Source organism: Erithacus rubecula (genome assembly GCF_903797595.1).
Source record: "Erithacus rubecula genome assembly, chromosome: 6".
NCBI classification, from domain to species: domain Eukaryota; kingdom Metazoa; phylum Chordata; class Aves; order Passeriformes; family Muscicapidae; genus Erithacus; species Erithacus rubecula.
Window position 1 is genome coordinate 25305966 of NC_136688.1, and position 129836 is coordinate 25435801.

A 129836-nucleotide genomic window follows, 5' to 3' on the forward strand; every position below is an offset into this window, starting at 1 on the left:
TTGGCATGTTATTTCTAGAAAAATTTCTTGCTGATGTTATAGCAAAATACAATTTTCACGTTCTTTGAAATCCACATTTATCATGCATTTTTCTGTTGTACTAGATTTGGGATAAATTAAATATCTGTAGTTCATCTGTCTTCACAATTTCTAATATTATAACAAATTTTGAAAGAATTTATACTGCTGTCCCAGATTCATGCATTTAAAAAAAAATTCAATAAACTAAATGTCTTCTGACCTTCAATTTACTGCTTATACCCATGAAAAAAAAGTTAACTGGCAGTGAAATCCAACATAAATAAAGCAGGAGTCTAGTCATTATTTTGTTTGATTGGTTGGTCTAGGATCATCATGTGGTAGAGAGGAACCACAGCCTGAAACAAGTCTTTACTTTCCAAAGTCTACTATGCTCATTTGAAGACTGCTTTTGATCCTTCTCCAGAGAAGAATTTAAAAAAAAATAAAATCATGCAGATATTTTTCTGAAACTCAGGTGCATGTTTATTTTTTGTGCTGTCGTTTCTGCTCTATGGCTGAATTCAAAGCCTGAAGGATCAGATGTTGGTTGTTCTGGATGTTGTAGCTGGTCAGTTCTATCAGCTTGTCAAACTCCTCCCCTGTGTAGGTGAAGCTGTTTAAGCAGTAGGGGGAAAAAATGGTGGAGACATCCACATTGCCCTGTGCCATCTCAGCAGGGCTGCGCTCCACACCTGACAAATAAAGAAAAATCATCAGTGGGGCACAGATATGGTTCCACCTCCCACTTTCCAGGTGGGGCACAACATTACTCCTCATGCCTTGGCATTTTCATTTCTCTCCCATGGGAGGCACAGAAGGGTGGGAGGAGACTACCCTACACCATGTCTCCCATCCCACAGCCAAAGGGCTTCCAGGTGGTGAGAGAACCATCCCATGGCTTACCAGGCTCTTTGTATTTTCTGAAGGAATCATTCACCAGAGGGAAAAACACCACAGTTGGTGCCTCTGGGGTCTCTGTGTCTTCAAAGATGTAGCATTCCTTTAGATTTTTCTTCTCTTCTTCACTCATGTGAATTTTAGGAAATGGGATTCCTTGCTTTTGAAAGTATTTGGAGGCTTCTTCCAAAGGCTGAATTCAGATAGAAAAGAAGAAAAGGTCAGAAATTCTGCCAATTCTACCACTTTTCCTAATGCTTCCATCAAAAGACCTTCACAAATATTTGGGAGCAAGGTTCGCTGTCAATATTTTTTCTGTCCTTGTCTCTTAATGAGACTCAGCCTCCAATTTGCAGTCCTGATTGGTGTTCCACCTCCTCCTTCTCCTCATTAGCCTTTATTTCTACAAGATAGTTAAAAATGTCGATGACTACAGGAAGGGTGGCCTAGCAGCTTAGGATACAGAAAGATGCCTCTTCTGGAGAAAATCCTGAAACAAGTGGAATGGACAAGAATCTGAAATAGTACAGTTTTTAAATGCAAAATTACATATTTTTTTTACTCTGCATAAAGTATTTAAAAGTCTCTGTCTTAGATGCCTTAGGATGGTTCTGAAAAGTGATGTAACCAAACAGTGATCTGGGAGCAAATATCATCTTAACTGAAACATTAATCTTGCAGGTGTGTTAGCAAATTTTGAAAGTAGGAGTTTGCTTCCTGAGTCTGGTTGGCATGTATGAAAATTTAAGTCCTGAATAATTTCTTTCTTATCCACATCTAGTAGCAGGAATTATAGACCAGGCTATTAGATGGTATTTGGAAGAGCAAATATTGTCAAAGGACAATTCTTTTCCACAATTTTGAACAACAAAAAAAAATCCAGTTATTTTTCTAAAGACAACTGGAAAAAATATTTCTAATTACACTACATGTGGATAACTTTATATGAGCATCACAAAACAACTATAACGAGTTCATCAGTGATGGCAACCAGTACCAGATAAACACTCCATGTGAGTGTAATCTAGATAGCCAAATGGAGATCACAGGAGCACCCAGGTCTAGGAGACAGCATTTAGCTATTAGAGGATTAATTAATGTAATATATTTAGAAATCTGTTATTACTTCTGTTCTTGGGGGTTTTACCAGCATCACTTCCAAGATCTAAGCATCTGCATAGGGAACTGTAGACCAAGGATACTTTTCTCCCAGAATCAGTCTATTCTCCAGAAATTATTCTGAATCTTTAGGAGTTAAGGAGGGCTAAAAGGCAGCAGTTGTTTATCAAAGAAGAGGGAGCATTTTTCACACCAAGGTCTGTGATCCAGAAGAATAGTTTAGGTGCAGGACAACATCCACTTTCCTCTCTGGCCTCATGAGTGGTGGATAGCTGATGTCGATGTATCCCGCTGTGTCTGCCAGGCACAAGAACTCTGCTGTTTCTGTCAGCTGGTTGGGGAAATGCTCTAGAACAGTATCTAAAAGGAAGTATTTGTAATGGTAAGTGATTCAATGAAGAAACAGTACATCTGTTGTTTGAATAATAAGGAAAATTTAGGAAAAATGTCTCTTGGCTCTCCATTATGTTTACTTTTTCCTAAAGACCCTGACACACTACAGATATTCAGCCTTCACATAAAAAAGAAAAAGACCTGTTCAAGGTAAAAAGAGAGTTCTTTCACTTCTCATGTTGCTATTTTTCCACCTCAGATGAGCAGTAATTTTCTTGCCCTGGAGTCAAGGAAATTCCTGAAGCTGATTTGACTGTATGAAATTTAGTTATCTTGAAACATTAATTTCCAAATGTTCATCGTCCACCTTCTCTTCACTGATGAAAACACCAACCATCTAAGAAGGCAAAAAATTATATTCAAGGATGTTTACCTTTCCATATACAGAAGTTCTTGCTCTGAAGGTATTCATTGTGCAGCTGGAACCCCTTCAGGAAGTTGTGGAACTTTGAAACCATCACCCTCTCTGTCAGGATCTGCCGAATGATGCCCATGATGCCACATTCAGGGGTGACCAAGTAAGTCTCCAATTCATGTCTCCTATCTGATGAAGAAGGCTCTTCTCCTGAAAGATAGAGGGGGTGAACAAATTGTTGCTTTGATACAGTTCTTTTCAATACTTAGTATAAGAGGAGGCATCTCATATTAGGTAGGGAAAAGAAGATCCTAATAAGACATTGCAACATACAAATAAATGAATGTCAAAATGGGAATAAGAAGAAAATCAATTTTCAGTAAAGTCTATTCCATGAGAAAAAGAGTGGCAGCAAACTTGCTAAACCTGGAAAAAGTGGTCCATTCTTTTTTAGAACTCACAGATCAGAATCTGGACCTGTTCCTTTCAAAATTAATAAAAATCAGCTTTGGAAAAAAAAAAAAAATTAAACACTGTCAGGAGACTGGGACATCCACAAAAGAACAGAGAAAAAGGATTGTCCTAGACAGTACCTCATGAGATTGGGAAGAGAGCCAATGACTTTCTATCATGCATTTATTCACTTACTGAGCTTAGGGCTTTGCAACACTTCCATGGAGAAAGTGATAGAAACCCATAAACCAAACTCACTAAATGTCTTCTAACACAGATAGAACAACCAAAGCCTCTTGAAAACACATAGATTTACAACAAGATCAATGAAAATTGAAATGGAGTGGCATGTAATTGAAGTCTGAAAAGCACCAGCTGCTGAGGCAGATGGAGAACACAGCACCAAGGTGTTTATTACAACATGGAGGTTCACCAGAGGGCTCTGGGCAAAGACAACCTGTTTAAAACCTTCAGTAGTTTTGTATTGGCATAAATTCAGTCTAAGAGAGATTAATGGAAATAATATTGTTATGAATAAATTCAGAGAGGAAACCTAGTTAGATACAGCTGACAGCATGAAGCCTCTGGATTTATGAGGTAACAGGTAAACCAGAAATAGAAACATAACTAACCAATATCAACAGTGCTGTGTTGGGTGCACCTCAGTGAGCGCCTTTGTGTAGGATCCGATGAATGCCAGGCATCCAACAGGTTGTAGGAAAAGACATTGCTCCAGAGGCCTGTGCAATGGTAGAGAACAGGGAAACGGCTTCAGAAACATTCTAATGGAAAATATCCCTTAAAAATAATCTTTCAGCTTTGCAGGGGGTATTGGAAAGCCTCGAGATTCTCATATTATCACCAAAAACTATATGAAGATCTTCTCAGCAGCTAGCATTCTGTCCACAAGGAGGAGCCTAAATAGTTTAAAACATTGTGTGAGGCCTTCAGCCTCTGTAATTCATTGCCACTTATAAACCAGCATTTCCCATCCTATATGCAACTGTCATAAGTGAGCAAACCATGTCATTTCTTATAAAATAAGGGTCTGGTCTACAAAGTATGTCATATACAAGTGGATACTCAGTTAAAGGTTTGGAAGCTGCTCTTGGACAGTCAAGAATCAAATGGTTAGAGCACAGTCTGGGATAGTCTGCAGAAAAGTCCTCTAAATACAAGACATCTTTGCTGTCCCTCTAAAATTTCTCTTTGCACAAGGTCTTTTGAGCAAGACCCTTATCCTCCATTTGTTATTCTCATTCCCATAGTGCTTCTCCCACTTTTGCTGTCCCACATAAAAGAACATATAAAAATGTCTCCAGAATGCTGAAATCTCTGAAAGTCTCTTGGATTTTGAAAAGTATCTCTTCCTCCACAGCTCTGTCACAAGCCCCAAGAGGAACTCTACCAGAGAAGGCAGCACTGTGCTCTGCCTTGAAAATCTCTACCAGTGAAAGCTTTGCAAAAGCCACACATTGTACAGGATGCAATAACTTGAGTTGCACAATAAAATAGTTATTCATCCCATAAATTATTAACAGAAATACAATTCCCTTTAAAACATGGCTTGTTTCTAGAGTGGGACAGAAATCCAAGAGCCTTCTGTTTTACAGGAAGTACTTGTAAGAATAGACTCACTTAAGAAATATTAGAAATGCATAATCAGCAAATCAGATTGTGGCTCTCTGGATCTATCATTAGCTGTCCAGAAGACTCATTTGCACATAATTACTGGCCAGTTTCTGTCAAGACAACCTCATTCCCCAGCAGCTTGAGAAGCTTCTGTCCAACCCTGCTATGAGAAGACAACTCGTCTGGTTTCTCCTGTCTTGATTTCTTCTCACTCTATAACTCTTCTGGTTCATTTCCCTCAGCCCTAGGAGTTACACACTGTTCCTGCATTTTAATGACTTTCAAACACTGTTGTCTCCTCAGAACTTGCTTATAATTACATAGCAACATTGTCCTAACCTCTTGCACTGAATTTTCTTTGTACCTGTATTGGCTGAAGCAAGAAATGTAAAGAGGGTGATATCTTTTCCTAGGCTGACAGAATTGAAGAGAGTAAACAAGCACTTATTCACCCCAGCCTTTCTCCTGGAAACATGCAGGCCTTGTATCCCCATAAGCTCATCCAGTCTTTCCAGCTCTAGCCACTGCTCTTACAAAAGGCCTTTCCTCTCCCTGCAAATGACACCTTGCTTTTATCTTCAAACTTCAAGCTGTAACTAATAGCACATTTTAATAGTAACCCAAGAGGGCATCACATGTGGCATCACTAGATGGCAACATTGCTTGACTCTCCACCTTATCCTTTATAAAGATGCACTTTATAGATGGCTGTGGGATCAGCAGGCTCTGGTGCCAAGGCTGAGAACAGAGCTCAGCTCAGCTTGGATGTGTTGGGTGTATTTTCTACCTGGCCACCTCGGTATGAACACCCTACCCCACTGCTATTAAGGAGCTGCAGTGGAGGACAACACACTCAGAAGAAGGCTCTATAGTCCCACCTAGCTCTGTGACCTACCTCCCACCTCTAACAGTCAGCACAGAACACTTAATGGAAGAGTAAAAGAGAAAGGAAAAGAGAAAGGGATCTCTTCTCCAGCATACTCTCCAGTAGCTAAAGCTCCTGGATTTGGGATTTCTAGTACTGGTGGCTGCATCTAAACCACTGGGTTTCAGAGCCACCAGTGGGATTTACTTTGCATGAATTTCTCCTGCCCTTTTCAGGTCCATTTCATACTTTTGGCTCCTATGTTTTCTTCTGAGTCTTTTCTGTCAGACAACTCTTTTCTAAAATCATGATATCACTAAAAGCTCTTAGCACAGCTAAGTGAAATTCAGAGTGCTTATGTGACAGTCTTTTCTTTCTTATGCCCAACTATAGTCTCCTGTTTTGAACAATATTATTCTGGACTCCTCCTGAATAATACAGGCATTTACAGCTTCTCTGAATACCAAATAAGGAATACAGCATGGTGTTGCTGGTTGTATAGATTTTTCACTTTATAAGTTAACCATTTTTTACCTGTATTCTTGGTGTCCTGCTGTGTCTTATGCTTATTTACAGGTCAAATATCTGTTTAAGAGCAGACAGACTTGTCTGCAGACAACTTTACCCCAGAACCAATGTACAAAGGGGTGTAGAAAATACTTCCAGTATTAAGCAAAATTAAACAAGAATCGCATAAAACCTGAAAAATATGTTTTTCATTTATTGCTGGGTGCTACCCAATTTACTGAATTTAGAATGATAAATTTAAATTATTTATCATGGTAGCAAAATTACAAAGGATTTAGAATATTATTAAACTTGCAAAAGTATCAGCAGTTCATAAAAGTACTCTAAATTGCTGTATTTTATAATAAACTCAGTAACAACATTGCTTGGGTGTCTAAGATCATGCCGTTCACAGACAAATTTGATTTTAAGATTTTGGTTTCAAAATACAAATGCTTTTCATGTGAAACTCTGCTTCTGGTTGGTTCAAAATGAACCTAACCTCTTCAAGTAGCCCTGAAGCATCAGGCATGAGCATCACTATTCAAGACAAAAGCAACAGTGATAGTGCAGTTTGAAATTTCCTCTCAGTACTTTTAGCCCATCTCCATTGCCTAAGGAATTCAGTCAAAGGCAAGAACAACATGATCTACAACTGGTTTCAGTCCTGCATGATGCAGGGCACTGGTTGTAACATGTAGGGTTTGCATTACATTAAAAACAAAATACATATTTATGCAATTCAGAGTTTTGCAATAGAGCACATCACCTTTCATGAAGCAGATTCGGGACTCAGGAAGCTTCTTCATCAGGCGACCCATGAAGAACTCACTGCCAAAATCCTCTGCACGAATGAAGGCACCATATTTTAAGAACCCAACCTCATAAGGGGTAAACTCCACCCATTCTGCAGAGACATAGAACAAACTTTTAAATCATAATCTTATTCATACTTCCCTGCTGGAAGGGTGATGAAAAGGCAAAAAGGCAGCTGGAGGATAAACTCTATCTGTGGGGTGACCACAGATTGTCCTTCTTCAGGGTAAAGAGTTGTCATTCAACTGGTGTCAGCCACCCACTCAGTAATGTTGTGCAGTGTTGTTCATTCAGAAATTTCCAGTGACCCTCTCCAGAGAGAACATCAGTGAAGTTTACACCAAGAGAGGTCAGCCTGAGTTACCCCACCAGGGGAACTAAGGCTTGTGAGTACCTTGGCTGTCCTTAAACATTTTCCCAAGATTTCTCCTGCCCCACAGAAGAGAAGTTCCTTCCATAGTCTAGGCATAAAGTCTGGAAATGGAAAAGAAGGAGGAAAAGAGGAAAAGAAACTGTTTATAAATGCTATGGGTCAGCTGTAGAAGAGGTTGAAGTACTGATAATGCAGATAGTTTGAACACCAAATGAGCCCATTTTTGCCATCACCTTTGAACTCTGAAAGACTGTAATCTTCTTTGATGTTGAGGATCATGTAGATAGGTAGGGGATTTTGACCCTGATTCAATGCCTCTTGCTCATCTGAGAGTTTGTGGTTATTTTTCTGTGAATTGATGAAAGACAAAGAGTAAAATCAAGGGACCTTCTTGGCATAGTATATGGGCTTCCAAGAGTAAAGCAAAACACATAGCTGTTTCCCTCTTAATTTTGTTATTCTCTCAACTCATTTTGTGTCCAAATATTTTTTTAACCAAGGAGTGATCTAAACATTTAAACATCCACATAGGCTTATTTAAATACAAGTACAGTTGTAGGACAATAAAAAAAAAATAGTCCCCTATTCTTCCTTGTAAAAACATACACTTTAAATGGAAATTTGTTCTCACAGGAAAGAACAGAGGGAAATAAACTAAGATCATGACTCTAGTTAGGCACTCAAATACTCATACTTGTAGAAGGAAACATAGATTTTCTGTTCTACAGAAGATGCTAATTATATATTAAGAGATATGTGGGGATAAAATTCTCAACAGGTTTGCAAACAACACTAAGTTGGGTGGGAGCTGTTGATCTGCTGGAGGGCAGGAAGGCTCTTCAGAGGGATTTGGACAGGCTGGATCAAGGGCCAAGGCCAATTGCTTGAGGTTCAACAAGGCCCAGTGCCAGGTCCTACACTTGGGTCACAACAACCCCATCCAGCACTACAGGCTGGGGGAAGAGCATCCCAGCAGAAAAGGACCTGGGGATGCTGGTCAACAGTAGCTGAACATGTTCCAGTGTGTGTCCAGGTGACCAAGAAGGCCAATGGCATCCTGGCCTGTATCAGCAATAGTAGTAGGAACAGGGCAGTGATTGTTCCCCTGTACTCAGCACTGGTGAGGCCACACCTCACAGGCTCTGTCCAGTTTGGGCCCCTCACTATAAGAAAGGCATTGAGCATGTCCAGCAAAGGACATGGAGCAAAGGCAATGGAGCTGGGAAAGGGTCTATAGAAAAAGTCTTGCAAAGAGCAGCTGAAGGAGCTGGCGATGTGAAGCCTGGAGAAAAGGAGGCTCAGAGGAGACCTTATCACTTTCTATGACTTCCTGAAAGGATGTAGTAGACAACTGGGGATTGGTCTCTTCTTCCAAGTAACAAGTGATAAGACAAGAAGAAATTGACATATGTTGTACTCTAAGCGGATTAAATTGAATTTTAGGAAAAATTTCTTTGCTGAAAAACTCGCCAACATTGGAACAGGTTCCTCAGGGAAGTGGTGGAATCGCCATCTGTGAAAGTTTGAAGCTTGTGTATATGGGACATGGGTCAGTGGTGAACATGATAGTGATAGGATATAGTTGGACACATAAGCCTTTCCAACCTTAACAATTCTAAAACCCCTTTGTTGATCAGCAATCATTGCTGGATAATGCTGGGAGGCTCTCAGGCATCTATCCCTGGAGCTTCATTTTCCATACAACAGTACTCAGCAGCTGTTAGAGGAAGCATAGGAAAAGCACTACCCCATCGTCTAATGCTTTTTCCAGCAGAAGTCCCCAAAAATCAACACTGGAGATCTTGTATCCCTCTTGCTTCCACAGTTTTAGCTCCTTTGCATAGTATTTCAAGCTCTCTAGGGAAAAGCAGCTTAGCTTGCACTTGGTCATATGTCTGCGGATTTCACCAATCAATCTTGATAGATCCTTGTGTGACCAGTCAGCACTCTGATACAAATGTGACAAAGTCCTGGGGAAAAGAAAATAGGTGCATTTTCATATGCAGAGAAACTTTCACTTTTTAGACTTAGATTTAAGGTCCACATCAAATGAACTAGCTGAGTTTCTTTAAAAGCGTATTTTGGGATTAGTTTATTGTTGAAAAGATTTTTTGATTTAGAGGAGTTTCCCAAATCAGTAGTGAAACTTGAGGGGAAAAATCATCCTTGCTACTAAGGTTTTTGCACAAGGCTGTGATTTGCACTCTCCTCTAGGAAAGATCCTCGAGCTGAAACAAAGAATCAAGGAAAATTGTAAGCAGCACCTTGGCCATTCACTGGCCTGGGCAATGTTTTCCTAATGCAGCAACAAAAAAAAGCTCGAGATTGAAGCAGTATGCCTTGCTTTATAAAAATGAAGATAATAAATACATGGCGCAGCAGACTACAGAGATGATAAGTGATGTCTTTGTTCAAGATCTCCTTACCATGTTGAACCAGATGACCCAGTAATATATGAAATAGCATCCAGGAGACCCAGCTTTTGGAGACCCAGCAAGTTGCCTAACAGAGACGTCAGTGCCCGGGTGCCACCTCCTGTTGTCATCACTGCTACAACTGGTACCTGTTTAGTCATCAACACAAAGCAACACGCTTTTTACCAGCACAAGTGATCAGAGCTAAGTGAAATGTAGCATGTCAGTCTCACAAAAAATTCCAACATTTCACCATTTCCCCAAGCAGGGAAGAAAAAAATGAAGACTCTGTATTTTCCACAGGGAAGAAAAACTAACAAACCTAACTGATTTTGAGGATTTTAATCAAAGTCAATCACTTTTGATTGCAAATTTTCACACGCTGGCTTATCAAAACTTATTGTTTCAAGGCATTTCAATATTAGATTGCATTTTCCTCAGCAAAACATCTTCTCTTGAGAGGTCTATTTTGATAATGAGCAGAACTAATCCTCTCTGTAAGTCAAGAATAATAGCTAGATTACATTTCCTACAAAGTACCTAGGGTGTATAATTGCAGTGATGAAGCCTAATTGTATGGAAATCTGAATTATGTTACAGGAAGACAAATTTCTCTAAGAAACCCACTGAGAGAAGATGAGCCCATTGACATTTTCCACACACGTTTCCAGACAATTGCATCAAAGAAATATTCAATAGTTTCCTGATTAAAATTGAACATTTTAGGTTAAAACAAAGTATTCTGATTTGGATTTACCTGACTATAAGGAAATATTCTCTTTCTGGAAAATCTGAAAATAGTAGTTAGAACTACTTCCCCTAGAAATTCTTATACTTAAGAAACTGCTGGGGTTTTTTTATTGAAACTATTGTGCCAATGAGAAACAATGTATAATATGATGTGAGCAGGAACATAATTTATAATGTCTAAAACCATGCTGTCATATACTACCTAAAATGCCTTCAGTCCACTTGTCTTGGACAAAGGAGAAAACACAGATGAAGAAAACTTAACCAGCTCTCAAGTTGGTTCTTCCTTTTTCAAGTTCCTGAGCACAGACCATGTCCCTCCCTAAAGCACCAACCATCCCCACACTAGCATGGACATTAACAAATATGAACCCTAGCTCAGACAAGCAGATTAGAGAAAAAATGTTGAATGTGTTTGTTCTCTTTGAGGAACTACAGCTGAGATGATGAGCACCAGAGGAGAGAGTCTATAATAAGACCCCTTCTCATCAGCCAGTATTATGCACCACTTTAACTGTTAGATTTTCTCCCTCCAAAAATTTGATAAAATACCTTTATGAAGTCTTGCTGACTGAACGATCAGCTAAAAAAGTCGGACTATCCAGGTCTATAATGCACAGATGAAAAAGAAACAGAGGAAAAAATTCTAATTTATGGCATTGTATTTTTTGGAGAAATGTGTATCAAGAGGGTTTAATACCATCCTGGCTCTCACATTGCTTCATCTAAAGCAGAAAATGAAGAAAAGCATTCCTCAGTGCTTTACACAGTGCAGTAAATGTTTCAGGGCTAGTTAAGGAACCATATGCAAAAAAGGCTACAAACATAACATATTCCTGTTACACAGCACGTTACAGTCCCTTTGGTCCTCCCCATACCTCATGATCTTGGAGCTCATGTTCTAAATGTAGTGCTTTTTTCAGAGCAGAAGCCACAAACTTCTTCCTTTTCTGTAGGAAATTTTTCTCCTCCATACATAAATCAAATTCCAAGCGAACATCTAAGTTTCTGGACCTCAAACAAAGTCCAGGGTTAAACAGGGTATGCAGAATCACTTAAAATTAATATCTGGATGCTTGCTTACAAGTTGCAACTCTATTGTGAAAATAATAGGCTTAGAAAAACTGCTACTGTGACCCCACAAAAGCACATCAAAAATTGCATAGAGAAAAGGCTGATGAAATGCAAATAGTAGCAAAATCTTACAGAAATAAATATTCTTTATTACCACACTGATTTTCAAGAAGTGTCTAACATAAATACTGCAATCCATATATGGATACTATAAACAGTGTAATATTTAAGCCTTCTTGCCCCAGAACCTCTAGATTTTGTAAATACAAATGCTCAGTACTGTTTACAAGCAAGGAAAGGAAGGTAAACACATATTTTTTTAAATATATAGCTCTATAGATGTTGCAATCAGAAAACATTATTCTCCCCATCTAAACTGAACTTCTATATAGCAGTGGAACAGGGAAATCCACCTAGCACAGTTAACCACCTTGTAGACATGGGTAATGACATAGGTGAATAGGTAAATATAATCATTGACTAAATATATTCTCCTTTAGTTACAGAAATAGGTAAGAAGGCAAAAAAGCATATTTTTTTCACAACCACAAAAGCCAAAGACAGAATTTCTTACCAGTCATTTGACTTCACATGTAAATTGATTATCTCATCCTAGGAAAGAAATCAAAACACAATATAAACATTTGAGATCATTTAATGTTTTTTCTTCACCATCAGCTCTGAAGCCCTTCACTTTTTCTAAAAGCCACATTGAGCCTCAAAGCCATAATAATCAGAAAATCCATTTAAATCTTAAAACTTCTCCAAGTCCACTTTATTTCCCTTATATTGTTTTATACTAAAGATAAAGAGAGCAGTATACAGTAAAAAACCAGCACCAGTTCTGCCAGTGTGCTCCATCCTGCCTCATCATTTGCATTTGCTCTGATCTGCATTGGACCCTGAGGTGGCCACAGAAATCCCTTTGTGATGTGTTTGGCTGTGATTTTTTTGTTCTGTTTAGTTCATATGAAAATGTACAGGTCCATACTGTTAGGAATTGTTAGAAAGTTAAGGGTACTAACAGTTAATATCTAAACCCCTACTTCACACTGATCTAATTAGTCAGGCCCATTGATCTTCGGTCTATAGCTTAACATTTATTCTAAAATGTTGGTATCAATCACCTTTGCCACTGCCACTTTCTCACTGAATGGAAGCGAATCCAGAGGAATAGTGAGGGATGCATAGTAGTCATTTTTGTCTTCACTTGAAGTACACTGAAAAATAACGTATAAAAATATTTAATGTCTACACCATACAAAGGCACTGTCTCCAATTTACTTTTTCAAAATGTGGTCCCTGTCCAGCAGTTTTCAAATTGGCATCTAATATTTGCATGTCTTTGGGGTTACAATGCTGTTTCAGAGTTCATCAAAGATAGCTCTTTATTGAAAATACAAACTCTTTCCATTTGCCTCAGGCAATGTAGAAAACCATGAGTTTACTGTGCTTATTCAAGTTAATGATCACTTACTGAGCAGAAATGAGGCTTCTCTGCTAGAGCCATACACAGCTCTGACAGGTTGTACTTGATGTAATGGAAGTTCAGGGGCTTCAGAGGTTGCCAGAAAGAGCCCAGTGACAGGGTCTGGCTCTTCTCATATGACCCCTTCACTGAAAACAAGAAGTCTTTTTCTAAAAAAAGAAATCCAAACATGAAAAATATACAGAGAAGTTAATGACTATGATCCCAGAAATGGAACATTAAATAGTCTTTCAGAAGTTTATATAGAAATATATATATAAATAATGCTTCAACAATGCTTAAATGCTTCTAAACTCTATTTATCCAGCAAGAGAACATTACAAGAAATAGGAGGAGAAGAAAAGCAAATTAAAAACAATTCACAAAACACCAAAAAGCTTATAAAGCAGTAATAGATATTTTAAAAACTCAGACATGCAGGCAAATTGGACGAAATCTAAGTTGAGATAGAAATATATATTTTCTTCTACTTTACAGTACTTGTAAGATTCATTCCTTTAATTTCAAAGTCCAGTTTTTATTGTCAGTTAGTACAGATGCACTGTAACTGTTGGATCTGTGAACCTGCATATTACACTCCTAACCATCCAGTCCTGTGTTCTAAGTGTAAGAACAAAGTAGGGAAATCCCCAGATAAGAAAATGACACAACAAAACAAACAACACAGAGACAAAAATCCAAACAAACAAAACCAAAAAAATTAAAACAAACAAACAAACAAACAAACCCCAAAGCAACCAACCAACCAAGGAAGTCAGTTAACCATAAAATAAGGGGACTTTGTTTCTAGTCTAACCTGAAGGTTCTTTTTTTGTCCATCTGTTGTCCACTAGGACTTCCAAGCAGGAAATTTCACGAGACTGTAGCAGGGATGAACAATGAGAGATTAAGGTATATAAAACACTCCATATCTGAGTCATTTCTCTGCTATCTGTCTTTGGTCACCTGAGCCCCTGGGGTTTGGGAAACAGTCCACCCTGTGTTTGTTAGTTTGATAAGAGAAAGACTTTGGCACTCTGAAAATGTGACAGGTTTCAGCTGAAAGAAGGAGAAAGGAGAAAGGAGAAAGGAGAAAGGAGAAAGGAGAAAGGAGAAAGGAGAAAGGAGAAAGGAGAAAGGAGAAAGGAGAAAGGAGAAAGGGAGAAAGGAGAAAGGAGAAAGGAGAAAGGAGAAAGGAGAAAGGAGAAAGGAGAAAGGAGAAAGGAGAAAGGAGAAAGGAGAAAGGAGAAAGGAGAAAGGAGAAAGGAGAAAGGAGAAAGAGTCAGAGGGGCAAATGGGAGTGTGCTGAGACCCCTTGAGGGGAAACTGATGGGTTGGCCAAATCACAGGGATGTCCTTGATGCTTGCTTTGGTGAAGCTGGACAGGCAAGTGCTACCTCCTCTAAGTAATGAGTTAAGGGCAGCTGAAAAAGCAACTTCCACATCATCCTGTGGAAGTGGGGAAAATAGGATGGTTGAAATCACAAAAGAAGTTCCCCAAAGTAATGACACAGCAGCAGTAAGCCAGTGAAAGACAACTTCAGGCTTTGTCAACAGACTTGATATCAGCCTGTGGTGGTGCACAGGTCTCTGGGTATCCCAAATGACTGTGCACATTCTTTCCTAACACATCCTCCCACAGGGAGCAGCACAACAGGATGGCTACCTATGTTTGACCCCCATCTCCTTCCCCTTCAGCCTTGCCTGCAGTGAGGTGTTGGGGCACCTGCCAGATTCACCATTCCTATTGCTATCATGAAAACAAAGATAGAAGAGCAATAGTTTAAAATTACCACTAATACACCATTAGTCACAAGCTTTTCAGGAGGGACTGCACTGAAAGAGATAAAAAAGTGCAATCAGATGTAGTATCAACTAAATACATACTTAAATTAACATCAAGTTGTTACACCTTCCTTGAAGTTTGTGTTTTTCAGCGTGGTCTCAAACATGTCACTGATTTTTAGTTTTGGGAGACATTTGAAATGTGATTTCTTTTTTTTTTTTTTTTTTTTTTAATCATAATGGTAAACAATAGTTCTAATAAGTATGATGGCTGCAATTCTTATTATCCTCCCTCTTCCAGTAAGTAATAGGATAAATTAATAACTAGAAGGATTCCAGGTAGATAAGGAATAAAGAGTTTTAGCCAATATGCAACTAACTTCATCAACACCAGCCGTTGCTGTCCTGTTGGGTATTTTAAACTATATTATACTAAGTGCTAGCATGTGTTTGACTGTTTGCAAAGGGGCACTTCTATGGTTCCCTGTGGATGTTACTCACATGCTCTCCAATGCAAACTCCACCTCTAGGATCTCCTGCGTCTGTAAAAAATAAATTTATTATAAGCATCTGAATTAATTTTCTTTCTCATTAGCTATGAGAAATTATAAATTATTATTCTGGCTCCTGAAAGAGTTGTTCAATCAAATCAAGTTTCCTTCCTGCTTGTGCTCGTGCCAGGAAAAGAAATTCTAACAAAGAAACTTTGTGCAATGGTGATGAAGTTTTGTATTTCCAACAAAACCTATTTGAGCAACAGAGTGAAGAAAGTGGGGGAAAAAGGCAATTCTGATGTCAGGAAAAAAACCAAAAACCACCTGCTAAGAGGTTTGATGAGCTAGCAAAAGCCTTCAGGATCATGTCCTTGTCTACTTTGCTGATTAAGATTTGGAAGGTTCTTCACAGGATATATGAAGTGCATACCAAGAGAAAACAAACTCTCCTACCTACAATTGCTTTTAAAGAACTTATTTAGGAGGTAATATTAAAAAAAAAATATTTATTTCCTGTGATCAAGGTGGTTTTATCACTCACCTTTGGATTTAGCTGAAATATCAACTGAACAGTTTCTCCAAGTTGGATTTTAGAAACATCAAAGAGAACAGTGAAGAGTAGGTCATCTTTAGTGACTGCATTTTCATCATAGACTTTCATCTCAAGAATATTCTGTGAACAGAGGTACAGAATTAGGATCCTATTTTGAGACCTTACAGAGACACAAGATGACGTTCTCAGCATGTTAAGGAAAACAGAGAAAGAATGGGGAGAAGTGAGAGAGCATGCACAACATTTGCATCCACACAGAGATGAAGAAAGATATTCTGAACCTAACACAGAGTAGGTTTGTTGCTGTGTTGTACTGCAGAGTAATTTAAATTACAAAAGCTAGTAGAATCACTGAATATTGAAAAACATGTTTGACCTCCAGTTTGGTTTGAGGTCACCACTTTTTCCTGAATTATAGGAAACCAGCTAGTGGTCAGGACTTTGTTGCTATTGGTAGAATAAAAATCTTTGGATATAAGCAGCAATTAAAATACATTAAGAATGTACCATATAATTACTTCATGGTTGCATAATTTTATCCTGTAAATTATTAAACAGATCACATGCAGATAATTACCATGGAATCTACAGAAAGCCATATGGTTTTGTTAAATTGCACAAATCTCACTGTATAAATCCCCTCCTCTCCCTCCCCTGTCACCTGTCTGGATGGACAGGAGAGAGTAACAAACCCCCCTGTGCCTGATTGGCAGCTGGACATGGGCTGGCTCAGAGATGCCTTCCAGAGTGCTGAGCAAGTGAACCTTAACTGCTGTTTTCTCAGTGGGGCAATGATTCAGGCCTCCCTCAATATATTCAGCAGCTCATTTTCATGCAAATTACAGGGAGTGCTTATCTCAGATTCTTACTTATGCATCAGATTTAGCTGAAACTTGCTAAGAGGCTTGATGTTTATTAAAGACACACAGGTAGGCTCATAGTCTCATGCACAAACACATGGATAAAAGACAGTGATCATGTGAACTTTGTTGTCTTATGTTCATAATGTATCTCAGAAAGGTCCATGGCTAAATGTGTTAAGTGATTGACTAGACAAATACACTGAAAAGAAGCCACTCCAGAATCCAAGCATTCATTTTTGACATCTATCATTCTACAAGAAACCAAGTGAAAGATGGCAAATGGCCTTGAGTTTGCAATTTACTGTCAGGAGACAGATATAAAAGAAGTATTGCACTGTAGTCAGCCCTGTCCATGACACTTGCTAATAGAAGCACACTGTCAAGAGGCAGAGACAAGCAGCCACAGCACCTTGGTTTACAGGCTAGCCATAAATAGCCTGTAAAGGATTATAGAAGGTGATATGCTTAAAAGCAATAGCCTGCAGTTAGTAGAAGGCAGGCTTGCACTGAAGAGCAGATCAGTTTTCCTAGCTGTGATACTGCAATAGAATATCCTTATGTGGCTTAAATGACTGACTTACTTTCTGAGTGACCATCTGACTCATAGTCCCAGTTACTCCCAGCCAGCCAAGAGAGGCATGCACAGGGTGCTGGCTGGCCAAGGGAGAGCTCTGGCTGCACCCCTGGGATGCTGTGTGGGAAGCAGCCAGGGGTGTCTGGGCAGTTCACTGTTTCTATCTTTTCTGAAAGAGAATATGAGGGCAGAATCAGTGGGAGCCAGGTAATGAGCAGACAGCCCTTGGCAGGGCTGTGTGCCACCAGCTCTGGGAAAGGTCACCCTCCTGGAGCTGTGGGAGTTATGCCCAGAGCACCAGCCTGGGAAGCCCTTTCTAGCCAGCTGGTTGTCAGACATTCATCAAAAAAGATGCCTGTCAGGGAACACTACTGCTCCTGGTGAGACAGCACAAACATGCCCAGATCTTTTCTTCCACAGTGACAGTGCATTATATGTTTTTACTGAGCTCTGGCTACCATAATTTGGAAAGATGAATACCTCAGCAAAACACAAGATAGGAAAGGAGAAAATAACCAGACCAGCAAACTCTGGTTCTGCTCAGAGGGTAATGAATACAGGAATTGCAGTATATACAGAGAAACCTGCAAGCGCCCTAACTAAACTGCTGAGCTTTGGTTGTCCCAGATCCCCAGGATTTATTTTTGCAGCCTACACTCAAGCCACAAGCCACAGCCACCACCACCATGCTGTTACTGCCACACTGAAAATTACTCCAGCTAATGCCACATGTCCTGTCTTCCGCTGAAAATTTATTGAAAGTAAACATAACATCTTTGCAAGCACTACTCCTGAAGAACTAGTTCAAGCAGCTTCTGTGGCCAAGATATTTTTTTCAGCTGTTCTGTGTGGTATTGCAGTTTTGAAAAAAACCTTTCAGGAAGAGCAGGTGCTCACGTGCAAGAGCTGCAGATCAGTGGGTGTTTGTTCCCATGCTGCAAAGTTTGTCCCTTGTCTTTCACTTCTCTGATAAACCTGCAGGGCTTCATGAAGTTGTGCCTTACTGGCATTTTGAAATAAGCTGGAATTTTTTTAGGTTTACAAGGAAAATCTAAAGGCCACAGATGAGCAGACATGTGAAAGCTGAAAGCTATTCCAAACAGGACCAGTACCACCTAACTGTGGAAATAAGTCAGAGAACATGTATCACGGCAACTTCTGCAGCCAAAGGCAAGGGGAATTGTTCACAGGAGACCCTGTGGTGTAGGAACATTGAGCTATTCCAAATGATCTTTTGGAGGAGTGTGTCAATTCTTGAGAGAGCCAGAGGACTGGCCTGCTGATTTGCCACTTTAAAGAGTCCTGATCTGGCACCAGCACTAGAAAATGAACCGTGCAAGCTGTAAAGCAGAGATTGATTGCCCCTGGTGGGAAGTAAGCTTGGTTTACTTAGCCTACCACTGATCTTTGTGGACTCCCCGACACTGATATTGATGCTGATATTTGAAGGGAGGAGATAGTGGGATTTGCAAATCTTCTTAAGCTTTAACATTTATCATCATGATAAAAGTTCATAAAGTTTTCTTTTGCAAACTTCATCTGTTGCTTTGTGACTGTTTTTTTTCTGGTCATTACAAAGGAATAGTAAAAAAAGCACAGCCCTTTGATGCTTTCACTGCCTAGCTCATATATATCCTTTACACTATTCAATTTACTCTGAAATTTTCACATTTATTTGTGAAAAAGTGATTAAAAAAGGAATAGAAAAAGGGAAAAGTGACAGAACACTATAGAAATGGTTACAAAATATCTTGGTTATTTTTTTACATATCAGAAAAATAAATTTAATTTTGCTGCTACATTCTATTCCAAATCCCCTTACCCATATCCTTGTAGTGCTTCACACATACTTATTTCTATTTTTATTTTGCCCTACATATTGATCACACAATGACATCTCTGCCCCAAAAGAAAAGAAAATGCACTCTGCATCTTACCTTAACTTGGCTCTGGATCCTGAAGCAAAATGTTTCATTCCACACTGGATCTTTGCAGTTCTTAATGGTTTTGGTCCGGACAGTCTCCGGGGAAGCAGTGGGCAAGGACAGGCTTACATAGCAATCAGTTTGGCTAACTGCATTTAAAAAGATATGTTGTAAATAAGAAATTACTACAAATATCTTAATGCATAGCCTTATAGCACTGAATGTATACAGCAAATTGAAAAAAAGGAGGTATTTCAATAACTTTTTTTCAGAGCTCTTTATTCAAAACTATTCACTGGTATTTGTTATCTCCTGCAAGCATGAGCTCAGGTCATGAATGGAGATTCAAAGAAATTACTGCAATAAAGACAACTGGAAAAAAAAGAGTACACAGAGCTAGTTTGACTTAACAACCTGTTATTGGTACACCCCCTGTTGGTTGCAAGTCAAGAGATTTCTGTGATGGAGGAAAAAAAAACACTTATGCATTTTAAGAGAACCTTTTTCAAAAGTAAAATACTTTTTGAACCACCTTCCCCACCTGGTCTGTTGCCCCCACGTATCTGTAATCCAGTCCATGTAATGAGCTAACTCTGTCACCCAACATGTGATCACAACCCTTCACCTTGGAAAACAATATGCGAAAATGGCAGTGCACTTTTATTTTATTGTGATTTAAACTCTGAGCTCTAATAGAGAAGAAAATTCTAATTTCTGAGAAAGATGGCAATTTCACAGGTTGCACAGTGAGCTACAAGTATGGCATTAAATCTTAATACACAGCAGTTGTTTCAGGTTCCTTTTGTCTCCTGACCTGTCTGGGTGGGCACAGCTATCACAGAATGGCCTGGGTTGGAAGGGATCCTTAGGATCATCTAATTCCAACCCCCTGCTGTGGGTAGGGGCACCTCCCACTAGACCTGGCTGCTCTGTGTGTTGGGGACAGCCACATGGTGTGGATGAATTTTCCCCTGTGGGTTGCCAGAGTTTTCAGGTGAGAGTTGGCTGATCGTATGTCTGTACAACTAGCTTTCCCTCTGTGTGTCAGTCTGATATATGTGATATATGTGCAGTATTTGGTGGTGTTAGGAATCTCTCTGATACTACTGAGACAATTGATTTTAAGCAGGGACTAATGCAGTGCATTTGCTCCTAAGAGCATAAAAGAGTTGATGCCTCATGAACCTGTGACAAACCAAGATCCTGACAATATAGTGAAGAATGGTGGGGCTCAGTCTCTACACTGTCATCCACCTCTTCCAGCCCTCCCATTTCGAGCCAATCTGCTGTCCTTTCTAGGGAATTGACATTTCTTTTGTCTGCCAGGCAACTACAGCTGTCTCCAATGTCTCCAGCTCTAGGAGCTTGTCGTGTATGCACAATATAGCTCAGACTTGGGTATAACAGGCAGTTTTGTACTGTGGGATACATGCTGAGAGGCAGCATGACCAATTGAGTAATTTGCTGGAAAAGGTCTCATGACATGTTGATTCCAGTCCCAGCTCTGTCACAGACTGCTAAGTCACTCTGAGCAATTGATTTAATTTTATCTTGCTTCTCCATCTGCACTTCCCCACCAATAGCACAGTGATAACTATCCTTTCCACTTTTGCAATCTGCTTGGATGTGACCCAAGAAAAGAGACTGATCAGTAATTATATTATTGTTTCTCTACCAGTCTCTTGGTTCTCCTTCCACATTTTCTTTAAACTTGTGGGGTAAACCATGCTGCAATGAATAGGTGTTGCTTAAAGCAATTTGTGCAATTAGGGTATGTATGATTTATATTCCAAGACTTGTGATACTGTCTGAATATGAAACATCTTCCAGTTTTTCAACATGCACTTGATTATTTCCCCCTTACTGCCCATAGTAGGTAAGAAATTAACATTGCAAGAATGTTAAAAATATCCTGATCTTACATACAAGATTTCGAAACATCTGCATTTGCAAATTTAAAATGTAGAATATATGCAATACACCCGTTGAAAACAATTTATTGGGAATGCAACTGGGATGTCTCTTTGTTGTACATATGAGCTATGACTCCTGGTTTAGAAAAAAGGCATTCATTATTTTCAGAGCATCAAAAAAGTGCTAAACTTGTGACTTAGAGCTGTTGTAGGTTCAGCTCTTCATCCCCTCTGAACACAACAGACCTATACCAATCTGAGAGTTTTGTCTAGTCTTTAGCAAGGCTGCTCGTCCTTAAGAAGAGCAAAAACAGAGTCCCACAGTCTGATGATCCACATTTAACACCAACTAGGTTAGCATCCAGTGAGGTCTCAGTCCCAACATAGCCTAAGATAAGAATGTAGATAGAGACAAAGACATTTGACTCTGAAAACAAGCAATTAAAGGCAGGACAGTGCATGAAGAATGACAGATTATACCCCAGAATTAAATGTTGCAGGATGCATCTGACAATTTACATGTACAACACAAATTTAATTACATTTTGGACCAGATCCCACATACACAATGATAAATATAAGTGCAAGTGATGAGATTTAGCATTGAGATCCTTTTGCATACACTTTTAGCCCTGGAGAGGAGTGTGTGGATGATCACTCAGTGTCTTCCATGTTGCATTCTCTTCCACTCTTTCCCTCCCTCCACCATAAAATGCTTTAACTCTTACCAGCTATTAAACATACCCAAATTGAAGAGAATTAACTTAGGCAGCCTGACATATGAGAAAGAGCTGAAGGACTTGAGTTTGCTAATTAAACAACAACAAAAAGGTATAATCAGTTCTGTAATGTCCAAAAGGTTAATACAAATAGGATAATGATCTGTGTCTATCTGTGAAGAGAGACAAAAGTTAGAAGGCTGCTCCAGCTCTTAGAGGATTAGCTCTAACAAGAGAGATTTTGTAAAATTTTTAATTAACTCATTTGAAATTGAACTAGTACCCAGACATGTATGAAACATTGGCAGACAAGCTAAATTTCATCCTGTTTCAAGAGCTGAGGACCAGCCCAGGTAAATTTATAAGGTGTCATATGGAAATGCTGCCATGTAATGTCCATGTTTATGCTGGAAGGCAGAAAACAGGATAATCATGTCACGTCAGTTATAGACCATGGAAAACAACTAAGCCATTTCCCTCCAAGGGTTGACTCTCAGGGAAGGAAGTGATAGGACAGCTTTGTATGATACACCAGCCCAAGAGATCAATTACCAGATAGCTGTGTGCTGTCTCCAACTCCAAGCCTCCATCTTTGACACATATGAAATAAGAGTTTAAGTTCCTTGGAAGAGTGGCCACCTTTTCATTCTAAACAATGTCTGAGGAACAAGGTCTAAATCTATATATGAGTCTCCAGGTACCATTGCAATACAATCATCAAAATTAAACAACACAACAAGCAACACAATGTAATACAGAGAAGCCTATGCACAGCTCAACTACAAACCATGCATTTCCATAGGCATACCCTTTTTAGACTTTTAAAAAGCATTGCCACTATTTCACTGTTCCCACCCTCAGATAATCAGTAAGACCCAAAATGTTGTATATTTTTGGAAAAGAGGTATTATCAAACAGTCAGATTTTCTTTGTTCCACCTTCAACCATCTTAGAGTGATAATGTGGTGCATGCAATCTCAGCTCTATCACTAGCTAAGATTTTTAAGAAGCTTCTTTTATTTTCTTTTTAAAATAAACTACCCAAAATCTAAGTTTTAGTCAGACATCAATACTGTTGATGCAGACACAGAGGGTACTTAGAGCATTTAAAAGAAACCATTATCAAAAGAAAACATCAAAGAAACAGATTTGGAAACAGGCTGCAAGCAGTACACACAAATGCCTTGGATTTCATAAAAACAGGAGTGGGAATAAAATCAATACCAGGAAGAGCTGAACCACCAAATCAACACTCACAAATTTTCTTTCTTCAGAAAGTGTTCACAAGAATTTGTTCACTCAGTAATGGAATAGAAACAAAATTGTTTTAAAAGTTTAGCTAGAATTTCTTGTTTCCTTAAGCATCATTACTTTGACTCAGAAATGCCTCTGACAAGGCATTTTTTGTCAAGACTGGTCCTAAATAGGTAATAAAAAAGGGCACCTTTGTCAGGAGTCAGGAAAGTATTCAGAACTACTGTCGATTTAATAGCAGAATAGGATGCAAACAATAGCACCAAAATTTGGGAGTGAATCTTACTTTTAACCTTCACTAGCTACTACTGCAGCACTGCTTTATTGTCTCTGCTGAGGGTACAGTCACAGAAAGTGCCCAAGAGAGGAGCCATGGTCCCATGGGGACATTCTGATATATCTTCTCAGCTGTCCAAACTATCATAGCCATGTCAAATCTAGCCTCTTTGCATTGGCCTCCCACATAATTGCAAATCAATCTGAGTTCTTGGTCCTTATCTACAAGGTAGATAAGTGTCCTCTGTTCAGCCAAAAGGTTGCCCAAAGCTCCAGAGACCATCACTGATAAAGGACCACAAGCTCTGAGAATAATCTTGCCTGTGGGCAAGGCTTTCCCTGGCACTACTCCAGGTGTTCAAAACCTGCACAGTGACCAAGACATACCTCAGGCCTTTCTGCATTGTGCTTTTATCATACCAATCACCTCAGCAGGTTCATCTACATCCTTGGGAAGGATGCTAAGAGAGACAGATGCATAAAACAAAACACGTCTCTGCTCAGAGGGCAGAGAACAATGAATTGCTAATGACAGATATCAGTCACATAATGCATAACTGGATGAGCTGCAGATACTGCTGTTTTTGATGAAACTAAAACAACCAGGACAGGTACTGGAGTGGATAAAATCTATTTGGATTCAATGAACAAAAATATATTTAAATATATTTTTCATAGCAAAATATCAAACATGAGAAGTTGTACCTTAGCCCTGTGTCTTGGTTCCAGCCAGAACAGGGTTAATTTTTGCACTAGCCAAGAGGAAGCATGGCCAGGACCCAGAGGTTATTGCCAGGAGAGGGAGGAATGGTGTCTGTTCATTAATATTGTTGCTGTTACTGCTTCCTTTCTTATCTCATTGCTGTTTCCAGTAAATTGTTCTTAGCTCAACCCAAAATCTTTACCTTTTTTTGACTCCAGTTCTTCTCTCCAGCCCACCTAGCAGGAGAAGCAAGTGGCACTTTGTTGGGAGAGTCTTAGTGGGAGCACTAAATTGAGAAGTACCATTCCTAAACCACGACAACCCATCAAATACCTCAAAAAATCCTGAAGCAATTCCTGTAATGAGTAAACCTTTTTTATCAATCCTCCACTATTTATGAATTATCAATAATAATAATAACTGACTAATTGAATTATCAATATCTGTTATGTAGTAATTGTTTGAATATCCAAACACCAACTAATAGCACTGTCAACACAGGCCTATTGATATTCAATTTGTGGTTAATGTTTAGTGTCAGCCTAAGTACGCTTCAGTCTCAATGCACAATTATGCAACAGTAAGCAGGATATAAAGTAAAATATGGTCTTTATCAAGGATGATCAAAAATTCCAAGGTACAATAACTTTAAAGAAGACGTGGGAGACTATAAGCATGGGAAAAGGCAATGCTCAGCTTATTTGATTAAATGGTGAGAAGGCGTTACTCAGCTCAGCCCAAGGAAATGTGTAAACAGAAATCCTATTCAGAAATCAAAGAGCACGCTGCTTCTAATTATCTGTTTTCTGATTGCAAACTAGAAGGGTACTTCCTGAGCAGAATCTGCCACTGCCTTTTAACTCTGCAAGCCAAATGGCAGAGGAAGAATGAAGGATCTTGAATCACCACATTAACCTGTGTCCTCTCAAGACACCATTGTTGTTCTACATTGCTGCCATCACCACCTACTCATTCCAGCCTCTCTTCTTCACCTAGCCTTCTCCCTTGCTCATTTCCATTGCCTCCATCCTTTCCAAATGTGTTTTAAAACACATTTTGGCATTTCAAATATTATAAAATATTATGAAACCTGTTTCAACCACTTGTTAACTAGAAGCCCCCACTAACAAGAGGATTATGAAGTCTACTAGGAACACATAGTACCATCACAACAGTCCTTAAAATTCATACCTGTTCAAGGTGGGACAAGAGCTGCAATGCCATCTGCACTGGTACAGTACTAGAGCACAGTAGTTGATCTCACCTTTCTTTTTGAGGCAGAGATGAGTCTACTGTTTACCTAAGATCCTTTACTTTCACCAGTCTGTCTATCAGTAATCAGTTCAACTTCCTAATGCCTCTGTGAGGCTCCTGGTGTCCTTGCTGAAGCCCTGGCTTTGGAAATTAGGAACTGTGATTTTGAGAAACTCTTCTTCTTTAACACTACATCAAGAATCTAAAGGAAGCCATAGAGGAGCATCACACACAATACCTTTGACCACCAGAACATCTTTCTGATCTTGCACACAGAAGCCAGCATGGCTGCAAGAAGATGTGAGCACACCTGCATACAACCCACTGATACCTAGCAGAAGAGATGCAATTATTTCTACAGCTGTAAAGGAGATGCACAGAGCAAGTAAGGATCTCCATGATTATAAATAGCATTGTCCTTTTTAATGGCAGCTTATGCTGCTATCAAGGGACAGAGGAGGGTTTTTGTCTCCACACTATTTACCATTAATACAGTACAGTAAAATTGTATATACTACACTCCATCATGGCCATCAAAGACTTGAAAAGGGGAAAATAAGGAATTAATCCTCTGGATTAGAGAACAGAAAACAGGTAACCTGAGGGAAACTAGGTTTATATATGTGTTTGGTAACAATGAACTGAGGAGGAGCATGAGCAGACTTGGTTCACATGAGTGGATTAAGTCAAAATGAAGACTGAATAGAGAGGAAGAGAAGTTGTTAAGAAATGCAGCTATGAAACTGATTCACATAATATTCACTGAGATTATCCATTCATTTGTTACTCCTATTATTAACTGTGGTTATGACCTATTTATAAACATCAGTCAAGATCAGGCCTCCATTTCAACAGGTACCTTAGTAGTGATGTAATTAGTTCTTGATCTTGATCTAATCAGCTTACAATTACAGTAAAAAGGCCCCACTCCGGAATATGACATCACAGGGAGGATCTTCTTGTGATTACTGAATGCTTTATACCTGTTTCAGTTTCTTAACCAGTTAGGAAATCCTTGTTTACAGGATTTGTTGCAACTTGGCAGTTACCCACATAATGACTTCTCTGTCCTTGTGCAGATTCTTCTTGCCAAGCATTTGTCTTGGTCTCTTTTAGGCTTTCTTTGCATTAATGCAAAAGCAGCCTGTCTGAGAGGCAGTGACATCAGGAACATAAATGAGGTGCCCTGAAAAGACACTAACACTCTTTTAAAAAGTAACAAATCCCAGTATTACTCTTAACCACTGCAAATATCAATGACCATGGGAAGCAATTTCACCCTAAAGTGAATGTGCCATTAGCACTGTCCATGCTGCCTGACTGCCCTCTTTGCACAAAGACTGCTGCTACCCTTTCACACCAGTGCTACCATCAGAGGTAAAAGGAAATATACACAGCATGTTGTGAGCACATCTTCAATCAGTCCTTTACATGCACTCTGGTTTCCTTTGGAGAACATGGTATTGAAAGGGGTTTTGTTATTTTGATGGTGTTACATGGGGTTTAGGTGATTTAAGGAAAAACATCGGTACTGCTAGCTCCCAACTTTTGAAATCAATAGGCAGTGTAGCATTGTGAGCTTGCTATGAAATTATATAGCAACATGCTCAGATTTAATGAAGCCCAGATTTAGTACTAATAGCTAAAGTACTATAGTACTGTAGCCAAAGAGAAGCCTGAAGAAAAGCCTAAAGCTTCATCTAACAAGAATGCTGATTGAGATAATCCTTTCATATTAAAGAAAACAAATTTTAAAAAGTAGCTGTAGACTATTCCAGGAACAACTTTTTGTAGCCTTGGACTTTTCTGAATACCAATTAGGATGTGTCACCAATTCTAAAGACATTCTTTGTCTTCTGAGTGGAGTAGTTCTGTTAAATACACATATGTAGAAAATGCTAAGTTTATATTTCACTTGTAGCCCATGAAGCAAACAGGTTTCTCTTCCACAGATGTTAATTTGCAGTGTAGAAGATATTTTATCTCCTGGAAGATCAGTGAACCCCGCCACTGAGAAAAGGTCCATGCAAAACCAGATTTGCCAGCTGTTCCAGCCCATGGCCTGCTGTGACTGCAGTGGCAGCCTCTGGGATCAGTGAGTGCCAGGTGTGTTCCAACAGGACTGTGCACAACAAGGCAGGTCTGGCAGCCACCCTGAAAACAAGATCTGCTCTGGGGAATCTACATAAAACGCATTCAGCTCTTGTCTTAAGCAGCATTTCACATGGGGTGAAATGCAGGGGCAGACAAGTCTCTCCAGAAAGTAACTGTGTCGTAGTTAAATGGTGGAAATGCAGAGCCCTGCATAAAGTTGGCTTCTATGAAATAACTGTGGGATGTGAACATAAAAACTGTGCCCTCTTCCAGTGATCTTGTCTGGTGAAAAAGCTTTTGGAAAACAAGAACATGGAGAGCCCATGCACCTCAACTTGTGACTTCTGCTCCTTTTGCTGTCAGTGACTCCCCGTTTACCTGGTGCCACAAGTAAGCCTGTTAGACAGTTGCAAAGAAATCGCATCCTCAGGGAGATTTTGCAGAAATGCTGGATGTATTTATGAAGATTTGGGACAGCCACAAAGCTGTCTCAGTTTTAAAGATAGAGGCAGTTATGTAATGATTTGCATTCTGCAATTCTTGAGGTAAATGCAAGGGGGTGGTTGTCTTGGTGTAAGAGCTGGCATATCCAATATGCCAAAAAGCCTTTTCACACCAGCCTGAAAAGGACCAGGTTTTCTCATGCAGGCATTTCTGCTGCCCATGCAAGGCAAAGTGAAAAAAAAAAAAAAAAAAAAGTCTAAATATTGCTATTTAGTTAGCAATATAACCATACAGACCTCCCCAAAGAATAACATCCTGAAAGTGGGAATAGTGTTTTCCTGTGACATTAAAAAAGAATATCTGTGTTCCTCTCCAGAGCACAGTGAGATGACAAGTATCAAAATAAGATCCCCTAATGGCCTCCAGAATCAAATAATTTGGGGTATGATACTTAAATGCAAATACTGCTATTGACTCAGAAGCCAGATCTCCCAGCTACAGACCTCAAGAACCACAGATCTCTTGGGAGAGTAGGGCAGGGAAAAGCATGGTCCAGTGTTTGTCATACCCCAAAGTATTTATTATGAGCCCGTTCTGGGGACATACTCTCAATCCAAATGAGACTGTGAACTGGTCTGGTATCACTATTATTTTAAATTTTCAATAGGAAAATTTAGCCAAATTCAAACAAGTCTAGAAGTTGCAACAGCTATGTCTTCAAGATATGTACTACTTAGATTATAGTTACTTGACAGCCTTCATAATTAGGGAGCAATTCCTTCTGGATCATGAGTAAGCCTTATTCCTAACAGACTTAAATGCATATTAGTAGCCTAATCCTTGTTATTACATTTGCACCATGTACAAACCCAACCTTTTTTCTGATACACAGGGTAAAGGTCAATAGCATGATTATAGGTGATTGCCACAGCTACCCCATAACAAAAAAATAAGATGTTACATGACATGTACAAGACATGGACACTGCAGGTAGCAGTCCCTCTGCACAAAAAGGGCCCATTAAATGTGCAGTGCACAGCTGAAGAAAAGCAAAATGCACTCATATTTGACAGTCTTCCAAAACCACTTTTCCAAGATTCTGACTCAAACAGAACACCAAAGGCTCTTTGCAGCTGGAATTATTTCTGTGCCATCTTTCAACACTCTGTCCTCATCTCTGTCTCTCTTAACAATTTTAAATTGTACAGAAATAGTAATAAAACAGATAAATATGAGCCACATAAAGAATTGTGCTACACTCTTACACTGGTTTTCTCATTCAATGTAATGTTTTTAGCACAGTCTCTTTTCTTGTGCTGTGTACCACACCATGTGGCATGGCTCCACTAACAAAATCATTTGCTATGAGAGAGCATACAGGGGAGATAAAAGCTCACTGGCTCTCTGTTGTGACACTGGTAACTTGGTCCTTATTCTCAGAGGGAAAATAAAATGTGGTGCTGTCTTGCACACAATAAAGGCAACTGGCATGGGGAATGGATAAAGCAGCTCCTCTAAGATCCTGTCACCTAGCACTGCTTCTTCTGTCTCTTTCTAGCAAAAACTTTCTTCCACATCTGGCTTTGGAAGCAAATCTCCAGTGCTATAGCTTCAAACCTGAAGTCAGGCAATCAATCATCTGCACAAAATGAGGATACAGGCTAAAGACTAATAAAAGATAAAGAACTAAGACAAATAGCTCTATTGTCCTTAAGAATGTAAAGATCATAATTTCCAACCATTATGAAATGCTGAGAAAGAGAGAAACATCCTTGATTTTAAGGCCAGAGGCACACATTTTGTTATCAGTTCTGCAGGTGGCTGTCTTGATGCTATTGCCTGTGGGCAACTTAGAAATTCCCTTGGGCTGGTAACATGCCAGAAAACAGTTCAGCTGAGATAGAAATAACAGAGAAGGAATTGAAACATCCTTTCACTTTTCTCTGAAGTTTGACTGTTTTCAAGAAAAGGCAATATCCTTCTTCTTGACACAGTGGCAGAAAAGCAAGAATTTAATAGGAATCTCCATGGAGGTAAATATATTTGCTGTGTTCACATAGTCTTATTTGCTACACAAAGGTTCATATTCACTTCCTTTGCCTTTTGTTCCTGGCTTGCTCATTCTGAGTCAGATATTTGAGATATTGAGCTTTCTTACTTCTACCTGAGAAGGAAACTTCTGAGATTTTTCTCTCTTCACTTCCACTTTCACCCATTCTAAGTCCTCAGAAACATTTCAATGGTACTTGTTTATCCTGAAAAGTCTACTTCGAGTACATTTCAGTGAAATTTTGACAGAAAAATTTGTTGTTTGACAATAAGATCTATAATGCTCCTTCTATCATTTTTTTTTTTTAAGCAAAGAGAAATTCAAAAACTGCAACTGAGAATTAACACCTGAATTTGTTCATCAAAACTGGCTCTGAACCTTGTTAGCAGTTAAGGTACTTTACAGTACACCCCAGCAGACATTTGCCATTTCTACTAATAACAGTAGCATGCTATAAACAAAAAGGTATTGTTTATATAAAACTGTATTCAAAGCATAGTCCAAATTCAAATATGCATCAATATTTGAAACGAAGGTGTCACTTCATACACAGGTACCAGTTACCGTGCCAGTACCAAACACAAGTTTTCTGCTTTCATAACTGAGCTACTAAAAAGCGCAAAGAAAGACTGTGATACTCACACAGATCTGCCTTTCTCAGATTTTTCATTCTTATGATTTTCACAAAGAATGAACAGCAGGGACATTCATCACTCTGCAGAAAAATGAAAAAATTTATTACCTGTATTAACATTAAATTGTTTATGCTTCGTAATACATGCTCTCCCACTTCTCCAACTTCCTGTTGTGATTTTGAAAGCCATGAGGCAAAATTGGAAGATGAACTGCCTTACTTGCATTACTTGGGAAGTTAAAATCATGTCTATGTAGAGTTTAAAAAAATGGAAAAAAAAAAAACAAAACTGAGGGAATATTCCGCTGTGTGTATATGTCATTGGCAGAAGAAATAATTTTTTATGGCACTGTTTGGTGAGACAACATCAGCACAATGCAGCACAACATGAAAAAAAAAACCAGATGTAAGAAAACAGCTTTGGAAAAGATGTTAACAAAACTTCCCCACTCAAACAAGACGCTGGATCTTTGCAGAAGGATCACTAGATGAAATGTTAAGTGCAGAAGGAAAGGCAAATAACAGACCTGACTCAAAACTATTACTAATTCTTGCAGATTTTAGTACCTCAAACTTTAGTTACTGCTTCTCTGAAAGCATTAACTAGTTCCTCTCCCATTCTCTGCCAGCAAAATTACTCCAACAAATTCCTTAAGGGAGTAACATCACTTCTTTTTCCAGTTAGGAACTGATCCAGGTGAGAAGTCATGAATTCTCCTATCACTCTTGAATTATAATAAGCTTGGTCTGTTTTTTATGCCTAACTCCAAAAGAGAAGGGTATGTTTTAGTGTCATTTCTCTGGGTTTTGATTCTTGGTGGAAAAAGTCTCCCCTCAACCCCCTATCTCTAAGAAGCCTCTACTTTTACTCTTGATGCTGCTTCAGTGGTTAAGGGCAAAAGGAAAAGCAGAGAGGACAGTCTCTTTCCTTGCTTTCTATGCATACTTTTCACACAAAGACCATTGCCAGGTTCTGTTTAAAAAAATGAATTTGTAGATCCTTAGTGTTTCTTTGACCAGATTGGTTAGACATTCACGTGTGTTATTTCTTCAGCCATGGGGATGCCCCATTTGAGATCTGCAAGTGTCAATGAACATTTATGTTAGCATATATCCATGTATATGGAGAGAAGCTTTACAACCTCCATTATACAACCAGCGAAGCAGGGCACAGAATAATCATTTGTTCATAGCAAACTAAAGGTTAATTTCAGAACTGAGAAGAAGACAGAGTATGTTAAATTGCTGGAACCCAGCAGACAGTTGTAGGGCTTTCCCCCCCACTTATGTTCCATGAAACAAACAAATAAACAAAACCCCATTAAAAACAAACAAACAAAAAAGAGACCAAAAACAAACAAAAAAACTAACATAAAACCAAACAACCAAAATCAAAAAGATCCCCCACAACTTCCGAGACAGATCAAGACATTTTTGTGAATCAGTCATGCACAAATATAAAACTAAGACCATGACTGGTTTCAGGCAGTGACCTTCCAGTGTGCATCACTACCAGGTGGCTGATAGCACTGCTGCCTGGACACCATATACAGTTATAGTCACTGCTGGCAGGTGCTGCACTGTGCAAGAGCATAGCTTACATAATGCTTGATCTAACCACAGATTCATACAAAATTCACAGAAAGTTTCTGTGAGGCATTTCAGAATGTTCCCAGCCTCCATGTGAATCACCCACTGTGGCTGAACTTCACTACCAATAGTGCCTCCACAAGGCAACTAATACCAGCAAAGGTATAAGTCATCCTCACATAAATAAGTAAATACATACATGAAATTAGAAATAAAAGCTCAGAAGTCATCTTCTCCTAGCCAGAATCCCAACCACAAATGCACCCCAGGCCATCTTCAGCTTCTAGAGCTTTCACACCCTTACCTCAGGAGCACTCCAGTATGAGCCCATCCTGCTCCCAGCTGCATTCAAGTCAGAAATGGATTGTCACTTCACTGTTAGAGGCAACAGCTGTGATTCACAAACTACCTCTGCAAAATTTAAGGAGGCACCTGCTGAGGAGCAAGTGGTTTATCCAAGCCCCACCTTCCTCATTGCATGAAAGGGAAAGTATGAAGAGAAAAGGGGAGGGAGTTTGCTGGGTTTATTTGATAGCATACCAGAGGTGTGCATTTGGAGAATGCTGTACACACCAAGGTGCCTAGAGTTATCAGCAATTCAAGATAAGGGGGTGATAACACACAGCACTTATGTGTTGATAACTATGTTCTAGCAGCCTCAGCAATGAACAAACCAGAGAAGGCAATGGTAGCTAAATGTAGGCACACAGCACCGCAATCAGCAAACAAAAGTATCATAAATGAAATTATTTCACAATAACCAAATTGTATTTATTTTCCTTTTCCTGGATATAGAGGGGCTGAAGTTACTTACTGGTAGATACCCAGACTATGGAAAAATATGTTGTCCCCTTAGCTAAACCCCCAACCCACCCCCCTCCCCCAAAAAAATAATTCCACAACCAGAAAAAACCCAAACCCTCAACAAAACACAGCCAAGCAACACTGAGAAGCTGTGGTGGTTTGATCTTGGCTGGATAGCAGGTGGCCACCAAAGTCACTTTATCATACACACCCCACCCTTTTCAGCTGGACAGGGGTGGGAAAACTTAATGACAGGGAAGTGGATTGAGATAAGGGCAGGGATAGATCATGCACCAATTATCATCATGGCAAAACAGACTCAACCTGGGGAAATCAGCCTAATTTATTACAAATTAAATCAGAGTAGGATAATGAGAAATTAAACTTAAATCATAACACACCTTTTCCCCACCCCTCCCTTCTTCTTGGGTTCAATTTTACTCTTGATTTTCAGTACCTCCTCTGTTGCTACCAGGGCTAGGAGAGCAGTGAAAAGGAGCAACAATACTTCCTTCATGCAGAAGAGAAGTAAAAAGCCCATTTATTAAAGAAACAAATCACACTTTATAGGCTAGATCGTGGAACTGAGAACAGAAGTAATTTCATTGGTGCAAGGCAGGTAACACCCCTGGTAAACATGCTTTCACCAAAACATCACATCTCTCACACATCCAGCAGGTGTTTAATCATTGTTATAATTCTTTCTCTTATGTTTGCCTTGAGCAGCCTGAGAAAATCTTAAGCTGCTTCTTTCCCTGGCTTTCACCAGTATCCACACTCCTCCACCCCAGCAGCTTCACTTTCTCCAGCGTGGGGTCTCTTCCACAGAAAACAGTTCTCCATGACCTTCTCCAGCCTGAGTCCTTCCCAGAGGCAGCAGTTCATCACAAACTGCTCCAGTGTGGGTTCTTCCATCGGGGTGCAGTCCTGCAGAAACACACCCTCCAGCGTGGGTCTCTGCCAGCAAACCTGCTCCAATGGAGACTCTTCTTTCCATGGACCCACAGGTCCTGCCAGGACCTGCTCCTTCACAGGCTTCCCACAGCATCACAGCCTCCTTCAGGCCTCCACTTGCTCCGTGTGGGGCTCTCCAGGGACTGCAGGTGAAAATCTGCTCCACCATGGGCCAGCAAGGGCTGGGAGGGGCTGCCTGCCTCACCATGGTCATTTAACAGCAGGTTAAATAGTTATTTAACAATTGTTTAGCACAGGCATCAGGGGAACCTCAGCTCCAAAGTCTGGAGCACCTCCTCCTTCACTTACCTTCATATCTGCAGGCCCATTTCTCACATTCTCACATTGTCACTCTTCTCTCCCACTGCAACTGATGTTGCACAGGATTTTCTTTTCCTTGTTTTAAAATGCATTATCCTGCAGGGAGTACAACTGATGGGCTCAGCCTTGGCCAGAGGTGGGTGAGCCTTGGGCCCAGCTGGCACTGGCTCTCTTGGAGATGGGGAAGCTTCTGGCAGCTTCTCACACGGGCCACCCTTGTCAGCCTCTGCTACCAAAACCTGGCCCTGACCAAAACCTGGACCTGGCCAAAACCTGGCCCTGCAGACCCAGCACAGGAGGGTTCAGCTGACACAGGGAATACCTGGGCAGCCTGTGGTGGTGTAACTCCAGCCAAAAGTTAAACTCCAAACAAGGCACCCCCTCTCCTCCCTCCCATCTGGTAAGGGAGAGACAAGGAGAGATTTATGTTAACAATTTACTGAATGCAAAAAAAAAAAAAAAAAAAAAAAAAAAAAAAAAAAAAAAAAAAAAAAAAAAAGAAACACATGGTAACAGCAGAAATAGCAATAAGGAAAGTATACAAAAAGAGGGGTTTTACACACAAAAAATGTGTTCATTACCTCAGCTTAGCACAAGGAAGGAAAATGATGGGTCAATCTCCAGGCCTCTGTCACCTCTCCTAGCCAAGGGCTCTCTCTGCAGGAATTTCCTCCACAGTAAATGCTGCAGGGCATGAAGATGGAGAGAGCCCATCCCAGACATTGACTGTCATGTGCCTCTCCTTGAAGAACATCTAGTAGTAGTACCAGAACTGGCCCTTAGGACAAAATACCTAGTGTGAACATGTGGCTGAGAAGCTACCATTTCTGGTTTGCTTCAGATCATCTGAGTTTTTAGGGTGCATCACAAGTTCTGAGATGGGACATACAAAAAGTAAAGCAGGCTGTACAAGGCATCTATAGAGAACTCTTTCCATTGTCTCAAGAATATGTGTTTTCTAACCAGTCTGAGACTGGTAAAACCAGGCAGGAGCAGATCCTCCTCCCCATTACTATCAAAAAGCCTACAGGCAAAATCAAATAGAGTATCTAATCATGACAAAAATATTTCCAGCAAGGAACAACAGTTGAGAACTGAAACTGCACCAGAGTTCCTCTGAGCCTGCAATATTTACAACACTGATGGAATGCCCAGAACTTTGCAGTCATGGGAGGGCTTTGACAAATTTAGGCATTAAGGCATCAGTCATGATACCCATTTTGATAGTTCAGGTACCTTAGTTTGAGCTCATGAGTGGCTACTCAGATAAAACACTGAGCAGGATTTTAGAATGAGGCAGAAATTGTCTATCTACCTTGTTGGAAAATTTGTGGAAATAAGATACTTTTCTATAGATCTTGCCTACGTTTTAGGCCAGACCCCGAAGGACTCCTGTAAGGCCCATCTTAGCTGACCCTTGACCAACTCCTAGATGACAGCATCTGCCTTTCTTTCACAATGCTTCTGTGGGATTACTACATAAAACCAGTAAAAACTAACTTCTTAACCAGCTCCAGATCTGGAAAACAATTCCTCTCTCTCAGTTACTCACCTCTAAGGAAGAATTCACACCAGAAACAGAAGCTCCACATCTCTCTCTGCTGGACTTTCCTTTGCCTTAAGTGTGTTTGAGTATGGGATACACTGTGATGCAGTGAGCAGAAAATTGGTGTCTTACTGCATGTCTCCAGTGTTCAATTACCATACATCCTGCAATCCCCTTCACATGCTCTCTGTTTTTGTAATAGTTCAATACACTATACTGAACAAGTTCCAGATGATGCTAAAGCAAAACTGCACTTCAGGGAGCTAACTGCAGGACATATGTGTGATCTCGGACAGGACATGGTTGTGAGAGGAGATAGCGGTGGTCCTTCAAAATGAATATTTAAATTTGATTTAATTGATCGGACCTAAACAGCCACTGATCCGTATCTCTGTTGTCCAACACAAGTTTGAAAAATTAAACATCCTTCATAAAATATTTATTTCCAAGAAGAAGCACCTGGGAAACAAAACTCTAAAGATAGAAGGCCACTTAATACAGGTTCTTAAAACTAAGTAAAATGTTTTAAATTCATACTGCATAGTCACCACCTTCAGTGTCTGAAGAGGGCTTTATGGTTTTGCTACCAATAGTCCCAATGAAATACCAAAATATTTTGCATATGAAAAATTACTAGCAACTAGCCATCAAGACCATAAGAGATTGCAGACAAAGAGAGCTAATGCTATTTCCCTATCACTCACAGCTGAATCTTCATCTTTTGAAGACCACAGTGAGATGGTACTAACAGCAGAAACTGCTGAGTTTAATACCACAATTCCGGATAAGCTTGAGAAGGTTGCTTAGAAATACATGGTCCCTGTCAAGAATGGTGACTTATTTATCACATGTATGCTGTCTTGGTAAGTGCTTAGTAAGGATAGGAAAATGCTGTTCAGGCAGAGGGCTGTGCCTGTGATGCTGGCTGGCTCAGGGCTTGTTTCTTTCGTGCCACAGCCGTGCGCAAGGCCTGAAGAATCATGTTCTCGTTGTTCATTATGTTGTAATTAGCCAGCTTCAGAAGCTTGTTGAAATCTTCTACTTTCAGTGAGACCTCCCTGGTTGAGTATGGAGAGGAGAAACTAGAGATATCAACCTTGCCCTGTTCCATTTCAGCAGCACTACGTGACATGCCTGTCAAGGGAAAAAAAGAAATGTGTTTGTATAGTCCCACAGAAATACTATACTTTGATAGGTCAATAATAACTTGGAGAGATCACAGATGCAATTACTATGAAGATAAGTGCAATGCCATGATATCTGAGAAATCTACTTCTGAACTATTGGAATAAAACAAGTGTCATTAAATGTAATTTCCATTGCAGTCAGCACCACCTTCTGGCCGGCTCATGGCACATCATTTTGTGTGGTCACCCCTGCTCAAGGCTTACCAGGCAGGTTCTTTGGCAAAATACAAACAAAAAGGAATAGAGATACACAGGAGAGGAGGATGCAGAATATTAGTTGGTTTGGAAACCATCTTAAAAGCAAATTCTCCATCTCAAATACTAATCCAGGACACATTATGTACTATTGCTTTGATACTCCAGCATATTCAACCAGCATATTACATGCCTAAATAGAAGGCACAGTGGCCCACCTCAGAACGATTCTATGCTGTGATTCTCACCTAGATCTGAGTATCATAAAACCACATATAATTTGAAATATATGCTTTGTTCTATACCCTAAAATAAACTGGAAATTACAAGAAGATATTAGTTTCCATTCCTCTAATAGAGGAACGGAATTCTTCTATTCCCTGAATTGCACCAAGACACAAATAAAATTATGTACAAGACTTCACCATATTTTGCAAACAGTTTGAATCATCCCATTTTGCAATCTATTCACTAGTATGAACAAGCAGACAAAGGGGAGTTGTATTGAGTTGAGGAGAAAACACCCAGGGAGTGGGAATGTTCTTTGAGTCAATGAAGTTACCTGGGTACTGTTAACTTACCAGGTGCTACATATGCTTGAAACGTGTCATTCACTAATGGAAAATAAAGCAGCAGAGGAGCTCCTGGGGTGTCTGCACCATCGAACATGTAGCACTCTTTCAGGTTCTTCTCATCATCTGTCAGTCCAATGCAGGGAAATGGAATTCCCTGCTCTGCAAAGTATTTGCAAGCCTGCTCCAGGGGCTGGTCAACAGCAGCAGCACAAGGAACAGAAAAGATAGCAAAGATCAGACTGCTGTCAAAGCCCAACAGTTCATGCAAAGTTGCACAAAACAGACTGAGAGAGAGCCAGCCGTAAATAATGTGGATATCTGCAGCCCCAAGGACTGCTTTTCAGCTGCCCGAGGAGCCATTAGAAATAGTCTTCCAGGAAAACACCTAATATCAAGATGGCAAAGAGAGTTTAAACCTGTTCTAAGGTATGTCTCTAGAAGGAGAATATCATATAGAAACAGAACAGATAAATTCAAACAATGTTATAGACCATTAATTAAAGGAGAACTAGGTCAGAAAAAATTTGGGTCTAAACGAAACTAAATTTGCAGTCTAAGACAGTAAGATTTCCAGTCCCATTATCTGTTTATATAGCACATAACTTGTGAGCTGACCTAAGTAAACTTTAGCTAGGTTTTAAGACCAATCTACCCATATCTATAAAGTTGAATTTTAGAAATGAGATTTTCAAATAACAAATTCTAGACCTCAAAGTGTAGCGCTACAAATATTCATCAGAAAGCCCATTTGTGATGACCAGCTTTAGAAAACTCATTTGTGATGACCAGCTTTGTTAAATTATCTAACAAAAAAGTACCACCTCATTTTGAATTATTTCCAAAAAATTTCATAATACACGAATGATACATAGTGGAAGATATTATCATTTCCACTGTATTTCTCATTGTAATTGCACCACTGAAGTGTCTTCCACTTGAAAAACTGACAGAACCTTACCCACTGAACTTCCTGTTTTTGGGGTGTCCCTCGAGGACAGGTTTACAATTACAAGTCTGTTCTGTATTTTAAAGTTTGAAATTGTCTATTTATGTGGTAAATATGCTTTCAAAATGTATATAACTATTTTAACCAAATTTGATTTCTGCAAGAACAGTAAATGCATTTGATACCTCGCTTCAAGTCCACTATTTAGGAAGAAAAAGTGTATTTATTAAAAGAAATAAAAATAACTATTAAGAAACCCATTATTCACTAGGCTGTTCTTGCTAGAAAATAATTTTGTGGGAAACAAAATTTGTACATTTATAAGCAAAATGCAGATTAAATTCAGCACTTGAATCACAAAAGTTTCCCAACTATATCTGTGCTATTAAATATATATATAAAACTACAAAAGACATTGCAACTAGACTTTCTTAACTTCATCTTGCCTGTTTGTATTTCACTGGTGAAGGATTTAGGGATATTTCAAAAATAATTTGTGAAAAATACACATTTTCCTCTTTAGAAATTTCCATTCTTCTTCTAAGATTTGCAAACAGCGTGTTACTAGATTCCACTAAGTTCCTATTTCACAGACACCTGTTTGAAAGTAGTGGAAAGCAAAGCAAAAGCAGTTGTAAATGATAATTAGTTTTGAGACTTCTCACCAATGTCTGTGATCCACCTGTGTAATTTAAATGTATGATGACGTCCACTTTGCGCTCTGGTCTCATGAGGGGTGGGTAACTGGTTTCAAAGAAAAAAGCTGCATCCACCAGCTCCAGGTGTTCCGAGTTGCCTCTCAGGTCATTGGGAGAGGAGTCTAGCAAAGTGTCTAAAGAGTGGAAGATTCATAGCTGTTAGCAAACTGCAGAAAGACATCTGTCAAGTTAGAATGCAAAAATCCCATCCAGGATTTTCCCTTTGCTTTAGGGTAGGTAGTGTGCAGCAATCCTGAAGCTCCTTCACCCTCTCCACTCACTTTTTGTTGTATTTCTAAACCAATGAATGCACCAAAACCTACACAGATGTTGCCTTATATACAGAGCCCCACCCCAGCAATTTTTATTCCTGCGAGGACTTTGAGTACCCAGCAACTAAATAATTTAACATTTGTGTTACTGAAAATGAAAGGTGTGAGGAGTTCCTTCCTCCTCTCAGTAGCCACAAAACCTACTCAGTTCTCTTCAGGATGCGCAAACATCTCTCGCTAATTCCCAGCCTCTGTGCCTGCCCCAATGAGACATGTAGGCAGCAGAGCCATGCACACCTTTCCATTTTGTGAAATGTTCATGCTGGATGTACTCATTGTGCATCTGGAAGCCCCTTAGGAAGTTGTGGTACTTGGAGACGGCAGGGCGATCCGTCAGGATGTCCCGGAGTGTCGTGGAGAGGCCGCTCGTAGGAGTGAAAACACACGTAGCCATCTCATACGGCTTCTCAGGCAGGTCTGGTTGTTCCTCTGGAGATACACAGCATAAATAGCATGAAATTGAACTACAACCATAATTGAGAAGAGGCAAGACACAAATAGGAGAAAGGGTCAATGGGTCTTCTGTAATCGTGTGTTCACAGCCCAGCTTTGCATTATTTTCCCTATGATCTGCTGTGAGTTCCAGTTAATTTCATCACAAAAGTATAAACTTACTTGTGTTTCCTAAACTCTGGTTGGTTATACATGACCAAAAGAACATTTTCTCATAAAACAGGTTGGTTTTGGTACACACTGAATTAATTCACTTTTCCAGACAAACAAGAAACTGAGGAACTAATTTTATTAATATATTTTAAGGGATTACTGCTTTTAGATTCCATATAGGTTAAATATTAAATTTAAAGCTTATTTTGAAAAGCATAGAAAAATTTTAGCATTTTACTTTCAAACTAAATATTTTTACTTTTAAAAAAGCTATATTGTTGAATTTGGTTCAGTTGTAGACACCTGAATTCAACAAAGCTTACAAATTATTTATATAAACTGAAACATAAGACTTCAAGGGTTTTTTTATAAAAACAGTCCACAGAAATGTGACCCAAGTCTGTTCACTGGCTTTTCTTGAACTTTGTCACAAAGATGCTTGTGAGTTTTTCCAAGGAATGCTCTTTCAGTATGGAGCTGCTTCTCTCAGCTGGTGTAAGAGCTCCAGCACATTGACCTTGTTTGACTTGTCTACTAAGTTTTTCAGTTTAGTCAGATTTTGAGAGAGGGGTGTGCTGTGCAGGGAAAGGAGATTGAAACAGAAACAATCAAGCTTCTTTCTGGCTAACAAATATATAACATGAAGCTTTGACACAGGTATACCTTTCTCAGCCTTTTAAAGATAACACTTCAGGGATCACCTTATGTGTCCATCCCTATCTTCTTTATATCAAGAACTGTCTAATGAGGCCTTTCCTTCTTTTCACAGTCTCACTATTTAAGTAAAACACTGGTTATTCAGTAAAATCAAATAACTTCATTTTCCTGGTATGTTCCATACCCAGAGACTGAGAAAAACAACATTACAGAAAAGCTCAACAAATGGGAAATATGAGTGCAGTTACCCTATCAGAGAAGTCTGAAGGAAGGCATTTTGGTTTACCTATTTCAGTCACTTTGTCTTGGGTCCACCTATGCCAGAAGTCTTCTGAATTGTCAGCTGCGTGCCAGGCATCCAAGAGATTTTTGGAGAAAATACTACTCCACATTCCTAGAAATTGGGAGAGGTATAATAAGCAATGCAGATGTAAACACAAGTTTTTCTAAAACCGACTACTGCTCCTTCCCCAGCCCTTCTCTAACTTTTTCTTATTTCTATCCAATTTTTGCATAAGTTCAGACATCTGTTTCAGTGGTAGACTCCAAAGACAAACCTATTTAGGCAAACTTATTTAGGTAAACTTATTTCAGAAAAAAATCCAAGTCTTTTCCCTCTCACCATGTTTTACCTTGAACTTTTCTTTTCAAATTTTATATGCGGTTTTCATGTTCCTATTTTCATTTCCTTTTTCCTTTGATAAAGAAATATTTTCAGCCAGCTCCTTCTCTGATTCTCCTCTTTCTCACTCCACTGAGTTATTTTCGACTTTTTTTTTTGGCTTCCAGAGCGTATCATAGATTTCCAACTTCGAAAAATTTTTGCAAGCTACAGGAAACGATGATGCCTCAAAAGCACTCACAAATGTACATGACAATTTCTTTGCCATTTTAGTTTATTTTTATCTTAGACCAAATTATAAAACCACCTTTGCTAGCAGTTGGATGAGTCTCAGTAAACAGAATGATAGTAGTTGGAAGGGATCATCAAGCCCGACTCCTGGCCCTGCCCAGGACAACCCCAAGAATTCTGTTCCTGAGAACATTGTCCAGACTCTTTCTGGGCTCAGGCAGGCTTGGTGCTGTGATCACTTCCTTGGGGAGCCTTTCAGCTGACTGGCCCAGTGCCTCTTCTGCCTCATGCTAACAACAGGCTTCTGGGGGTGAATTCCTGAATCATTAATGTTTCTATTAAAATCCTGTTCCCTCCCCCAGGTCAGTGAGTTACCTTGCATGAAGCAGATTCGTGACTCAGGGAGTTTCTTCATCAAGCGACCCATGAAGAACTCGCTGCCAAAATCCTCTGCACGAATGAAGGCGCCGTATTTCAGGAATCCCACCTCGTATGGCGTGAACTCCACCCACTCTGCCAACACATGCACCTAGGTTACTCCACTATAGAAAATAGTCCAGTTGCCAGGCTTGGAAGAGGCCTCAGACATTAGCTCTTACAAGAAAATTGGCTTTGCACATGTCCTGAGCAAACCCTGCCAACCAGCTGAACCAGCTATCACACGGTCCCCAGGTATGTGAAAGAACTATGTCAGGGCTGGGGAAAATTTAAATTCTTCTTCTCTTTATCTAGTGAGTACAAAGTTTTCTCATGGAAGGTGCACTAGAACTCACACTGACTTCTATTGCCTTTAGGCAGCTATGAAAAACAGAGTAATAGAATGGTTTGGGATTGGAAGAGACTTTAAAGACCATACAGTTCCAACTCCCATCACGGACCAGAATATATATTAAGCAAACTTAAAGGTCTAGTGAATCACTTTCTTGAAGAATTCATATAATTTCTGAGACTTTGTCAGAGAATTATGTTGTGTTATTAGTGTGAAGTTAATACCTGAAAATACACAATCACATGCCAAGTGATCTTACAAAATACCAAACTCTTGATGTGTATCATGATCCTGTCCAGTTACTCTTTACATTTCTGAACACTGCTCCTCTGGGCTTGAATTGGGAATTTAAAACAATTCATCGTTATTTACTATATCCCCACAGTGTATCTCCCGGGGTGAAAATATAGCTCTTTTTCACAACTGAAACATTACCTCTGAAATCTTTGGTGGCAACTTTGTCCTTGACATTAAGGGCGAGGTAGATGGGCAGTGGGTTCTGACCTTGGTTTACTGCCTGACGTTGATCAGAAAGTCTGTGGTGGCTTTTCTGAATTTGAAAAAAAACAAAACCCAAAGAGTTAGATTATAATCAGTTCTTTAGAAATATCAGTTTATAAACTCTAAGACATCAATTTCCTGAATTTGCTCCTAAATTCACTTCCATGTGCTTGAATAACAGTGGATAAGAAAGAAGGAACAATTTCTGTTAAGATAACCAGCCATGTTCAGCTTTCAGTATACAATGACAGCAGTGAATCACTTCACATTCTGTTCTAGCTTTGTATAGTTAAATGTAAGTTAGAATATATAGCATATGCAGGTAATTCAGATGTCTTCATATACTTCACCTGTTAATGACAGGAGTTCTCCAAGGCAGCATGTTAGTGACCCTTCTAATCGAGTTTTCTTTTTTTTATATATATACTACATTGAAAGTAAACATCCACAAAGGAAAACTCTTTAAGCTGTTCAATACTAACAACTTATACAGGAAATGGAGGTCTTGAGTATACTTCAGCCAAATTAAATTCTAGCAAATTTTGCTGTATAGCACTGAGGCTGAAAACACTTTGTAAAATATGATATGAAATGAGATTATTTAATTCTGTCTGTTTCATCTAGACAAAAAGTAAACCATGTTTACAGAATTTTGAAATAAAATAGCTTTTTTTCCTGCTGTTATCAGTCTGGAGAAAGTTTGGAAAGTTTTTGCTTGTGTCATTACAATAAAATTAGAAATTGAAGATCCTGAGATAGCTGAAAGACGCCCACTGTAGTTAATATATCTCACCAGCTCTGGATCTTTGTACTTTCTTATCACTAAGTCACAAACTGCTGGACAAACTGTAATGAGTACATCTGCAGTACATTCAAGTTAAAAGTGCAGCTTGTGCAGACATTGCAGCAGTGGAGAGATAGAAGCATAGGGCTATAAAATCACCTAAAAACCTTAGAAATTTCTTTCACAGCTGTAGTGTTAATCAACATTCTGGTTACTTTATAGCTAGTCTGAGCATTTCTGCTACATTCAATCACACTTCAGGCTCCAGTGTAGACATACACTGTCTCTCCAAGTTATTAAGGTAAATAAGTGGTGTTCTGCCTTTGCACCAAGTACAGTGCTACTGACTGGGTGTCTCTTCCTAGGACTCTAGTTTCTAGCAATGGTTGCAAATATTAAGTCAATAAGTTTGTGAGAAGGAAGATGTGTAAACATTACCCCATCATTTAACATGGCTTCGATCATGAGTCCCCACAGATCAATAAAAGATGTTTTATGTCCTGCTTGGGTCCTTTGGCTCAGCTCTCTGTAATAATTCCTCAGACTTTTCAAGCAAAAAGCCCCCATCTTGCACTTGGCTGCTTGCTTGCGTGCTTCAATAATTACTTCCCCAAGATCCTTTCGTGACCAATCAGCATCTTCATACAGCTTTGTCATTGTCCTGCAGACAGGAAACGTGATGGAATGTAGGGAGAAATGAACAAGATGCTTTTGAAACTCAGAAAATACACTTCGTAGAGTTTTGGATGCAAATCAATCTATCTTTTAGTTACTCTTCTCTTTGAGCTTGCTTTGAGCAGAAATGCAAATCTAAAGGCAACCAATCAAAAATTGCTTAATCTGAGATGCAACACAAGTAGCTACACCAGCTGTCTATGCTGTTTCTGTCAAACAGTAAATAACAATAAAGGATCATTTTTCATAGGATTAAGGATGTTTACACTTCCAACAAAGTCTCCTCTTTTATTTAAGGATAGGTCACGATGCACAATAATTCTTTCATAGGTGACCTTGGCACTCATAATCCAAAGATGGAAGCAATAACTCAATTGATCACCTTAACCCTTTCTGAAACCAAGACAGAACATAGGTTTTTCTTAGCACAGCAAGATCTAAACAACAGTGTCAAAAGTACTCCTCACCATGTTGTGCCAGACGAACCACTGATGTATGAAACACAATCCAGAACACGCAGCTTTTGGAGACCCAAAATGCTGCCATACATGGCAGTGAGTGCTCTTATGCCACATCCTGCTGTGGTCACAGCCACTATAGGCACCTGATATTAAAAAAAGAGCAGAAAGCATAGATGAAAGAGTGACATTAAGGCACTGTCAAAAGATTGCAGAAATGCAAAAGCAGTATCCTGACACTAGTAAATAAAACACATAAATTAAGAGATAAAGCAACATTTTTCTATACTGTACATCCCTGTGGAATATATTAGGTCTTGGCACTTCAGAGAGGATTTTAAGAAACACAGACCAAATTATTGGTTTGAAATGCTTTCAAATAATTAAATTGTAATCTGAGTGGAAATATAGATTTTGCTTATCTAAACAGACAGTTGAACTCTCTAGCTGAGATCACACTGGTGGCAAAGTGCCCTGGAGGAGGAGCTGATGCTAACAATCCTCACTCCTTATCCAGATGGAGGTAAAAAAATCATCCCTCATCTCCAGGCTTGAGGGAAAGGAGAGAGAAAAATCCTCCAAAAGTGCCCCTAATTGGTTACCTCATGCTCTTGCAGATCTTCCTCCAGATGAAGAACATCCTTTAGTGCAGCAGCAACTACCTTCTTTCGGTTTTGCAGGAAATTCTGTTCATCTGTGCAGAGGTCAAACCCCAGGCGGGCATCAAGGTTTCTTGGTCTGAAACACAGACCCTGAGTCCTGAGACCAGGGCACAGGTATTGTTATGTTATTAGTCACTGTGGACAACTCCAACTGTGCTTGTGTGTGTTTACAGAGCAGTTTGTGGACAGTATAATGTAATAAATGGGAAACAATACCACAGACAAGCCTCTGCTAATTGCTGCAGCTGAAAATGAGAATGCAAATAGTAAGGCAGAGCAAATCATGACACACTGTCCCTTATGTATCTACTACAGACTTTTGGTTTTATTTGCTCATATAATAATTTTTCAAGTTTTAGTACTGCTGCACCCTGTAACTAGGTAACATCTGTCAAGAGGCACTGCAGCTGTGAGATTAGAGAAACAAGCTGCCATGCCTTGAAGTTATTTTGTTTGTATAATACAGAAATGTGATTTTTTGCAGAGCTGCTCTCTCATATAATAGTGCACACAAATCAAGACCTATTGCTGAGATGCACTAGCAGCTTGAAAATTTGGAGGACAGGGGACCCATGATTTAATCTTCCATCAATTGAAAAGGAGAACCTCACAAATAAAAGCCTACGACTCACACCATAATGAACTCACACATCTGCTCCCATCTGAGCCTGCATCAAATGATTTCAAATGAGCTTTTTGTAGGAGCAGATGTCTCCCAGTTACAGAATCAGGTCTTGCTGGAGACTCACTTACCATTCATTTGCCTTTGTGTACAAGTCAATTGTCCTGTCCTGAAAATCGCAATACAAACAGTGTAAGCATGCTCAGGTCATCCTGCACCTTCCTCCCCCACTCCATCTAGGGTCTGAGTTTCACTATTTGAATTCAGCTGCAAGGCTGGAGAATCTGGCCAGCAATGTCTGGACAGTGAGAGACCTTCACAAGTTCCAGCACAGTCTGGATTGAATAAAAGTAAACCATTCACCCAAGCTAGATGTGCTCAGGGCCCCTCAACTTCTCATAGTTTAACATTCATTATTTGAGGAGGTTGTTGAAAGCTGGGCATCTGAACCATACACATATGGATGATCTCTCTTTTATCTTCTACTTCAGGCATTCCCTTTGCAAATACAACTCCTAATTGTAATATCCATTACTGTTAACATGCATACTATGCTGATGAATGTACATATTAGACGTGTCCTGAGGAAGGCAGTTTAAACTCAGAAAAGGGTTTCACAGGGCATGCCTGGATCCATGTGCAGAACAAAAGAAAAATTATTGCATAGTTGCAGAGTGACTGTCATTCACACCTTACACCACAGCATGCTTTGTGTACAACAGGAACTGAATCACTGAGCTCTAAGACTAATCATCCACCAAACTGAAGACCTGTTGGGCTGTTTTCTGTTAAGAAAGACTTGTTCTCACCTCTCCAATTGCTATTTTCTCTTGTATGGGAAGCGAGTTCAGAGGCAGAGTCACAGATTCATTCATATCCCTTTCATTTTGACTTGATATAGACTGGGAAAAAGGATAAAACAAACAAAGTTATCTATTCCCCCCAAAAAAGAAAAGAAAAATATATAAATAAAAGGTAGCAGGAGTTTCCAGTCTGACAGACATGCAGTAGCCAGCTCCCAGCACACACACCGAGGTGTTAGAGCCCGCAGAGAAAGAGCCCCAGTCAGTGGCTCACCCTGCTGAGCCGCCTGCGCCGCGGCAGAGCCACGGTGAGCGCCGCCTGGCTGTGCTTGATGTAGTGGAACCTGGCGGGGGCCGTCGGGCACAGGCAGGAGCTCAGCGTGTGCACCCGCGTTCCTTCGTACGAGCCGTCCACAGTCAGTGCAAACTTCCTCTCTGAACAAACCAAAAAAACGTGGATCATTTGTTTGCACAGTAATGTAATATAGGTTTTCCTAAAGTAACAACGTTGTTTTGATACCCAAATTATAGGAGGAATAAATAGACTGATTTATCTGAGGGTTTCAGTTTTAGAGATGGTGTACAGAATGTGCCATATAGTGACTCTTGCTATAGCATCACTGTACTTAGATATATATGTGATAGGAGAAATTATGGCACTCTTCATTAGGCAATGATTCACAGCCAATAATAGTCTGGGGGCACTCTTTTCTGAAAGTCTGAAATGCAAAAAATACCTTATTGTTACACCAGAATAATGTTTGAGTATTACATACTATCTTATTGCTAAGATACTTTGAAAATTTTGGGAGAACACAGTTCTCATTGGTATCAGTTAAATCTCAGTCCCTCTATCATGTTTCTCTTTCCTTCTACTTTTAATATTTCTTCTGAAATATTTCTAGCATTTACAAAATAATACCTGGTGGGTTTTTTTTTCCTTTCATGCATAAGCATCAGATATGTCTGTTGAAGAAATTAAAACTGGTCTTTATGTAGACAGATATAGACTCAGAAGGTTCAAGGTGAAATATTGTATTATATATATATGTATATAATATATATGTATTTACATATATATTATATATGTAAAGCTACACACTGCAAGGTATATTGTCAGCCTAAAGAATTACCTCATTTAAACATTTTCAGCCACATCTAGCAAATTTTTTCTCTGAGCTCAACTGGATCATCCAGGTGCTTGAGGAGTGTGCTGGACTGGGGTCATCATGAGATGTAAGAGCTAGATACTTTAAAAATTGCGTAGGAGGCACGCAGTTCCACAGGTATGGGCTTGACATGGCAGTGATACACTGCTTTAAGAGTGCAGCAAATGGCTTCATTAATATACTGTGTCTTGTGTTTCACCCAGTGGCATGTCTTACATTGTTATACCCAAAGAAATTCTATGAAGTTAGATGGTAAAAGAGGCCCAATTCTCATTCTGCCCATTATTTTGTCCCAGAATCCAGAAACAAAAGGAGTTTGCTTCAAAAACCCAAATTAGAACCCAAAAAACCTCAATTCCTTGCACAACTGCTTTGGAAAATTGTAAGTATCTGGCAAGATGTCACTGCAGAGGAAAATATTTTGTGGGGAAATTAGACCATGTGCTCATGTCACCACATTCAGGTATAATCTCTATATTTTTTATCAACTATTACTACCTCCACATGCCACTGGAATCAGTGAGATTCCGTCTCGCATCCTAAATAATTTTAAAACCAGCATACTCAAGTGTAAAACACCAAGTGCTTCTGCCGTTTAGTGACAGCCTGATTTTTCTCCATAAGTCAGCAAAGGCTCACCCATAGTGTCCTTCCTCAGCCTCCCATCGTTCACCTGCACGTCCAAACAGGAAACCTCACGGGACTGTAAGAGACAAGGGGGACAAGGACAAAGGCATTCACTGTCAGCAGGGCTCAACCTCCTGCAGCCCACTGGACACCTTCCCACAGGTCTTGGGGCATGCACCTCATGGGAGAGGTGGTGCCAGCCTCTAACCCCACTGCCAGGTCTAGGGAGATGGGATTGGACTTCCCCATGGGAAATAACAGAATGCATTGGGATGAGGAAAGAGAAGGGATCTGCTCGCTCTGCCTGCAGGAGCAGCCATAGGAGAAGGCTCTCCAAACAGGGTGCCCAGCTCTCCCTGGGCAGGGGGAGGAATGTCATAGCCCTGAGCCCAGCTCAGTTTAGGCAGAGGCGAGCGCTGGCAGCAGCTCACAGTCTTCATGGCTTTAACCTCTCCCAGCACAAGTCACTAGCTGGGACCACAACATAGGAGAGCCAATGCCAGCAGCAGCTTTAGGCTGTGTGTGTTGGTCTTGATCAATGTCTCCATGCCACCACAATGGCCTGGTACCTTTAATACCAGCTTTGCAACAAGCATTCCTATACAGCAGTGAAAAGGGTTATGAAATAAAAATTACCACTAGAACTCCGTTAGTAACAATGTTTTCAGGAGGATCTGGACTGAAAGACAAAATGGATAACAGTCAATTCAAAATCAACATTCTTATTGTTCTCTTTTTCTGACTTTTCTTTAAGCATTATTTTGTTATCTTTATCTTTAAAAGTCCATCTTTAAAGAGGCATCACAGATAAACAGAATCAGAAATTCTGTGTGTATATTCAATCCAGTTTGCCTCTCACAGGCTAGAACCTGAACTTTATGTTTGTGGACATCCACCAAACAGAGGAGTTGCTCACTGTATCAGACAGGATCATTTTCTGACACTCTGAAGACAATTTACAGTGATGGTATAATCACACTATTGCTCAAAATTTTTCAGTTCAAAGCTGTGGAATCAGAGCTAAAAAGCTGCTGAATTCATCCAACGTGCCATTAAAAAATGGGGGGGTGGGGGGAAATTACCATATGGCCTAAAAATCAGCAGCACTGATCTACATGCTTATTCTCTCCATTAACTGTACAGTCAGCAAAGAAAGAAAAAAAATTTCCTATGACAGAGCAAACATCTGGAATCCCACAATAAGGAACAAGAGGGGAAACTTAAAACTTTCTCCTGTGTAGAATGTGCCTTTCAGCTTGGTGGGCAGCTGCCATCAGAGATATCTCTATGCACATCTCTATGCATATCCTACCAGCACCTGTGCTTGCATACCATGCACCATCATGCATTCCTTCTACATTAAACAGTCTACCCAAAGTTACCTCCTGTTTTATTCAGGTGTTGGCAGTGTTAGGGGGCTGCAAGTGTGAACTGATCTGCAGCAGTAACCTTGTGTTTCCATCTTATACCTCCAGCTATTTCATCTTACGCACCTGCTCTCCATTGTGAATTCAACCTCCAACTCCTCTTTTCCCTGCAAAAGAAAATTAAGGCAGTCACTGCAGCTTGGTCACCTGTGAATAGAGATATGCTACAGAAATCTGTGCCCTTCAGAGTCTCTATAAACCAGTGTCATCTTTTGTTGCTGCCCATGCCACAGACATAATTTCTTTCACGTCGTGTCTGTCATTCTTCTAGTGTCATATGCTCTAGCATCTTATCCATTAATTTAGCAGACTCCAAGTGGAATGCATACTGCAGGGCCTCTTGGTGGCTGCTGCCCCCTGCTCCCTCTTGGTCTGCTCTTCACACAAGTATATTCTCTCCTGATCACACCCTCTTTGCTTTGCCCTTGAATTTTATCCCTACCTGTGGATTCAGCTGGAAACTTAGCTGAATGTTTTCTCCCAGCTGGATTTTGGAGACATCAAAGAAAACTGTGAGGAGATGGTCATCTTCAGTTACTTTGTCCTCATCACAAACTTTAAGCTCCAGAACGTTCTGGGGGAAAAAAAAAGTATGAATGGTTTAAGAAATATAACATGATACAGATATTTCATTTTAGTTTAAGAACCTTGGAAAAGAATGAAAAGTTAGAAATACTGCAGTTGCTCTCTGTGTACTCTATTAACTATGCAGGCAGATACAGCTTGTCAAACCATCAACAGCTAAATAAGTGCAGTAAGAGAGTGTGTATGCTTCACAAGGATCTCAGAAAGACCTGAAAGAGTTGAAGGACTATATGGTTTGCTTAATGTCTCGTAAGCATAGCTGTTGGAGGTGTCTGCATTCTTACCTTAACCTGGCTCTGAATTGTGAAGTGGAAGGTCTCGTTCCATGTCGGGTTCTTGCTGTTCTGGACAGTCTTGGTGCGGAAATGCTGCACTGAAGCTGTTGGCAGGCTCAGGCTCACATAGCAATCAGACTGGCTTACTGTGGAAGACAGGGAAAGCAGGAAAGCAATAGACCAATGAAACAATCTAGTCTCCTGTAAGGTGGGCATTTTTAAACTCTGTACACAAAGCAATTCTGGCCTGGCACTAGGCAAGATACTATCAAGCTGCTGCTAGACAACCATCTTGCTTTCAACTATTGTGAAAGCTTATCAGGGTGCTCTTCTTGAGAACTACTTTTTTCAGGTCCTAGGGGAAAAAAATGAACATTCAAAATGCACATTTGTGTTGCTGATGAGCCATCCATATACAGAGGGGCACAAACACAGTGGCTTCACAGGGCTGGCCACTGTGGACATTAGCAGCTGTGACAGGGGCTGCCCATGGACAGAGCCCAGCTCCTACACACTGGGCTTCCACAGGTAAGCATGATCATGCCTTTATATGTCTAGAGCAGCTCTGGCTCTAAGTTCTGTCTTGTCTACTTTCTGAGCATCCTTGCTTTCCTCTAGTTCCTCTGGCTGCCAATGCGGAGGAGGATTAAGACTGCATTTAAGATTCCCATGAAGCCAAATTTCTGTCACAGAAGGCACATGATTTCAGTCTGCTTTCTTCCCTCAGGAAAGTTTAAAAAGGAAACACTCAACAACAGAGTTTTTCAAGAAATTATAATGAAAAAAGTTCAAAAAAATAAGATTATTCACCTGTGGAGATGAAATTATTGAATTTAATCTTCTGTGAAGAAGATTATAAGAAAAACATTGAAATGTTGAACAATTTGATGGATAATATTTACTTTGAGAAGCAGCTATACTGGGGCAGAATTTTCACCCATAAAACTGTATTTAAAAAAGTATTGCTTAATGTCACTATTTTCACCTACATCTTTGAGCCTCAGCCAGAGTGGCAAAGGTATTTGCAACACTTCATGTACAGGTGGAAGCTTGTCTGTGCTTCCCAGCAGAGAGGTAGCTGAGATTGCTTCTTTGCACAAAATTGCATTGCTCTGCTGTTTCCATTTGAGGTGTGTTGAGGTCATAAAGTTCACCTATTAATTCTAATGCTTCCAGATGTAGGGAGGAAAATTTCAGTGGTTTTATTTTCCTTTCTCAGCTGAAGTGGCCAGTTGTAAAGTGTAGATTCCCACTTGAACTCATAGCAGCTTTTAGTGTGAAGGAGAGCTTGCATCATCAACACTTTCATTCTGAATAAATGTCCATGGTGGCATGGACATGATTCTTTCCATCCGGATAATCTACTGGCAAATACATTTGTCATCATTGCTAGGACATAGAAAACTGAGTATGAATCATTAGATTAACAATCTTGTGGACCCACACTCAAAAGCCAGGGATGGTCACCCTACAGAATAATGATCTCTTAGTTAGGGATGACACCCTACACAAGTGCCAAGATAGCATGGGAAACATTGCCATAAATGCCAATCCTATTAGTAGAATTGTATTTCCTCTTCCTCTAAGGCCATGTACTGCTATCACATAGCAGACACACCTTCATCTGAACAGCATCTAATAGGCCCAAGTCTTGTCACCCAGTTTTACTGGTAGACTTGACTTTGGGAAGCACAAAATAATTGACTTGGCCCACTATTGACTCCCCATTTGTAACTCAAGAATTAACAAAATCAGCCTTTTCCCATGCCCCCCCCCCAACTTCTTTGAGGCTTAAGTCATCTTTTCTGAGTAACTCTGAATGAAAGGAGAGTAGCTTTGACTATTAAAGTAGTTCTCATTTGTATTAAGATATATTATTTTTTTTAATTAAAACACATAGAAATCAGCTAAGCTTCTAACAATTCTAATAGCTCCCAAATTTCTGTGTGCATACAGGAAATGTCCTTATAAAAATCGTTTTTGGCTCTTGGGAAGCCCGGACTGATATTAGCAGATTGCTGTTGGCTCTTGTCACCACTAGGAGAAGGATCTGGAGGATCCAAACAGGTAAGTCTATAGGTACCCCAAAGTTTATTTCATTGACATTTCCCAATTAGTAATACGTGCTCTGACTTCATCTGTTGCATAGAACACAGTATTATTTTGAAACTACATCAATTATGTTTGGTAAGTGGTCATTGTCTGCTACTGCACTGTATCATGCACCTTTAAGAAATAACTGCCTGTCAGACACCAGAGCTCTGACATCTCATTTATATCTCTGACTTTCTCTGGAAGAATTCTGGCAGCCACTAAAACAAGTGTGTTTCCTCTTCCCATCTGCAAAATGAATTTGCTGATGCCCTTTGCACTTCAGAAGTGTCCTCTGAAACCTGATTACCTCTTGTCTGTAAATTATTTTGCAGGTGTTAAGAGGGAGGTATTTACAGCACCCAGGAACCTTTTTTTTACACATCTCCGACACCTCAAGCTGGTGTTCTGCCTTACCACCTGCAGGTATGAGTGAGAAATGGCACTGCACAGCCTACCCTGTGCCCTGCCTGGTGGATCCCACTGCAATATCCCTCTGCCTTTGCAAGGCTCCCACTGCCAGTCACAGCAAACCCCATCACCCTGGTGCATAAGCCTAACCAACACCTGGCTCTAGCAGTGGGCTCTCACAGGATACACACAGCACAGCATCACACCAGTGACCTGTCAGGTCCCTGCCCTCCACCACGACAGGTGACAGCTGTCAAGCATGCTTGGGATGGCAGCCATGGCATTCCTGTGGGGCAATATCCGGCCCAAAGCAGGTGTGGCAGCAGGTATTATGAAAGCACTGCCTCCTCGTCCACTAAGTGTCTAATTATCTTCCAGGGTAATAGCAGGCAGGACTGGATCTTAATTGTGCTTCACCATTAGGAAGCATTACAACAACATGACCCATGCTGAAAAAAACACCATAGCCACAGCCCCATGCTGCATCCCAAACAGCAGGACACCCACTCACCTGGTTCCAGCTGAATCTCTCCTGCCTCATAGAGAGCTCAAACAGGGCTCAACCAAAGGTTTTAATTCCATCTCATTTTTTTATGTTAGCAGTTGCAAGGTTCAGCCCACCTGTAACCTGGGCAGAAGCCTCAAACATCCTTCTCCTCATGAAGCACCTTTAGATCCTCACAGTTTCTGGGAGGTAGATTTTTTTCATTACATTTATGGTACAGTTTTTCTTGTTACGCTGAAAGAACCTGAACCAAGAATGTGGTCTCAAACACTGTTTGCCCAGAGCATCTCCTTGACCTGGTCTCTCTGCACTTGGGTCCAGCCAAGTCACAAAATATAAGCTATCAACACCAGTTCAGAGAAGCATTTTCTTTCTTTTTCTCCCACATCGTAGCTGAGTAGGTCTCTGGCTGAGGGCAGGGGGATAAGTCAGAATCGCTGTCTTTAGAGGGAAAAATATTAGATAATTGATGTCATGAAGCTTTTAATACTATTTTTAAATAAGAATATAGGTTACTTTGGTGGCCTTCCAGAAGGCAATTTACAGGCAGACTATCAGAATTCATTCTGCCCAAGACCAGTGCCTGTCCCCAGGGAGCATTCAGTATTCTTCTTCTAATAGGTATAAACTTCAGAAAAAGCTTTCACACTTTCTCCCACCCTTCCCTTCACTCGGGTGGAGCATCCTACAAGTACTCCTAAAACTGTATTTATATAATCTCATTTACATCCCTCCTTAAAACACTCCTTTGTTGAGATGTTGCTAAACAACCTTCCTTGTTTGCATTTATCAGTCCACATCCTCTGATTTTATAATCATATTTCATGCAGCACCTAGAACAATAGGCTGCTGGTGTGTAGTTGCAACTGCTTAAACGATGAAGCAAGTAATAAATAACAATGAAACAATAACAACAGTGCAAGAACAGAACACCAGAGGAAGTCTGCATGTTCCTGCAATAAGTATCATGGTGGGACACAGCTCCTCAAACAATAATGTATTTCACTGACTTGATTTTTTTTTTTCTAGATCTCAAGGGACTTTCACATGAATTGATCTCATATGTAGCAGAATTGCTACTTCAATTTTGTTTAAAAAAAAAAGTTTTGTGGAAAATATATAAAACACACTTAATAATTTCATAAAATATGGTACTCAAATTTGTCTTACAGGAAAAAAAAGTCCAAAACTTGAAGTTTCCAAAATTAAAAAAGCATAGTTTAAATTTTAAAAAATCTGTAAAAGCTTAAAAACCATCATTTTCTTACTAAGAAAATATTCTTACTACTAAGAATATTTTAATAGTGGTTAAGATCCATTGAGCCAAGGGCCCACAAGTGTCCACTGAGGGTCTTGGGCATTTTCAGGAAGTGGAGAATGATGGCTTAAAATTGCTGAACTTAGGATTCCCATGCAGTAACTTACTTTCACATTGTTTAACCCTTAACACTCTGTTTCCTTGCTTTTCCATTTGTTAATTCCACTTAAAGATTTAATTTCTCTGCAGCATGTTTTTGGGGGAGGGAAAAACCTTTGGTCTTATCAAGGATGGAAATCATGCATCACATTTATGGATGGGTTTCTAAGGAAAGTATAAGAGGGAAAACATCATTCAGTGCTCTCTCTTTAAGATACAGAGGCTTTCTGAGCCTACTTTAACTGGATTTTTTTTTTCTTTTATGAACTTGCTACACTCTGCCTGCATCCTGCATAAACTTTGGCATTTGTTGTCCAAGATGAGCAGTTGATCTCAAAATTTGAAAAATCTCAGTAGACAAAGCAGTGTTCTTAAGGGTGGGTTGGATTGATGCACATCCAAGTCTTACTCCATTAGGGAATCAGGATGCTTGTGGAGGACACACCCAAATCTGGGAACTGGCAAGCAATCACAGGTCCAGGAGTATCAAGAGGCCAAATGTGCCTGATGAGCATGTGGGTGTGCCCAGTGAGAAAGGGGAATGTGAACAACACAAACAAGGCACTAAATTCACATGTGTTATCAGTGATATCAGATATGCACTAGTACACAAGTGGAAATCAGTGTTATAAATTACACACTGAGGGTCAGTGGGAAGGGTGCATTAAAACGATTCAGAGTTCAAAAAGCAGAATGAAACCCTTTAAATTGTCTCAGATAAAAATTCTCTCTTATGCTCTGAACTCCTATTAATGGTCTTTTACTATCTATTCCCTGAGAGATGCTAGTGAGGTTTTGAGATTGTCTTGCTATGGATTAATTTTTGCACCTCTATTACTTGGAAAACAGAGCAGATAGACCAATAATAAAGTTTACCTGCAGCACCAGGTTGGGAGACCTTTCAAGCATTAGATAAGCCTTAAACAAAGTGATCTGAAAACTCCACCAAAACCTAGGGCAAGTTTAGGCACAATTGGTAAGAGGTAGAAGAAGCCAATGTCAGAAATTGGTATGGTAAATGAAAAATAGGTGACACTTGGTAACTTGTTCTATCTATAAAAGTTTGCAAGAAAGGAAATGTGTTAAAAATAGGGCTGAGAAAAGGAAGAATGAGAAAAAAACAATCAGTGTTAGGAAAATACAGAAGTCTACTTTGCTAGTGATGGAGGACATGTGCCTCTGAGTTTGTAAGCCTGTGTCAAGCTGATCTCTAGGGAGCTGTAAAGATGACTGAATCAACTCTATACTCCCCTGGTTTTACACAAACCAGCAAAATTTTGTTTGCATTTTTTTATCTCAAGATTCCCATTTTGCTGCTTCTCTGTGGAAGTCCTGTAAAGTTGTGAACATTCAATTTGCACAAGCTTTTACACTGTCAGAAAAGCTGTCAAGGCTAAACTAATTAATTTAAACTTTTAAAATATAGATTTATTTTGTATGATAAAGAGCGTGTCATTGAATTGTCTGAATTCAAGTCTGGCTGCATAGAAAAATATGCCCTCAAACAGTTTAAAAGAAAATATTTTAATAAATACAGTTAACATATTTTGCACTCAGTAAAATCAAATGTTACTGGAAATAAGCAGCTGTCAGTCAAAACTAGAGTCAACATTTAAACAGAAGCAAGGCAGTGCTCCCTGACTAGTATGATTTTCTTGTCCTACATGATGAATGCCCACAATAAGTAAAGCACTCACCTTTTGCAAGTGCTTGTCCTGGGTTTTTTGTGCAAAAATTTTTCCCCTCCAAAATCATCTATGTCACACAAACTGCTCCTTTAGAAATCTCTATGGGCTGGTGGGACATGGCTTGGACTGGGAAGCAGGAGAGGCTGAGCATTTCACTACCTGTCCCATACCCTAGCAACTTTCTAGTATTGAATAGGACAGCATCAAAACATAATAAACTCCATTCAGAAAAAAACCAGCTTAAAGGTGAAAATGAAAAGCATTGATCTAGATGAGAAAAGGGTCAAGAGGAAATTTGGTAAGCTCATTGTCATGCAGATGTTTTAACAGAACATCATTATCTAGGGAGATATCTAAGGGCTGCAATTTTTCCACACTTCTTTTTTCAGTGTAGTGTGCATGTTTGTACATTCAAATAAGTTTTAGCTGTAGGAAGGGATTCCCAGATTATAACTGAGCTTCAAATATGCTTTCCATGCTGTAGAAGTAGTCCAGGGAGAAGGTTCATACAGACTCTTCTTTCCCACGCATTCATCAATAACAAAGCATCTTACTGCTCTTCTCTAAAAATCAGAGTGAGAGAAACTCTTTTTCCCATACCATTGGTCTCTAGACAAACTATTGCAGAACTTGGAGCAGATAATGTTCGTAAGGCACAAAAATATCTTGTCCTGGATCTTTTTAAGTGAACAACTTTAACTTGATCCTGCTCATATAGAAACCTTGTCCATTCAGCCCTTTCTATGTGTATAAATGAACAGATGCAAGGAAAGTCTCAGATAGGAGGAGGTGGTTGTCATTCAAGCCATTTTTTCTAATGTTTTGCAGTTCAGATATTTATGGACCATTAATAATATTTGCATAACTGTAATTCCTGGGCAGTTTGTAAAAGTATTTAAGAATAGAAAAAGCTAACAGTGAGCCATGCCTATTGCTGAAGGAAATTTGATAATCCATAAGAGGTGTCAAGTGTGCAGTCCTGAGCTCACATCAAATATTCTTTCATAGGCCCAGAGTTACACAGGATGGATGTTACTGTAAGAAGGAACCATGGAAGAAAGTTCTTATTGCAATATTTGAATAAAATAACATTTATTTGCAGATTCAGATGTGAAGTATTTTATGCAATCTGTGCAAGCATGTTCTGCATTACAGCTGGTGGCTAGACTTCAGTGTTATATTGACAAAGATATAAGGAAAACCAATGTCTTCTAACTGTGTTACCTCATCTTCAACATGCCAGGATCACACATCTTCTCTCTCTCCTTTTAAATATGGTCTGCAGTGTTTGTGACACTTGATATACTCACAGTAGCTTTACAAGCATGATGATGCTCCAGGGGTATAGCAAAGATACTCACACAAGTCTGCTTTCCTGGCATTTTTCATCTGTATGATTTTTACGGTGAGCAAGTTGCATGGAGATGGTTCTGTCTGTTGAACAGCACACAAAATGCACGGCATGAGAATGCAGAAAGGAAGAGCAGAAGTATTGTCAGAATAGAATTAACTCTTTCAGTTCCAACCAACAAAAACATTCTTAAACTGAGGTGCCTTCTTGTACATTGACTTCTCCCCAGGTTTGTAGCCGTGACCACAGACCAGACCTCTGACGTCTCCATTTTCCATTCTAGGACACTTGTGGTAACCTTCAGCTTGAGGTATCTGACCCAATCTCATGGAAAGGTGTGATAAAGAACCCTGCTGTGTTATTAATACAGCTGACACACATCTTGGTCTGAGAAAATTCACAGGATGTCATATATATACCCATTATATTTCACAACAAACAGTAAACAATCTAGCAGGGCAGGAATTAATAAAGATATCGTGGAGTAATGATGCTGCTCATCAGTTGATTTATAGCTGCATAATTACATTGTTGTGTCTGATATAGAGCAGTGCTGGCTTTTAAAAAATGAGGATCTGGAAAGGGCCTTCCAGAGACCTTTCCTAAACTCCTTAGGAGGAGTGAGTGAAAGGCACAACTCTATAATTACTTCTCTGTGAATAATTCAGCTCACTCAATCTTCCTTTAAGCAAAACTCTCAGGAATGTATCAAAGCAAATATGTGCAGCTTTCCAGTACATAAAGGGGGCTTATAAACAAGAGAGAGAGAGAGCAACTTTTTACACAGCTAGTTACAGGATGAAAGGGAATGGTTTTAAACTAAAAAAAGAAGAGATTTAAATCAGATATTAGAAAGAAATTCTTTTAGAGGGCAATGAGGCACTGGAACATGTTGCCCAGAGGAGTTGTGGGTACTCCATCCCTGGAAGTGTTCAAAGCCTGGTTGGATGGGGCCTTTAGCAACCTGGGATAATATCCCTGCCCCTGGGGTTGGAGCTAGATGATTTTTGAGGTTTCTTCCAACCCAAGCCTTTTTATGTTTCTGGGAAACCACCTAAACCTAGAAGTGGTTACCAAAAGACATTTAACAAACCTGTGAGGAAACAGCTTTGATTTTGTCATCCTCTCATCTAAAGCAAGGATCAGACAAATGTGGTACTTAATATGTTGGGGCTGAAGTTGAGGTACTTTTTTCCCCTCTAGACAGCTGTCCCTCTTAATTAATAAAAGGAGGCAAAATTCCACACTTAATGCTCTAAATTACAAAAACTCCAAACCAACCAACCAAACAAACAAAACCCCCCTAACAACGATAAAACCCCACCTAAAATCCCACCAACAACAGAAAAACCAATCCCAAAAAACCTCCAACAAAATCACATCAAAAATCAAGAAGAAAGAGCAAAACTGAGTAGTAGTGCTACAAACATATATGAGACAGTTCATGCACACTACCTACAGAGCAGGGAGTAGCAGTGCAACAAATACATAGATCAGTATATAACAATACATTACCATTCATTCCCTTATGCCCCAAATCTGCCACCACTTTTAAGGGAGTTAATTTAACATCTCACATATTGTTAGTTTCCTTACTTTCCCTATGCATTCATTGATATTAGTGCTAACTCCTTATTTTTCCTCAGTGTGTTGTTTTTTGGGTGGAAGCAAAAAGGTATCTTTTTTTTGTTTATTGAGAATTTTCAAGATAGCAAATTACTACATCATTGTGTTTGAAAGGCAAAGCACAAAGTAGTCACAAAACACAAAGTAATCACAAAACCCTCTCAGAAAGAAACTTTGCTTTGCTCTCAGCCTCGGTGCTCAGGATAATTCTCAGAGCTGAAGAGGTGAACCATCCCCACCTAAAGCAGGTCCCCTCTGCCCCCAGTGCTCAGCTCATTGCAGAGCCTCCTCTTGCCTTTCCTTACCTGGCTCTTGCTGTAGAACAGCCCCATCGTGGTCTTTCCCCGTGAGCCAGGTGGAAGGGTGGTGGTGGATGTGTCCCAGGGAGTCTCCGGCCGGCAGCTCCCTGTGCTTTAAGCAGCCAGGAGCCCCAGGCAGGTGTGTGAGAGCCTGACTCAGGCAGCCTCACCCCGTCACCACCACTTTGGGCAATCCCCAGCTCCTCCTCCTCTTCCTCCTCCTCTCTGCCCGGGAGCTGAGCTGCACACCTGCACCAGCACACCTGGCTCTGGCACTGCAGGAAGATGAACTCTGCACTGGTAGTTAGAGGGGAATGAAGATGAAAAGTGATCTTCCCTCCAAGGTTATAGGAATTGAACAAATGTCTAACAATTTTAAGCATCCTCATCACTTTTTGAGGCCACAGGTGAGCTGTCAAACTGCAGTCCCTTGTGGGGAGGTGACTGGCAGCATCCAAGGACCATCTGGCTTCCCAGGACTTCTTTGGCCAAGGGCATCCAAACGGACCAATGTGCATATAAAAGCCCTGTTACAGCTTTCATTGCTTTTAGAAATTCTGTATTCTTTGCTTAAAGACACATCTGAAAGAAATTTTGTCACCCCCATGTCACCTTCCATTTTGCTCTATTCAGGCAGTAAATTGCCTTTCAGCCAAGGTGATATTGCAGTGACAAATATTGCACAAAACAATTCCCAAGTCACCTGTTAAACCCATTAGAGAGTTTCCCTTGTGAAGAAAAACTTTAAAAGCTTACTCACTTTCTCAAAAATTTTGTTGCTTTAAGCATCTTGAATTAAGATGTTTTAATGAATGACATCTAAGAGGATCTATTTGGAAGGGTGAAATAAACATTGCAATCAATGTTAATTACACCTCATGTTCTCACAAATTCTTTATGTCGTGACATTTGTAAGACTTCACTGCACAAGACACTGCAGTGATGTGGTCCCTGCCTCATTGAGGGAGTACACAAAATTAGTACAGAAGAAGTGGAAAAAAAAGAAAAAAAGAAGCAGTTTTGGGTTTGGTTTAGTATTTTTAAAATCATCCTTGTTATTATAAAAAATTAACAGATCAAATCATTTCAAAATAATCTCATTTCACTTCATAATGAATTGAGAACCAATTGATAAGGGTGACTTCAATGGCATGATATAATATTAATTTTCTAAAATATTTGGAGTTTAAGATATTCTATCCTAAGAACTAGATCCAACAAATGTCACCCAGACAAATTTTGAACACATTAAGGACGGCTAACTAACAGGTCATATAAAGCAGCAATCAAAGGAAAGTAACCCAAAGAAAAATATTCCTAGAGAGATGGCAAAAACTCAGTTACAAGCCTGCATGTTTTTTTTCAGTGATCTTGAAATTAAAAATTTTATATATATATATATATATATATATATATATATATATATATATACAAATCAATCACTATTGGTACTCTATTTCAAAAAGACAATATTGAAACAGTGGGGAAACTGAAGAGTTTGAGAGTAGTAGGAACTCTCAGAGAGGGAAAGGCAGGTTTCATATCAACCAGCAGAACACAAAGAAAAGCAGTGTTAATCAGTCTCAGGCTGATTAACCTACCTGGCACCTACCTGGCTTTTTTCCATTCCTTGTTGAGCAAGTTTCCCCTGCAAAATAGACTGAAACATCCTCCATTCTAGTCTCTCACTTCCTGCAAAAAGGTCTAGGAAAGCATGACAGCAAACCCAAAGGTATCTCTAGAAAGGACCCAGAAGTATCCCATGAAACATCTATTCTAATGTATTGAAACAGAACCACAATCACAGCTGCCTCACACATGGAGGGGCAATAATCTAGATTTAAATATACAATATTGTACCTGAAAACAGGGTTACACCATGCTCCTTCAAGAATTTCAGGTGTATGAACACAATGAACATGCTCATAAGTGAAAAACACTGCCCACTTCTTCTCCTCCTCCACCCAAACTGCTCTTTGATGCCCCATTAGCTGGTTATTTTTTCATGAAAAAGTCAAATAATACTTTTCACCATCCATTACCTAGAACTTCATTCCATACAAGAAAAATTTCCATTTCTGATGATAGTCAAGACTATCCTGATCTCAACACTAACTCTGCCCCAGCGACTGTCTGGATTTCCTCACAACAGTGGGAGTCTTTTATTAACAAAAGGAAGATAATCCAAAGCATTTTCTGAGCTTCTGTGACTAATCTCTTCATGAATCACATCTCCACAGCACAAGGCTGATGTTGTGAAAGACTGAGCTTGTGATCTGCCAGCTGGAGAGTTGTGAGAGGAGTCTAGTAACTATTGTCCCCCAGAAGACCTCAAGGATTTTGGATAATGAGAAACCAGTATCTCAGAACAATCCCTGCAAAGACCATTGGCCTGTAAGGGTCGAACAGGTGCAAAAGTTATCTCTGGAAATGATCCCAAAAGGGTCTCTTGCATTGCCCTATTCTCTGCAAACAGCTAACAGCCACTTCCCATCTTGTGAAACATGGAGGAATCACAAGGAACATCCTTCAGGAACAGTAAAGGCAGGTAAAGGTGAATGAGACAGGACAGTCAGTAGAAACTCCAAGAGTAAAGTGAGGGAAAGTTGGGCAAGACATCTACTACTTAGGCTGAATGTAAGTGGTTCTGGGAACAGCAGCTCAGAGAGGACATGTTTGATCTCCTGAAACAAAGAGGATCTAATTCAGGGGTAATTTTTTATTGATTGTGAAAACTGTATAAATTTTAACAACACTGATACCAACTACAGAAACTTGAAGACTGTTAAATAAAAATCTCATAGTGGACAAACAATCAAATCAGAGATGACAACCTTCAATAATTAAATAAGCAAGATCAGCACAATGGATTAGTTATTTATGAAAAAAATCCAGTTCAAGGGATTGTTGTTCTGCCACAGAAAACAAACCATATAAACACTACTTTGATACAAATTTTAATGTGCCACATAATTCATTATTGTCTTCCTCAACATTACAATAATTCATATTGAATATATATAACAGTCAGTAAAGTAACTTGGTAACAAAGCTAAAAACAAATTTGCTGCTTTAAATTTTGTTTTGGATTAAATCACTGGCAAATTCCAATCTGTTTGTCTGAAGAGCCATGTAAACAGGGTAGAGTCCAGAATGTCCTTAGGACCATGTGATTTCCACTGCAAGTGTCACTGGTAAGAATCAAACACCTTGACCTCACCAAGCCATAGACAACCCAAGAGACATCAGATGACAGAAGATGTGTGTGGTGATTAATAACTGCGCTGCTTCCTCCGTGCCACTGCCAAGCGCAAGGCCTGAATAATCAGCTTCTCATTGTTCAGCACATTGTAATCAGTCAGGTTCACCAGTTTGTCAAAATTCTCTTCGCTGAAACACACCTCTCTTGTTGTAAATGGGGAGAGGATGCTGGAGACATCAACTTTGCCTTCAGCCATCTCTTCAGGACTCCTTTCCACTCCTAAGGGGACAAACCACAGGGAGATGCAACAATAAGGTTTTATTGCAGTATGTGGCTCCTATCAGTATTTACATAATTACAGGTAGAAAAGGGACACTTGGAAGGAAAGATATAATTTGCCAGAGGCAAGTAAAAGTACTGTGCTGGTAACACTGTATTCTTCTGCATCTGGATCAAGACTCTATCCAAATGTGATTTTACATCATTTGACATTTACATCACTCAAACAGCTTGAAGCTAAAACATTAGCAGCAGCAATGCTTGACCACTGCTGGGACAACATAGTCTTTGTTACTCAAACTAGAAAAACACAAACAAAAAGGAAACCAGATACTCTTGTACTAGATTAAATAATAGCCACCTCACTGAAAGTTCAGGAGATGTTATTGTACTCAGAGAACATCATTCAATTAAAACCAAAGACCTCTGTCCACTCAAGCCTTAGTGTGGGGGGTTATTTTTAATTATGTTTAAAAAACTTGAAAGAATGGGCTTCACACCAAAACCAGAATGTTTTTTCTCAGAATGTTTTTCCTCATCTTTGTTTGCAAGCATCAATGAATGACAGAGTAGAGTAGAACATCTCATATTGAGAACCTACCCCTCATGGTGTACAGGTATTGGAATCTTTGCTTTCATACTGTCTCTAGTAGTTCTTGTGAAATAAGTGCCTGTATTCATCTCAAGTGCTTATAAAAGATTCTGGAATTCATACAGTTCAGATATACTGACACAGACCAATTGTTTTGGTGATGAAACCCATGTTGGCATTGGAAAGGTCAGAGATGACAGTGAGACATTAGATACGAAAAGGAAAGAATTTACTAGGGAACAACTTTTTATTAAAATTGCTATCACAGATGACTTACCAGGAGCTTTATATTTCTTGAAAGTGTCATTTACTAGGGGGAAAAAAAGTACTGTTGGAGCTTGTGGACTGTCAGCCTCTTCAAACACATAGCACTCCTTCAAGTTTTCCCTGTCTTCCTCACTTATCTCAATTTTGGGAAATGGAATTTCTTGCTCTGAGAAGTACTTCGCAATCTGATCCAGAGGCTGGAGGAATGAAAAAAGATATATGTAAAATTATTACAATCAAAACTGATCCAGAGACCTGGATATTTTAAACTGCAGTAGTTAATAGGATATTCTAAGGTTTGAATCTTCCTCTGGCAAGATATTAAATTTCAGATGGAAACTATCATAACCACATCAGACACTGTGACTTATCTTATTTTCCACATTGCTTTAGGCAAAACAAGAAAACAGTCCTTTTCTCTGAACATGGAAACTAATCCAAAAATCACAGGTCTAATTTCATAATTCCATTGAAATAAGTTCAGAAGAAGGCAAAGAAACTGCAAGAATGGAGAAGGAACAAATTACTCTGCAGCATTGTCTTGACCTCTTCATTATTTACCACTTTCCCAATCCTTCAGTCCTCTGCATAATTGGTGTTGCTTGATAATGACCCCCTATTAAGTAATACACTTATCAACATACCTCATGACCTCATTAAAAAAAACTTTAACATCTATATTTATTATAAACCTGTGTTCATTTTTATATTGTTATCATTATATATGCAATGCTAATTATATTATTTTTAATTATTAATCAATCAATTAGCCACTTAGTTTGCCTAAGATTGGTATGAGATATAAACACAGGTTTTCTCATTTAGTCTATTAAAATATTGTCAGGACTTTCCATTGCCTTTGTAATTTCTTCAGTACAAGGATAACCAAAATCAGTATCAGTTTCAGAGCAATCCATCAGTTTATAATATAATCCAGAATATAATCCATCAATTTTTCAAAACTCTTGGGTCCACTGCAGTGAAGACCTTGATGATTTAAAAGTGCCTATATCCATCATTGTCTTCTAATATCCTTCTTAGTTACTGAGAAAAAAAATACCTAATGATCTATATGAAAAATTAGATAATAATAATAATAATAATAATAATAATAATAATAATAATAATAATAATAATAATAATAATAATAATAATTCTCATTCCAGAACTGAAAAGTCAGGTGCTTTACCTGACAAGTGCTAGAAACCAAAAGACCATGAAGGAAAAAGATCTCAGATACCTTGGATTTTCTTACCAGTGTTTGGGACCCTCCACTGTAATTCAAATGCAGGATGACGTCGACTTCCCTCTTCGACCTCAAAAGTGGTGGGTAGCTGGTATTAATGAAAAAGCCAGTATCAACCAGGGAGAGCTCATTGTCTGCTGTTTCCATCAGTTTATTTGGGAGGGAGTCTATCACTGTGTCTGCAATACAATTATTTCTCATTACAACAAATCAAGCAAAAGATTGATTTCTCCTCTGAAGGAGGGAAAGAATAAAGAATGGAGAGTTTTGCTCTCCTCTAGCTGTACTTATTTACAGGAGTGACATGCTGCTGCTTTTTCCTTCCCTCCTTCCTAGGCACCACAGGCTGCTTTAGTCCTAGAGGGGATATCTCTGCTGCTGCCTTAGGCTGAGCTCATTTATCCCCAGGAATACAATCCCTAGACAACCAGTTATAATTTCACCCTTCAACATACGCCAGCAAAACTGAAATACTATTCAGATCTGACTTTCATATTTTCCATTTGTAGATGGAGAAGTCGCATTTCAGAAGTTAGTCTCATCTCTTCCTCTTTGTTGGAAATCCTAAATTCCAAAACCTAAACCTTCTTAGAATATACTGATAAACATGCTAGTTTACTGTGCCTTTCCAGGTAGAAAATCCCTCACTCTCCAGGTACTTATTATGCAGCTGGAAGCCTCTGATGAAATTGGGATACTGTGCAATGGTTGGACGTCCTGTTAAAACATCTCGGAGAGTAGAGGAGAGCACACTCGAGGGGGTGAACAGACACGTGTCTACTTCATAGGGATTCACAGACAGAAAGGGTTCTTCTGCTGCAAGATGGAAAGAAGACATTTTAAGTTTAGGAGAGTTTTATGAAATTATTTTTAAATATGAAAATATTTTTTTAAATGAAGTGACTAATAATGACTAATTTTATCTACCTACTCCAAAGGTAGATCAAACATAGTTATAAGCCCTTAAGGTCTATGCCACCAAATAAAATGCAGCATTAGACAGTGAATTAAATGACCAACTACCTGCAGGCAGCAGGCACCACCTTCCACTCTAAGCTTGCCCACCTCTACTGTAGCATGTGGTGGAGGGAAGAGAGCAGTCCCAAAATGTACAGGAGATCTGTCAATAGAACACCTTCAGAACACGTCAGTGTCACCCAGCAGCAACATCAACTAAGTTAGGAGACCAGTCACTACAGGTTCACATCCTGTATTAACAGTCCTAAAATGTGTTTTTCATACAACTTTTATATGTCAGATGGAGATTGGTTTTGTGTCTGTATAACCTTCAGAAAAAGGTACAGCCTTTACATAGCTTTTCCAAAGAAGCGCAATTCAGCTTTAAATCAGGCAAAAAAAAAATTCCTTAATTGATATATCTGCTTTTCTTTCCTCATCTTTTGCTCTCTGACTTTGACAGCATTTCTTTATGCATTAGACATCTTCACAAGAACATAAGCAATATATTCCAGTGGAGCAAAAAACTTTAAAATCTCACCAATATCTTTTACTCTATCTCTGGTCCATCTGCACCAGAAATCTTCTGAATCAGCAGCCAAATTCCAGACATACATCACATCTATGGAAAATATACTACTCCACATGCCTGTAACATGAAAGAGGAATAGAAACTGATTGATGGAGTGGCGTCAGAAGAATCTTAATTGATACATACCTTCAGTTCTTCCCATTGGTACTTCCTTTCTGCCTGTATGGATACCTTTGTGAGCATCCTTCCTAAGGATGTCCTTCCTAATGTAAACTCACACCTGCTCAACCTGTCTGCTGGTGTCTTCCCAGTGCTTGCCTGTATCAGCTGTCTCTCCAGCAGACCACCTTTCCCCTAGGCCATAGTCACCTTGCATATAGCAGATCCGAGTCTCTGAGAGCTTCTTCACCATCCTTCCCATAAAGAATTGGCTTCCAAAATGTTCTGCACGAATAGATGCTCCATATTTCAACAGACCAACTTCATAAGGAGTGAACTCCAGCCACTCTAGGGCAACAGCAGCCAGACCATGAAAAAGCAATAACATGTTATATAACACTAAACAGAAGAGTTCCAGGAAGCAAACAATTAGGAAGACACTGGTTAGTTCATAGCATGCCATTCACCAGCCATAGTTGTGTCTGTATTGCTGGCAATACTGATGCCATCAGGTCCTTCCACACTGTGGCAGGGCAGTTCCAGGCTGTGATACAGCAACCTCCAGGAAAAAAGCCCTGGTCTACATGAAACCACAGGCATTCCCTTAATAGAGTTAATCTTTCCCCAAAGTATGTGCTGTTCATGCATAACTTGTTTCCTTCAGGGCTCTAGGGACAGAGAGCTTAGCATTCCCTTTGTATCATGTACTTAGCTGCTCATGTCAAAACAAATACTGTGAAAATTAATAGTAAAAGGAAATAGTGATTTTCCTGACATTGGGCCCCAAAATTCAAAGCTTCTTCTTTAATTGTTCAAAATAAGACCACATGGAGCCATCATATGAATTTTTTTCATTACGAGTTTTTTGTGACAGGATGAACTATGACTTTGACATCTGTGGATAACTATGTTTCTACTTTTAGCAAAATAAAGAACACAAATTCTAAACACTAAACACATTTGGAATTTTTTTTCATAAGTTCCAGTCACTATTATTTGAAAATTTAATTACTTATTTGGATTTTTATTTGCAATTAGAATAAAAAGACTATTGTATAAATAAAGGCGATTATATCCATATCATCTTAGTTTAGACCATTTAAATTACAAATTTATTAAGAAATCTAAATCATAACCATTACCTCTGAAAGCCTGGGCACTATAGTTGGACTTGAGGTTGATGGCCACATAGATGGGCAGCGGGTTCTGGCCATTTTCCACCGCCTGCCGTTGGTCCGAGAGTCTGTGCTCATCTTTCTGGTTTTGATTAAAAAGGGTTAATGGAATGAGGTGAGAAACAACTTGCACTTCAAATAATATCCTGTGAATTATCAGCCCTATCCAAGTTCTCCTTTCCATTCCTAGGTAACTGGATTGCTCCGAAATAACTGCCATGCGATATTCCAAACTTTGCAAGTATCCCATAAGAAACCCATATGGGTTCTCAGATTTTGAGATATGCAGAGAAGTTAATTATAGATTCAGCAAGGAAAAAAACCAGTTTCAGGAAAAATCATGCAGCAAAGTGAAAGGTAAAATTCTTTCCTTGGCTGGGTCTTAGCAAAGAATTGATCATATTTTAAGGTATTTTGCAAATATATGCCTATTTAAGTATATATTCTATTGCACATAACAATTTAAAACTTCATTGTATAAGCTTAAATCAGAAGGAAACTGATGAAGATACACAATTTTGAAATCAACAAATTCTCTTAAAACTTGGTATCATATTTAGAAAATGTTCTTTCTCAGCATGTGAAACATCTTCATATGCGGTCTATACCTAGGTCACATTATAAATGCATACCTTCCTTTATGCTAGAGAAACAAATTATTTCAAACTTTTAAGTGTCTCTTCTAGTCAGAATATTTTATGTCCAAAATTATTTATTTACAATTTATTTACAATTCAAAATATTTTTTCTCAGGGCACTTCTTTCTTTAAAGAGAAAGAAGACCTTTGACTGGTAGGACACGGCTCCTTGAGTTCAAGGTCAATCTCTCTTTAAATCTAGAGCAGTGTTTTAATCATCTGAATCTGAATATATAATGTTTAATCAACTGCTAAGCTAATTATTTGCATTAGTAGTACTGAATGGCATCCCAGGATTTCTTTCCTTCTCCACTAGTTATAGAAGCTCAGCAGTTATGTGGAAGAAAGGAGCAATACCTTATCGTGTAGCATGGATTCAATGACAAGACCCCAAAGGTCTATGAAAGAAGTGTTATGTCCTTCTTTATTCCTCTCCATCAGGTCATTATAATAATACTTCAGACAATCCAAAGAAAAACAGCAGATCTTGGATTTGGTTACTTGCTTGCGAGCTTCCTTGATTGCATCCTCCAGATATTTTTGTGACCAATTAGCATCTTCATATAAGTTTGCCATGGTCCTGAAGAAATATTAGTAGAAAATAATGAAAGAGGAGTAAGGCTGGGGTTTGCTTTCAGAAAATATATGTGCAACTGGTTTGCCTGTTTCTTAATGCTAATGAGGTTCACAACTTAAAAGTAAATGTGCTTAAAACACTCTCAGGAGCAAACAAAACCTCCAGGATCTCCTGGTTTGGATGTGATAAAATCGGCTCAAAAATTACCTTGAAATTCATGGGAGAAAAGAATCCAAGACCCAAGGCTATTAAATTCAAAGGTTCCACAGCTATTAATCAAATGTATTTCTTGGAAGTTGGGGAGTATTCTAGGGAGCAGTCACTACTACTCTGCTCCAGTCCTGCATTTGTTCCCATATATCTGCTAACAGATTGTGCCAACAAGAAAACTAGGAAGTTTTGGGCACAGCCTCGTGTGACCATTCTTACTTGTCACCTTGAAATCATAACACTGACAGATGCACTCAGATCTCCACATACATACAGAGAAGTAAAAGAAAAACCTACCCATTGAAGTTTGGACTTACATAAAGTGGCACATAACTCAGTGAAAAAAAGGTCTCCACTTCCAAAGAGGTGAAGAGGAGTGGGGGTACCTCGAACCTACTTGATTAAATACTTCAGTTATTTTATGTATTACATCATCTGCTCTATGCCCACTGGGAGAAAAGAGCACTTCACAACAAGCCACCATATCTGCAGTCTCTCCAAGGTCAGCGACTTGATATCACTCGTTGGACTTTCTGTGACATTTCTAACCCCAAATACATCTTTTACCAGAGGGAGATGCACTGTAAATCCAAAATGGAAGTGTGAATAACCAGCAAATGGCAGGCATAAATTCTTCTTCCCATCTTTCTTCAATTTCCAGTCTAAAGACAAATTCATTGCATTTAGTCTAAGGTATAAATGATAAAATATGAAAAGGGAATAGAGCATTTAGATTAAGATATCAGGCATAGACTGAGTCAGTGTGGTGACAAAAGCAGTTGATGAGTGTGGTAATTGATCTCTTACTCAGTATGTTTTGTTCCTTTGCTCCAGGTGGACAGAGAGCAGATTGTGGGGAGAATGGAAATGCCTTTGCTAAGTGCGCTGTAAGCCACTGGAGCTGTACAGAGCCAACAGTACTGAGCAGAGAACACATAAAGCTGTTTTGGGTCATCCTCACCATGTGGTACCCGATAAACCCCCGATGTAAGAAATGCAGTCCAGCAGGTTGAGCTTCTGCAGGCCCAGCAGGCTGCCGTACATCGCCGTGAGCGACCGCGTTCCTCCCCCGGTGGTGGTGATGGCCACCACGGGCACCTGCTCAACACAGCAAGGCAGAAGGGGCAGAAGCTGTGCAAGTGTTAGACACAAACAGACCTTGCTGCAGAAACAGGCTGCAGGCATGGGTACACGCAGGGATGCTGCTGGGCATGGAAAGGATGTGATGGTTGCAGGTTGTTTGCCACCACCTGCCTGCTGCAGGAGGTGTCTGCAAAGCTGTTTACCCAACAAACAACTGGAAATCAACCTCATCACCTTGGAATTTATCTCAAAGTGTATTATTAGAAGCTGTCATAGAAAATACAGGATTTTCCACACCGGAGCAGATTAGGGATCCGTGATTGTGCCTCTAACAATGAGCAGTGTCACAGAGGAACGCACAGAACCCTGTAATCAGCCAGGCCACACAATAGCCAGAGCCTTCCTGGCCCCAGGCCATTCATTACTTTATGTCCTGAAGCACAGTCATTGATAGGGTTTCCCCCTCCATGATCCAAGTGTAATTGAAGAGACAGACTATTCTTCTCCTAATCTTTTCCTGATCTAGTACACCCTTGGCTTCCGTTAGCATCCAGAGTGTGGATGCTTACACACCCCATGGAAAATGTCTATTTATAACCTTCAAGTATTAGCTTCCAATTTCATAAAGGAATCTGTGTTCCAAAGTCAATAAATAGAGCATAAATAAACTAATTCTCCTGCTCTATGAAAAAACAAAAGCACAGAAAAATGAGAAAACATATGTTCTTCCTACCCTAAACTCTTTAAGATCTTAAATCTAGGAAATTTTATAAAATAATAATGAGGACAATCCCATAATCTTAGCTAAACTCAGAATAAACTCCAAAAATTGTGTTCTGGGGTTTACATTTTCTAATCTATTTTGTTATAAGTTAAAGCTCTAATAATTGTTTTTTCAGTTCAAATGTAAGTCAGTTAATAAGGCAGAGGGGATATTTTCCCATATTTGTCAAGCTAAACACATGAATAGGAGAGCCAAAGTAATTAGATCTTTTCAGAAAACAGTTTTCTATGTGCGAGGAAATTCCCAGCTGTGTAAAAATGGTTAAAAATGTTATTTCCAGCTTTGTTGAAAACTTTGTTTCCTGCATTGCTCTCTGTTCTGAAATCCAAACTAATATTTTTGAATCATATTTCCCACAGCACTCTTTTTTAACTGTCAGCTAGAGTGTTCTTGCTGTTGGTGTGTTTCTACTTTTCTGATTTTCAGCAACCCAGTTAGGCATCAGCAGATGCAAAACTTATTACTCAGTTACAGAGGCAGGAACAGGGTCTAGTGTGACACAGCTAAACTTACAATCTGCTATTTTATCTACAACTTAGTGATGCTCTAAGATCCACTCTTCTTGGCCAGATTGATGGTTTCATTCTATCCCTCATTTTTCCCAGCAATATTTTGCTGCAGAAACCAGTCCAAGAATTTTTATTCTGATGTCTGTGTGAAAACTCTTGTTTCTTCCTCTCAAAACCCTTTACACAGGTGCCATGACCACCACCTTGTCTCTGTATTAAGGTGCTTTGTTTTGCAGGCAGCATCCCCCAGCTGTTCCATGTCTGCCCAATACAAATTCTGCTCCTGAGACCCATGAGCAATACCCAGAATAAACAGGAATGGACTGTTTGAGGAGCTGTTGAGAAAATTTGGATCCATAAAGACATTATCCTGCCTCCCCTGTTCTGCCACATTAACAGGCTTCTCATGCCCATGCCTTGCCCTTGGTGACCAGGCTTGGCCCACACCAGCAGGACTAATTAAGCTGGGATGTTATTTGTTTGAATTTGTGAGCCAGGCCCTGATCCCCTGAGAACAATTGCTACCAGGGACTGTATTGGCTTGCCTCATGCTCTTTCAGATCCTCCTCCAAATTAAGAATCTTTTTCAGAGCAGCAGCAACATATTTCTTCCTTTTCCTCAGGAAGTCCTGCTCTTCCATGCACAGGCTGAACCCCAAGCGCACATCCAGGTCTCCTGAGCTGGAACAATGGGATAAATCAATGCACACATCAGTTAGAGCTCACTCCAAGCTCTGTAGGGCTGGTAATAAAAAAATTAACCATCTGTAAAACAAGTTATTTCCAAGTCTGCATATTGATAAAGGAAAGAAGAAAAAAAGAAAACATTTCTACTGCCAGCAGTGAGGGTGAAGAGGAGTTTCGAAGATACTTAAAATTTCTTGTGAACATGGAAAAAAGGACAAGAGACACAAATCAGGTAAAGAACACCAAAAGGAGCAATTTCAGAAGTATTTTTTTTCTCCATCCATTCCTGTATATCACTATGACATCCTGGAAAATTCAAGTGATGGCATCATCACTTGTTCTCAGGTTTTGACAATCCACTAACATCCTTTAAAGTGAGGGTTCTAATGAGTTGTGATGGAGCTTGAACTGCAGAGCAAGCATCACCCCCTGCTCAGCCTCTTGGGAGAATCCACCTGTGCCCTGAATACATTCCTAGAAAAGTATTTGCAAGCTTCATTCTGCAAATATACAAGAATATCCATCACTTTTTTTCATGCGTGCATACATATGGAATTTTGTCCCTCAAGAAGCAGAAACAAAAAGAAATTCAGAAAAGAAGTTGCAAACTCAATCAAATTGCTGCTAATTACTTGCCTACAGCAATAAATGCACTTATTACTAAGAACACTAAATATTGACCAAATCTTCTGGGTCACATCACCCTCTGGTGGCTGCAAACATGGTCCTGAAAATAATTTTCACCAATATTTCACAAATATGAATGTTTCAAGGATTAATGCTACTAACCTCTGTTCTCCAGCAAATTTGATTTATGACAGTGTAATTTTGAAAACAGAATAAGGTCAAATGATTCAACTATAAAAACCCAAACAACTCTTTTAGCAGTAGATTAACATTTTTCTTGCTGTCTTTCTATATCTGTGTCTGTTAAATTTACATGTAAATATATTGTTGTGGGCTGAGGTACAGGTAGCTCTACATTTATACAAAGTTTTCTCATGCTGTGACAATCCACCTTGCTTTCCTTCTGCATGTGATGGTGCTGTGAACCACAGGAAGTTTTCAGCTGCACTATAAAATTTCATTGTCTTCAATTTTACCTAAGACTGGTGCAATTCTGCTCCTACAAGTGGGTTGCCAGAGGTGCAGTTGGTCAGGTCTCAGCTCCCATTCCACTCAGGGAAGCAGAAGGGGCAGAAGCCAGGCTATCCTATACTTATTTTGGTGATTTGGCAAAGTTAAAGGCTGGTAGAGGTTATTTCAGTAATTGTGCAGATCTGACTGTTGGCATAAATGGAAATAAAATTAATATGTGAATAGTGCGATTTTATTAATGTGTCAAAATAAAAGGCATAAAGCAGACTAATTTATTCTGAATGAAGGCTCACAGACTCATGCTGAACTGCACATTCCTGTAACTGCAGCAGACTTGCACTCACCCCAGGCACCAGGTGAGCACAACACAGCACTCACACAATAGTGTTCATCTCTGCACCCATCACAGAAAAATCCTACATAACTAGGTTACAGCAGTCCTGGATGATAGGACAAAAAGAGACATCTTACCATTTTCTTGCTGTCAAGCACAGGTGAAATGAATTATCCTGGAAAATGAGAAAGGCAAAGCTAATTACTATCAAATTTTAAAACATTTGTTTCCTTCAAGCTCAGGCAATGCTCAGACTAAGAGAGATGGTTCTCAAACAAGAAATCATATGGCTAAAGACATTATTTTTATACAATTAATCAAAGCCTCACTCCCTACCCTGAAATCAAATTTTATCTTCTCTAATAAGCCTGTATATTTGGGGCAGGTAGTGTGCCAGAAGCTTGCATATTTACACTACTTCCCAGTCTGCACACTTAGAAGGGGGCAACAAGAATGAGAAAAGTTACCTTATTAAAATAAAATTTTAAACAAATACATAAAGTAAAATCTGAATTAAGCTCATAATCTGGATGGGTCTTTTTTCAGTTCTTAGATAGTATTATCCCAATATTAAAAAAAAAAAAAATTTGAATGTATGTCATTTTTTGTTCCTTGAAACCACTTAATTCTAACTATGATGCAGGTTTGCAATGACTTTTGTATTATTAAAATTATTGTTAACACATTCTGCCTTAGAAGTGGGTATGGCAACCTTGAATATTTTTTAACATTTCTAATGAACAGCTGTACAATTTTATACAGTGACTTTGGTCACTTGGTAACTTTATTTTTAGCCAGATGATATTAAGCACATTTCAAAAGATCCACAGCGCTCACCTCTTCTAGTATGATTTCCTTCTGCAAAGGGAGTGAATTCAGGGGGAAAGAAAGGACCCCAGATTTCTCTGTTTCATTTCCATCAGCCAGCTGAATAATGTAGAAAAGCAATTGGGTATGAACACATGAAAAGTTTATTATCTCTAGAACTTCTCCACTACAAAGGTTAGTTAAGTTTACTGGTTCTGTTAATCCCTTGTTCTAATTTCATTTGGGTTAATGACAATAGACAGAAGGAGAACTTACCTCTTCTGGTAATAGGATATCCAGTCTTGTCTGGTCATTTATGATGCAGTGAAATATGATTATATGAAGGCTGGGGCCAGAGTCCAGCAAAATCTTCTGGCTTCCTTCATGTGATCCTTTCACTGTAAATGTAAGCTCTGGGTCTAAACAGAGGGGCAAAGAACAAGCAGAATTTTAACTATTACAAGCAAACACACATAACTAATAAAAAAAACCCCAATCTGCAACTATTCTGCACACTTTTTGTGGGATTTTTCTTGCACCACAATGACTAAGTAGACTTTGGGTGGCCAAGACAGACTGAAAACTGATCTAAAATGTCTTGGTGAATCTATACAAGTAATCAATGTACAGAATTCACAGACTTTTAAAATACTATAGCTTGCTATTTGTTAGATGCTTTCCATGAATAACTTAAATCAAGATTTGGATTTAAAGGAGTGTCAGTTTAAAGGCATTTTGGATTATTAATGTCACATACAATTAATTTATTTGATGTCAGTCTGTTCTGGTTCATAGTATATATTTTATAATATTAAGACTAACAGTCAAATGATTCTATAAACCCAAAACTCAATCAGACTATTTGGCATGTGCCCTCATGTCACCAAAACTGAAACAACCTAAAGGATGTGTTTCTTGTAAGAATAGCCTTTATGTTTACACAGAGGTCATATGTTGTTCTCCTGCAAGATCAGGGCCAAGGGACATATAATTTTAGGTCACTAACCTTTCCTCCCATGTTACATCTCAGTCTGAAACTTCCTATAATGCAACTCAGTCATTGGTACCATTTTCTTCATAGAAGTTGATTCTCCAGTCACGAATTAACTCAGAACATATTATTTTTATTAAGGAACCAATAAAAAAGTCTCCTTCAGAACCCTAAATATGCACAAACTTTGTACATACTCTAGTCCTAATCAAACATTTGGGATAAGATATCTACATATTAGTTATAAGATAATTTTAAAAAATCCCACTTAGAGAAATTTGTTTTGAACAATAAACAAAGAGTACTAACCTCACTTTTCCAAGTTTCTCAGTTTAGCATATGTGGCTCTATTTTTGCATCAGTTTAAGATTTGCCTCATAACTAAACACTTGACAAACTTGAATTTTGACAGATACAATCTTTATGCAAGGTGGGGCATGGCAAAACTAAGTATTATGTGACACAGATAGAACATTGTGCACAACAGATTATTAATTTTTTTCAACATCTGTTATAATGACTGAATCACAACACAAGAACAATAGGTTAATGAAGCAATAACCTCACTTGTGGATTGCTGCTTCAGCTTCCCTGTATCCACTCTAACCTCCAAACAGGAAACCTCACGTGCCTGCAGCAAGAGAGAATGAATGATGATTGAGAGAAGTGCAAATGTCATTGCAAGTGATTCATCCTGGTCCAAACCAACCCCTCTGGTTGATCAATGAGCAAGACAATTATGATCTATTACTGTGTCTTCAGATAACACGTGGGCAATAGTGATATGGTATTTCTTTGCACAACTGAAATAAAGAGGAGCAACTCATGAGCTGCTTGAACTTGGAGAGACAATTAAGCAAAGAAGATGAGCCCTATTCAAAATAATGAGTGCATTAGCATATGGGGCTGTTTTTATGAGCATTGTAACACTGTCTTCATTAACTCCTGACAGTTCTGAGCCTATAATTTATAGAATAAAGTAGATGTCAGTACTGGGTTTGGGACACAGCTCAAAGTTTCAGAATTAGAAACGAACACTTATTATTCAGACACAAGAAAGATCATAATAAATATGTATTTTACCACTAGTACTCCATTTGTAATGATGCCATCAGGATAGTCCAGACTGAAAAAAAAGAAAAATAAAAAGGAAGACAATGTCATGAGTGGGAAAACTCAGACAAATATTTAAGTCTATGGTTAACACATTTGTTCTTACATGACCCTTGACATTTCTGACTTTAACATTCTCACTCAAAAATACTTTAAAGTTTAGGATTAGATGATAAGCTGAATTTTTTCCATCCACTTGTGATAGAATATGAAGCTGGATTTCTACTCCTGTGGTTTTATACATTTGCTTCAGTAAACCATGCAATAAATACTGGTATGAGACATTGATTTTAAGGACAGCTGCAGCTGTTAAATCCATGATGATTCTTTTGAGCATTACACAGTTTTACCCAAGTTTTTGTACTTTAAAAACTAACACAACTGCCTAGCTCTCCACATTTATAAAAAATTACTCTAATGGCAGGAGAAATTGTACTTGCCTCTACAAAGTGATCTGCAAATCACACATGAGGTTGTAATAGATCACTGTATGTATAGATGTGTTTCCACATCTAGGGACAGGGGTGAATTTATATACTACAACCAACAAATTCTATATTCTAAAATATTTTTCGATCCAAAAAATCAGGCAGTATCTCATTAAGAATATCTTATCATTTACCATTTCATTAAATTACAGATGTAAATTCATATAATGTCTCAAGAACTGAGGTTAATCCAAAGGGAATACACACATGTAACTTTACAAGGATTGAGCACTGACTCCTCAACCTGCTGTAGGGAGTAAGAGCTGTTTATTTAGACTTTGCAAGCCATGGATTGATTACATATTTTGAGGTCTCACATAGCTCTGTACTTGATGTACATATTTTATCTCAGCTGAAACAAAACAATTTCTTTAAAATTAGATGAATGGCATTGTTTTTATCCACTTAAAGTGAAAAATTACCACAAATACATGTCATTATAAACATACATGATAGTATTCACTCAAAATTTCAAAGCTCAAAAACAGTTTAAAGTTTTGTTTCCAAGTCAGCATTTTCCTTTATGAAAAAATATGAACTGGCTAAATACACTGCAGAACTCAAAAAAAGCTTTCCATTATAGAAAACATGAACAACAAAACAAGCAAACACCTCTGGTCAAAAAACCCAGTTATAAACTTAACAATTTTATAATTTTTTTAAATGCATTTCTAAAGAGTTTAAAAAACATTGGTCAGAAGTTGGTAAAAATATACTCAGTGCTTCCACCTGCATACAGATAAATATGTGTAAGCATCAGTCCAGTTTTGTCTCAGACACAAATTTTTGTACTTAATTACTATTTTGCAGTCAAATAGTTGTAACATTATTTGACATATGGTGTCACCATCCTCAAATACTTCACTAAAAAGTCAAGGAAAGCAAGAAACAGCATGGTAGATATTAGGAGCCCTCAGCCTGCATAGCCTGGTGAAATGAAAGTGCAAAGACAGGTAAAGACATCTCTTCATGGAGGTAAACACCCAGTACAGTGCAGTATGATTTGAGTTGCTGGTATCAGCTGTATAATGTTAGGTTCAAAGTTAGGAGGTCCAAGGCACCTTCAAACAGGGTGGGAGAGCAGAGCTTGGCAGGCTCCTGGGAAGAACAGGACACCCCACTCATGAATGGCTGAGATGTCTCTATTGGGTTGTCACCTCTGCTGCCACCTCTGCAAGGAAGCCCAGCTGCTGTCACCTGTTAATTACTCCCCCCTCTGCTCTTTTAACTTTTATATCCCAAATTTCAAGGCTTCTTCTAGTAACAGCATAAGACAGATGCTTTAATTTTAATTCTTTTTTTAAACCTGGTGGTCCAAGCTTTTGTTTTAAGAGCAAGGGCACTCATCTTTCTCTGAATCTTAGGAAATTAGCTGTGCTAGAAACATAGCTGAGCTGGGTGCAGGAGAACTTGGGTTGGCAGGGACCTTTGAGTATTTTGCCTTCCCTTGGAGCACTGAATAAGTTCCACTAGGTGGGATTAGCTGGTAATTTCTCTGACAATCAACCTGCTATTAGGCAGCTCTCATCATACAGAGTAATGCTCCTGTTCTCTGCTCCATCACAGTTTGTGATGTTGTGATTTGTGGGCTTTTTTTTTATTGCAGACTTCAGGAGAATTGGGAGCACATTATGGCCTGTAGCAGGTAAAGACAAAAACAGAATCTGGGCATCCTTCCTCACTAAAAGTCTGTTGAAGGAATGCATAAGGATGCAATGGACTGTGAGCCCAGGGATCATTTCCTAACACCTGCTGTAAATTAAATTTCATCCCTCTTTTTTTTTATGCCTGACTTATAATGAAATGGGCAGTTTTGAATAGAACTTACAGAGATTCTTATATTGCAGTTCTCATTTAGAACAGGCTACTGTGCTTCATTTCACCAGAGAATCTAGATTTTTTGATACCTATCTACAAATTTTGAATTTTTCCATGTCATATCCAGCTTTCCCTTCTTTTACTAGCTTCCATAATAATACAGGTTACTTTTCTGAGATTTGTGACAACCCAAGAGAAGCATGGGGGATGGTACTATTTCAGTAAAGAAAGCTGTATTCACTTCAAAAGTTCTTTCTTAACTTTAAACTTTTGCCTTCAATACTCGTCACATAAATACATAAATTCCAACAGTATATTTGGCCCCCAATTGATAGGGACTCAGTCTGAGGGTTTCTCAGCAGTGCCAAAGCCAAATGGCTGGCATGATCTGCTGGCTCCCTCTTCACATGAGGAGGATTTCTCAAAATAACACAGCAGAACTACAGAAAGAAAAAAAAGATTTTTATTTTCTAAAAATCCTGCTTTTGCCATATTTCAATAATTAATATTTAACTTTTATACAGCTTTTTGTACACCTATTTACATTTATTTGTGTTAAATGGGCTTTGTTTTAAATATAGTTTTTCACATTTGAAAAAATAAAGGGAGAGGGAGTGGAGATGAAAGGTTGTGTAAGAGTGGTCCTTCATTCTTTTAAGAGTTGGAATGCACTTCCTCAGCTTGAGACATCTGAAAGATAAAAGAGGCCAAATAGAAGATGAGCAGGTACAGCAAATACCCTGGGGCTCTTAGACCTTTCCTTGTGAACTCAAGTCACCTTGCAGTTGCCAGAAGCCTTTTTGTGGCCCCTCAGTGCTGCTGTGGCTTCAGAACAAGTCGGAGGGGAGGGGGAGGTTGAGCGAGCGCAGCCACCTGGACCAGCGGGAGCCCGTCCCTGTGGCCACACGGATGGGCTCGTTCTGATGCTGGACCCTGCAGGGGAGGCACGGGAGAAGGGCCAGGTTACAGCTGATAATCACCAGAACACAACTCAAAAAGCACCAAAGCAGATGAGGCAGCAACCTGTGTACAACAGCCTTACCTTGTCTGTCACTGCTGCCCAAGTGCAGCGGCTCTCACGCCAGCTGGGCTCGTGCTATGGGCCCAGAAAACTTTGGGCAGGCAATTGCAATCCCTTGGCTTGGCTGCTGGTGAAAAGGCACCTGGAGGAAGGGCATGCCTTCCCCTCTGTGCTGTTAGCATCAAACATCTGGCCCTCAGTGCCTGCCACTCTGCAGCAGAGGTGAGCGTTTGCTGGTACTGCAGCAGTGGCAGAAGGGTGAGGCAAAACTAGAGAGGCTGTTCATCTTGCTGTGTGGAAACCCACTACCAAAATGAAGCTTTTCTTCCATTTTGAATAAAATGCAACAGGAATGGATGCAGGAACAAATTCCATACAGCCTCCAATGTAACATGAGATCATTTTTATAATGTTCTTTTCGGTAAAAGTAACAAAACACAACCTTTGCAGTGAGCTTATAGGCCAACAAAAATAGAAGTGACAAAGCCACTATCATAGGTGCAACCCAGGAAACATTCTTGGTCTGAGTTTACACTTTATGTATGGTATTATTCATTTGAAATGCTGGAAAGAAAGAACAAGCTAATGCAATAAATCTTGCAATTAGTAAAATCTAGAAAGAAGATGTGGAAGAAATTAAAAACTGTAGATAGAGAGCATCAGGAAAAATTGCTGGTGGGAATAATTATTAATTTCAGAAATAAACTGTTATATTATCCCCCAGAAGTATGTTCTCATTGTTCCCATCACAATACAGGATTTCTAGAAACTATTCCACATGCTTAGCTGTACTCCTTGTTATCAGAGGGCTCTCTCCCTCTGAGAATTATCTCTAATCTCTGTCAACACTTCTCCCATCCAGCACTGATAAAAAATCTTGCCAAAACCTGCTGAGCTTGTTCAACACAGAAGGGGTTGGTTTGGGTCCATAGCTTTCTGGTGACCCATCTCAGCTACTTCACTTCAGTTGTTCAGACCTTTCCAGGGCTCTCTAGTTTATCTATGCAATCCATTGTCTACAATTTCAGGGGACAAATCCTTTAATTAATTACTCCTGATATCGCACATTCCACAGTGAGGGAAAAAAGACACCCTCTCAATATCCTGCCTAAACCACAATATATGATCAATCCAGATGTGCTTAGACCTGTATTCCAGACTCAGCAGAACAGCACTGACCACCCCACAAATGCAAGAAATGTAAAGGAGTGATAGTAGGGGAAAGGTCTATCTGTCTTCTGGCAGGAAGCCCATTTTCTCAGTCCTACTGTGAGCTCACAGGGACATACCCTCACTTATGATGCAGCACCTTCTTGCCTCTGTATGTGGAGCTCTTCAGGCCACAACTATTACACTGGTCACTCAGGAACCACACTATGAATGAAAAATACTAGATCAAATGCCTTCTTGCTGGAGCAGCTGAGCCATGAACTGAACCTGTCATGCTTTTTAAAAGCTCTCCCCTGAGACTGCAAAGGATCCTTTTTATTGGCACAGTTCCAACCATCACATTCCAACCAGTAGAATTCCTACTCGGGCATCACTTGCACCAATTGTCCCATTTCTGACTTTATTGAATACAACTCCAGGAAAAGGCAGTCAGCTGCAAGGTCAGACAGAAGAGTCTGAGCACAGAGTTGGCACAGAGTTTGGCGTAGAGTTGACAGCACAGATGCTCCAAGACAAGTTCCAGCCTCCATTCCCATACACAGACCCACTTGTGCAAAGCATACAAGCCAGACAACCTACCCCCCCCATTATAGACAGGATTATCAAGAGTATGATTCTCTGCACCAATTCCATAAGCCACCCTATAACTTGCAAAAGAAGGAGGCCCTAGACAGGATATTTGTGATGCCTACTGGAGCTTCCCACTGCCATTACTGACATTGTGACACTCCTGAGATGTGACAGGCACTGTTTGTCCTGATGCTGCTGGGCCTTTTGCCAGATCTGGTGCACAGTAAACAACAAACAATCCAGCCTGATGAGTCTCCATGAATTGTAAAAAAAGAGATCTTGAGACTTTTTCAGCTCTGATAGCTTTTTTTTGTATGTGAACACCGAGTTATTTCTTTCTCCAGTCTTAACACAGAGCTACTGCTCTTTCACAAGCAAATTCTTATTTCCCCTGCTGTCAGGAATTCAGTGTCCACCCATGTGTTATCCTGCTAGGCCTCCTGAAGGGCCCCAAATGCCTTGAGAAGGTTCCAGCAGTACCATCTAAGAGCAGCACCTTCTCTATGTACATCCTCCAAATAGTAAAACTCCACCAAAATCTTTCAAGCCTACCAAGTGCAGCTACTGCTGCTCCTCCAGCTCTCCTGGTTCCTCAGACTCCCACACTGGGCCCTGGACCTTACTTTATGCAGAATATTTGGTTCCTTTCTCTACCACAGCTCCTCATGTATAGCCAGATGAATTGAACAGATCAACTTACAGAACATTTCATAATGCTGTGGATTTGTAGAACCAGATTCCCCAATAAGGGGATAATTAAGGCATTTAGGCTTGGCACTCCTTCTAATGGTCAAGACTTCCTGAATATTGTCATTGTCCTCATACCTCCTTGTGCATCTCATTGACTCAATGAGGAAAAAGAGAATAGGATTGGTGCCCAAGAGGCAGAAGTCAAGCAGGGAAAAGATGACATTTCAAATACTTGACATCTAAAAGTATGCATTCTAAAATACCATTTTACTAGATTTGAATGAATACATCTAGATACTTCTTTTAGAGACTGCAGGTTTAAGAAGCACTAACACATATGGACCAGATTTTCAGACTAATTTTATACTGAATATAACAATTTATTAAGAATTTAGGACTCTACTCACGTGTTCTGCAATGTAAATTCGACCTCCAGTTCCTCACGTGCCTGAAGAAAGGGAGATTAAAAATAAAGACTGATTACTTATTTTTCTTCACAGATTTCATCATATCATTTACATATAATTTTTAGATATGCATTTAGAATAGAACTTAGCATAATTCCCAGAATGTAATAAAACCCAAGTGTTGACTGAAAACACTGAATTTTAAGATACTGAAAAAGTAGTTGCTAAAATGAGTTTTTGAAATCTAAATGCTTTATAAGCATGTCTGCATGCTTAAGAACTGCTAATTTGCTAAAACAGCCATTAGTTCAAATTTTAATTCCCAACAAAAAAATAATAATCCTCTTTAATACCATTACAGTTAAAAGGAACCGAAAATTCAGAATTTACACCAAGAGCCAACAAACATCCCAGAAATATCCGGAACTAAGACTCCCGATAACTAGTTCCAGCTGGTTCCACCCCAGATTTTTAGCATAGACATTTGCTCTCAACAAAAGTTAGCAAAAAACATTAATTGAAGACTTTCTTAGAATGGCAGCAGAATACAGTTTAAGTGATGAAACACTGTAAAAGGATCCATTGAGATGGAAAGAGAGAATTTGATTTTGTTCACAGCAATCCTGTTGCTCACCTGTGGATTCAGCTGAAACTTCACGCGGACTGTGCGTCCTATAGTGAGTTTATCTATGTCAAAGAGAACTGTGCACAGCTCATCATCCCTGGTGACCGTGTCTTCATCACAGACCTTCAGCTCCAGCACATTCTGTACAAAGAGGTTAAGGGTATGATTGAGTTACTGCTGTCTAAGAGCTCCATAAGGCAGGAAAAATCTCAAGACTAAGTTTTCTTTCCTTGCTCCTCCAGTTTCATGGGAAGGAAGAAAAAGGAGAGAGGGAAAGAAAGTTGAAAGAGACTTGGGTTTATTAGACAACACATTAGTGATAACTCTTCATACAAAAAAGAAGGAAGACTGTTTTATTTTCCCCAGGCAGACAAGACAAATAGGTCATGCAGAGCATTCATGAATTTGTGATAAATAACTGCATTAAATGTTTCTGCATTTATTTTATGGCCTTTGGTTCTAAGTGTATAAAACAGTCACAAGTACACAAAGATGGTTTAAAGGATTGTCACAATATCTAGAACTGAATGATTTTGCTATTATTTTTGTGATCTTTTTCTTGGGTTTTGCTTGTTTATGTCAAGATTGGATATAGGACAGTAAGGCTGCATTCTGAAGGGCATTAAATTCCTTCTTACTGCAGTATAGTAAATGTTTAAGTAACAAATAAATGGAATATAACTACACCAAGGAAGGTGTAAACAACAGGGGGTTCCTGAGGAATCTGTAACATGTTCTGTGTTTGGAACTAGCTATGAATGTATTGGTTTACTGTAGCTCTGTGCAATCTAATGGCTCTTGCAGACATCAAATGGTGAAAAGGGTTGATGTTGGTTACCTTGACTCGGCGGTCGATCTTGTAGCAGAAAGCCTCATTCCAAACGGGGTTTTTGCTGTTCCTGATGGTCCTGGTCCGAACCTTCTCCGCTGAGGCAGTGGGCAGCCACAGTGTCACATAGCAGTCTGAAAGGGTGACTGCACAGGGAGAAGATGAGCACAGTTAAAAGGTGTCTGGAGAAAGAATTCCTGTACAGTGCCTATTTAACCCTAATAAGACAAAGCACAGTTGGGGTTTTCTTCCTAAAATACACAGGATTAGGAGAAAATAACACAATGAAGCACTAACAGGAGAACAGACATCCTCATACATTTGCAATGCCCATTTCCATCTTCTCACTCTTAGTCAGACATACTTCTTTTTTTAATGTTTATATTTGAAATTGCACTGTCCTCTGCATACAGTACATGTTGCATTTAGCTTTATCTTCATGATTATCAAAATGGCTGGGACAGGCAACACACTTCACAACCTTCAATCTAGGCTATAGAGAGACTTGTTCTCTATAATTTCTTGCCCAGATTTGGTACCTTAGCTTAATGAAAGCATTTATTAAAGTGCTGCCTTAACTAATGAACAGATTTTTTTGATGAAAGGTGTTTTCCCACCAAAGCTGAAAAATTTGATTTCTTTATCACGAATCAGAATGTGCTTATTCCTTATTCATTCATATATTTGACAAAGCTTTTAGAAGTTGTGTGCTTCTCAGCAGTTCTTTCAGAAAACAAAATCTGTTTCATCACTGTAATCAAATTTCTGTGTGTTGAATTCCTTTATACTCCTCTGTCTGCAGACCGGAAAGATGCTGCCACCACTCCTGTTTGGGGAAGGAAGCCATGAGTGCCAATGAAGACATCAGCTTCTCCTATATTCTGAGTCAAATGTGAAGGGAGAACTCCAGGGAGTGATACTTAACAGAAGTATGATACAGGCACTGCTGGCCTTTCTCTCACACCTGTAATGCCATCTCCCTGTTTCACATTAGCAATGCTCAACCAGTCACCTGCTTCTTACAGCAACCTTCTGAGTCAAAGCAGGCCAAATAATTCAGCTCATAGTCAATCCCTGCATCATGCTCTAAACGTGTAACAGTGTCATTACATCATATTAAGAACAATTACTTCATGTATTTCCTCTTTATCTTTCCATAACAATCACAGATTTAGTTTTTCCTACAAGCTGAGCTGTGCCTTTATTGTGTAGTCAATCGTGCTACCACAATCAGCAAAATCTGGATTGTGACTGTGGGAAGGAAATCATTTCCAGAAAGAGGCCTGAGCCACACCTGATCAGAAGACTGTGACTGATCAGATGTTGAGCAGAGCCACAAGTGTAAGCAGATGAAAATGCAAATGGTTAATGATGATTAAATGCTACAGTTTCCATTTTCAAAGAGGATGAGGCACTCTGATTACTTCACAGTAGCAATATAAGGATTATGCAAGTAAGTACACTGAGAAAACTTGAATTTCTTGGAACTGTTCAAGACCATCCCCCACCCCAGATGGGGCTTTGATCAACCCAATCCAGTGGAAGGAGTCCCTGCTCATGGGCAGGGGTGTCATTTTAAGGTCACTTCCAACCCAAATTATTCTCTGATTGTATGCTTTGCCCAAGATCCCATAATGCAGTCTATGTCAGGGTCCAAAACATAGTTTAGGTTTTCAGGCCTCTTCTCAAATCTATTAAAATTATACTGTTCTAAAGCATCAGTAGGGAGGAATACCTTTAAAGAATTTTTATTTTTCACTGGTAAAGTAAATAGGAACATGAGAGTCAATGAACAAGAAGAAATGTTCACTTTAATAAATAAATCAAAAGCACTTCAATAATGAGAAAATACATGGAAAAGAAATAAATAGTCATAGGGAACACCAAGATTTAACCAGTAAAATGGGAAAGCTGAAGTGGAGGAAATAAATGCTAACTCAGAATAGTAACAAGCATCATACTTTTACCATTAGATACAGGTAGAAAAGGGACATTTTCCCATAGTTGAAAATGCAGAGTGTTTCAAGGAAAACTAGCTGAAATGTTTTCCTTTTCAATGCCTCAGAAAAAGTACACAGTCTGAAATACCCTTCCCACTGCAGACAAAGAAATGAATAGGTTTTTCACAATAATATCAGTTCCTTCAGACAATAAATTTTCTGTTAAGAAAATACTCTTGTTGGAAAGCTTACAAATCTCTCTGCCAGATACACTTTAAAGAAATTATTTGGATGCTCAAGTTCTGAATTTGGGGCATCTGAAGGGGATCAAGACATGATATTCATCTGCTCTTGAGATCAGAACGCCAAGTACGAAAGCCAAATGGTGTGGCAGACATACCAACAGGTTTAGCCAAAAAAAGAACCTCATGATTCACTGTGATAAGGAGTGATTGTGAGCAAGTTGCCCTGAGGAAGACAGCCACAAGGAAATGAAACACAAGCAAACAGTGCAGAAGTACAGGAATGCAGAAATGCACACTCAATTGTTCATGTGGGTTCCTAGATGCAGCTGCATGGGTGGCCTAGTCAGATAATGTATTTGGTTGGTGCAAAATACCATTTAGGCAATCTAAAATTTGGATTTCAATAAATAAAAAGTTGTGCATGCAACTATAAGCTCACAGAATGAGTGCTTCAGTATATAAAAATAGAACTTTAAGAAACCGCTAGCTTCACACCTTATAAGGTGATCTCACTTTGTCTAATGAACCAAAGGAAAAAGAGAAATATGCACAGTAGTATTGCACTGTGGAAGATGCCTAAGTAACCCAGAATACGACATAAAAGTGCATCAGAGATTTCTTCCCAATAGTAATCAGTCATTGAAAAATACTGCTGTTAAGCACAACTTCCATGTGATCTAACCACAACCCTCCTGCCAGAAACCACCAAATCAAACCTCTGATAAGTTTTCCCTCTACCTTCCCTTTAACCCACCACACACTTTAAAGTCTCAAAATATAGATTACATTAACTAAAATTTTCTTACAAGCTATGATGTGCTGCATGAAATTCTGAGCATACCAAAAAAAATTTGATTTTGAGCCACGTTCAACAAGATTTTGGGAAACATAGTGTGGACTTGTTCTCTTCGTTTTATATCTTTCAGATTTGTTCCTGTGGTCTTTAGATTTGAGTTCTCTTATTCTCTTTGTCTTTATTACATCTTTTTCTTTTAAAGTCTCTATTCTAGATATGTTTTTTCACTTCCCCTCATTATCCTTCACTTAAATTCCTGTCAAGTGCTCAGAGTATTGCTCTGTTAATTTTTTTCTGACTTTTAAATGTCTCCATCCTGTAACTTAAATAAATTCCAAGACACACTGGGTTTTATCATCACTTCCTGCATATGTACAAATTCTGCAGAAGTAATAGAAAGTTTTGCTTGTAAAGTTGTTCTTCGCATAGTCTCTCCTGCTACTGCTGATTTTACATCTGCATTGCCAGTTCTTTCTTTCATCCAGAAATTCTGTAGGAAATACTCTATTTTCATATTTAAAAATAAAAGGATTTTCATTGTTTATAGAGCAGACCTCAGATCAGCAGCTAAGTCTGATGTCAGAAGGGTAAGAAATATATCTTACAGTAAGATAAGAAAAAAAGACATAAAGCACATCACCTAGCTTGAGTCAGTCCCTTTAAATTTACAAGGAGAAAGCAATTCTTCAGTATTAAAACAAAAATAATTCTTGCAAACTTACAGCAATAGATCTTTTTATACCTACACTATTTGAGAATAATAACATTGTCCAAATATTTTAATTAAAAAGTTACAAGAACCATCCAACATTAGTAGAAGTACTCACGAAAGTCTGCCTTCCGGACATTCCTCACTCTTAGTATTTTTACAGTGAGCAAGTTGAAAGGGGATACTGGTGCCTGCACAAAAATTCAGAAAAGGAGAAAAGGGAAAAAAAAAAAAGACATTATTATTCTAGTCTGCAGTCACAGAATTTCAAAATCAATTGATGAGAGGTGCCAAGAGTTTGATTTGATAAAGATCACTTTTTCCTATCTCTGCTCCCTTATTATCACAGTGAACACCCCTAGAGCACACCCGTGGGTGTCCTCACCTCTTGCACACCACTGCCTGCAGTGGGACACATTGTCTCTGGGACACCAAACACTGTCACAGGAGCTGTGAAAGTTGACCTATCATGCACCAGCACAAACTTCTGCACATAGCCAAAATCAGAAATTCAGCTGACAGTGATGAGATACTTCTTTTGAAGAGTCTGGTGGCACTCTGATCTTCAGCAGAAAGCTACAAAAATCATCCCAGAGTTGATCTTGGGAATTAACTCACAATTCCACTAGATATCAGAAACCTTGAGCTCAGAGATATTAAGTGTATAATAACTGATAACCTCCATGGCTCGTACTAATGAACCTTCACGTTCCTCAGGCTATAAATTAATCTTTTTCCCATATCAGCTTTGAGATAACTGCTTAACTCCTTACTCTCACATACCAATATCTCCTCTTTCATATGTATCATCTTCCATTAATTTATGTGCAGATTCCATTTCTCTCTACACTTGCTCAAATTGATATTTAGCTTTCTACTTGCCAATTCTGTTTTAGAACAGAAACAGATTTTATTGTGCCCAAAAATTTATCTAACCTTTCTATCCGTACCAGGTGGTAAGAACAAGATACTAATACAGGCTGGGGAACAAGGTGCCAGAAAGCAGTGCCACAGGAAAGGTACATGGGGGTCCTGGTCTGTGACAAGCTGGATGTGTGTTAGCAGTGCCCTGGCAGCCAGGAGAGCCAGCCCTGTCCTGGGGGCATCAGGCACAGCATCACAGCCAGGCAGGGGAGGGGATTGTCCTGCTCTGCTCTGAGCTGGGGTGGCCTCTCCTCCAGTGCTGGGGGCAGCTTTAGTTTTTATACACATATTGTAGCATATTTAGCCACAATATAAGACATGAAGCTATTCAAGAGTCCAAAGGAGGGCAATAAAAATGGTGAAGGATCTTGAGGAGGGGCTGTATCATGAGTGGCTGAGGTCACTTGGTCTGTTCAGCCTGGAGGAGACTAAGGGGAGACCCCACTGCAGTCTGCAACTTCCTCAGCAGGGAAAATGAGGGGCAGGTACTGATCTCTTCTCTGTGATAACCAGTGACAGAACCCTAGGGAATGGCATGAAGTAGTGACAGGGGAGATTCAGGCTGCATATTAAAAAAGGGTTTTCACCCAGAGGGTGAGTGGGCACTGGAAAGTGGTCACAGCACCAACCTGACAGAGTTCAAGAAGAGTTTGGACAATGCTCTCAGGCACATGGAGTCATTCTTGGAGATAGTACTGTGCAGGGCCAGGAGCTGGACTCGATGGTCCTTGTGGTCCCTTTGTATTCAGAATATTCTGTGATTCTAGCTCTACCCATAAGCCTTCTCTCTTACTTTCATAGATATACTCCACAAAATTAATACACTGTCCTAACACATGGGCTTTATTGCTTAATGCAGGGCCTGTATTGATTATAAAGCAGCAAAACCAAAAGTTATACACCAATGTTAACTAATAAAATGTACCTTGCTATTATTTCCTTCACAGAATCTACACATTTTGCCAAATCATGTATTTTCAGAAATATCACAGGACTGATACTGAAGTGCTTCCCACTGCTTTGCCAGAGAGTCAAGCAATGGAGAGCAAGACATTGGGCAATAAGCCAATGCAATGAAGGAAGTCCTTGTCCTCACCAACAAAAACCTCAGCACCTCTGAAAAGTCATCAGGGAACATGAACCACCTCCAAGAAATAACCTGAGTAATCGTCTTGCACTTCCCTTTGAGCTGACAAGGGGTCTGAAGATGCAGAGCTGAGGCACTGAGACAGCAGCAGGGGGGTCAGAGCAGTCACTGTCATGGGCACATGTGCTCTACATTATCTGACCTGAAAAGGCAGTTTTATGGAGCAGTTTACAAGCCCTGGAATTGTCAGGTGTGGGACATTTCACCTGTCACAAAGACTAGATCACACCTCTGCTCCATTGCTCCAAACACATCCACAAAGGAAAATTTGGATGGACTCACCTTGAAAGAAAAAATTCTTTGGCGGAAAAACAAACAAACAAAAAGAATTACAGTCTCCAATCAAGCAACCAAAAGATATGAGGTCCAGACTAAACAGCTGAAATGCTACCACTACTTTTCTATATGAATTAAATAGAAATGTGTAAAAGAGAAAAGCCCTTTTAGACACAGGGATCTGCAGCCAAGCCTTGTCTAACCCTGACAAATCTACTGACGATTTTTTTATATTTATGTTTGGTTCCTGCTTTCCCCATCCAATAAATTTTAAGTGGTTTTGACCTCAGATGTGTTATTTCAGAAGATGTGGATCATCTCTCTTATTCAGAAAGAAGGAGGGCTGCATCCTTTGATTACAAAAGGATGGACTTGGGCAGAAGTTCCCCACTCCATCAAAATGCTATTAATTACTGGGCTTAACACCTTTTTAAAGGAATAACCTTGGCTCAGCTCTTGGAAAACAAGCATTGAGACCTTTACTTTGTGAATCTCAAGTGGACAGTGATATCTCCCTCCCTGCAGCCAACAGCCACTTGGAAACAGGAACTATGGAAGTTGTTCCCAGCTGCATCCCATAAATGGATGTACCATTTATGCAATTCTCTGCTCAGGTCTTATAATTCCATTCTGGTGTATCTTACTCTCCAAACTTACAGAATCAATCCTCAGTGCTTCACTCTGGGTGTGGAGTCCATGCCCATACTAAAGTCTTGGAAGTCCAGCCTTACAACTCCTAACTTTTAGGTGCCTGAATGCTTTACCAAGTCCAGCTCTCAGCAACTTACTCCAAGTCACACAGAAAAACTTGTCCTAAACTGGATAATCTCCTTTAATTGGATGATGTCCATATCACAGGCTGGCTACGTTCTGAGGCCAGAAGTCTCCTAGGTCAGTTATTACACACACTTCAACTTTCAGCTTCTATATTTATTTCATCTGAGACATGAATCTTACCTCATAAACCGGAAACACAGGCCAGGCATTTTAATGATCACTTTTGAAATGACTTAAATATATGAGGCTGCAAATGCAAGACTTGGTCACACTGTCCTACGTCAGATAAAAATTCAATTAAGTCCTGTGGCACACTTGTGCAATCCTCACATATCTAGTCCAAGGGAAGTCAATAGGAGTGTTCACATACATCAGTGCTCATCCATATGAATTAATTATATAACTGGTCTCTAAAACTGCTCTGTTTTAGTAAAACTCCAAGCTTAAAAGTCTTTCACAGATTATTTTTTTTCTTGAGGAGACAACAGTGAAACTCATACAATATTCCCAAGTTACATAAGAGAAAAGGCAGTTATCAAAGTGTATGTATTTGGAGGAAAGCAGTCTTCCCTTAACTTTCTCATCAAAAAGGAATAGAAGTCTCATCACTGCTTTAAAAACCATGAAAAACAACAAAGAAATCATTCACCCTGTCAGAAAGAGCAGCAGGGCTTTAAAACACAGATCACTGCCTTGCTTCTGACCTGGGTCAGGTATGTGGCACCTTTTAACTTCAAAGAATTCTGAAGCCTCAAAGGCAGGCAGGATTTCATTACAATACTATGTCTACCACCTCAGGCAATGTCAAATGCATAAGAAACACTTTTCCTTGTACTGCTATTTTTGATTTTTTCACACATTTTAAAGCACCCATAGCTGGATCTTATCAAGTCAGTAGAAGTCCCCGAGTTTGTTTCAGAATAAAAACAAATGGAGCAGCACTGACTCAATGGCTGCTTCTTTCCAAGAGCTATGCAAAATTTCTGTGGCTTTAGACTGCAATTTTCATGTGGGTTTTTTTTTCCCTCTTCCTGTTTGCAGCTTCACAGCTGGACATGTGTTAAAATGAATTTGAATCTTTTAAGAAACAATGTCAAGTATTTCCACAGTCCATTATGATTTTTTTTTTCCTCAAGACCACACCAGTCTTTATCAGTAATTTATGTGATCTAAAATGTGTTATTCTTTTGACTGTCAGTATGAGGGCACTACCAAATTTTTCTCACCAGTTATTTTCCATATTCTTTTAAATTTATATAGCCACTCAAATTGAAATCCCACACAACCTATCTGTCGCCCTGAAACTCATTCTGACAATGAAAACTCATTTCCTTAACTGAGCCACTGAGTAACAAAAAGCAACTCAGGTATACTAGGCTTATGTACTTACCATAAATACCAACTTCCATGGAAAAAAAAAGGAAAAAAAGCTCAAGTCCTGCCTGAATTTTACCTCTGTGAACCTTAGAGATTCAGCGCAGAAAGAAGGGGCTCTGGGTCCTATTCTAAATTGTAGGTACTGTATTCAGGTCAGTTCTGCCACCCTAAATATCTTGAAGATAAAAGTAACAATTCTAAAGCCATGCAATTGTACAGATTGCACACCTAGGGACCTACTAACAATGTAAAAAGCACTACAGATAATAAAAAAGAACAGATTGATCCTCTAAATACAGGCTAGAACTCAAAATAAGAATTTTTATGATTCTAGCATAACTCTTGGGGCTGCAAGACTATACACAGAGACCTAAACATCATTTTAGAAGCTAGTTTTTGAAGAAAATCTGCAAAGTCTTTACCACAGCATCTCATTTTGAACAGAGAAAACCAATTACTCTCAGGCCATACAGGCATCAGATACTATCAATAACAGGAAACCTCCACAAGGCAAACAGAATTTACCACCATTTAAAAGATTCTCTGTATCACTCTGATTTTGGTATGTGGGTGTAAAGCTGGGAAACCCCCACATGGCTGAACCAGAGACAAAAGCCCATCTTCTAGAAAGATCCCCAGAGAGCTGCAACTGATACTGGCCCCAAACATAGCCCCAAACTGCAAGTGCCATTGGCAGCCTCATCCTGCTGCCAAAGCCATTTGTTCCCATTCACTGGCTCTTAGGAGCTGCTCTGATATATTTTCCTTTATGCTAATACCTTTTAACATAAATGGCTGCTAACTGTCCCACCATTTTTAATTAGCCTGTGCAAAGAATTCATCCTCAATGCAGCCTTCACAAAATGCCTTTTGCTCTTTTTTTTGCCTTCAGAGAAGTTCGGGCACTATTCCCATTCCTACTAGGCTGATAAGATCAAGCTTGTCAGGAGACTGAACATGCCACACTTATTCCACTATTTAAACTGTAAATGCTGTGCTGCACAGAGAATTGCAAGCTACAGGACAGATCATCTCACCACAAAGAAAGGCTACAAGGAATACCAAAGCGCTAGGAACAACTGGAAGACCCATACAAAAGTTCTTCGTATAAATGGGAATATTTCATCCAAAGAAAACAAAACACAAAAGAAGGGAGATATTAAGTAATTGGTATAGTTGAAGTACAAGCCAGCCCAGATAAAGTGCAACACCAACATCATAAGCGTCAGACATCAACAACGGCCAGACAATATTCCATCTACAGAGCTGAAGTCACAACTCAGCTTTTCAATGTCCAGTAAACTTTGCAACACAGTTTTCCCCCAAGCCATTGAATTCCTAAAATTTTTTCTGGTGATCTACATACAGCACTGGACAGCATTTAATGAAGGGCCAGCTAATTGCTACCTACCGTTCTCACCGCTGGTGCTGAGGTGCTCGTAAAAGTCTAGGAAAAACAACAAGGCAAAGTTAAGAAAACTAAACTGTATGTTAATGCTTACTTTAGGCTAACATGTCAAAACATCTCACATTCAAGGACACATTTAGAGCTATGCTCTTTAACAACATCATTAGGATTTATCCGACCACTGCCAGCTTCTTATTTCCTTTTCTGGTTTTTAGGGAAGCATTATAAGCAATGTTGCTAGAGCTAAAATGTAGCCTGAAAATGCAGGTGCTGCCATGAGGTTCTGCAAAAGCCTAGACAAGGAAAGCCATCCTTGCAACAAGACCTGAAGAACAGCAAACTCGCTTTCCCTGGATTGCCCATATAACACAAACCACTTATTCTCCTCTGTGATCAACTTCACTGGAATAACAGCCAATGTTACCCCCTTTACACTTGCTATCACCTTCTTTTACTCACCTCACTAGTACTTAAATTTGATCCCATTGCAGCCCAGTTGCATGTAAGTCCAGTGTTAAAGTTTACTGAGTCGTATGGCTGGCAGGAACTCCTCATGCAGGTTAGGGGTGGAGGAATAGGGATTTTATGACGAGGCTCTCCTGCCCCACCCCCTGATTATTCCCAGTCATTAGGCAGTCACCTCCCTGTTTCCTGCAGCCTATTAGAGTACCTCAACTGAGTCAGCAGAATGAAGAGCAATTCCTTTTCTACCCACTGCGATGTTTGGGAAGGATGCTGAAGTCCCTTTCTGCCCTGGTGTTGCTCTCTTGAAATACTACTGGTAACGAAAAGTTTTGCATTTATGCACTAGCTCTAACCCCCAAGCAAAGTGTTTCTGACTAATTAAATCACAGCTCTCAGAGTATCTCTGCAGTGTCACCATTATGCTGCAGGGTAGTAGAGAGAGATGTCAGCAGCTTCTTCCCAAACCATAAACTCAAATAGCTGTAGCAGTCTTCCCATAGCAGCACAGTTCAGGTAGGTAAGTCCTGCAGTTCAGTGATGCCACAACTGAGTGAGTGACTGCAGCACCCATGCTCCCCTGAAGCTACTTTGGGCATCTCTGTGCTACATTTAGCAACCTCAACACATGCTGACTATTCTTTGTATATATAGAAAAAGTGTTAATCATGTTCAGAGATCTTGCAGTTTGATATTAAATCAAACAAGAGGGAAGGAAGGAGCTATTAGGAGAAGGTGAAACTTGGGAGTGGAAGGGTGAGGCAGGAGAGAGGGATGTGCTCTCCTGCGTGGGCCCAGGGAGCACAGCAGTTCACCCATCCCCAGAGCTCACTTCAAAGGGATCAGCCTGTGCTGGCTCCCATAGCAAGCCCAGCAGACACTGTGAGAAACTCCAGGGCACAAAACCCTCCCTGACTGCTCTTCACCCCAGTGTACAGTGACTCACTGCCTCATAAAGTGTTTTACAGCAGCCCTAAACTAGCATACATGTGCAGGCTGGCAGATTTTGGAGCATGCAAAAGCAGACCTTGTTCTGCCAGACTCTTTCTGGCCTCTCTGGTTCGTGATAGGAGGCAGCAAGGACTCAGTCTTGAAGTGATTATTTCAAATCAATCTTACTGGTATTGGTGTTTAATTCACTTGATGCAGGCAAAGCAAGTAACCTTGTAAACTGCAGTGAGTGTCACCTAAGTGACACCCCTGTACCAGAGGGCTGGTATCAAAGCAATTCTGCACAGAGGAAGAGAGAAGGTGCTGTCCAAGGAATGTCACTAGAGCAAAATTCCCTTTTCATGTACAAGTCACTTCCTTCCATGTTGATGTCTGTGTGATAAACACACATGATGCCTCTTCAGAAGATCTTATTCAAAATATGCAGTAGTGCTCTCTGGTGGTTTCCATCTGAAGTATTTAATGGCTAGTTGTTTGTTCCATAGGCACACTTAACACTGTCTTCTCTGAATCAAAGGAAAATGGCTCATAAATGTGAATCTACAGCCTCTGAAATGCTCCTTGAAGGAATAATCAAAAGATACTTCCAATGAACATGTGCATCTCTACCCCAAAGACAAAATATCTCCTGTAACTTCTGTATTTATTACTTTATATCTGTGTTAGATACTTAAGAACAAGTTCAGATGCAGCAGTCACAGCTGAGAATCACTTGCACTCTTGCAAAACTAATTATTTCCAGCTTCTGAAAGAATGTTCCCCAGAAATATTCCAGTATTAAAATTTAAAGTAGGAATCTGTTTTCATTAAAAACACCTGCAAAACATCCTCTATGAAAGGAAAGAGGGTAGGCTATCCAGCTCACTTTCCCCAAGCTGTCCCAGCAGATATATACACCTATACACATCAGTACCATCCCAGCTGTTTCACAGCGAGTACAAGACTCCCTGACGCTACATTCTCTTACCCATTCTGTTTTCAAGATCCATACATGAGACAGCACTTCAGAATTTATAAAATTATTCCAGAGTCACTGCATCTTAGCAACTGAGTGGCTTTCTGATGTTCAAGACTATTTTCCTCATCTCGAAACAATGTCATCATTGCCATACCCAAAACACATTCCTAAATAATTCTCCCTCTCCTGCTCATGGCCACCACCAAGTTTTTAGCTGGCATTGTCTCCCTTGATCACTTCTTGTCTGTGTCACACAAGAAGGATTTGGAACACATGATCTTTTAAAGACCTGGCATCTTTGTAGCAGCCGAGAATAGCAACCTCACCCCTTTCTCATTCATGCAGTGAATGCATGATAGAACTAAGCCCTGAATGCTCACAGCACCTGTGACATAATTCTTTTTCAGCACTGAAAACTCAATAGATTATTCACTGGTATCTATTACATCACCTGCTTAAAATAAAAATAATTCATTTGCAGTTTGTCCCACTGGACTTGTAGAAGTAGAAATGTGTCCCTAGGATTATAATTTCAAAAAGATTACTACTTCCAAGGTCATGTATTGTGTTGGGTTTTTTGCATTTTTCATTAGTTCTTCCACAATTCAAGGACAATTTCAAAGACAACCATAAAGCATGCATTAAGCAAATTCATGTCTGAAGCTAGCCAGATTCTCAAGAGCCATATATTGCCTCTTTATAGCAAACCCATTTCCACAGTAATAATTTTAAATTGCCAGAGAACATTACTTTACATACATACTACTTACACTCTTACTTGGATTTTTGAAGATTAGGGAGACTGCATAATTGATTGCAGAACACTAAACAGTCTATTTAAAGCTCTGAGCAGTAACAAGGAGAGTAAAAAGGAAGATGCAATTTTCTCCTGCTTTTCATGCACTTTCAAGTGCACATTTATATGCACATGATTTTGCATCTATGTATTAATTAAGGCAAGGTGGAGAAAATATATCAGCCTGATCTAAACTGGCCTGTTGCAAACACTGGCTTCCCCAACATGACATTCAGGTAATTCTATATCTAACTAATCAATAGGTTGCAGGGAGGAATAACAGCTGCTTCAAATACCCCACAATTACCTTATGTACCACTCTGTGACCTTCTGATAATCCAGGACTACAGAAATGTTTGAGTAATGGGGGACTTCATCTTATTGCAAGAGAAGAGTATTCTTGTCCCACCCTTGGGATGACAATGGGAGTGGTCATCATTTACACACCCTGAACATAACGAGAGGTAAATACTCAAAGCACATGCTAGAGGTGTTAAAAAATGATAGCCAGATGTCACATTAGAAAATAATTACTCAGTATTAACAAATTAATTAATTTAACAGTGTCGGATCTGTAGCTGGAGATATTCCCTGGATATTGCCTTTCACTTTGTTTTCCTTTTTCTGCATAATGTTTCCATAGGCCACAAAATCTTCAAAGACCTCATCCTGCCAGTCAAACTCTAGGTACACAAAGGACTTGAGCTCAATAATCTTCACAGACAAGTTGTACCATGTGCACACTTTCCTATCCCAAGGTGTCAGATTTCAGACTGAAAAATTTAACTTTGGCTTGCTCAATTTTGGCCTGACACTAATTTTAAGGAACTCTTTGTATAAAACAACCAAACAAAAACACCCAAAACCAAACAAAATTACCCTCCCATATGTGTGTGCAAATATATATACATATAAATTCACATTAATATTATTAATATGTTGGCACTTAATTTTCATGTTTCTATGTACCATGCTTTCAAACCCCTGTTCTTCAAAACTCAACAAGATTCTTTCAGCCATTGGAGAGAGACATCACATAGGTGGAGGGGTGGGGGGTGACGTTTTTGCTCAAGACACTGTTCTGATTATGACATATATGAAGGAGGGCTTCTGCTTTCAAAAGACTATTGAGAAACTGCATTAAAACAATTCCACATGCCCTTGATATGTTTTGGAGAGATAAAAATCTCACTCCTCCTACTCACTCACATGAAGTTACTGGGCTGCTCTACCTTTCAAAAATCATCACTAAAGTGTTGGCCCATCTGTTAATATATGCAACCCTGCCTTCAGATTTGTTGCAACAGAGTTTAAAATGCAATCCTCACCTCAAAAAGCAGTAGCTCAAAAGCTTTATCTCTGCTCCTCCCTGTGCTCTGTAGATCTGAGCATCCCACAGCACCTCTCTACCTTTGCAGGAGCACTCAGAGGTTGCCTGACCTTTCCAGGTTCATTCAACACTGCAGGCACTCTTCAAGCAGCTGCTTCACTGCCCTAACCCCAACAGACCACAGGTGTGAGGAATACCAGCACCAGCCTGTGTCAGCTAATTACCCAATAATTAGGGAAGACACATAGCCTAGGACCTTTACAGGGAAATCTAGAGCCATTTTCAATCTGAATTAATTCTCAGAATATCAGGAAGTCACCTAATATAACAGGCTAATTAAGGGGGTAACTTCATCTGCAGTCAGCCTGAGAGATGTTTCAGCCCTAATAGAGACTGCAAAGATTCACAGCTAATTGTTTGCAGGATCATGACATTACACTCAGCAGAGCTTGTGTGACAGGTCACAAACAGGTGTTTTCAAAAAAACAAAAAAATTGCCGCTGACCTATGTGGATCTTAAATAGAACAATTGCATCAATGCTGAATCACCTTGAAAAATCCAGCTGATATGTCAGGCCTGAGCCTCAGCTCCATCCTTTAAAAATACCACCAGTAATAATGAGTGTGTCTCCTTTGTTATTTTTTATTAATAGCTGGCAAACCACTCAAACAAATATCTCTTCCCCTGTCCTTTTTTTGGTCCCTTTCCCCATCGCACCACAGGCAAGATTCTGAAGTACCACTGTAATGTGAACATCATCAGTGGTCTTTAATAGAAGAAGCCCTTTCTTCCCCAAACAAGAAACTAGATGAGTCCATTTTGGAGAAAACTCACAAGCCATCAAGACAAGACCATTAAGCTTGGCTCTCCCAGCTAAAACATTAGTTTCATGCAGTGTTAGATGTTTGGAGCCAGATCCCAACACAAACACCAGCATCTCTCTGACTTAAGTCAAAACACTGAGCTGCTAAGCTAGACCCTTTAGGCAACTTAAGATTTTTCAGTGGCTTGCTAAATAGATCAAGATTTCTGAAAACAGACTCCCTTTCCTCAGCTCATTCTATGCCATCCTAATTTTCCAGATGAGCTGCCAAAAGCACACATCATCACCACACCTTGGGTGAGTAAAGCTGAAAGCCCAGCACCAAGTGTTGCAACCACCAAAAACCAGTGGGTGGAATACACCAGGCACACACCGAACTGCTTATATTCATTCTTCCTGGAGCTCTAGTAATGAAACTCAAATTTTTTTAAAATACTTGAGATATTTTGCAGAAGAAAACAATCGCATTTTTAAACCCCCATTTCATTATCGTGTAAAAATAAACTCATGAGCATAACTGAGCTATCAAAATGACATCTTCCTTTTCTTCTTTATTCACAGAAAATTATTGCAGTCTTACTGGTGACACATAACATCAAATTATGCTAACCAAGGGCAAGGAAAGAAGGTGAAAAACTGTCTTTCTCCATAAGAGGGCTAGTGAAACAGAAAGGTCTATCAGTAACTGAGGAAAAGGAAAGCTGCTGGACTTGACCACTTTAGATCCGTGAAAAGGAGATGCAAAGGTTACTGCTAACAGATTTCTTTTATGAAGGGGGACTTACTGGTTTGATTCATATTGCAGTAAATCTTGAGAGACTCTGCTGGTGTTATCTCCTGTTAAATGAAATGATGCACACAAAACGACAGTCTTAGAGGTAACAACATACAGTGTTATCTCCTGAGTTATTGTTCCAGTCATCCACACTCTTGAAAGCAGAGTTTCCTTCCATTTTTCATCTTCCACAGTTGAAGTCACAGCTTTTCTTTCATCTTTCCTTAAAGATTATTAACAAAGCTCATTGTTCACTCAAAATTTGATTTCTCAAATTAAAAGCAAGAGTAACTTTTTCCCAGAACAACTCACTAGCTGAGCTGAGTCCACAGAACTTAATAAAACCCCCATACATCAATGACTTCAACTATAAAATGCTTGTTTTTAATAAGATTATGCATGGCTACTTAGTATTTGAACAGTAGCTATTACTCTGCATGTATATTTTTGCATACAATAAGAAAATAAGATCAAAGAATGACCAGTTAAATATACTTTCTTAAGAAACCACTTTTTAAAGACAAATATGTGACTCATTAACACTGCCCAGTCTGTTACTCACATGACAGTGGGAATAAAACCACAGCAGCAGCTACATGCTGATTATCTCACTGTAGCAGAAGTCAAAGAAATTGGTATCACAAATTGTTACCATCACAAACATCTGTGAGCTTGCAACAGATGAATATTTATTAGTCCAGTGCTAAAACATTGGTGTATCTCCTTCTGGAGAATTTTTTCAAAATGCTCTTTAAGAGTGTTTACTTGAATTAGGTGATGAAGAGTTTTTAAGTTGCTTCTTTCGTTCCACTGCAGTTCGCAAAGCCTGGAGAATTAAGTGTTTATTATTCAGGATGTTGTAGCTGCACAGGTTAAGCAGCTTGTTGAAATTCTCCTCAGTGTAGGTAAGCAGGCCAGTGCCATAGGGAGCAGCACAGTTGGACACATCCACTCTTCCCTGCTCCATCTCTGCGGGACTGCGCTCCACATCTGAAATCAGAACAAGGCACAGCAAAGTTTCTGAGGTGGGAAACTGCTACCAGGCAATGCAAAATACAAACTAACAGACACAAGAAGATGAAGTATCTCCTGAAAATAGCTCAAGATTTAATTGCTGTATGGTAATGCTGTCAGTTGCACTAATAAAATCCAACAGTTCACTGCTTGGCTACAGTCCAGACATGACCAGAAGAAAAACTTCACCATGCAAAATTCTTTCTTCTCTAAGTTAAGGTTTTGCATCAGAATATTTAATTCTTTTAAGATTTGGAATGTTGTATGTTTAGCATTTCAGTGGAGTTCTGAGATGATAGTGCTTTATCTACAAGCTGATAGAAAATTACACCAGAGGGCTCCTGGACTGGGAATCCTCCCTCTCAAGTGGCTGAAGTTTTAAGCACATGCAGCAGAACAAATAAAGTAATGAATGGCATGAGATCTTCTTCAATAAACTGGTACATGGATTTTTGTTCATTTTCTGAGGAAAATTTCCTAGATCATAGAAAATTAGGAATAAAAAAATTGGAGTTGATGCATGTAAAAGTGTTTGTAAACTGAAACTGAATTTGCCATGTAGTCTTTCTTTTCTAGTGAAAACATTTCCTCTATTGCTGAACGAAAAGAAATAATCTGGCAACTTTAAAAAATTACAGGTATCAAAGCAAAACCTTTGCTTCATTACATATTTTCAGCACTTTCTATTCTCAGTTTTTTAATGTGAAAAAAGTAATTGGAGAATCTAGCTTTGTTAACCAAGCAAACATTGCATCTCTTCACAAAACTATTAGGTGACAGCATAAGCTACCAGGGGATATAACTTAGTAGCTGTGTCCTCTTCCTTATTATCAAGTTACATGACCTGTTTCAAGTGCCAGAGGGGGTTTCCCTCAAGGTAAAGCTACTCTTGCTTTTATTTTTAAACCTCTTCATTCCAATCCCTGATTAGCTGGCAATACTACAAGCATCACACTTGAATTGAGAACACAGTAACTTCGGCCAACTCAGAAGCTTGGCAGTGTCTTGTTTTGGAAGAGGAACAAATTCAATGGATCAACTGGATGAGAAAAATCTCAAAAGATGATTACTGCTGTCAACTTACTCGGTGCCTTGTATTTCTGGAAGGTATCACACACCAGTGGAAAATAGGCCAAGATTGGTGCCTCTAAGCTGTCCTCAAACACGTAGCACTCCTTCAGGTGCTCCCTGTCTTCCTGGCTGAGCTCTGTGCTGGGGAATGGGATCCCATGCTCCAAACAATACTCTGAGAATAGGTCCAGTGGCTGGCTCAACAGAGAGGAGAGATGCAACATAAAGAGAGCTTGAAGTAAGACCACCAAACCCCATAATATTTTGTTGCAGTAGACAATCTGAGATTGGTTCTCATGTTTATAAATAATGCTAACTATGCACTAGAACAAACATATCATCTTAATTTTAATATATACTGGGTAACAGAAATTTGGTTGATTTGCTAACACTATATATTTTTAAGCAGTGTTACTATTTACTGAATTTGATATGACATTCAGGTGATTTTTGTGATTTAATGAGCACAGTAGAGGATATGGATGAGGAAACTTTGATTACATGTGGCTTCTCAGATCACAGATTCTTAAATATTTGCATTCAGTGCATCTGTCTATGTCTTCATGTCCTCTTACAAGTAAACTACATTAATTTCAATCATATAAGCTATTGAGGAACTTGTTACCAGGGTGACAGATACATAGGACACCTTCTGTTCATATGCCTGTCCCAGAAAGACACTGCAAACAGCCCTGATAAAGGCAGAAACATTATGATCACAGCTGTGAATAGTACCATTGATATGATCATTTAAATCAATAAAACCAGACCATTTTCTGGAGGGAAAAAAAAAAGAGAGAGAGAGAGAGAAAGCTGTGAGGGTAATTCAGCTGCTGGAGTCATACAGATAAAGAATGACTGCTTCAAAACATCACCAGAGTCTGTGATCCTCCACTGTAATTTAAATGGAGAATGACATCCACTTTTCTCTCTCGCCTCAGAATGGGTGGGCAGCTGGTGTTGATGAAGAAAGCTGTATCTATCAGCTTCAGGTAGTCACTCATTTCATTCAGCTGGTTGGGAGAAGAATCCAGCACTGTGTCTGAAAGGCAAAAATTTGTATTATTAATTACCGCAGAGTCAAGTCCCCTGTTTTCCAAATTAGCATAAAAGAAGAGGAAGAAAAGACAGTTGATGTATATTCATCTTTGACACAAATTCCACAGTTAAGTATTTGTCTTTGGCACAATTTTGGTGTCTAGAGCTCAACTCTGAGATCAGTAAGGGGGAGCAGTTCTGAGGCTCAACTTCATCCAAAGTGATGGATTACTCTTCTTTTTCAACAGGTGTAAATTTGTGGCTTTTTAACTTCCACGGAAGCTTCAAATCACTCTTTGATGGCTTTTGAGAATACAAGCAAACCTGCTGTGCTTTCTTCAAGACAACAATGAGACCAGGAGTGAATAATCTTGTCAAAACCCATTCCACAAACATGTTAATCAAATAATATTAATCAAAATTTGCCTTTATGTTAAAACTCACCAAATATTTGTCCTCAGCAAGTATCAGCACTCAAATCTCCTTCAAAGATATAACTAAAACAATTTCCAATTACCTTTCCACATGCAAAAGCTCTCATTCTCCAAATATTTGTTATGTAGCTGCAAGCCCTTGAGGAAATTATGGTAAGTTGAAACCACTGGCCGCCCGGTCATCATTTCTCGAAGAGTTTTGGAAAGGAAACCCTTGGGAATGGATAAGCAGGTTGTCTGCTCATGAGGCTTCTTGGGCAGAGCAGGATGGTCCTCTGTAGGAAGAACAAGAAGAGGGTATATGTCTGCATTTGGTCAGGGTCTTTCTCTTCTAATAATAATAACAACCAAACCACCATGACTGCCAGCCCCATCTGTGACTGCATGCACATGCAGAGTGCTCTGGGCAGTGGGTTTTGGTGTCACACCATCACCTTGCTCTTCCCTGTCTGGCCTCTCCCTCCCCAAAGGGCTCTGGTAACCCTCTCGTGACTAACAAAACTCCCCAGGGATGTTGCACAGTGAGCAGCACAATGAGCAGCACGATGTTTTTTCCTGTTTTACAGCACAGCTGTTGGTCTCCTGCTTTTCCTTCATTCTCAAGGGCTTGGTGTTCCCTAAGCCAGAAATAGGACACAAAAACAAACCCTTTACCAAATGTCAGGTTTCACATTTCAGAAGGGTGTGAAGAAAACACAGATGCAAGAGAAGAGTGATCTAAAGGACTAACCAATGTCATGCTCAGTGTCTCGAGTCCATCTGTGCCAGAAGTGTTCTGAATGACCCGAGAGGTAGACAGCATCCATAAAACTCTGGGAAAATATATTGCTCCAAGTGCCTTGAAAGTAAAAAAAAAAAAAAAAAAAAAAAAAAAAAAAAAAGGTGTCATATTTAGTATTAGTTTGAATATTTAGAGCACAGATATGGCAACATACTTGGATCCAGTTTCTGGTTTAGTTTTGAAATATTATGAAATTTCCCATAAACATCAAATGCCAAACCATTCCACACAATGCCTGGATTATGACCAGGCCATTTTCAAAACCTGGCTGTCAATAAAAGTCAGGCTGTGACTTTAAACACTTCAAATTATGTATGTGCATGCATGTGTTCTGTTTTGGTCACTCAGCAAGTCATTCAGCAAATTAGTCACATTTGTCTCAAAAATTAGTTTCCTCTTTTGTCACTTTTGGTTGGTTTATTTGAGATTGAAATTGCATCAGATACATTCTCTGGTGTACTAATATTGCAATTTGCAGACCACCTCTGTGTAGCCAGCTCTTAAGGTGATGTTTTCTTGAGACAGTAAATTACCTTCCAAGAAGCAGATGTGGGATTCTGGGATCTTCTTCATGCGGCGACCCATGAAGAACTCACTACCAAAATCCTCTGAACGAACAAAGGCCCCATACTTCAGGAGACCCACCTCATAAGGTGTGAACTCCACCCACTCTGCAAATAAGCCATCAAACTGGATTTATTGCAGCCACATGAACACATGGAAAACTCAGCTTAGATAATCAGAAGCTGGAAGAAGCAATACAGCTTCACCATGGTGGTGACAGACAGTCCAAACCACCATGTTTTGGAACAAAGGTGCCCTTCAGCATACATGAATGCAAGAACCTAAAGTCATCTTGTCTGCCAAAATCCATTCATCTTGGGATTCAGGTCCTTTTCTGCACTAAAAGCAAGACCTGAGCTGAAAGTCCACTGACTGCAAAGACCCTGAACACAAGGTGGCATTTTGAGTTCCTCTGAGTCAGCAATGACACCAGCTACCATTCATTCTTCAGACTCTTGAAATTGCTGCCTTGAGGATAAAAAGCTCTGACCAAACCCCCTTCCCCACACAGAAACCTTGGCTGGGTGCAGTGGGACTGCACCTGTGACTAGGAGCAGATGACCATGCTCAGTTTCAGGACCTCCTGCTTCGTTTGTGCTGGAAACACTATGGGAATAGGGATCAGGATCACTACTCAGGGCACAGAGCACTGCCCCTGCTCAGATCCTTCTCTAGCTGCTGGAAGCCAACTCCTGCTCTCAGCCCTCTCCACCTTCTCCTTTCTCCTCCCTTCCTTGCCCTCCTCTCCACAACTCTCTTGGACTCATGCTGCCTCAGCAGAAGATCCAGCAGCTAAAAGGGGCTGTGGGGGTAGGTGGGGACAAGAGACAAAAGAGCAGCAGCAGTGGCTCTCAAGGCCACCAGCAAAAAGCATCTCCATCTCCCCACCAAGGAGTGTCTACAGCACAGACATCTCCCTTCCATAGTATTAGGATGCATGTTTTCATCCCAGCCAGAAACCTAATATGAAAACAGGGGGAAAAAATATGTTAAAGATTTATTGGCTTTGACTTACAGTAAAAAGTTTTGGCATTCAAACAACCTTAAAAGGAGACTCTTCAGAGTATAGGAGGGTGTACAATAATCTATACCTTTAAAATCCAAAGTGCTGAAGTCATCCTTGACATTGAGGGACAGGTATATGGGGAGTGGATTCTGCCCCTGATTTACTGCTAGTTGCTGATCCGAGAGTTTGTGAGTACTTTCCTGTTTACAAAGAGCAAAAGTGACTGTAAAAAGGTGACCATGATGCATGGACTTATAACAATATCTAAACACGAACTGTCAATGAAGTATCTGCTAAACCTCAGCAGCTTTTGTTATGTGTGCTTTAGCTATTTGGCCACACAAGTGCATTCATGTCTTATCTGCCACGAGCTTTCACCAAGGCATTGTGCTAATGGGGGCTTTGGTAAGGGGGACAGGGAAAAAATGCAAGAAATATGTCTCTGCAGTCACTGGGATCTGATTTGCTTTAAGAAAACAAAGATATTTACTCAACCTGGTACCATTTCCTTCAATACAGCTTATAGGTATACACTGCTATGCCTGAACCTATCTGTCAGAGTCTTCTCTCCTCTGTGTGTTACTAAAATGATCACCTGATCCAAAATTAAAGATGGAAAATCAGTTTCCTTAACATCTTGAATTTTTACATGCTCAGACATCTCCTCTAGATGCTCACATTGTAGGGTTACTTTTTGACTTTTTAGAATAAAAGTAACAGAGTAAGTTCTTCAGGTGTTTTGAGAGCCTTTAACTGAATCCATAACCTTAGACAGCATGCTAAGTTAGAAATCCTCTGAAATAGGAGAGGGAGAGAAAGAATATAAAATACCTGATGATGTAGCATACAATCAATGAAAAGTCCCCATAAATCTGTAAAAGACACCTTGTGTCCCTCTTGCTTTCTCTCACAAAGCTTATTTTCATAGTATTTCATATGATCCAAAGAGAAACAGTGCAGCTTGCTCTTGATCACGTGTTTCCTGATACCATCAATTAGCCCACTGAGATCTTTTTGTGACCAATTTGCATCTTCATATAACTTTGACATGGTCCTGGATAAAGAAAGGTACTGTGGTTCATCACAGGGCACAGGACAATTCATTTGTCTTGTAACACACAAATGTTTTCTTTCAGGCTACATGAGGCTTTTGCCCTCCAACTTTTACTTGAAAAAGCATTTCAAAGCTGAGGTGGAATTTACACTGTATAATGATTTCTCTTTTTTTGCTGTGCAAATGCATTCAAAATCATCCTGGCTCGTTTGTTTTTCAGAATCAAAAGAGTAATAAAGCAACACTGATAACTTAAATGAAGATTTTGCCACAGCTTCTGAGGCCAGTTCCCTAGGTGGGTCAGAGCCTGTGTGAAATGTTAAGCTGGAGTTTAGTAGTGACTACTGCCCTGGCAAGTGTGAGAGCCCCTGCTTGGGTGTGCAACAGGGGGGTCACCTCAGACTCCTGGAACACATAAGGGCAAGCTTGAGCTGCCAGTCCCCAGAATTCAAGCAGATTCCAGTCATGCCCTCCTATCCCCACCCCACTTATTCTAATTCTATGTCACATACTTTTAGAGCAGCCCTTCAGAGGCAAAATGTTTTAAATCTCTCTACCTCTCCTAGTTTGTGCAAGGCAGTCACTACTGAGTGCATGAATGACACTCTGTTTCTCAGGGCTGCTCTTTTAAAATCTGGTTTTTGGAGATGTGTAAGACTTGAGCCAGACAAATATTGCAAAAGAACTTTTGAAGTGCTGCATGCAACAAGATAAGTTACAAACCCTCCCAGCTTGTGCTCTTTTCTTTTTGTTTCTGTAGACACTGCAGTTACAGAAATACTGTAATTCTCACTAGATTTGTTTCTTCTAGGAGGACAGCACTGAGGTGTCCCATGAAACAAGTGCCAAAAGGAAGAGAAGTGTCAGCATCAAGCTGAGTAAATTCACCTGTAAGGCAAAATTGTTCACCAGGTTATCACTTTGCTAACACAAACAGCAAGTACAAGCCCAGCTCTCCTTACCACGTTGTGGCAGATAAACCACTGATGTATGAGAGACAGTCCAAAACCCCCAGCTGCTGGAGAGCCAGAAGGCTGCCAAACAATGCTGTCATCGACCTCACTCCCCCTGCTGCAGTCACCACTGCCACCACTGGCACCTGCCCGGCACACAAAGAAAGGCACAGAGTCACTCATCACCAGATGAAGTACAGGAATGATGGCCATGCACAAAAAAGTAACAGCAACACCTGCTTCAGGTAGGTTTTGATTAATTCACTTTCTTCAGGGCAGTGCCTAGGTGTGTGTTTGAGTTGTGTAAACTTTTGTATAATTCAGTGGATGCTGAAAGAGTTCTCCTGATCAGTGATTGTTTTGAAAGTCAGGAACTGTAAGTACAATTCTTGTATGGGAAAAAATGTTTTCAGATTTTCTCAATGTATTTAATTTTCCCTCAACTCTTACCTTCAAAAAAGAGCTCTGAGTACAACTAAGAGCAACACAAAACCTGCCTGCATAATTTTCTTCTCCCCTACATGTATATGAAACATCTGCTATTCTCCAGGCAGATAGTGCCCAGCTTTATAGATTTATTTTAACACCCTCTTTCCTTTCACCTCTACCTTCCCTGATATCAGTGCTATATGCAATTTGGTTTTACTTTCTTCAGGGATGCATCAATCCTGTTATCCATCCTCCCTTTTCTGTATAGCAAAAACTGATGCAACAGATATTCAGTTTTAGGAACATATTATGCCATTACCTTTAATTTTGTCTTCACTGTATTTTACCATCTACCTGTGGGTTTAGGGTGGGTGTTTTTTATCAATCTGGCTCAAAACCCCTTTTATTCTCATTTAATGATCACAAATCCTACTCTACCTGTTACTTAAGTTCATGAGCACTTTAACTTGGTTGAAAAATGCTGTCCTGCACACATGGTCAAGGGCTGGGTGTGCTGGGACCTGAACAGAGTAGTGGAGGAAATAGCCCATAGAGGAAATACCCCACAGGCACATTTCCCCAGACTCTTGCTCCAAGCTCCACAGCCCCATAACAGGTTATTGTCCTCCAGTAACAGAGCAGCTACCTCTGAGTTCAGGGAGCCCCAAGAGAGGAGCAAGCAAGAGGTAACACCAAAAAACACACAACACAGATGTGACTGTACAAGTGTTATATGGGAGAGTTGCAGCCTCCCTTGTGAACCTTGTGGCAGCAGAGAAGGGTGCCAAAGAGGAGAAATGGTCTCAGTCTAAGCAATCAAATTTCACCAGGCTTGGTCATACACGCAATATAGCCCAAGTGAGGACAGAGGTTGGCAGAGAATAAAGGAGCTATAACTGACCTCCTGACAGCTCCTCTTTCATCCTCTGTGCCAGAAACTTGGATATGGTCTCAGGTGCAAGTGACAATCTGGCCTGTACTATTAAGTCTGGAATGTGTGGAAGAGCTGTATGGGTAGTCATGCAAGTACATCACATCCATTTCTCTCCAAGTGGGTCATATCACTTCAAGTTCCCAAGATTCTGTCCCACATACCTCATCCTCCTGCAGGTCTTCATCTAGATGAAGAAGATTTTTCAGAGCAGCAGCAACCACCTTCTTCCTTTTGGAGATGAAATCCTGCTCCTCTGGGCACAGATCAAACCCCAACCGCAAATCTAAATTCTTGCAACTGGAACATAGGAACAGCACAAGGCATTGCCTGGAGCCACTTCAGCTGGAGACATTCAGCAAAACCAATAACAATAAACCAGCTTAGAGAAATTATACTTCCATGTATATGAAAGTCCCCCTACACAAATGAAAGCAGGTGTATGGATATCCTATTTGTGCTTTCCTGTGGAGACTTTAGATCAGATTTGTGTCCTGAACAATTTCACACAATCATAAGGAAGTTAAATAAATAAAATCAAGTTGTTTCACATTGAACTTTGGTATTTGGATACCTCTTCACATTCTCTTGTTATGCATGTGTTTCCTGAAGCACAAAGGGGGCCCTAAGTAGTTATCTAAACTTAGCACACTTCAGTTAAAAGAACCCTGAGTTAGGCTTATCTCTACAAAGAATTTGTGCTCTAACTATTTGAGTCAGAAGATGTCTCTTAAATTTATCTCTTCTGTACATTATCATAAATATAATGTACATGATTCATTCTATAACTTATATTTTCACAGGGTTCCAGTTTCAGAGGTTTTTTCAGGGAAAAAAACCCACAAAACTTCTCAGTCTGTTCTCTGAATATTATTCAATAAAACCCTCTGATTTTTTATTCACCTGTAACTAAGGCTTGCAATGGAGCTAACTCATCAACAGGGGGTAATGTTGCCCTTTAGAAAATCTCAACAAGCCAGTCAATCAATAAACTACTGTCCATGTGTTTCATTGAAAACGACCTGTAGAGGTCTTGTAAATGCATAAAGATGTTAGACATGTTAGAAATCTGGTACATATAAATATGAACATATAACAGATAAAGGTTACAAGACAGAAGGATGTTTATGTATCAAAATTACAAAGCATCAACATTAGAAAAAACATTGTGATGGTTTACACCCCCATAACTAGCTACCACCTATCCTATTCTAAATTCTTGCCAACCAATTTAAAAGCTTTAAAGCATTTTATCAACCATTCCCCATATTTCAGTCATCTTTATTCTGTTTTGAAATTAGCTACTTTAGGATGTGGCTTCTTTTCATCCAATGATGATACTATGACAGGAGAGGAGATAGTCTAAGAAATCATTCAAAAGCAATAAAAGATTTACCTATTTTCCTCATTCACAGACACCTCATAAGATTCCCCCTGAAAATCAAGAACGAAAGCACCATAAATTTTAAATTGAATTGAAATTTTGTAAAAGCAGGTTTTACAGTATTAGCAATTATTCACATATATAGCCTAATGAAAAATTGTTGGTCTCTTCTCAGGCTGCTTTTAAAACAGCCAGAAATTCTGAATATCCTATTATCTTCTCAAATCGTAGTTATATTTCTAAGTATATGCAGATCTAAGCAACAAGTAACTCAATGCAATTTTAGTAACAAAATTATTATGTGATCAGATATCACATATGCAGAGTTTACCTTGTTGAAAGGACTCCCAATACTGTCAAAGGATACTCACTCTCATCACTGTCACTTTCTTTTCCAAGTCCAGAGAATGGAGAGGCACAGCCAGAGGACTACTTACATCCATTTCCCTCCTTCCTGAGCCAGGCTGATTTAAAGAGGGGGAAAAATGTTATAAGGAGAGTATTATTTATAAATCCTAGACACAGAAATACCAGATAAGGGTTAATTCATGGTTCTTCTCTCAAAATTTAGGTTATGCCTAAATTTAGGTTAGGTTATCACCTTAGGTGTCACCACTCATAAGCAAAACATACACAACAGAAAAAGTGCTCCTTTGGCAGAGTCATGAGCAGCCTGGGTTGACTGTGCTTGATGTAGTGGAACCTGGTGGTTTCACTGCTTCCAGGTCTGGAGTGAGGACCTATGGAAATATCCTGGGTTTCTTCATAGGATCCTTTCATTGTGAAGGTGAAATCTCTCCCTAAGAGCAAGAAGCAAACCACAGGGAGACATTAACTGCACCTAGTCCTGAAATTGGCAAATAAAAGTGCCCCAGGGAAAATTTCAGCCTTCTTGCTGCAAGCTTAACTAAGGTCCATTTGGATCACAATGTTTTCCTTCCCCTGTGACCATTGTGCAGCACCTCACTGCTCAGAACTGACCAGCTCTCAAGTTTGCAATAGTCAGAGAACTGATCCCAAAAGCTGATGGCAGAGACAGGGCTGACCCCTCTGACTCCTTGGGGGCCCAACCCTTCATCCACTGAGAAATGCAAAGGCATCTGTTGTGAGAATTTCACTGACCCTGAGGGGAAATTTTAGCAGGCACCTTTATATATAATCCTTTGTGGTAAAGCAATGTGTGAATTGATTTGAATACCCCACAGCAAGTGTAATACGAGTGTTACTATCCTAAATTCATAATTAAGTTACTTATTTTTCTGCTTATTGTAAATCCCATTGAACTGCTTTGTAAATTATAAATTACAGGATGATTAAGTGTTGCTGAATCCTTTAATACAAATGATCAAGTCTGAGGCTAAATTTGGCAAAAGGGCCCACTCTGAAACTCTCAACTTAGTGTGAGGATCTTCACTCCTGGCACCCTTTCCTTTTCCCTCTTTTTCCATTTGCATCCCTGGTCTCCACATAAATAATTCTAGATTGATTCTAATCTGATTTTTCTTTGCACGTTCCATGCATATAGTAATAGAGTGAACCTTGCCATCAAACTTTGTCACACTTTTACAAATTTATATTAAACCTACATTTGCTGATACTTTGCCAGTGATTCTTTAAGTCAGCTAAACCATTTGTGACTCCCTGCCAAGTGACAGGGTGTGTGCTACACTTGTGGATGCTTCTAGCAGCATTCACATCTCCTGAGCTTTTACTGAAGTCTTTCCCCTCCTGAGAGTTTTCTCCCTTCTTTTACTTTCTGTTTTCACCACAAAACAGAGGTAAAGATATTTCAGTTCCATCACACCACAGTGATGTTTCCAGGTCTTCCAATCACCTCCAGTTTCCCTTAAGCTACACAGTCATGCTGAGGATTCTCACTATTAGAAGTAGGTAATTCAGGAAACACTTCAATCCCCAAGAAGCCCTGATGTAAACAGACACTAAAACAGACCAAATATTTATCTATATTCAGCTGTGTTTCCCATAGAACAAGCAGTAATAAACAATTTAAATCAACAAACTCACTTTTGTAAGAACTCTTCATTTTTGTTTCATTCACATGTACTTCCAAACAGGAAACTTCACGAGACTGGAAGAGAGAATCAATAAAACCATTGGTTACAGAAACAGTTCAGGATTCTCACTGAGATTCTAGGGGTCCTGTAGAAACACAATGCTTGGCCAGGATGGCCTGTGTATGTGAAGAATTTGTAGAAACTGAGTATCTTGTATAAGTCTTGCAAGCAGTACTGCGGTTAAGGAAGCCAAAATAACTGGGGATCTGTCATTACATTTAAATACCACTCAGTCCCCAACAGCTAACACAGGATTTTTTTTCTCTGTATCTTCCAACCACATCCTTCAGTTCTGCCCTGCCATAAGACTGGCATACCAAAAAAAAAAAAAAAAAAAAATTACCACTAGTACGCCATTAGTAATGATCTTCTCAGATACACCTGGTCTGAAAAGCAAAACCAAAAAGGTTTATTTAAAAGTGGGTATTTAAGCAATAAAATTTCAAAAACAAACAGTTCTCTGAGCTTAGTTTTTCTAGCTGGCAAGTACCATCAGCATTTCTGTCTTTCCCCTCTGTCAAATCACATCCCAAATCCTCCCAAGGATGCTCCTTCTTTCTTATGTCTCCTGATGAGCATCATCTGTCCTTAGGCTGAATCACAAAATAAACACCCATTCTCAGCTATAAATTGTATGTGAGACTGTCATTCAAATTCAGGAGAGAAAAGCAGCAATGGGGAAGATGCTGAGATGGGGTCTCTGAGCACAGGTACATGGAACCACTTCCCCAATGCTGCATTACTACTCTCTCTACAATGCAATTTTCTGATGACAAACTCTACAACATTTAGGTTTTACTTACATGTTTTCCAGCAGAAATTCCACTTCTAGTTCTTCTTGACTCTGAAAATAGGACAGGACTTTTTTTTTTTTTTGATTCATGTATGAACAATTACTTTCCTCTGATACAACTCTGACAATTTATTTATAATTCTCTCCCTCTCTATTCCCACACCCTCTACATCATAATATGAATGGATGCAGTTTTCTGTGCCCACATATTGATTTCATCTCTCCACTGCTCTATTGTTTACAAACCAGCTATCCCATCAAGAGAAAGAAAAGATTAAGTATTATAGAACAAGGAGCAAGGATCCTTTATTAATTTATTAGTAGGATAAGACCATGGGGTCAATCAATGCTGAGGAAGGAAGAATAGCAAGTGAATGATATAGTAGAACATACTTCAGAATGAATAGACCTAGTACAGTGAATAAATAGGGAGCATACCATGGTTAAAATAAGAGAATTTGCAGAGTAAAATCATTAAACATTAAAAAAGGATGGAAGAAGGGATCAACCTGGAAAATTAAAACTGCCAGGGTGAAGGGAAGAAGAAAGTTGTAAAGAAGAATTAGAGAGAGTTCAGGAGAGACAAATCAAGAGGAAAGGAGACAGGAAAAGTATAAGAATGAAACAGCAACAGAGTAGCACACCAACAGTACAAAAAAGACCAAATGACTGTATTAATTCAGTCACTTGCTGCTCTGTGGGGTACAGACAATCCAGGAAATACCACACCAAAAAAAAAGTATATCAGAGAGATCTTCTGGATCACCTACAGGGAGGTAAATACCACTTAAGGGTGATATAAATCTCTTTCTAACAAGTGATGGTAACACTTTTTAATTCATATTTAATTCATATTTACTGACAAATATCACTTCTGTCCAGCTGGACATCATACTTTAACATTGTGAATTGACTATGAAAAACATGCCAAATCTGACAATGCAGCTGCCATGGGAAAATCATCTTTACAGTAAAAGTGAAGAGCAATTTTGTATTTACTAGTTCACATTGGCAAATGAGACATCTCTGATGGCTTCTCTGATAGCTGCATCTGTGGCATGAATGCAGAATGCAGAAGCAGGAAGCTGTGCTTGCTTATTTCTCCCAAAGTCTTTATTTCATGAGAATTACAGTGGTTGCAAGTTTGTAATAGAAGGCTGGGGCACAGATTTTTAGAAAGTAGTCACCTTACACAGATGCAAGACAGACCATATCAAATATCTAATTGTGTACAGAATGTATTGTCCATACTAACTGATGGTCTGTTGCAAATTTGTCCAAAGAACAGCAGAAACAAGGTTTAGAATAATCTGGCTAATAGCATCTGCCAAACTGTGCTTGCCTTATGTTCCCATTCTTATGCTGTTTTACACTCACACAAGTTATGTTTCTGTTAAGTCCCACTCACATATTTGTGGGTGAAAAGCCCAGAGCATAGCAGTGGCAATACTTGTTGGGTCACAGAGAGCAAGAGGCACAGCAAAGCAACCCTGCTGCTCTGACATTTCCCATCTGACCTCCTCAGCCTTCCTGCTGAGATACCTTGGTAAATGAAAGAAATTATTACAGGCAGAGGTGCCACTACAGCCTATTATTAAGATTGCCCAGCCTATCACATTACTAAGTCACTTTCAAAAAAATAGAACAATCTAAAGTCTTCCAAAAATCCATGTACAGCTCATAACCTGTGATGCCTCACAGGTGCTGGAATCATCACAAACCGAAGGGCAGCTTGACCAGGATGTTCCTGAGACAGCTCACCTGGCCTGACCTCCACCACTTCCACCTTGCTAATGGGCCAAGACAGCTCTGCACATGCCTCAGAGCAAACTCAGGGCTTGAATCATCTCAGCCACATGAGGCTTTTTCTGAGAAAGGCTGTAGCCAGATGGAACAGGTTTAGTAAGCACTCCTCAGTAAGGATTCGTCTTCTAAAAGTTAATAAACACTCTCCAAAGCAATACAAATATAAAAAACAGTCAGGAGTGTTTTCCAAAGAGCCTGACTGACACAGTGGTTTGGAAATAAAGGGAGCACACCAATTCCTGGGAACTGTAAACTGAAGCCCTTGGCAGAAGTATGAGAAAGCCCTGAAGTGGTCACTACACCCTCCCAACAGAAAAGGTGTCACATTGTGCAGAAAGTAATCTGAGCACATATTCTGCTCTCTTTGAACATGGGTGTGATTTCTCCACCTCGCCTCTCAGCAACTTCCTCCACTCAGTATTTCATAAGATAGTCTTTATCTCCTCTTTAATGCAACCAAACACAATATTTTTGAGACATGCAGCAAATAAAACTCTTAGGTCATACACTCACTTAGAGGAAAAAATTAAATACTGATTATATTGTCATTCATTGAGGCCTGCCCCTTCTATGCTGGCTCAGAGCCTCTAAAATAAATTTGCAACCCTGTAACAAAGAAGCATAAGCCAACTTGCTGAGTTTTTTTTCTCAGTTGTTTAGTAGAGAAGGAAAAAGGCCCTAAAAGATTATCACAAGAATTAAATGCTTCATTTAGCAAGCACATTATCTGAAAGAACTGGCCAAAATCCCTGGTGAAGCTGAGAGGAGATAGCCCTAGTGAGCTACTGGCCAAAGGGTAAGGACAGCTGCCTGGAAAGGGGGACAGGTTTGTTCCCACCCCTGCTCCTGTCAATCTCACTCCAATAGTGATGAGACCCCTTAACCATCATCTTCATTTTTGACTCTCTTTCTCGCTGATTTTTCAAGATTTATTTTTGAAATTAAAATATAAAATTAGGAATATGAAAAGTATTTTGCATCTTATTCCAGTCACAATGCAGATGTTCATGACCCTTCTCCTAAAACCCAAGAATTCAACTTTTTTTAGTAACATCCTTTTCAACAAAGTCTTTGTGTGTGAGAACCAATTTAATGCTCAATAGAGGTAGCAACTTGAGACAAAATTCTAATCAAGAGTGTTATTTTCTCTAATCACTCACCTCTGGATTCAACTCAAAATTCAGGTGAACTTTTTCTCCAGGTTGGATTTTAGCCACATCAAAGCGAACAGTCATAAGATGGTCATCTGGTGTAAAAGTATCTTCATCACAGACTGTCAACTCCAGGACATTCTGAGGAGAGGCGGAGAAGGATGTAAATGACATTCTGGGACTACTGAGCCCAAAAGGAAGGTCCAGCAAGAACCAGCATTCAGCCCTCCTGTCCATGTAGACAGACTGCTGTGACAGCACAGAACTCAGCTCACAGCCCATGTGGCTCAGACAACAGAGCCAGGGACTAACCCTAGAAGAAGTAAATCATGAGACTTGGCAGCCAAAAAGAGCTCCAAAAGAGGAAACATAAGTGACATATATGATGATAACATGCACCAGAGTAGAGGTTAGACATTCTACTCCTCAGATTGTTTGGGGATCCAAAACTGCAACCTTGAGACATTTTGGCATTTCATCAGAAAGTAATAATAAAGGGGGAATTCTTAGCTCTTTAAAATGGAAGCTAAAGAACACTATCAAACTGTTAATAGGATTTGAATTACAGCAATTCCCCTGGAAGTTCCTCAGGGCTCAGGTTACCCTTAGAAGCATGAGAAGATACAGCACTAGTAGAGTGTGAGAAACTGATCCTGTTTGGACTTTGTATCCCTTTTACTCTGACTGTTCACCTATTTCTGCTAACTCCATAAACACTTTAACAGCTTTTTACAACTCTTCTGGGACACAAAGAAGCATCCAACATTATTACAGATATCCCACAGCCTTCTGAGCTTAGACTACTTCTTTCAGTCAGGTTAACTGAGCTCAAGATCTGTGTGAGCCTCAAACCTTGAAGATATTCTGCCCGCAGCAAGCGATGATTCCCCCTTCAGAAAGCACCTGCTCACTGTCACAGATCCCACCTTTACTTCACTCTGTAGCATGAAGTGGAAAGTTTCATTCCAGACAGGGTTTCTGCAGTTGTGCACTGTTCTTGTCTGGGCTTCCCGACATGAAGCTGTTGGCAGCCACAGCTTGACATAGCAATCAGTTTGGCTCCCTGTGTTAACAACAAGTTGCTTAATTAGTACAGCAGTACTTGGTTATTATTCGATTTGCCCAGCCAGGGAAAGAAAAGATTAACCTCTGAGGAGTCCTAGATATTTCATTAGACCCAAAGGAAAATATTCGGAGTTTAGAGTTATTTAACTTTTCTATTTAGATTTATATCAGTTTCAAACAAAGTAAACTTTAAACCATCAATTCTATATGACAACAAGAGCCAAAGTGTTTTATTTCAACAGAACTAAGTTCTCTGTCTCTTGAGATTTTTGAACTCCTATTTTCAAATATTTGTCAGTTTCTGAAAGAGCTCATATACAACTTCACTTCTTGAAATGACACTTTTTAAAATTAAATGGAAATTTTAGTTTATGGTATTTTCATCAATTTGCAATGCACAAGTCATCTGCACCGACAGAACAGTGAAGACACAATCACAGAAACATCCAAAGCAATTACGGATTTTTCCTGTATCTTTCACAAAGATTTTCCTTTCAAAAGGGAATTGGGAAACCTGGAGAGCTAGGCAACCAGGGGCACTGAAGAGCTAGGAGAAAGGGAAATACCACAGAGAAGCTGATAAAGGAAAGGACAGCTTCTTCTCCAACACAGAATTTCTAGTCTACTTCCTTTCTAGTTTTAAGTGTTTTCTAAATAATTTTGAATTTAAATGAAAATTAATAAATACAACTTTTTCAGCCAACCCCACTGAAATATTACTGTAATCCAAGCAACATGTGTACAAAAGCATTAAAATCAGGTGGCAGTATTTTATTTGCTAAGCAATAAATATGCCATCAGTGATACTTACACAGATCGGCTTTGCGGAGATTTCTCATGCCGATGATTTTGACAGAAAGCCAACGCAACTGAGGCACTTCTGGCTGCAGAACAATGAGAAAGATACCATAATTATTAGCAATTAACCCAGATATAAATAACATAGCTTATCCTATAACACCACAAAGGTCTTTCTGTCATTATAATGCAGTGAATTTAACTTTAACTATTTGAAACTTTTTCAGAGAATACTTCCTTGTGATTTGACATTGAGTAAATATAACCTTCATACTGCCATTCATGAGCTGTCATACATAGCTGGGGTCCACATTAATCAAAATGAAACCTCATTAACACAGCAAGCAGAACTGATACATGTATATAAGCCAGGGGATTTCTTTAAGAACCAGAACTGAAGGAAGTAGGAAACACTAAAGCTCTCAGCTTGCCATTTTCTTACATTGTTTAGAAAACAAATTAAGGTTGGCAGTGTGATAGATTACATAATTAAACACAAATAAGCAAGAAAAGTATGTAAATGCACATACACACAAAAAGAAAGGCACAAAAGCACAAACAGGTGATTCAGAATGTCTTGGTTTGATCAGGACAAACCTAGGCTGACCTGATTGATCTACCAAGGAGAAGCCTGAGACACAGCAATATTGACAACCCATAGTATAGGGTTCGACAGGGGAATAGTTTGAAGTCTCCACAACTTTTTGTTTTTTCTGTTCTCCCTCCACTCCCTATCGCAGCTACACACAACCCTAACTTGGTTACAGAGAAAAACAAGACAGTGTTGAAGAACATCGAGAGTAAAATACTACATACAGAAGCAATAGCTCCATTGATTAAATTAAAAGCAGCACTTAAATCTCCAAAGAATCATGATTTCTTAGAAACTGTCTGCTTAGGACCTCCTTGTGTACCTTCTATTTTGATACACCCTGTCCTGACAGAAGGAAACTAAACATCTAGAAAGCAATAAGTCACCAAGCCAAATCTTATTTATGGCCAACTGGAAAGATCCTCAGTTCAACACTTTTCTCTCAGAAAGTGTCATTTGAACAACACCAGAAGGTCTGAAAGAAGCCCTTCAACCTCAGCATAATTTTTGGCAGCAGTGTTTCTGGAGATGGAGAATGAAAGAAGTACGTGCTGAACTTGCTGAAAGCTCAACATTTCATCCCAAATACAGAGGACTGATTTTTCATCCTCAGCTTTAGTACCATCCATATCCATGAGTTTGGAGAAATCTTATTCATGAGATGACTTAAATACTAAGCAACTATACTGACACAAACCCAATTATTATTCCATACTGCTAACAGTGGGTGAATTTACTGCTCTTCCAGATCTAAGAAAGAGTTAGCTTCATACTTTTGTACTGAATACAGCTAGGGAACAGATTGAAAAAACCTGGGAGCAGAAAAACATGTCATACTATTTTCATTTTTCAAGTTATTAAATATCTTTTCAACCAACCATTAGCCATAAAAGAGAATAATTTGTAACACATCTAATGTGTACCATATTCACTATTTTCCAAAACCAATTCATCTTCATAAAAATCAGTGTTCAGAAGAATGTCAGACATGGGAGTAAGCCATTTTATTTGCTGATGTGCCTCCATAAAGTAAAAACAATTTAAGGACTAAGCTTTGGGTGTTATGAGGTATGACTATCAACATATAATCATACCACAGTAAACTAAGACTAAAATCCAGCTCTCCCAGTTCCTTGTCTAGCATTTAAACCACAAGTTCATCATCTTCCCAACCCCTAAGTCACAGGGAATGCTTTTCACTCCAGGCAGCACACTCACAGAAGAAGCAAATATTCCCTTAACTAGCTGTTAATAAATGCCCCCTCTCACAAAAACAGTTAAGCTTGGGGAATGACTAGAAAGGCTGACAAGACTGCAGGTAACACAGCCATCCTTTAAGCCCTGCAGCTCTCTCCTTGCAACCCAGAAGCTGCCTTCTGTACAGTACCTCATTTTCAGCACTGCATGGCCTTTCATGATTCCTCCTCCTGTTTCCAACCTTCCTGTGCGGGTTTGCTCGGATGAACTGATCCTGGGAACAAAGAGCCAGAAGAGGGGTCAGTGATGAAACCCAGCAGTCAGTAAGTTTCAATTTCTACTCAGATTCATGATGGCAGGAAACCTCAGCATTTCTCTTATTTCTCCTCTTCATGATTGGATATATCCAACTCACCAAGACCATCCACCTGCTGCTTTTACTAATAAATCTGCCTACTGTAGGCACACTTGGCATTAAAGGATCAAAATTCCCCAAACATTTGCTTTTGATAAATCTCAACCAAGACAGGCAAACAGATTCTTCTGCCCCACCACTGATTTTTGTCTTACCAAAGGTGAATAGGCTGATGATCCCATCAGTATCTTTGTTTCATAAAAGGCACCACTATAAGGCTCCAGTCTGTGTCTCCCAGCTGGTAGGTGCTCCTGGACCACAGTATTTTCCAACCAGCTGTGGCCAGGAAGAAGAGTTGTATAGTTTGACTCATGGCTCCACCTCCCACTGATTTCAAAAGCACAAATGATGCACTTGTTCTGTGCCACATGAAGATTTGCAGTTTCTTTTTTTTCTTTTTCTTTTTTTTTTTTTAACACCACAGTGATTCAGCAAAAAAAGGAGATGGGTCAAGCATTTTATCACAGGCTAATCCCAGAGTAAAATCATTATCAAAGACCATAAGGTCTGGATAACTGCACACAGAGGGATCTCCTGGGGCAGTTCCAGCCCCCATCAGCTTCTCCAGTCATGTGCACGACAGCAAGGATTTTCACCAAGATCACTACAAATTACAGTCATGAAGTGGAAGCTGGATCTCACAGGCACTGGCAAATAGTTACAGAAAACATCTTGGAGCTTTTCTTCTCTCTTATTTGGTTGCATAGAGGATGTTAAGGGGTCAGCAGAGCCAGCAGGAGCTTTTGCTATTGAAATGTTTTTCAGCTAAAGTGCTGCTTTCAATTAAATGATGTTAGAATCTCATAAGCTTTAACAAAATAACTACACATCATTTTTTCAAAAGTCCTTAAACATCCCTGTTAAAATTGTCAAGTCTGACCTCTTTTCAATTTCTTGATAATTTGCCATTATTTTTCCGTAACAGCACTCTATACATAAAAACAAAAGGACCTAGTACTATTACAAAAATACAAAAATAGCACAGAAGACAGCTATTGCAATAAACATTACTAAAATCACTATAAATAAGTGTTATTCAACAGTAAGAAATTGCAGTTGAAATAAGTTTTTTTAAAACTCTATCTTTTAGAATTCTCAAATTTCTAACTGAAGACTTTGTTTAAAAGCAGCAGGACTTCTTGGGGGAAAAAAGTCTGATTTTTTCAATCATTTCTAATGAAAGTATTTAAGTAATCAAACTGTCCTATAAAGAGCTGCCTTAGATGAGATCTACCTTAGATAAAGTTTCAAATAATAATAATAATAATCATAATCTTGCCTTTCAATAGATTCAAGCATTCAATGCATGACTGTTTCTGCTTTAGGTTGTACTACCACTTATCCAGAAAAGCCAGATGACTTCCCATCTAAAGTTTTTTTGTTGGGATGTTTTGTTTTATAATGGAGCAGGCATTTTAATAGAGAATTATTTCACTATGTTTATACAATAACATTTTTGCAGTAACGCTCTAAATTGAAACAAGAGATTCAGCTCACAGAGTTACAAGAGGCTGAACCCAACAGCCATTCCATAACTTACTTAGGCTCTGAGGCCCTGTTTTGTGTCTCAGTTTGATGACAGCAGATTCTCCTCACTCTTGAGGGACAAAAGTTATCCATCAACTCAGATAACATACCATGCTCCCCACTTGACTTACTTGCACCTTTCCAGAATGTCCACATGTGGGCCTTTTTGTGGATTTCCCAAATCAAATTAAGCAATATTAACTTCTGAAGCTGCTATGCCATTACACTGCCCCTGCTTACTCTGCAACAGAGTCTAACTAAACAACACCCAACCAAAATCAGATGTAGCCCAGCAATATTAGTAAATGAGTTGATAACTAGACATTGTGTATCACAAACCATAGTGCAGGTGAGTCACAGTCAGGAAGCCACAGGCCAGAAGACAAGGTGGTATTTCACCGATTCCATCACAGCAAACACAGCCCACAGCAGCACTGCTGTGGTGATATGAAGTCTGGAGTCACACAGGCCCTGGGACTGAGCCACACAACTTGCAGCAGGGTGCCTGGGGGGGGGGGGCAGAGGAGCAGAGAGCTTGCAGCAGGACCAGCACAAGCTTTGCAGCCTCTTGAGAGGCAGCTGCAAGAGCTGGAGATGCCCATTTGCCACCAAGATCCCAGAACAGTTCTGACACAGGATCAGAATCACCTTCCTCTCACAGAAAATAGAGACTGATAATCATTTCTCCAAATTCTCTCAGGGTTTCTACAGGGTTTCTGACATCAAGTATTTTATATCTATTGTAAAGCAAAGAGGAAAAACAGCCTTCAGAGTCTGGCTTACCAGCCTCCCAAGACTGGTAGCTTCTGAGAGAAAGGTGCAGTGATAAAAGAGTCAGAGACCTCCCGATCTGAGCTCCGATACACCAACACGGTGACAGGGTCCAGCCTCCTTTCTAAAAACATTTGTGCTTTGTTCTTCATAACCTGCTAGAGCAAAGCTGTTGGGCACCTCTAGATATCAGACCTCATTTACATGACCCAAATAAGCCATCCCAAAATGTAATAATAATCCTTTTTGACCTAGATTCTGACAACATCAGAAGTGACAGCAAATGAAATCCTTAAAAATTTAAGTCTTCATGCACTTTTCATGATAAAGCATTTGGGTAAAATGAAGAACAGGGGCATTAAGCTGCATTTCCTGCTTTAATAATACAGAAAATTCCACAGGAGACATCTTTCTTGTGAAACATTAACAAATAAACTGCTTGACTTTATATTGTCTGCTGCACAGAAGTTGCACAATTGTATGTATCATGTTAAAGTTTTGGTCTAATACATTATTCAGTATAACTATAAAAAATATTCAAATTCACATTGCAAATTTGGGCCTTATTTACAAAGCAATTGTATCAATTTTCTCAGGTTATTCCATAATTACATCAACACAATCTGAGGTCAGTTGACACAGCTGACAGTAACAGCAAATGAACAAGCTGCTTTGTGTTACTGCTCAGGAGACAACTCCCAAGCACTGAATTACTCAAGAGCACCTTCTCCTCAAATTATGCTGCTGGGGTGACCCCAACCATCACTGAATATCTAGTCACAGCCCCCAGAACACACTCTCATCTTCAGCTCAGACCAGAAGATACTACCTGTTTACTACTGACTCATAGAAGACAAGGTGGTCCCATATTAGAGGCTCTAAAGTTGGATCTATACCACCAGCCAAGGATGTGGTTATGTGCATAGGTTAACAGCCTCCAGGCAATGCAATTTATCATGCTCCTGAAGCAAAAGGAGAAAAGATCTCAGGACATCTCCAGTGCTTTTACTTTAGTGGCACTCACTGTTACCACTCTTTTTTATTTACAGCTGTGGGTTTTTTCCTACAATGTTATGGGAATATAGATGCATAGAGGTAAGTATAATGTATGAGTTTGTAACTGCAGCTGAGTTACTATCCCTAGTTAATGAAAAGAAAAAGGCTAAAAGAGTGTCTGGTTGTGCCCAAGGGGTGAACTGCTCTTTGGAAGGGCCCAGCTCTCTCCAGCGACTATGGTTACCATCCTACACCACTCTAACAGATATTAACCTACAGTTAGAAACATTATTCCTTTGCCCAATTTACTTTTAAACCATTTCTACACAGTGCAGCAAAGGAAGGCAGCTAGTATGTCTATGGAGAGGGTAAAAATGCCCATTAACAATGTTCCAACTATTCACACACTTTATCTGGACTCTTATATATACAGGATTGGTGGTATGTCCTGGTGGCCAATGAAAGGCCAAAGGCTTCCTGGCTTTTATCAGAAACAGGATACAATCCAGGAAGAACTAGCACAGTGATTGTCTCCTTGTACTTGTTTCTGGTGCTGCCAAACTTTCAGTTTTGGGCCCCTCACTACAAAAATGACATTAGGTTTCTGGAGCAGGTCCAGAGATGGGCAACAGAGGTAGTGAAGGTCTGGAGCACAAGTCAGAAGAAGAGCAGCTGAGGAGCTGTGGTTGGTTAGTCTGGGAAAAGGAGGCTCAGGGGGGACCTTATCCTTCTCTACCACAGCCTAAGAGGAGGTTATAGCAAGGTGGGACTCTTCTCCCAGGTAACACACAATAGAACAAGAGGAAATGGCCTCAAGTGGCTCCAGGGCAGGTTTAGATTAGATATTAGGACAAATTTTCACTGAAAGGGCTGTCAAGCATGAGAACAGGTTGCCAAGGAAGTGGTTGAGTCACCATCCCTGGAGGTATTTAAGACAGGTTGATGTTACCCTTGAGGATATGTTTTAATGGTGGATTCGAATGCATTGTGCAGTTCATCTTAAAGGTCTTTTCCAGCCTTAATTGTTCTGTGATTTCACATGGTCTTTAGACAGTTTGCAAGCAAGACTGAATCTCATAGAGGTACTCAGGTGGGCCTGATACTTCAACTTCAGTATGGCTGGTCATGGTCTCGAGCAGAGGGAATCAGGACTTGGGACATTTAGACCTTCTGCTTTAGGCAAGAATGAAGAAAATACCTCATTCAGGGAGACTCACATTATACAGTCCTGATTTCAGTTATTGGTATATTTCTTCCATTCAAAAGCCATGCAAAAAGCCTGGAGAACCTGGTCTGTTAGTCTGGGTACTTATAAGAAGTAGCTTGTCAAAATAATATTCATTTTTTAGACAAAGAGCAGCTGTCAATTAGAAGCTGCCCAACACCCTCAGAACTGTGCTCTGCTCCTACAAAAGGGAGAAGGAAACATTCCTGTTAGCAAACTTTCAGATGTCAAGTCGAAGTGTTTGCATAACTGGTGTCAGTCTTGACAGCACCTCTGCTTGTGACTGTTACAGGCAGTGCTTTATAAAATGAATTCTTTGTGGAAAGAGATTTTTAAAACAGTAACTTCACAAGTTGTGCTCAAGAAGTCATCAAAAGAACAAGATGATTCTCATGCTTATCTCCTTCAGGAGTTGTGGGTGATGGTTGTTGATGAAATAGCATCAGTAAGGCAGAGCTGTCTTACAGTGTTATCACTTGGTCGGGGAGCAAGTCCAGTTGCCAGCCAGGAAAGCAGGAACTCACTAGCAGAGCATTCAGAAGTTTGGTTTGTTCTCATCTTCTTTGTGAAAGGAAATTGAGAGATCTCTGCTCCCCAGATAGAGGGAGCCATGAACACCTGTCTCCATCAGCATCCCTAGAACTCTAGAATAACTCCTTAGAGTTAAAAAAAGAGGCTTTGACCAATTAAATTCTACTGTAGTGGAATAGGTGCCATAAAAGCAGGACTTTAAGAAAAAAAAATCAGATATGCAGATAAACTTCAGTCGTTCTACAGTTCCACCTTAAAAAAAAAAAAAAAAAAAAAAAAAAAAAAAAAAAAAGAATTTCCAAAATACTGGAGTTTTTTCCATAATTCCACTAAACAATAAGTGTTTATTCATAAGTTCCTATGGGATCTTCACAGATAATGACATTTTACCTTTTTTTATACTTCTAGTGATGCATTAAGCTAATGTGCTCATCCAATTACAGAAGTGTGATTTCCTTATTTGCTAAAGGAAATACTTCAGTCCCAGACCAACCAGAGTTTGCTTTATGAAGTCACAGTGCAGCATCTCATTAATTTTACTTTTCTCTTAAATAATTAAAAAATAGAGGTACAAACCTCTATCTCTTTGATCCCCAGATACCTCAGGTTTACAGAACTGAAGGAGAGTACAGACTGTGTTTGTCAGAGGAGGAGCATCTGGATGAGATGCTCTGGACAAGCAGGCATGTCAGACCTCCAAACAGAAAGCAGCATCTCCAGGGTGGGCTGCAGAGTGAAGAGCAGGTGCAGGTACCCAAGTGCAGAACTCTCCATGACAGTGTGCCACTGCCCTCTAAGGGCTGGCTGTAGGAAGAGATGAAGCACACAGAAACAAGGATTTCCAAACAAGAGATCACACTGAGTTACTTAAATTAGTAATGAAGTAATTTCATGGGACTGGAAAAAAATTATAATCAGTGGATTTACCAGTATTTCAGAATTGTGCAAATACCATGGTTATCTCCCTCAGATCTGTGTCACTATCAGTGAGAGGGACACTGATAAAAACCTCTATTTTCAATGCAGCTATCTGGTTTTACACTTAGGATATTTCTTTGAAAATAAGTCAAATTCTGTTGGGATTATAAAATATTAGAGTAGGATACACAAGTACAGGGAATAAGATCTCCCAAATCTTGATGCCTTCAAAAATTTAAAAAGAAATAAAAAAAGAAAAACAAACAAACAAAAACCACACAAAAAACCCCAAAAAACAAAAAACAAAAAAATTTAAAAAATTACAGTTTACATTTCACTTAGCACCCAATGCCTGATTCTCTGACAGCTAAGAGAGGTAGGGGATCTTGCCCTCAATGCCTGACCAAATTATAAACACCCCATGAGACTCAGACAGAAAACAGCAAAAGAGAGAAAACTAAATGGCTGTAAATTGAATTGAGCTGACCTCCATTTCCTGATGTGTACTCTACAGAGAACTCCACATGTACTCAAAGTATCATAAAACCATAGAATGCCTTGGGTTCAACCAGAATACATGTCTGACTTTTTTCACCCTATTTCTTCCTGACATATTGCTTTAGTGTGGTTGACACATTATAAATTAATCTCTGGTGTAATATTATCTTTAAAACATCATATGCATCATATGCAGATTCCATTAATTGTTCCACAGTAAAGCCCAAGGTGAAATTTGCAGATGAAACTTGATTAAACTTGCCATGTTTCACAATTGACTAATGAATGCAACTGTCCAGATGCCATTTTCCTCATTGCAAAACAGGGGCTAACTTCTGCAAGGAAAGCATTCACAAAATCCTTGAAAAATACAGTCCCATCCACTCTGAACCCTGTCAAGCTTCTCAGTTATAGCTCCGATTTTCAACTTCCACAATTAAAAAAAAAAAAAAGCCAAACATACACACAAAAAAAAAGACAAAGAGCAAAAACAAGAACACCCCTAAGAAAAACAAACAAACAAACAAAAAACCACAACAACAAACTGAGTTGGGAAATAATCTTAACAGCAGGGAACTTCCACTGCTCTACCACATTAGTGACTAGCACTGTGACGGAATGATGAAGGAAAAATATCCCCACACCCTACACTTAAATCATGGATGTGCCTGTAATGAGTCTTCTAATTCTGACTGGGGCATGACACTGCTGCAGTTGTGCAGTGCTTACTATGCAGTTTAGATTCAGAGGTGTATAGCTGCATTCCAACAAGAACCTTTAGCAGCAGAGATGGAAAACAATGTATTGCAAAGGTACAGAGCCGGGTTAACTTCACAGAAGTACTACAAAACCTTAATTTCTACTTGTTACAAAATGAAATGCTTGTGAAGGTCAAATTGGGCAGGGATAGTAACCATAATTAGACTTTTATAAAGATTTTTTTCCCCCCATTGGGGTTTTGTAATGATCAGCAATAAAACAGGCAAAATGTCTCATGTAAAATTTAATTACCTTTATGATATTGTGGGATTTTTTATTTTTAAAGAGAAAATAATTTGAATTTTTGTCCATAATTTTCTGAGTAGCAGTTTTTTTTACCACACCTAGCTAATCAAGCTTTACAGCTCTTTGTGTTTACCCCTAAGGTAAACTCAGCCTGATATTTACATCAACACCCTTGAGTTGAAAGCACATAAGGCATGAATCATAGTCTCTGTGGAATTCTCAACAGAAGTTCTGGTTTGTGTGACATTATACAACTCTTAGCTGACTTAATTGTGATGGCCAGCAATGCAATAACCAGTTCAGAAAACAAAAAAACCAGCCACAACCAAAAAATCCACCACCTGGATGCACTGTTGAGCTTCATGGAAACCGTGAACAAAAAAGTGCAGTAGTCAAAAACACTGGCATGATTACAAACCACAAAACTACAGAAGAAAATATGGGGTACATGACAAAAAATTGATAATTCATGTTTAAAATCTACATGTTTTATGTATCTATTTATGTAGTAATGATAATCATTTACAAAGCTTATTGCTTCTAACAGAATGTGTACCCACATCTCCCTTATTACTAACCC

The 129836-nt window shown here is 39.4% G+C and overlaps 3 protein-coding genes across 3 annotated transcripts; all 3 read right to left on the reverse strand.

The window, feature by feature from the left end:
* Positions 1–504: 504 nt before the first annotated feature.
* LOC306803213 (cytosolic phospholipase A2 epsilon-like) lies at positions 505–30745 on the reverse strand (the record flags this gene model as incomplete). The annotated part of the gene is made up of 19 exons (XM_079308335.1): positions 30681–30745; positions 19344–19480; positions 15958–16089; positions 15424–15464; positions 14931–14973; positions 13955–14018; positions 13147–13307; positions 12797–12889; positions 12244–12281; positions 11474–11609; positions 9858–9994; positions 9179–9401; positions 7665–7779; positions 7012–7149; positions 3871–3978; positions 2804–2995; positions 2231–2397; positions 925–1111; positions 505–713 (listed from the first exon to the last, which is right to left on the reverse strand). The coding sequence occupies exons 1-19, from the start codon at positions 30706–30708 to the stop codon at positions 505–507; spliced, it is 2349 nt and encodes a 782-aa protein (XP_079164461.1). The 5' UTR covers positions 30709–30745.
* Positions 30746–35238: 4493 nt separating this feature from the next.
* LOC306803547 (uncharacterized protein) lies at positions 35239–95679 on the reverse strand. Its single transcript, XM_079309095.1, has 41 exons — positions 95598–95679; positions 95142–95177; positions 89348–89420; positions 85549–85685; positions 84720–84851; positions 84086–84126; positions 77892–77934; positions 77376–77439; positions 76094–76236; positions 75848–75937; positions 75148–75185; positions 73437–73572; positions 71477–71613; positions 70086–70308; positions 69058–69172; positions 68126–68263; positions 67766–67873; positions 66892–67083; positions 66277–66446; positions 65032–65218; positions 63962–64162; positions 62294–62373; positions 58767–58839; positions 51303–51439; positions 50876–51007; positions 50500–50540; positions 49643–49685; positions 49019–49082; positions 47485–47645; positions 47217–47309; positions 46539–46576; positions 45726–45882; positions 45133–45269; positions 44429–44651; positions 43141–43255; positions 42312–42449; positions 41370–41477; positions 40058–40249; positions 39456–39622; positions 37851–38034; positions 35239–37021 (listed from the first exon to the last, which is right to left on the reverse strand). Exons 1-41 carry the CDS (start codon positions 95622–95624, stop codon positions 36783–36785), a joined length of 4953 nt encoding a protein of 1650 aa, XP_079165221.1. The 5' UTR covers positions 95625–95679; the 3' UTR covers positions 35239–36782.
* A 5939-nt stretch (positions 95680–101618) lies between these two features.
* LOC306803214 (cytosolic phospholipase A2 epsilon-like) lies at positions 101619–118702 on the reverse strand. Its single transcript, XM_079308336.1, has 18 exons — positions 118645–118702; positions 117728–117859; positions 114772–114812; positions 114312–114354; positions 113919–113982; positions 112527–112693; positions 112265–112357; positions 111906–111943; positions 110674–110809; positions 109159–109295; positions 107974–108196; positions 107228–107342; positions 106106–106243; positions 105522–105629; positions 104875–105066; positions 104195–104361; positions 103333–103513; positions 101619–102224 (listed from the first exon to the last, which is right to left on the reverse strand). The coding sequence occupies exons 1-18, from the start codon at positions 118663–118665 to the stop codon at positions 101986–101988; spliced, it is 2235 nt and encodes a 744-aa protein (XP_079164462.1). The 5' UTR covers positions 118666–118702; the 3' UTR covers positions 101619–101985.
* Positions 118703–129836: the final 11134 nt, after the last annotated feature.

Coding starts and splice junctions, on each gene's coding strand:
- LOC306803214 (XM_079308336.1), bottom strand. CDS start 118,665: ATGCTACAGAGTGAAGTAAAG. Junction 112,358..112,526: donor AGGAGCACTTTTTCTGTTGT/GTATGTTTTGCT, acceptor TCTTTAAATCAG/CCTGGCTCAGGAAGGAGGGA. Junction 105,067..105,521: donor AGACACTGAGCATGACATTG/GTTAGTCCTTTA, acceptor TTCTTCCTACAG/AGGACCATCCTGCTCTGCCC.
- LOC306803547 (XM_079309095.1), bottom strand. CDS start 95,624: ATGGGATCAAATTTAAGTACTAGTGAG. Junction 77,440..77,891: donor TTACAAATGGAGTACTAGTG/GTAAAATACATA, acceptor CTCTTGCTGCAG/GCACGTGAGGTTTCCTGTTT. Junction 51,008..51,302: donor CAATTCAGAGCCAGGTTAAG/GTAAGAATGCAG, acceptor TTTTTCCCCCAG/AACGTTCTGGAGCTTAAAGT.